Source organism: Nannobrachium achirus, assembly GCF_963921795.1.
Source record: "Nannobrachium achirus genome assembly, chromosome: 16".
In the NCBI taxonomy this organism is placed as follows: Eukaryota; Metazoa; Chordata; class Actinopteri; order Myctophiformes; family Myctophidae; genus Nannobrachium; species Nannobrachium achirus.
The window spans coordinates 37879458-38023636 of NC_137823.1; the positions used below are offsets into that span (position 1 = coordinate 37879458).

Below are 144179 nucleotides of genomic sequence, written 5' to 3' on the forward strand. Positions count from 1 at the left end.
CGCCGGTTCACGATGGTGAGACTGCCTACCACCCATTGGTGGAGGCTGAGGATAGGGGGGGCGCCATTGGGACCTACACTCCCTGGCCCAATGACCTGGCTGCTGACACCTCCTACATATTGTCGGTCCACTGGGTGGATGACTAGGCTGTTGAGTGCCGTGTAAGAGTGCCACTGGATGACTAGGCTGTCGAGTGCCATGTAAGAGTGCCACTGTCTGTGTGAGCTGGTTTAGCTGCTCCTGCTGTTTTTTAAGCATCTCTTTCAACTCTGTAAACTCCGATCGTTGTGGCGAGTCACTGCCCGAAGAGCGTGGCTCACTGTGAACGGCATACTGGATGCCATGTGCCGAAGGAACAGAAAAGCTGCGACCCCTTGCAGCCCCTGGTCTACCCTCTCGCTCCCACCGAATCGCTTCCTCACGAACCTCTAACAAAGTACTAGTTGGACAACGACGTACTAACTGCTTAAGCTCCCGTCGAAGGGAGCTGTCTAAGACGTGCTCAGTGAACTGATCACGCAAGAGGACCTCCGCATTAGACATGCGGTCAGGTGCACGCTGTTTGACTCTGGCCATCAAGCTCATTAGAGCGAGTGAGAATTCCTGCAATGTCTCTCCGTCTTGCTGCTTTCTGCAGAAAAATGCCTCCTGCAATGCTACATAGGACTGTGAACACCCGTATAGATCTCTAAGAATGGCAATAATTTTATTGGGGTCCTCCCTCTCCACAGTAGGGCGATATCTTATCTCCTCTCTAGCCTCCCCTTCTAGGTGGTCAAATAAAAAGAAAGCTTGATCAATGGCCAAAAGACAGCGAGCCCGCATACAAGCCTGTGCCTCTTCCACCCATTCATTTATATTGACACCAGACTTGCCACTAAAATACGGGCACTTCCTATCTCGCGGCACAAAGACCAATCTTTCAGGTGCAATAGCACCGGCACCACCCAAAGGTGCAGAAGGAGGCGGGGCCACCACGTCAACGGAGACAATATTACCCAGCTGTGCATCTCTCTGTTCCTGCCTCAATGAACCATTATCCGCTCTGAGCTGCGCTACCAGCTCCCTGAGCTCAGCCAGCTCGGCATCCATAGCGGCAATGAAATTTAGACTTACGACCGGATTGAGATGTACACAAACCAGGTCCCACTGCAGAAACCAGGGAATTGGTATAGAGACCCACGGGTCCTCACGTCCACGGACAACTGCTGCTTTGCTTAAAGAGAACAAAATACCAGTTAATATACAAACCACAACTCTTCCCTCCACTTTTTTTTTTTTTTTTTTTTTTAAGCCACTGGACTATCAGACCAAAAAAAAAAATCTAACTAAGTCACTGGACTATCAGACCAAATAATACAACATAGGAAAACGAAAGAAAAAAAAACGTTTCTGCCTTGTCAGTAAATCCTGCCGACAACGCCAAATGTGGCATAGTGGTATATTTTAGTGTAGCTGCCAGACAACGCCACCAGTGGAATTACGCCACCGGAAATAGTTCTATTATCTAATTCAAATACTTCAAGTTGCAGGACACACAAGTTCGTTTTACATTAAGAATCAAGGCAGAAACGTAATTAACCAAAGTATAAAACAGGCTTTTTATTATAAGTTAGGCAGGTTAAAGTATTCAGTATATCATATCATCATCATTTCTTTTATAGTCAGTATATCATATCATCATCATTTCTTTTATAGTCAGTATATCATATCATCATCATTTCCTTTACTCACTGTAATGATAATACTGGTAATAGATTTAAAAGAAGGAACAGTGTATAGGCTACTAATGCAATCAACAATAAAACACTTGTGTGTGTCTATCTATGGGCCAGGTGCAAAGGGCAAGGGGAATGGGTACAGGGCAACCGCCCCAGGGATGTGGCTCTCCAACAAATCACAGCAAATCAATATAACCAAAATAATATAAATCAAACACAGCAAACGGGGGGGATTACCACAACCCTGGGCGGCCGTCCCTGTCCCAATGTAAGGCCCCAGCACCGTGACCTGTGTAATAGAAGAGACAGGTGTTAAAATGATGGATTCACAGTAATTTCAATAAGGAGTTGTTTCCTATTGAAACTAAATAATGCCGTCTATATATATATATTGGCCTGGCGCCGGATAGTTGTAATTAAATCAAAATAAATGAACCAAAATAAACAAAGTAAACTAAATAAATCCAACACAATAACTCATAAAGCAAAAGAACAAACAATAAAGCTGGCCATAAAGCCGGGCGATGGACCGCCGGGTAGGACGGCTATAAGCAGCTGTACAACCGGCGTGTCTTCGTGCCGCCGCCGACACTTTTATGAATGGAGGAAGAGTGGTATGTGGTATCACAGTATCATTCAGACGTGGGCTTTTCTTAACGGCTGGTAACCGTACAAGGTCCGCAAAGCAGCAGCTGCCCTGGCCCTGAAACAGGCAACAAGCGGCCTGGTTAGTTTACTAATTATACTATAAAGTTCACAGAAACAGGAACAGAGAGATGCACAACTCACCACTTAAACAACAGCGGCCGACACGGATGTCCCGTCCGCGCAGCGGCCCCCGGGTATAGCTGTTACTAAACTGGAATAATAAAACAAAGCCCATGTTTAGTCTGGTGCAGACACCAAACGAAACTATACTGCGGAGAGGGAGGACTATAAACCTACCTAATGTGCGTGTTCTTAATCACCGCACAGAAGCGCAGGAGCTCATTGACGAGCGTGGTAGCATCAAAGCTAAGAGACAACAAACGGTCATGGTCAAGTTCAAGTTCACTATGCAGCATATACTGGCGATTGTTTAAGCAGCAAGACAGAGAGACATACCTGGATTGCACAAGACAGGAGCACCGCGATATATATATATATAGCCCAACGGCCAGCGTTTAGAAGCAGTGTTTGCAGTGTTTGCAACACACAATGAGGAGCGTGGCACCAGGTGAGCAGAGACGACTGACTCTGAGAGGAGTGGTGCATTCTATATACTGGTGGCAATCACTCACTGCCGAGTGGGCGGAGAGTGGACTGTGGGAACGAACGCCCATTCTGCTACAATCGCTATTTTTGTTATTTGTATGTCGAAAAACCTTCTCTTCTGAGGTCCCTGGCACCGTGGCACAAAATCCTTATGCGGCCAAATACATATCCATTTTGGGGGTCATTGACTTGAATTGTTTAAGAAACACTGATGGGAGACAACTGACCTGACCGCAGCAACCTTTCAAAACATACGTTCGACATCACAGACGACAACCTTTCAAAAGCATTGCCTACGTTCTCTCCAACATCTTAGAAAGTCGTTAAATATAAGACGAGAGGTGTTAAATTAATTCAGCATAATTTGCAAGAGTATTTTTTCCACCGTTACACTTACATGTATAGTGGCAACACGTGACACAAAATAAACACTGCAGTCTGTTTCTCATTACTCTAATTGGTGACTTACTGTGAGCCTATGGCAGATGACTGCATGAACCCATGCTGAGCTAAAGCTAAATATAAACAGACAGTGATGGAAGTGGAAGAAGATTTACTCTTATTTTATATTTAAGTAAAAGTAGCAATACTATAATGTAAAATTACTTTTACCTGTATAAAAACTTTTCTTTAATTTTTTTCAGTAAAGGTACAAATATCACCATGAAAATAAACTTAAAATACATTAACAGTAGGCCTACCTAAGTAATACGAAGTTACTTTCCACCACTGAATGTAAACGTAAGTCTAATTCTTCCTCTTATAAGGCCCTGGCTGGGTCTGTGAGTCTCCTGCAGTTTCCATTGTCTGCCAAAAGAACTCAATAGAAAGATAATTTCATTCCAAGTCAGTGTGTGAACATAATTCTGCCTTTCACAGAGACACTGGGTCTGATAGGACTGTGGACCCCACGTTGAGAACCACTGCAGTTAAGATATGCATGTTTGAATGTTATTTAAGGACACGTTCAGGTCCTCCGCATGCCGCGGCAGAGCACTGGGTTCAGCGCTCATATAATGTGACGTATTTCATGAGAGAGAATTTATAGACAACGCAAGGTGGGTAGATCAGGCTGTCTAATCAGGAGGTCACAGGTTTGTTTCCCCCTAATCTAGGCCTATGTGTCCCTGAGCAAGAACCCCTAACTACTCAGCTAAGATGCAATCTGGCTAGCCATCGTCAAAGAAAAGGGAAAAACAGCGCCCTCTCTTGAGAGACTAGCTAAGATCAAGAACAACATAACAATGCATTTCTCATTTGAATCCAACATGATTTCTGGAAGTACATTTTGTGTATTATTCTTTTTTAGGGGGGGGGGGGGTCTCTTTCTTTTGTGGTAGATTTCTGTGGTTTTACATCTCCCATAATGCCTTGCAAAAATAGTCTCTGTAGCTGAATGGGCTGGCGGCCTGGCGCTAGTATTAAGGTTTGTTTATAGGTGACACAAATTGAACAGTATGTAGGAAAATATTGTTTTTATTAAGTTTTGTGGGCTATTTTGTTTCTTTTTTGAGTTAGCGCTGAAGCCAGATTCACCTAACGACAGTATTTCAGGCAAGTATTACAATGGAGAGCCACAGGGCTGTAGTTTATGTGAAACCACTGAACGGTCACTTCCCTCCTGCGGTCCGCCGCTGTTGCTGCCAACACTGTTGTCCTGAGGCCCTACAGCCAAACTATTGACAGCTAATCTTCACCATTCATTATTACTTTCAAAGTAAACGCAACTAACTAGGGCTGCAACAGTTGATCCAACTGATTGATTTAAAGTTATACCATGTAACTTTTTTTATAAAACAAATCTTAAAATTGTCCTAACTGTTAAATCGCTAAAGTTTTAGAACACCCACTCCCTTATTTTCAGCTTCTAAAGCCTTCTCTTTATATGTTTTCTATGAGCCGTGAGGGGGGGAGAATTTCGCGGCAAAATTACGTCATCTGCATCATCTGTATACGTTGTGTATACGTTGGCCAATCACATCGCGGATCATACACACATAATACACTACCGGCCAATCACAGTGTATCTGCCGTCTCTTCAGGAAGTATCCTCCCTCAGCTACAGTGTTTACGATGGTGAAGGATTCTTAACCTCTTAATCCCCAAATCCTGGCCAGAAAATTACGTTCTACCCCTCCACGGATTCGTATCGGTCGCGGTGGTTTGCGGCAAATGGATACTTTTTAGTTTTGGTCAAATTCCTAAGCCAATGATTAGATTACCATTCTCTATATGTAATCGATGGGGGAAAGGTAATTTTGGGGCTGAACGACCCCTTTAATAAATGAATACATTTTGAAAAAATAGAGGGGAAATGCCGGGCAGTGCTTAATCCCAACCACCACAGCCAAGTCGGAGGCACAGCCGGAATCCAACCTGGGTCTCTGCAGTCATGCAGGGGTGTTTTACCTCTAGGCCAGTGGTCCAACAAAGTGGACCCTCAGGGATCGTCAGAAGGATTTGATTCTTTTTCCCTCCTTTTTTTCCCTTTTTTAAACCTATGTTTCTATGTCAGTGGTGCTCAAACTTTTTCATGTGAAGGACCCCCAAAATCATATGTATTTGGCCACGGACCCCCATCTCAAAATATTTCGTTCCAGGGACCCCCCAGAAGCAAAGGTCTGTAACTCTGAGAGTGTAGGTTACACACGTATCGGCGTGAAGCCCCAACCCCCCTTCTCACACTGCCAGAGACCACTAACTGTTCCGCACTGACGCGGGGGAGTATGACCGTACTACTGCAGCGCATGCAGGCTCTATGAGTCATCATTCCATTGGCGTGTGCTCAAGGTGTGTGTGTGTGTGTGTGTGTGTGTGTGTGTGTGTGTGTGTGTGTGTGTGTGTGTGTGTGTGTGTGTGTGTGTGTGTGTGTGTGTGTGTGTGTGTGTGTGTGTGTGTGTGACAGAGTACCTTGAGACCTCTGCCCCTTTGGCCTCTTTTCTTTGCCTCCAAGTCATTTCCTCCATCCCAGACATAATTATAGTCAGGGGGGATGAGGGGATCCAGGGCAGGGGTCATCAATGTATCCATACGCTGACGAAATGTGTCCATGGCAAGACTTTTCCTTGTCCGTGGCAAATTCTAGATTCTGTATTTACATTTTTATAATGTTCCTATTTTGATCACAAGACCCGTTACTGAATGTCAGTATCCAAGCTTTATTTAGAATATGCAGGACACAGATTTACTACAACTACACTATGGCAAATAAGGGGTCCACATTCAACTTAATTTATTTCAAGGACCACCATAACTCTGAGAGTGTACAAATGGAACCAAATGGATGGTTCCATTTGTACACTCTCAGAGTTACACAACCGTAACAGTCCTGTAATGGTCATCGTTTCTGGTCATATTATTGTCCGTTCATTTGCATGTCCACGGCAAAAATAGAATTTGGACAAAATGAGTCAACTGTATTAGTCCACGGACACTGAGTGTGCAAATGGAGCCAAATTATGGACCCCATTAGGATCCATCCATTCGGTTCCATTTGCACACTCTCAAGAGTTACAGACCTGTGCAGCTGACGGCTCCTAATTATCAATCATTTAGCCGGGGACCCCCTGGAACCCCCTCAAGGACCCCTGGGATCTTTGAGAACCCACTGTTATAAATGGCCTCCATTACTGATGCTTTTATGTGCCTCTATTCATGATCTTAGTGCTCCAATTCTCTAGCTACTCCACGCTTACATCATGGTTTTACGCAGCAACTGTTATCAATGAGCATTCTTGGTATGACTGCATTTCCACATTAAAAAACGCTTACTCTTTTCCCCGCGCTGATTGTCTGTGGACTGCTACCAGCAGCATGTCTGGGATCAATGGTAGCTCTTCCATCACTCCCTGTGACGCAGGGCCTCCCTGTTAGCCCGGGGCCAGAGCTATAGCTAGGTGTTTCTCCAAGTCTCAACAATACTGTGCTGTATCTGTAGACTGTGTTACTTAATCCAAATAATAGTGATTATCGTCAAATTAAATAGAGCATAGCATTTTCCCAACCGGCCTCGGTGGCCGGTGATGTTTAATATTTAGCGGCATTAAGGTTTTAATCAGTCAGCGGTCGGCATATACCAGCTAATGCAAACCCAGATTGGTACTTATCTGCAGTGATATGATACGGTATCATACGTGTGGTACAGTATCGATGGGCTGAACTCATGGTCAACCTGATACGGATGTGGCACATGGGGTTCAATGTCCCCTGTTTTCTTATTGAAACACAGAGCAGTTGTGGCCCTGTTGGTGCAGGACGTGGTTCTCAAAGTGGTGACGAGGGACCTCAGCTAGGGGTCCTTGGGGAAGGGGTGAGGGGGGTCTAAGGTCTATGTCCCCAGTAAAATGAGTTAATATAGCATCACAATCAGTTTTAACCACTTACATTATAGGCTATTTTAAAATAGCAGATCTAAAAGCTCACAATGCTTTGCATCACTGCTCATTGTGATCTGCCCTTTTCAAAAAGATCTTGAAGACAAATTAAACATACAGTCGCGGCTAAAAGTATTGCCACCCTTGCATTTGTAAAACAGAAAAAAGCAGGCTATTCACCTGGAACTCACCTGTGGTGAGTCCAAGTTGACTTTAATCTTTAGTAACCACTAATCCACCCAGTTTAAATAGAGTAAATCCCTCACTCTGCTGTTTTGTGTCACACAATGAGCATGGACCAAATAAAAAAGGAGAGAATTGTCAGGAGGTCAGATATAGCCAAGCATGGACAATCTGAAGGCTCCAAGTCCATCTCCAGTGACCTTGATGTTCCTTCACTGTGCGCACTCTAGACGATTGTGTGTTTTTTTTTAAACAAATGCAAGGGTGCCAATACTTTTAGCCACGACTGTACATTTTTACCAACACAAATCTGGTATATTTTCAGATGAATGGTGCCGGCCAAATACACATTATTTTGGGGAGTCCTCCTTGACCTAGAAAAAGTTTGAGAACCACTGGTGTTAGGAGAGGAACGTAAAAAGGCTGTGTTGAAAGTGAGACAGAAACCAAACCAACACGCGTGGCATACATGCCACAGATACAGAAAGGATATAGGAAACACAGGTACACTCAGACATGGGAAAGAAACCCAAGCATTATTTGGACCGTGTGCAGGAACCTTTGAAGCTGCCACAGACATAGTACAGCTCATTCATTCATTTGGTTTATGACTCGGGGCTCTTCATGGGGACGAGCAGGGGTGTGGCAACAGATTCTGGGCCCTGGGTACAAGGATTCACTGCGGGCCCCCCATGAATGTTCTTCATAGGGGGAGGGACTGGGAACGCATTATATTGTGCTTTAACTATTGAAAAATGGTGCCGTGCTGTGAGCTTGTCTATCTGCTATTTTTTTTAAATCGTAAACATTTGTGCAAGTCTTTCAATATTTCAAATCCTTCCAAGGTTTTTTGAAAAATCTATGTTTCTATGTCAGTGGTGCTCAAACGTTTTCATATGAAGGAACCCCAAAATGAACCCCAGATGTATTTGGCCACAGACCCCATCTCAAAATTTGTTCCAGGGACCCCCCAGAAACAAAATGTAGAACATTACAAATGTTCGCTTAAAGAATACATAAAATGAAATGAAATGAAAAGGCATTTAAAGAGAATGTTACAAGTTCTTGACTCAATAAAGAATACATATATTCAAAGATTTGCACACATTTTCATGACTTTTAAAAAATAGCAGATCTATATCTGATCTAGATCTATATATCAGCTATTCTTCAATAGCTAAAGTATAAAATAGTCCGTCCCCCCCCCATGACGCCCCTGGGGACGAGCAGCGAGCAAATGGAACTTTTCCATGACTCCTCGTCGTGAGATGAGATGAGCAATTCCCGCCAGACGTACGCATCATCAAAAACGAGCCAGGTTAAAGTCATGTTTGGTTAACTGTCAAGCACACAAATGAGCTCCCACTGAAACCGACTATTCCACCAGGGGCGTCACAAGGGGGGGGGAGTGGGACTGAGTTACAGTACTAGGGCCCAAGGTGGAGGGGCCTGTCTTTAGCTATTGAAAATTTGCAGATTTGCAGAAAAACTGCACTCAGTGCCGCGCTGTGAGCTTGTATATCTGCTGTTTTTCAATAGTTAAAGCACAAAATGTGAGTGAATCCTTGTACCCAGGGACCAGAATTTGGTGTGACACCCCTGATTCCACCACAAGCTTTGGGGTGACATCACAACGTGGCCCCATGCCAAACTCAAGATCTGTTCCCCTCGCAGAGGGGTATGACAGATTTCGGTCGTTGTTATCGTTTGCTCAGACAGCAAATGAAACTTTGGTTATTTTAAAAGGCGAGGAGGAATTATCGACGTGCCGCAGAACATGTGGCCCCATGTCCAAATTGATGCTTCGATTGTTTAAAGTTCGGCGGAATTACTTTAAGTAAATCATTGCAATTATTATAAGTAATTATATCTAGCTATGTGATAACTTAACACGAATGGAATTCTGCATCTAAGACGTTTCTCTTCATTGGGTTGTTAAAATACTATCATGCTGAAACAGTTTGATGATGTTTATGTGTTTTTAATCTTAGGGGTTATTAATTGGGCTGATCTGAAGGAACATGTTACATCAACAAGCTAAACTCCTACCATATTATTTATGTATGGGGCTTTTAAGCCGTGACATCATTTTGTAGGCAGAGGAGAATCTGCCCCCAGATCATTTTCTGTCCCTCGCTATTTTCAACAGATCCGAGACAAAAATAACGACTAAAGTATAATTCTAACACTTTCCTTTCAACAACAAAGAGAAGAAAAATCACACCCGTGTGAAGTGGAGCTGTGTGTGTGTGTGTGTGTGTGTGTGTGTGTGTGTGTGTGTGTGTGTGTGTGTGTGTGTGTGTGTGTGTGTGTGTGTGTGTGTGTGTGTGTAGATCATGTGTACCGATTTTTGTGACATTTGAAGAAAATATGTAGGAAAAGGAGCAAAAAGTGTGTTTTGGAGAAAATTCAAGATGGCGGAAAATCTATCCTGGCGCAAATGGGCGTGGCCTATATGGGGAGATGCATCTTGACCCAAGGAATCCAGGGAAAAAAGAATTTTAATTTTCCGATCTACGGTTCAAGAGTTACGGGGCAAAACGTAAAGTGGGCCGTTATAGCGCCACCATGAGGCCGAGTGATGTAATTATTTTTCGATTCATTCTTAAAATCATTATGAATCTCCTCTCCGAGGTTTGAAACTGTAGCTCCTATGGTTTACGAGAGAAAAATACTTGAAAGTGATTTCTTGCATTGTCCCATTATAAGTCAATGGGGACAATTAAGCGTCGTTTTTTGCCGATTACGTCGGCATGGTAAGGCGGATCGGAACGAAAGGTAATAGAACACCATTCCCGGCCGAGCCGCACATTTTGATGTATATATTGCGCGAGTGGCGTAAATGGTGCGGCACTAGTTACGCGCCGAAGTCAGGCTACATACACACAGACAGACACACAGACAGACACACACACAGACCCACACAGCCACGTATAGGGAGCTGCACACAGCTCCAAAAATGTGTAAATAGTAAAAATAGTAAAAAGATTCACGGAAACTAGGGGCAGAAATTCTCCTCTGCCTATAAAATGATGTCATACTTAACAGCCCCATAGTGGATACGTTTTTCTTCTCTTTTTAATTTTTTTTTCAAAGGTTTTCTGGAACATGAAAGTGTCTTTGAAATATTAAATACAAAGCACACAGAAGTCTTGTGAGCATAAAAAAAACACTTCCAATCCATCCAAAACTATATAAAAGTAAGCTTACAATGTGATCTTGTAAATTGTCTAGTTTAGAAAATTGTTAGAACAGGGCTTAAAGCTGCAATCTATTTGCATGTGTGTGTGTGTGTGTGTGTGTGTGTGTGTGTGTGTGTGTGTGTGTGTGTGTGTGTGTGTGTGTGTGTGTGCGTGCGCGTGCGTGTGCGCGCGTGCGCGTTTGTGCGTGTGAATCAATAAAACATGACCAATCTGCATGGTAGAGTGAAGTTATTACAATATAGCTAACAGGTTTTAGGGGGAACCCCGGGTTCTGATCCAGAATAGAACATCAAAGTTGCGGATTGCAGCTTTAAAGTGGTTAACGAGAAACGGTTTATGGCGCTAAAACTGGACTCACCTAAGGCCAGTAATTCCAGTAAGCATTACAATGGAGAGAGGAGAGCCACAAGGCATCATGGTCTATGTGAAACCACCGATTTCAACCCTGTGGTCCTGGGGAGGGTGTGTAGACCTGTAGACCGGTTCTACCTGTGGGGTCCAGTGTAGCATAAGAGGAGAAAGCCCAGATCATGCAATTGTTTACACCAGGGGTCTTCAACGTTTTCAGGCCAAGGACCCCTTAGTTGAGAGAGAGATGAAGCAGGGACCCCCACTACCTTATCATAGATTCCATATAATTTCATTGTTTGACAGCACAATCATCATTGTATTTTGGATTCATGTCAATTTGTGTTTCCAGATACGTATTTAACCACTTGAACCGTCAATACTTAACTTGACATTTCACTCTGTACTTAGTCTGCTCTTTTTCCCCTTTACACCAAACGTATTTTCCAAAAATAGCCGATCTACAAGCTCACAACGCCTCGCGCTGCAAGGCGTTGTGAGCTTGTAGATCTGCTATTTTTGCCTAAAGTTCTCAAAATATGGACACTCCTGGACATTAGTGGTTAATATAAAAAAGACACAAAGATTTGGAGGAGCCCCGGCCTGTAGTAACTCTGTAACTCTAGGGGTCCCGGACCCCCTGTTGAAGACCCCTGGTTTACACTGTCAGGGCTAAATCAACGTAACAGATTGTACCATGGATAGGATGGACACAATGTTTAAATTGTCTTCATGACAACTATGATGAGTGGCAAGACAGCAGTGCAGTAAACTCAGTGCTGAAACAAGACACTTTACTTATATGGCCTGAGGTTATAGGCCAAGATCTACGGCCTTATGCATGTTTTACAATTAGCCTATACTGTAAAAATAGCCTGCCGTTGTTGTCGGGTGGAAACCTTGTATGTCCAAAACCGTTGGTTTTGTATTTATCATTTTAAAAATGGTTTAAACTGGTGAAAATAGCTGATCTACAAGCACACAACGCCTCGTGCCGCGAGGCGTTGTGTGCTTGTAGAGCAGCTATTTTCACTACTTTTGTGCGACACTCTTGTATGATGAAGTAGGGCTTTAATTTACAAAAGAAAATACTATTTTTGAAACTTGGAGATACAAGGTTTTCTGCCCGACATGTGACAGTATATGTATGTAATGCCTTTTGCACGTGAGTGAGTCCTGCTGACTAAGCCTATGTACACGCACTCTGTCCGTAGCTGTAACTGTATTCAATATTGGGTTATGACTGCAACATTGTGAGCGAATGGAATTTCCTTGTATGAATCTCATACTTGGCAATACATCGTATGGGATGCTGAGCCCTTCTGTGAGGACAGACCAACTCACTTACTGGGGCAGTTTGGATGTCCACACTTTACACTGGGATGGTCTGTAAGATGATCGATCCTCATGTCACCAGCTTGGGGGACAGACCAAATGCCACAGAACAAACTGAAATGTTACCGTCTCATCAGTCATCATAGCCTCCTTTAATAGCACTTTGTCAGTAGATTTAGTTGGGTTGAAAACGTGGTTACAGTACTTTTAAAACTGAGATGAGTTCTGTTCAGCTCAGCTTTACCCTTAAAAACTCGAACTGGTCACCATGAAATCAGAAAGAAAAATTAAAAAAATAAAACAGAAATAAAATGTGACAAGCACTGGCACAACTGAACTGGATTACAGAACTTCAAAGGCAAAACACAAGATGGTGAAAAATGAACAACAATTCCATGTAAACGACAAGTAATTGTCGTTATTATACATGTCAACACAATGAATGCTTAAATCTCACCATCTCATCTCCATTCCTCGGTTTATGGAGATGAGAGGTCCAGTCCTAAAGAAGGCTGCTAATGTTGAGATGTTTCCATATCATTACTAGTTTCCAGTGTCACTTTCAGACCACATTGCATGTTGTCTCTGAATCTTGCGGCAGTGTTTTGCATAGCTATGGTGCATTTATTTGATCTTGTCTGTCTTTGGATCTACCGCACGGAATTTCAAAGGCTAGAAAGCGTTTCGATTCTGTTCTGCCCTATTTTGGGCACGTCATTGTAGGCAATATTTCCACAAGCTCACGACGAGTCGCTATGTGGCGTGTTGGGAGCTTGTAGATCATTCACCGTACTAGACCGCCTCTTAAATCAGGCTTATGTGGTTAATATGACCGTGTCTCCATTCATGTACCTATGTTTTTAGATCTTGTCCACGTTGCTATTTCCCTCACCCTAGGACACAGAAACTGTGTCTGGGCGCTTTGCTTCTGACTCTATTTTCATATCCTGGAGCGGGTACATGTCCATGTTCCCTCAGCCTTATTATCTCTCAATTTAGAGTTAGGCTTGGGTTTAGGATTAGGGTATGTTTTAGTTACTTATACTGTAGGTACACTCCACTCTGAGAGTATAAATAAAAGCAACTTGCATTTGTAGTGGAGTAATATTTGACCAGGAGTGTATATACTTTGCAGGGGTCAACGCCATGTTGGCTTGTGGTTAGCCTTGGTACCCAAGAAGAAGCTAGGCGAGAAAGGCCTTAGGATCAACATACAAAAAACAAAAACAATGAGGATTAATGCAAGACACCAGGAAAGAATTCAGATCAATGGACAAGACATTGAAGAGGTAGAGCAGTTCACTCACTTGGGAGCCACAGTTTGCAAAGAGGGAGGAGGCATGAAGGACCTGCAAGAACAGATGCTAGTGGTGCCAGTCTTGCTATACGGATGTGAAACATGGAAAATAACAACCAGGCCACACAAATCGGCCTGTTATAGCGCCACCATGAGGCTGATTTGAAAAATGTGGGGCAGAGGTTCTAGATTGGCATCCAGGGAGTGTGTGTGCTCAGTTTGGCAGCGATCGGGCCAACGGTGACTGAGATTAGCTGTTCACAAACTGCGAGGACGCACGGACGCACGCACGGACGCACGGACGGATGGACGGACAGACGGAGGGGAAAACATACTCTCCCTCAGCCTTCGGCTGGTGGAGACAATGAACAAAGGAGACAACAAAGCAGTTGATGTGTTCCATAATGGATGCCTACATAGAATAGGCTACTCATATGACATATTCACACATAAGAAGTGGTTCATTATAGGGCCCTCTGAGTTATGGTGGTCCTTGCAAAATAAAACGTTTGAGAACCAGTAGTGCTAGTGGACTAATAATGTGAATGCGTCTTAGTAAATCAGTGTCATACATATCCAGAAGAAAACCTGGAAAATTGGCGTTCAGTTAATCGTGTATTATGATAAACCTTACCACGGGCAAGGCCATGTCTTTGCCACGGACACATTTGTCCGTGTACGGACATAGTGATGACCCCTGATACATATCAAATACTGAGGTTGATTACTTTGTCCACTACTGCTGCTAATAGATACTTATATCCAATCAGTGCAGTCTATCATGGTTGTGTGAAAGCCACACTGATTCCATTTTGTGCTCATTAGTAGTGATGCTTGTGGTCCACAAGACACTGGCAGGGCTCCAGCAGCGCCATCTGCCTCTCATTAATGGTGGTGACCAAGGAGGCTGGATTTGCACAGTTTAAGAAGTCAAGGCAATGTGAAAGCATCTATATGAAAAAAAAGGGGGGGGGGGGGGGGTTACAAAAAAGTTCCTCTGTTGTTACCTTTGTGTCATGGAAAGTTATCTTTGAGTGTATTCTTAAGATTGACCTTTTGTTTTTCCTTAGGCAAGAATGCCACCTACTGGTCAAAGCTGAATACAGTTCAAAGAATTCTAATGTGCAGCACAGTCGTGTAGCCTACTTTGGAAAAATAATCATTAAGTTAATCTACCTATTCATGGGTTGCATTAAGTAGTCCTAAACGGCCATGTTGAGGACCAACAAAGGTGTTTCAATTTGTCTGATTGGCATGGAACTAATGTTCTACACCAATCAGAACACCTGTGTTGGTCCTCAACATGGCTGCTGTAGGACTACAAATGCAACCCATGAATAGGCTATAATGTATATCACCTATACCGATCATAACTATTGTGCTTTGCATATCAACCTTATTTATATGCATCACCACATAGGTGTCCTAGTGTGTCATTTTTAGAATGACCAAGATATTACAAATACAAATCTACAAAGTAACTACATAAAGATTTCAAATAATTGTAGTGAGGAAACGTATATTTGCCTCTGAGCTGTAGTGGAATAGAAGTAAAAGTAGAAGTAAAATAAATAAATAAAAATACCAAAAAATGGTAGGCCTACTGTACTTGAGTAAATGTACTTTCCACCACAAATGCTAGTTTCATTGTTTACCTCGGACCTTACACTGTTCTCTCTGCATTGTATTTATATGATGATTATAATACCTTGCTTATTGTCAGCCACTCTGGATAAGAGTGTCTCCTAAATGCCTACATTGTAATTGGTACATTTCTGAAATGCAACAGATTCAGTGCCTAATAACTTCACTCATATGGATTTTTATTTTCAGCAACACCCCCATCCTAAAAAACACCTCTCTAAGAAGAAGAAGCAGTCATTTTCCCTTCTCAACCTTCCCACCAGTTTGCTTCTCCCAACAAAATGTGTTTTGAGGTTTTGTGCATAGCAGGACCTTGTGCTGATAATTGGAGCCAGCCTGGGACAGTTAGTATCATATCTGTTTCACTGACTCATCCCCTTGCGTTGTCTATAAATTCTCTCTCATGAAATATAGTAGCTTGTGTGTGCTGTATAATTATGACATTCTTGCATTGTATATCCATGAGAACGGCTGGTGTGTGTGGTCTGCAGCACACGTGTTGATGGACTGTACCCAGTGGTGGAAGAAAGTACTTGAATTTGTTACAAGAAAAGTAGCAATACCTCAATGTTGTGGGTTGTGTTAGTAGTATTGAGTATTTTGCTTGTGTTTGACATGGCGGTGAGATACTTGTAGCACTGACTAGCATTGACTGTTATGGACACTTTTGTTTGGCACTGTATTGATAAGTTGTGCTTATTGCTATTTGCTTTTTTAAGTATGGCTGTTACACTTATGAGCATTGACTGTTATTGACATTTATGTATATTCTTTGTTCCCTTTTTTGGTGTACCTTGTTCATTTACTGTACACAGTACAAGTTCTCTCTTTTCATTCTTTTCTCTAACTTTGTAAATATCCTTAAACTGCTGTGCTGCCTCCGGGCAACTGATTTCCCCCTTGGGATAATAAAGTTTGATCTAAAAAATCTATCTATCTATGTTCAAATATTCTGATACAAGTGAAAGTGCTGCATTAAAATCTCTACTTCACCACTACAGTCTTTGTATTATTGTTGAATAGGCTCTATGCACAGCAGCCACTGGTTAATTCCTACCACTGTGCACCATGCATTCACTGTGCACTGTGCATACACAGTACATGTGTTGCAGGCTTTGTCCTGAACCAAATGGAATACATCAGGGAAGGACATTGTTGGCCTAGCACGTCTTAGAGGAAATATTCTGCTTGTTTATTTTCTCACACAGATCTGGCTACACAGGTTGTGGGGCTGAGCGTGGTTATCCAATGTGGCGCCTTTGATCTCTGTGCGTCTCTGGGGTCTGCAATCTGATTTCTCCCCCAGCGGACCCATCTAGACGGATTAAATCACACGTAAAAGGATCAAAAAGACCAGATGTGTCATGGTTATAAAACAAAAATAAATAAAAAGGGATTTTGTAGTGTTTTGGACAATAGGATATAAGTTATATGAAGTGTAACGCAAAGTGACACAACTTTTGCGGTCTCCAACGGCAATGCTATTCTGCGAAATACATTTCACACATGGATAAAGCTGGCCAAACAAAGTAGGCTATTGCTTACAAGCGTGGAGGGATAGGATGTGGGTTGCTACAGCAACCAAGACGGCACCACCTGCTTTGCTTTATGGGAATTTGGGGAGTGGTTTGTGTATGTCTCTGACCAATCAGATTGCTGGGCTAAAGCTGCTACTGGGTACCTGTAACTGTAAGTGAGAGGACATATTAAGGCACATCATGTAACAAGTTACATATCGATGCTGTCGGGCAGAAGCCTCTTATCTCCATATTTTAACTGTATGCGTCTTTTTCGTAAATTAACGTACCTACTTGATCATACTACAGCGTCACAGAAAAGCATCAAAAATAGCAGAAGCGGTGCATTTTGGGCTTGTAGATCTGATACTTTTGCCATTTTTTTTATTTGAATCCTGAAAAGTAACAATTTTGGACAGAATGAGGTTTCCACCCGACAGAGACGATATTAGGCCACATAAATAATAAAGTATGATGTCTATTAGTCACTGCCTTTCCCTGTGAAGGCAAAAAGGCTGCTTTGATGCCGGCGGTAAGTGCGGTATGCCGGTATGTGCACCACCTGTATGAAGAATCCAGAAAAAGAGAATTTTCCTCTCACCTTGATGGCATGTCAAACATTTTTTTTCCAGAAATCTCGATGGTCTCGCGAGCCAGCCTGGGCCTGGAGTTTTTTAAAAGAAGCAGTTAAGCGGGAGCCTTGTTTTTCGTCCACGTCCACGCACATCCATCATCCGAGGGACTTTGAAGTTACTCGGGTAGTTTAACGTCTCAATCACTTTGATTGTCATTTCAGATTTACGGCGGCTTGAATGCGCTGCTGTTGCCGCCATGACGAGGCATACCTTCTTTAAGTATGTGGATTTATGGGAACTCCTAGAGTGCTGGCGCTGAAGGACGCTCTACTTCGGTCACGGTCACACTGTGATGTAGTACATTAAAGTGATTCATCAGACGAGTTAGCCGTGCGAGCGAGCTCCCAGATTGGTTATTTATGTGCCTGTGTGTATCCTGCTGAATGTCATGTACTTTGGCCAGGGGAGCAGTGAGTTGGAAAACAATTTATCTGGTCTGAGTGTGTACAAAATGGAACCAAATGGTCATTTTGGGTCCATTTGGTTACATTTTGTATAGGCTACTCTCTCAGAGATACAAATGGTTAAATGAATGGTACATTTTGAAAGTGATATTTTTTGGTAACAAAAAGGTTTAAAAAGTTACAGCCCTATAGATATACCGTACATAGCTTACCGATCATAATTGCTATAGAATTTGTTAAGTAACAGGAGTCTCCCTGTCTGTTTTTAGTAAACAGAAAATAAAATGTCAGGTGGGTTGCCAATTTCATCCAATTCAGCCAGAAGAGAGAACCCATTTATCAGCTTAAATTTCATAGCTGTTCCAGTGCCATGAACTGGAACATTTTTTCTTCTCATTTCATTTCTTTTTTCGTTTAATAAATTCAAACTTCACTTCACTGAGTTCTCTCTCCAGATTGGATGAAATTGGTATCCGTTCCAGAAAATGTATTTTCAGTTTACTAAAGAGCTGGAGACACCCCTGTTACTGAAAATAAAATGAAAAATAAAATAACAACATGTCACTTACATCACCTTTAACAATAAGGATTTTACTGTCAACAGGTTTAGATAGATAACAGCTTGCTGAAGATGTCAGAAATATAAGTACAGTATATAGCACAACGCTTAGTAGACCAGACCTACTATCAGGTCTTGCACTGGTCAAATACAGTCCTACTGACTAAACTGCTCTTTCGTTCATTGTTGCACAGTTACAAAAACAACGTAAAATTGGTTCCTTTTTATTATCATTTTTAACAGTGTAAGGTGACAGGCAGAAAATCACAGTTTTAACATATGGCATTCTAACAATGTGCAAGCCATTCCAACACATCCCAGAGACACAATGCAAGAAAAGCCTTGGCCTACCATAAACATTTAAATTAATTTACAAATATAATCCAGTGCATGACTGCTTGAAAACGTTTAAAGGGATATTTCACTTTCAAAAAAACTTTTGGTAATTTTGTCATCTAATCAGGCTTTTATGAATACCCCGAACAGTTTTTAATTAGCTTGATTGAATATTTAGATATTTGATGTAAATGTTACCAGGCCCTCCAGGCCCAGGGCCTCTCCCCACACAAACCCATTGTAACTTCAAACTTAATTTTAACCATGATAGATTCATTAAAAACACCCATTATATTTTCTGGTGACTCATACTACCCTCCTAATATGTGAGCAGGCCGTGTTTTTCAATAACCTTTTTCATTTATTTTTAATAATTATTTTTTTGTATTTAATTTTTTCCATTTTCCCAAATAATTATTAAAAATAAATGAAAAAGGTTATCGAAAAAACACGGCCTGCTCACGTATTAAGAGTGTAAAATAAGTCACCAAAAACAATTATGGGTATTTTTAATGAATCTATCATGGTTAAAATGGAGTTTGAAGTTACAATGGATGTCTATGTGGAGAGAGGCCCTCCCTATTGAAAGTGGAATATCTATTTAAGACAAGAAGGGCTAATTCGGCACAAGTGAATTTACAGAAGCGCTATTCAAAAATCATTGTCATCAATATCATCTACTATAGGTCCTTTGTGCCTTCATTGTGGTAAAAATGCACTGTCATAATATTAAACTTTAGACAAAATATTACACTTAAAGCTGCAATCCGTGAGATGCATGTCCTACCCTGGATTCCAACCGCAGTTTGAGGGACAACGTTCTTACTGCTGGGTTAAAACCGTCATTTTTTTTTTTTTTTAAAGATTTGTTTTTGGGCTTTTTGCCTTTATTGGATAGGACAGTAGACTGACAGGAAATGGGGGAGAGACAGGGAGTGACATGCGGCAAAGGTCGCTCGGATCGGGAATCGAACCGGCGACGCCGACAGGCATTGATGCCGAAATGGCAATGCCTATATGGTATGCGCCTGGTCCACTAGGCCACCAGGCGCCCCTAAAACCGTCAATTTAGACTTTAACCACTTTAACCATTATTTTATACTTTGGCTATTCAAATATAGCAGATCTACAAGGTCATAGCGCGTCACTTTGTGCTGCAATATGTCAATCTGCTATTAGCCCTATTCACGGCCCGCCCACTCAGCAAATTTCTCAGCAACCTCCTGGTGCTGACGTCAGCTTTGAAGGGTAAAATAACACAGAAATTGCTGGACTCAAAGCCAACAAATCATTATTTCGAATGGTAAAGTAAATTAAGGGAGTTGTATTTATACAACGTAGGTTCAGGAGTAGAGGCCACCCTCTGCTCATCTCAGCCACTCCCCCTCGCTATCTCCTTATCACAATCACCTGCCCTCTCTTAGCAATCAGCCAATCCCCTTCGCAATCACCACACTATAAATACACCTGCGAGCCTTCACTCACTTGTTCTCACTGCATTCGTAGTTGAACAACCCCCTCCATCCACCCCAGCTCCTCCTTCTCCTCAAATTCGCCCTTCTCATCCTTGTTTTCTCTACTTCTCCATGCAGGAACCCAGGGGGGCAGTGTTGGAGCAGAGACGACCGCTCCCCGAGCGAGCACCGATGGCCGTCCTCTCCAGAGACTACACCCCCATCCTGAGTCTCACCCTACCTGGGTTCCTCATCGTCCCCGCATCCATCCATCTATCCATCCATTCATAATTATTGTTCAATAAAATCTGTTAAACTTGAGCAGAGGTGTGGTTTCTTACTAGTGAATAAGAATAACGCTTTGTGCCTTTTACTATCTTGTGTTCTTGATCATGCTAGCCGTATTTTATACTTTACTATTCGGAAATTGCATTAAATTTGCGATTTCTGTGTTCTCTATATACCCTTCAAAACGTGACTTCAGCACCAGGAAGTTGCTGAGTGGGCGGGCCGTGAATAGGGCCAATTGTGGAAAAATCCTGACAATTTGTGCAAATCAGGGCCGTGCAGAGAGCACTGAGTGGGCAGGTGCTCAAACTTCACAAAAGCTAACTTCTGCGCGTGCACAGATTTTTACGGTGGTCTTTTTGTGGGGGTCCCTTGTACCATTTCACACCAGAAATGTAGCTAGTAGTTAGAACTTAGCATGCTTTCTGGGCGTCTCAAATAAAGTTGTTTGCGGTTAAAATGTGATTATGGCCTGAAAAAGTTCACTGACTTGGGTAAAAAACAGTAGTTCTCTATTCTTTTTTTCCAGGGACCCCCATACAAGGTCTGTGTTTTAGAATGTTTTCAAAAATATTCAAAATGTTTCACGTTTTCAAGATTTCTTTTGTAAATATGTGATCTATAAGCTCCCCAAACAGCCAATGTATGTAGGGTTAGAGTTGTTCAACTGATCTTGATGGAATGACCCCCAGGAACCCCCTCGAGGACCCCTGGAGGAGAACCACCACTGATTTTACACCCAGGGGTCTTCAACAGGGGGTCTGGGACCCCTAGGTGGTCCTCAGAGTTACTACAGGGGGTCCTCCAAATCTTTGTGTGATAGAGACTTTTTTTTCTCCTTTTTTATATTAACCACTTGAACCCTAGTGTCCATATTCTGAGAACTCGGAGAATGCAGCGCAAGAATGCAGTTCAAGTGGTTAAATATCTGAAAACACACATTGACATGAATCCAAAACACACAATGAGTGTGTGTTTTGGATTGATGATTGTGCTGTCAAACTATGAAACAATATGGAATCTCTGAGAAGGTTATAGGGGGTCCCGGCTTCATCTGTCTCACTCAGCTAAGGGGTCCTTGGCCTGAAAACATTGAAGACCCCTGCCCTATAGGACAAGGAGAAGCAGAGCGCTCAGAAGACTGACCACCAGGTGGCAACAGCGGGTAGATGCTGCAGAGGCGCTGAGGATGCCAAAGTTGTCCTGCTGTGATGCTCTGCACTGGTTGCAGCCGTCTCCACAGAAAGAGCAGGAGGACATGTTCTGTCGCCACGGAGACGAGTACGACCTCACCGTCCTCCGCCCTGAGAGAGAGAGAGAGAGAGAGAGAGAGAGAGAGAGAGAGAGAGAGAGAGAGAGAGAGAGAGAGAGAGAGGGGAAAAAGAAAGATGAAGAGCTTATATTTCCTCTAGTCGGAGGCCTTAGGGATCTTTCGTGCTAATCAGTCTAAAAGTGCCAAATTTTGCACAGATGGGCATGCTCTAATGATTTAGCAAGGGCGCCTGAGTTGGCGACCTTCGGGGTCGTCACAGCGGCCACATTTTTCTGGGTATTTAAGTAGGATGTGAGGGGTCTAACTAGGGTTTTGTCATGATGCTGAATCCATTGCAAGCATTTGTTTTGCACAAAAAACACTCCTTGGCCTACAAGTGGCCCCAGAAAACGCCCACAAAACTGATGAAAAATGCATATGATGCTTTGTAGCATGCTGAAATACAAAAATATCTAAAAACACAGATTGAACACAAAAAATAACTTGTGTTGATCGTGTCCCAAAAAAACAATAAAATAAGATCTGGTTGTCTCAGAGGTGAAGTGGTCCTTTAAGTTAATCATCTGGGGACCCCCCCAAATAATTTGGGGACCCCCTCAACCCCACAGGTAGAGAACCACTGAATTAGAAGATTACAACAACAATAACAACAACAACAACAACAAAAGCACACTTTTATGTGGGCGTTTTAACACCTTAGAGCCCTTAACAGGGAGGGTGCAAGGGTGCAAGTGGTTAAAAGCAGGAACAGCAGATTTAGTTTTTGGTACTGTAGTAATAGTGGTATAACAGCAGTTCACATTATGATGATGGTTATGAGAGCGGTTCCTCTTACATGTCTCGTAATAATCATAGATGACAACGTTGGCATCCTGGACATTTGCCACCTTGTGTTCCAGGACCAGGTTGATTTCTATGCACATCTCTGTTGTTGTCACCTGAAAGCAGAGTCATAATAATGCATGTGTTGACTAAAGCATTTACATGAATGGGCTGCATATAGCAACTTTCTCCAAAGCACTTGTATAAGAATGTATTTCACATTCACCCATTCACACACCAATGCAGAGGAAGCCATGCAAGGAAACCTTTCTCTCCACATAGTCCGAATTTGTCAGAATTCATCTTACCTTTATTATTCCTATAAAGATAATAACTTGTTCTTATTGATTTATCCTATAATTGTATAATTCTATGGTGGTTTTCATTGTCTGGCACTGGATGATCACGTCATCATGAAAATGTTTAGGTGAGCATGTGCCCGAAAGGGTTGGCCACCCCTGGGGTAGAAGAGTGTATCTGAAAACCGGAAGGTCGCCGGTTCGACCCTGGGCTCAGGGGCGTCATTTGAACATACAGAGTGTTTAAACACCCTAGCGTTTTCATAAAAAATATAATTTGGTCAATTAAGCATTTTTTTCTCCACCACAGAACGTTTTCAGGACAGACAGTATAGACTACGTAGATGACATGGCAACTCTTGAATTGATTACAGTTAAGCTTGTATATTGTCTATTTTTGGTGCACGACACTGACTGCGCAACGCAGCATGCTCAAAATCCAAACCAAAGCCAGTACGGGCGTGCACGCACATGGCCATTGTCCATTCAACAAACCGAATCACACAGAGGCGCTGACATGAGTTGTCCGTCTCGAATGACGTGAGACAAATAGTTATGTGTGGACATGATGACAAAAAAAAAAGTATTATAGCCTACGGTTCTGTTACTTGTCAAATGTCAAGTAGGGTCCTCTCTCTCTCTCTCTCTCACACACACACACACACACACACAGCTCCTTGTTACACCGTTGTGCGGGGAATAAACACCCGAAACTGTAATAAAAATCACCCAAAACAGGATAAAACCGGTACATTTTCGTGCACGCCTGGCCTGCATTGCAACACCCTACACATTGCTGAAATTACGCCTCTGCTCTCCCAGTGTTGAAGTCTCTCTGAGCAACTTAAGCCCTAAGAGCTACACCCACCCCCCTCCCCCAGAAATTAGCTTGCATTTGCGTTTCAAAAGGTTTTCATTTGGAGTACCTCAGGGAGATGAATGCAGCAGATACACTGCCATGTGCCATGGCGTGCAGGCACTGCTTTTAGTTTTATTTCACTACAGAGTCCATTCACAGAAGGTAGAGGAGGACTTACCGAGTCTAAATAGAGGATGACTTTTCCCGGCGGCATCTCCACCTTCTTGATGACGTCGTTGGTGGGCACTCCTTCCTGGGCCACGGTGAAGCCACTGAGCAGCCCCACCTCCATGACCGCCATGCCTGTCTGGTTCACAGCCTGGTTCCCCAACAGACTGCAGAAGTAACATCCTGACTGTTAATTTCACATAAATGTAACCAAACGGGCCCCACGTTTGTTTAACCTTTGTTAAATTAGTTTTTATTTTCGAGAAAAAAAAATGTGATTTTCTTTTTTGTTATAATCTTGAAAAATGTTAACGCCACAAATATTCTCTTATGGTGCTACCTGGCAACAAATATTTTCAAATAGGGGTCCGCAGCCAAACACAAATATCATACATAGGCCTATCTCTGATTGACCAAAGGGCTTTTTACTACTTTTCATTGGTTCAATATTATTTTAACCAACACACAGACAGGGTGTTAATCAATAGCCCTAATTTATGCCAAGAATATGATGTATGATATGTATGACATACGATATAGACCCAACTATTGGAACCAGAAGAAGTGTGGGGGTTCCTGGCACCACATATTTTCAGATGGGGGTCTACAAGTGTGGAAAATATATAAATCTGGGGGTCTTTGATATGACAAAATGTGTAAACCACTGGTAAAAAAAAAAGCCCAAAAAGCAACTAAAAAAAAAGTCATGGCAACACAGGTTCACCCAGAGCCCAACATCATAGTTTTCTGTTTACCACTTTCTCTGGGGTTTTGTCCAGCCCAGGTGTTCCTGGGAGTGGCCAGGAATAAGGTGAATATAATACTGCACAAATTACTTACAGTTCATCATTTTTTCAAAAAAAAAAAAAAAAAAAAGCCTTTAGGTCCATTCATTACGAAGTGGAATCTCTCACCGGGTACAGATGTGCAGATAGGTGCTAGGCTTGTCACGGTACTGGATTTCTAACTTCGATACGATATTTTGAAGAATTTCGATACTCGATACCATTTGCGATACAACGCAACCACGGCGATTTTAGTGCAAAGATGTTTATTTTTATTTAAAGAAAAATACAGAACTTCTTGAGGTAGATGGTAGTGCACTTTTTAAAGGCATGCCTTTGATGTTTTCACATTCTAAGAACGAATAGGCCTTTAAAATAACTAGGAATATGCCAAAGTAGGAATAGGATACACATAAAAGTAACGTTGGTGTAAACCAGTAAGGCTCCCTAATCGGGAGATAAGCGACCGTAGGTCACTTATCTCCACAAATAGGGCAAAAATGTGTTTTGCCAAAATCTTCCTGATCCATGTTGATGACATGAGTGTAGACATACTGTGTAGTGATTTTCGTGATTTTAGGGCAAAATCTGTAGGAGCAGTGTCCAAAAATGTGTTTTTAAAAATCGGCCTGGAGGTGGCGCTATATGGGACAGATTCATGTTGATGGGATGAGTGTAGACATACTGTGTACCGATTTGCGTGATTTTAGGGCGAAAATTGTAGGAGCAGTGTCCAAAAATGTGTTTTGCAAGAATCGGCCTCATGGTGGCGCTAGAAGAGGGCCATGTGAGAAATGAGGGGTGGGGTCTCCGCGCCGGCAAGGCGGACGAATAGGTACCGGCCCCGGCTGTCCCAGTCGCTCCTAGCCGGAGTTACGGCATTTTATGTGAGCTGCAGTGTAGGGGGTCCTCCACTGGGGGCGCCACCACTTTTGCATCCGTTCTGGAGCACCAGGAGTCGGTGGTCCCCGGGAATTCCCCGTGAGCAGCCCCGTTGGGGTGGTCATTTGGTCATGTTTGCGCATTTGGTCATTTTTTACATCTGGGGGTCCCCCAGGGACCTGGGGGTCCCTGGAGCTCCGGGGGTCCTTGGAGGTTGTAGTTTGGCAGCCAAGGAACGTGTGTGCAAAATTTGGCATGGATCGGGGCAACGGTTGCGGAGATATAAGCAGGGGAAAAGTGTGACGTGTGAGGTGTGACAGACAGACTGACAGACAGACGGAGGGACGGAGTTACTTACACTTTGTGGTGGTTTTGATAGTAAAGTGCGACCTACGGTCGCAACCAACGAGAGAGGTAAAAACTGAGTATTGATATTATCGATACTATGGAAAAGTCATATAGAAAACACTAAGCACGGGTTTTCAACAGGGGGTCGGGGACCCCTAGGGAGTCCTCAAGAGTTACTATAGGGGGTCCTCCAAATCTTTGTGTGATAATATCTTTTTTTTTACCACTTGAATCCTAGTGTCCTTATTCTAAGAACTTCAGCCAAAAATAGCCGATCTACAAGCTCACAACACCTCGCAGAGAGCTTTGGTGTAGAGGGGGAAAAAGAGCAGACTACAGAGTGAAAGGTCAAGTTTATTAAGTATTGTTAAATATCGGAAAACACAAATTGACATGAATCCAAAATACACTGATGATTGTGCTGTCAAACAATTAAACAATCTATGAAAAAAAAGGTTGCGGAGTCCCTGCTTCATCTCTCTGAACTAAGGGGTCCTTGGCCTGAAAACGTTGAAGATCCCTTCGCTATAATGTTCATTCATTACAAAGTAGAGCCTCTCACCGGGTACAGATGTACAGATAGGCGCTATAGGGGTCCAAGTCATACAGGTCCACCTCCAGATGGAAGGCCTCATACTCGTGGGCGTCTCTTCTTCGTCTCGCAAACCCTCTGTTTTCTATGTTATAAAACACGTTGAGCTGGGAGAGGAGGAGGAGGGGAGAGAAAGAACCAGAAGAAAGAGGGAGATGACTACCTAATAAACGGTGGATTTGCTGTTGTATAGCAGGGAGAAGGGGGCAGTGGTGGGAAAAAGTACTTAAGTGTTTTATTTGAGTAAAAGTATCAATACTGCAATGTAGAAATACTCAGTAAGTAGAAGTCTGAAATTCAAAATTGACTTGAGTAAAAGTACAAAAGTATTGGCATCAAAATGTTCTTAAACATACTCTTATACAGAATGTCCCTTTTCAATTTGTCAAATGTATAAAAAATCTTTTGAAAATAGCAGATCTACAAGCTCACAATGCATCGCATTGCAACGCGTTGTGAGCTTGTAGATCTTGTAGATTTTCAAATGTCTGAAATGGATAAAAGGCTGAAGTGGTTAATGTATGTGTTGTAATAATAATCAAAATCTACAAAGTAAAGTCTAGTAACTAAAGTTTTCAAACAATTGTAGAGGAGTAAAAGTACAATGTTACCTCTGAGATGTAGTGGAGTAGAAGTAAAAGTTTTGGAAATTGGAAATACTCAAGTAAAGTACAAATACCTCACAATTTGACTTAAAGGAGCTATAGTCAACTTTTTCATTGTAGGGCCGACACTTTGTTTACACCCTAGTCATGAATGTAAACAAAGTGTCAGTCTGACAATGGCCAAAATAATTATGTTATCATTATTTTATGCTTTTTGTGGTCATTTTTGAATATAAACACATATTATGAAGCTTATTTTTTTATAAAATATTTCCGAAACATTATTTTTATGTTAGCATCCGTTTTTCAAGAAAAGGTTGACTATAGCTCCTTTAAGTACAGTACTTAAGCAAATGTACTTACAGTAGTTACTTTACACCACTGGAAGGTGGAGGTAGAGAGAGAGGCGTGGACATGCAAAACAGGTCATGAACTGGATTCGGCGCCTTGACCTCAGGACTAGATCTGTGTCAAGTGACTGTTGCACCGTCAAACCGCATCTCCTCAGGAGAAGCGATTTGTAAGGACTATCTACCGTATTACCAACCCAGTGCATAGTCTCTCCAGATCTCCACCTACTTATATGTCTGATACACCAGCAGCTGAGGGTTACCTGAAACAGGGCGAACCCTTGTCCCTCTGCGGTCACCTGGAGATGCAGCTCTGATCCATCTGTGTCAATCTGAAAGGTAGAAGCAGTCATCAAACTGCTGCGAATGACATCGCTTAGTTATAACCCTTTGTATGTGCTGCTGAATGTTTTACAGGATAATGTGGGTTGAAGAAGAAAAGCAAAGGGTAATTTTGCCTGTAGAATGTCAGCATATATCAGTATCTGTCTTATTGTGTTATACTGTATGCTACAGTATGTTGATGAATTGAATATATACATGTACGTAGGACCACAATGAAAACAAGTCTCCAGACCCAGGACCTTTTTGTGTTATCCTTTTCGCTTTAATGTCTTACCACATGTTGTTTACATTTCTGACTAATAAAGTATTCAATCAATCAATCAATCAATCAATCAATCAATCAAAAAGGAGCTGTGGCCCGCACGCCTTGTGTAGCAGTTCAGGTACCTAAGCTGCTAATGTAATGCTTGACAGCGGGTTGTGGGTTCGAATCCCCATCCCAACAACCTTTGACCTTTTGACCTTTGGACCTTTGGAAGAATAAAGCCAAAAGCTTAAGCTGCCGATTTCTTTACAGTAACACTACTAGCCCCCATAAGTCACATCTGCCCATGAAAGATTGCGGTGCATCTTGGGAATGCGCGTATTGTGTCTAAAAATACATATTTAGCCACTTGTACGCATGCCCCATGCACCCAATGAAATCAAAATCATTAAAATCGCTAAAACTATAGAAAGCAGTAAATTAAAACATTTTAACACTCATCTTTTCTTTTCTCTATAATTACAATCTAAAATATGAACCCTTGTTATAAAAAAAACTAAGTTGTCCCAGGGTTTACCTCTTTGCTCTGGTACAGCAGAGCGTTGGTGTGGTCGATGTGGAAGGTGGCGATGGTGACGGAAGGGTCCGTGGTCACCCTGAGTGTCATGTCCATGTCATGAGACGTGCTGTAGATGGCGAACTGAGACAGTGCCTGCAGGGCCAGCACTGTGTCCTGCATGGGGGGACAGGAGGGGTCAAAGTTTACGCCAATACTGTACATCCCAGCCATTTGTCGAGGCAACGCTAAAGATCTATTTTTTAACTATTTATTAATGTTCCTTTTGTCCGTTTTCTTCAAGCAGCCTGTTGGCTGACACCAGGCACGTGCACACATAGACATCAAAGGGGGCTTGAGCCCCTGTCCTTTTACCCTTCTGTAAAAAGTGCCCTCTCCAGACCATGAATGCAGTTTTTATGGTGAAATAAATGCAAATGCCCTCTTTCCATGCCGTACCATGAAGGCAGCGTTCAAGAGAATTGCCTTGTCCAAACTCTCCTGAACTTGAATGCAGCATCTTATGTTGAAAGAATTGGAGAATTGCCCTCTCTGTGTAGAAATCCATGTTGTTACGCCACATCTCCAGTATTGTCTTGATTATGCTTAGTTCAGTGTGGTATTAAGCACCGATATTCGATATTTTCACCAAAAGGACCTTTTAGAGATTTCAGCCCCTGCCTCTCTAACATTCTCTGCCGTCTCTGGCTGACACCTTCCTGTTTCCTGTGTGCATGTTAGTCACACTCTAACCTGCTCCAGTGGATGGCTAGTCCTTCTTTTTCCATTTGCCAAATTTGAACTGGGAAAGACACCTGGTGCACCTGGTTCTTGGAACCTCTAGCAACAAGATCTGAAATTAAATACCCTTGCATCTATTGGCCATTTTAGGAATTTACTTAATAACCGTTTGTTACCTGTATGCAAACATTTTAACTGATTGTTGTCAACATATTGTCTTTCTTTGTTGAAAATGTCGATTTCTCTTAACGCTCTGAATCTTTTGAAATAATAACAATAAATAAATGTAGAAAACGGGGGGAAAAAGAGGGACATTTAGTCCCGACCCTAAAAGATGGGTCCACAACCCAAATATGGGTCCTGACATGCCGTTTTGGTAAACCCAGCGTCTAACCTGTGTGGATGAATGTCCTCCCAGGTGGTTGCGTTGCTGGCTCAGCCACTTGGCCAGAGGGAAGCCCTGCTCCGGCCGCCCCAGCTTGTGGAGAGCAAGCAGAACGTACGCAGCCATCTCCAGGCTGGTAGACCTCGGCTGCCATGACGTCGTCAGCCCTGCGTCCGACGAGCCCCAGAACGGCACACCGTCTAAGGTCAGGATCAAATAAGTCAACATACCTTAAGACTATAGCATGACATAACCTTTAGAACAGCAGACTAGCTTCCGCCGTGGACTGAAGACTCACCTCTTCAGACTCCACCTAAACCCATAGCACTGCTGTAGCACTCCCCTTCCCTCGATGACTACACATGAATTTTTAGGTTTTAAACATGCAAACTCCACACAGAAAGGCCCTTTAGTTTTTGAAGGTTTTCACCTATGACATGCCCAAAATAGCGATTGATTATGAATTGATATCAATATATATTATTTTTGAATATGGCTTAAATCAATTAGTTAGATTGACTGTTGCACTCCACTATGGTACTGATACCTCTCATCTCTGCTCGGTCCATGAGCTGCTGGAGGGCATCCCGTGCAGTGAGGCTGTTGGCCAGAGCCAGACTGTAGCTGACCAGACACAGGCTGTAGTTGCTGGAGATTCCCAAGGACAGCCTGGTCTCCAGGAAGATCAGCGCCGCTGATACCTGGCTCTGATACTGGCTCTGTGTAGGAGACAATGGGAGAGGATGGTACTGAAGACTTGTGGTCAAAACAGAGCTAGTTTTTTTGTCTCGCCATTTTGCAGTGAAAAAATGCGGTCCTCGGCGATCCAAACCTTTTTTTTTTAGATAAAGCAGCTTTTTTGCAGCACAATGAATGAGACTGACTTCACCAACGGGAGCCCCCGACAGTACAGTAAGGATTTATAATATAACATATTATACTGTATATAACCCTGTTTTTAGTTTGTTTGTTTTTTGTCCCAAATTACCTCGGGATAGGCACTAAAAGTGTTAACATGTTTTGAAAATGGCATTTTCAAAATGTCCAAAATAAGAAGGTCAGGGTAAATATGTTTAATGACATTATGTCGATGTTCTGTTGACACCTTCCAGTCAGCAGTCAGTAACCATTTTGTATTCTATATGCAATGATGTCATCGCGCAACAACATCACAATGTCGTTATCAGAACCATTGTCCTTCAAAATGAATCGTCTAACTAGACTGCACTCTGTTGAGGTGCAAACTTGCGACTCGTGCACTCATAATCACTTTCCGAAGAAAACGACAAGTGTGATCAGCAGAGCGTGCAAGTAGGGTGATGAGTGCTCTCTGTACCCCTGGGAGTCCCGATCCACAGGTGGAGAATCCCTGCTCTAATGCAATACCAATGGGGGGGTCCTACGACGGAGCACCACCACGGGACCCACCTTGAGGGCAGCGTCTTCCAGCAGAGCCATCAGCACGTAGGCAGTGAGGGAGACGGGGCCGTCCAGGCCTCCCTGCAGCTCGGTGTGGATCACCCTGCCAGGCTCCAGGAAGCGTCCGTCATCAGAACCCTCCCGCTCTCCCAGCCAGGCGGCCGTCCTCTGCACCACCTGCTGGTCCACGTCCATGAAGGGCCTCGCCTGCAGGAAGCACCGCAGCACAAAGGCAGAGAGCCTGTGGAGACACACACACACACACACGCACGCACGCACGCACGCACGCACGCACGCACGCACGCACGCACGCACGCACGCACGCACGCACGCACGCACACACACACACACACACACACACACACACGCACACACACACACACACAAAGAGAGAGAGAGAGAACAGAAGATAGCTCAGTGCAAAGTACTTAAAGACGGGGTGATGTGAGTTTTTACCCCCTAAAACATGACCATCAGGTATTAACACATTGACCGCCATTTTAACATACCTCCGTACTCCCACCTGCCATTCGTCTCCATAGACTTCCATGTAATTGGGTGTGCACGGATCATGCACACCCATGCCTAGATAATGCACCACGTGTGTCCACATTGCTCACAGCTTTCAAACAAAAAAATCCGAATGGAAATCCGTTCAGGCATTCATGAGATAACAGCCACTATGTTTAACAAAGATGGCTGCCAAAATGGCTGCCATGCTTGAAAGATGGGGTTGCTATGGGGGTTAAACATGCAATTTCGCGATTGCTATCATGCCTACTCCATTTTTTGGGGTCCAAAATTTTTTTTGAATTTTTTTTTTTAAATTCTCTGGACTATCGGGCCTGGCGGGGAAAGACATTGGAATAATCTCGGGACTATCGGGCCTGGCAGGGAATGAGTTAAGATGATACTCAAAAAAGTGTTAAAATTATGTTTTTATGTGGCCACAGCCACACCCACCTAGAACTAATGTTCTACGCCAATCAGTACACCTGTGTTGGTCCTCAACATGGCTGGTGTACCAGGACTACAAATGCAACTCATGAATACCTGGTTTTCAGGTGGGTGGTGACCCAGCTGAAGTCCATAGACACATACAAAACATAAGAAGTACAAAACTATGGCGCCACCTCTTTAACCCCAGTCAAGGTACAGTAAGGCTACTCCTCGTCAAGTATTACTGGACTACAAGTGAAAGTCGCTCCATCAAATGTTGTACTTGAGTTAAGTACTGAAGTTAGTCAAATAAAGGTACTTTGTTATTGCCCACCACTGACCACCCAGAGCCCTACTGATTGCGGAGCACAACAAGCAGATATTGTCACTTTGTGTGTGTGTGTGCGTGTGTGCAGGCCCGTCGATAGGGGGGGGTAAAGGGTACTCTTTACCCCCTTCCGGGAGTGGGGGGGCCCGGTGGAGTGGGGGCCCCGGCCCGGGCCTCCCCCCTCCGGCCCGGGGCCCCCCTAGGAAAGATTTGGAGGGCGCACTTACACTGTCAGTTACGGTAGGCAGGCCGTGATGTCATTACGTTTCCACTGCGGAATCTTGGAATCTCATTGGGTCAAGATGGCCCACATGACATTTATCTCCTTCGCTATTCGCTCTCATACTAGGACATATTTTGTTTGCGGAAGAAGCTACAGTGCCGAGTGAACCTACTATGGAGTGAACGCTATAGACTCCGAAACAAGTTTGAGTAAACATTAATTTATTGGAAACATATGGATTAACACATGGCGAGGACGAGGAGTTTGCGGGTCGGTAGAAAGAGTTTCGACAATGCGGTGAGCACCTTAGTTATATTACCGTCCTAGTTGTCTCACAGTCACTGAATGTTATACTGTACCTCTGTCGCTGGCTTCATGATGGCTTTGGAATAGGGGGCAGTTTAAGTTGCACGTGGAAGATGGACAGTCAAAGCTGTATTATTAGTTAGAGTATGTTACAGACACTTTGAAACAAGAGGGCATTTGTGTGAGTAAAGTTGGCTAAGTTGTCCAGCCACTGCACACGCATTTGAAGATGGGAAAAAAAAATGGACTGGGCTGTCCCATCCAGAAAGATGAAACACGTTATCGTGTGGACAGAGGACACGTTAAAATGTCACCGTGGCTTGAGTGGAATATATCTGAGGAGGCACAAATGCTTATCAACTGAACTGTCCCAAACAGCTGTCCTAAACCAGATGCAGGGACGCCTTTATCTATTATAGTAGCTAGTGAGTAGCCTATATACTTTATTACCTTATGTCAGCTGAAAGCTGAGCCATATTTTGAAGGATTAATCTGAAATACATATTTCTGTGCAGCAGGCTATATGCTTTGTTTCTTATTATGAAGGAAATGTGTTCTCAAAGTAATGCAATGTTCAGGTTATTGAGCAACCATTTACGCACGCCGATGCGCAAATGGTAACATGGTTAATTAATGTTGTGCAAGATGGCCCTAACATTTGTGTACATACTTATGTTCAAACAGTACAATCCAACATGTACCGATGTCTCTGGTTCACATTGGCACATTTCACTCAGGGTTTTTCATCTCACTCATGTCACTTTGTCTGCTGACCTCAAAAATAAAATAAACAAAAAATTAAATAAAACAATTCAAAGGAGGCAAGCAGTGATCACCCCATGGTGTGCGCTGCAATGTAGTTTCAAATGCACTACATTGCTGATGCTTTTTTTTAGAGTAAAAAAATAAAAAGGAAGAAGAAGACACATGTGACATGCATGATCTGGGCAGATTGCCCCAGGAAATGTGCCAATCTCAACCCAAAACAACGGTCATGCTTAGGGCTGTGTGCTGCATTTAACCGACCTGCTTGTCATTAATGCATACAAATATCTATGACCGATATTTTTATCAGATGTCCAGTAAATTTTAACCATGCCAGTTATGGTGATCAACAGTTTAAAACCCAGTTTAAAACCCTAGCACAATCTCTGAACGGTTATGCTGCCATGTAAAACCACTTTTAACCATTCTTTTACTTTGAAAATGAGTAATTTCCTGTGAAATACACGTTATTTCGGCCCGCGCTGTGCGCGGGCCAAAATACGAGTATGGGCACGCGTGGAGGGGGGCCCGCGCGGAGGGGGGCCCCGGCCAGCTCTTTGATATTGACCCCCTTGCCAAAAATACTCTCGACGGCCCTGCGTGTGTGTGTGTGTGTGTGTGTGTGTGTGTGAGAGAGAGTGTGTGTGTGTGTGTGTGTGTGAGAGAGAGTGTGTCTGTGTGTGTGTGTGAGAGAGAGTGTGCGTGCGTGCGTGCGTGTGTGAATGTGTGTGTGTGTGTGTGTGTGTGTGAGAGAATATACAATAGAACCGTGTTAGACAAAATGTAATTCCTCGACTCTTAGTTCTCGCCAGGGTGGGAGCCCGGGTCGCCGGTTAAAATATGATTATGGTCGTGGCCTGAACAGGTTGCGAACCACTGTCCTAAAAGAAGTACAGTTTTGGACATGCAGGGTTTCCACCCGACAGAGACGATATACAGTATACTGTGTAAGTTCCATACCATGTGCTTCCAGATTTGTCCTGGTCCCCAAAGGCACTGAAGGAACCATCTTCTCTCTGGTAGGACAGCTGCCGTTCGTAACCTTGTTTAAAGATACAGCCAAAGAATCATCAATACAGTCGTCCCCATGGGGAGTCATTCATTGGATGTTAGATTATCTTTTTTTGTGCAAGCTCTGTCATTCGTAGTTTTCAGGAAAGTGAGTGAGGGGAGGCATAACAAAACATATGACAGAAATCTGAGATATGTACTACATTTATGCATAATTATAATTATAGCATCAAAAATGTTGCAGGTACATTATGTACATGTAAAAGATCGTAATGGGTGAAGTACAGCATTGGAGTGGTATAGACTGCTATTGCGAGAATATCCGTCTCTGCCAGGGACGTTTCCACGATGTGTAAACACAATGTTTATAACATCCAATGATCTTTTCTTCTTTCACGCGGAACAGAAGAATTGTAACCGCGACATCCATTCTTTACTTATGGTCCGTTGAAAACAGTGGCGGCCAATCGCTGGATATCAAATGACTCAAATGACTGGCGGCCAATGTTAAAGAAAACAGGGAAACATAATTATGTCATTTTTCATTTTTGTGTTGGCTGTTCAAAAATAACAGATGTAAAAGCTCACAACACCTCACTTTGTGCGGCTTGTACATCTGCTCTCTTTGAACACTTTTGAAAATCTTGTAAGCATGCGAACTGTGCTGATTTAGAAGGCATTTGTAGAATCGCTCCTCAGGTCTTTAATGGGTTACGGTGAAAAGGCCATATTCCGTGACGCCAAGGCCACCAGCTCATCCAAATCACTCTACCGTTCGTGATTCATGAATAATTATGCCATTTAGACCTGGAACACATCTGTGTCGCTTTATATTTTAACCACTTTAACCATAATTTTATACTTTGGGCTATTCAAAAATAGCAGATCTACAAGCTTATAGCGCTACGAGCTTTTACTCAAATCTTTGCTTCTGGGGAGTCCCTGATACATAATATTTCAAGATGGGGGTCGTGGCCAAATACATGTCATTTTGGGGGTCCGTGATATATAAAAGTTTGAGCACCACTGACATCGAAACATATGTTTTTCCGAAAACAGTTAGGATTTGGAAGACATTATTTTGTAGAATTGAGTCTTCGGGTCTTCAATGGGTCAATCCAGATCATAAGCCTACCGTTCATCATGAAGGAGGTAGCTTTCTCGGTGGTCTCGTGGTCAGCCTGTCCCGTGGCGTTGAGGTACTGCAGCACGTAGATGTTCGGTGCAAAGTGGATCATGTTCTGCTCGCCGCAGCCGTACGGCATCTGGATGAGAGAGTCCAGGCCTGTGATGGACGGTCCAAGGATGTCACCTGCATCACCAAGAGAACCAGAGTCAGAGCAGCCCAGTGCTGGAAAAAGTACGCAATTTTTTTTACCTTTCTCTTTTTTTTCTAAATGTTTATCCCACGATTTTGCTACCCATTTTTCACGCAGTGCCAATTATCGAATGTAATCCTGGGCAAAAGTACAAAAGTATTGGCATCAAAATGTACTTAAAGTACCAAAAGTAGAAAGATTTTCAAATGTATAAAAAAGTGCTATATAAGTGCTACAGGCTAAGGTGGAGTCTGAAGAGGTGAGCCTTCAGATTATGGCGGAAGATCAGGAATGAGTCTGCGGTTCTAATTGCAATGGGGTGTTCATTCCACAGTTTGGAAGCCAGAAGGGTCTGAGAAGTGTGGAGCGTTGTCCCGGATATTTTAGTGAGGGTTTAGTGAAGTAATGTGCATCCATGACTGACAAACTGTCAGACCACAGACACAAACTCGGCGAGGGAACTTTCACTCGATATTGTCATAACTATGTACAGAAAGGAGACGTGGGAGACTTGATTCAGACCTACTTTTTCCAATATTTAGAACAACTGCCACTTAAACAAGATCCATGTTTACCAGGGAGAATAAACACAAGCCACTAGAGTAGCCTGGCTAAATGTGACACATGCAGACATTTTGCTAGTCTGAAACGGTCAGGAGGGGGTAAGGAAATAATCACACAGCTGCCCGTCGTAAAAATAGCTTTTGTAATCATATCATTATTTTTCCATTTTTGCACGTGTTAAATATGAACACACTCAAACTATGAAGGCCTTGCGTCAGTTTAAATCGGCGCTGATGGTTCCCATTATTGTGTGACCATGGTCTTGGTGTTTTATGGGGAAAAAAAGCAAAAACAGAAAACCCTGGGTTGATCAAAGAGCAAGAGACAGTGAAATTGCTTTAATGATGAGAATGTGTGCTATAGGTTTTTGAAGGAATGCAGCGTTGCCCGTTGCCAGTGCATGACTCAAGTCTTCAAGGCTGTTGTGTTCTCACTGCACGTGTTTACATACGGTACTATACCAGTAGTGGAATATGTACTTTTAGAGTAAAAAGTAGCAGAAGTAATAGTACCACAATGTAAACACATACTTCATTATGAGTAAAAGTACAAAAGTATTGGCATCAAAATATATACTTTACGGCACAATATACCTAAAGTAAAAGTACCAAAAGTAAAACTACTCATTATGCAAAATGTCCCCCTTCACTTTTTTTATGTTTTAAAGATTATGTCAGAATCTTCAGAAAACAGCAGATCTATCACAATTGTTGCCTCCTCCGTGTGATCAGATCTATCACCCTAGGTGGGGTTGGCGATAGGGCATTTCTGTGTGGAGTTTGCATGTTCTCCCCGTGTCTCCTAGGGTTGATACCCTCACAAAAACATGCAGTAATCCTGGTCTCTATAATGCCTCCCCCTGGCCAGCTGGCGGCGCCTGATGGAGGGGAAAGGAACTGGTTGGAATAACGTGTTCCTTCCAGGGCGCTACTTCCAAACCGGGGAAATCCCCACTGTCAGGTGAAAAGAAGCAACTTGGACTCCTCATGCATAGAAGGAAGCATGAGGTCAGTCTGTTGTCTCCCCAAGAGCGGCAGAGGGAACGCAGAGCCCAGGATTACATAGGCAATTGGCACTAGGTGAAAATGGGTTACAAAATTGTGGGATACATTTCTTTTTTTTTAAGAAAAGATTGAAAAATGTAAAAGGAAAAAGGAAAAAGTACCTCAAAATTGAAGTACCGTAAAAATGAAAACGTACTTTTCACCACTATTACTGTTACATACCAAATGCAGTGACATGGGCTCTCTCACTGCCTCTGACGACATCTGCTGGGAAGGTGAATGAGACCTCTTTGGAAAAGTGGCTTTCAGAGGCGTTTAACTCCAGGAACATGGCGGTGGAGAATGACTGCTCCAGCCCTTCGGGCTACAAAGTCAACAGCGAGGGGGGGAAATGAGCACACATAAACAAAGAGTCAACAAGGAAATATTCTGGGGAAGGAAAAGGCCATAGAGGCAAGATGATCCGCTTTGGCAACTGCAGCGTTTTTGGATGGTTTCAGTACAACGTGGCACTACCCGGCCGTAAGCGTTCAATATTATCTATAACAGTGATTCCCACATTCAGGTGGTGGTGTGTGAGGATTATTCCCGGTGGGCCCCCAAATATTTGGCAAAACACTTTAGAATTTTAACCCATTAAGACCTGAGGCCGATTCTACATCCTAATTAATCCTTAATTATCACTTTTATTTTACTTTATTTGCTTTCTCCTCACCTATTGTTTTGCCTGATAATCAGTGCCTTTTTGGCAGCAACCACCATCTGTGTTACCATCCTATAAAGCATATTTTGCCAGACTTTATTTTATCGAAGAGCACAAATGCTTTTACAATTTATCAGAAAAAGTAATAATTATTGTTCAATTGTGCACTAATTCTTTTTGTAAAAGCAACGGTCTCCTTTGTCACATGGTGCTGGATATTAAATTGAAGTATATAATTAATTTCCATCCGTTGGCAATGATTTACTGGTATATCTTTCTCTTTTTCTCCCCACTGTACCTTGACGAGGACGGTCTTGCGGACGGCATCGGATGCCCGGGGTGACATGGCTTTGACAGAGATGAAGATGTCTCCCAGGACCATGGGCTTGATGGGAAATAGGACAGACGTCCCACTCTGGCTTCCTACATAAAGCCTGCGCACACTGGGCATGGCAAGCTCCGTATTGTCCGGGAACACAAACTCAAAGGACTCACTCTGAGCGACTATCACTGTGACCTGAACAGCAAGCCAAGAAGAAAGACATGAAAAGCAGACCCTGGGGAATCCACCCAGATCACATTATACAGTATAGAGGCTTTGAAAAGCCCCAAAGAATGCCAGGGAGAAAATGAGAGATGTTTTCTTTTTTTACTTGGATATAATAATGTCAGGGGGCCTTTGTCTCTGCAACGTTAACAGGAACATTGCACACAGAGGAATATTTCTCTGACCCTGCTTTTGTAGCGGGAAGCTACGTTCAGATTTGGATATCTTTGTCATGGTCTCACCAGGTGTGAAGAGACCGTTATAACAAAAGCTGATGCTAAGACTCCTGATGCTAAGCTAGATATTCACTACATCTACCACACCTCCGATATGCAGTGCTCAATAGAGAACACCACTGCCACACACATGTACTAGGTACATTCCAATTGTGGAACAATTAAGTACTCCAGAGCTGAGACAATACGACCCATCACTGGGTTCCCGGTTCGATCCCCAGCTCCTCCTGGCTTAGGGCGGAAGTGTCCTTAAGCAAGACACTTAACCCCTAACTGGTCCTGATGAGCAGGTTGGTGGCTTGCATGGTTGTCCCTGCCATCAGTGTGTGAATGGGTGAATGAATGTAATGCACTTTGTAAAGCGCTTTGGATGAAGCTGCTATAGAAATGCACCATTTATTGTTAATTGGCACTTGGCATTGCAAATAATAAGCTCAAAAGCCCAAACAAGGGATTCACCAGGATCCTGGATGGCTTGATTATATGCTTAGTTAAAATAATGTATCAATAGGGTCTGGAACGACGGAACCAGAAACTGTCTGCCTCTGCTATGCCCTATAACCCCCAAAACATTTTTTTCCTATCAATTACTCACCCCATGGAGATTTTTGTTGCATTCCTAAGCCAATAATTTGATGACCAGCAGGGGTTCGCTATGTGTCTCCCTATGGAGACACAAAGAGTCTCCTGGCATAGGAATGCGACAAAAACAAAAGCATATCGATGAATTCAAGTCTCCATGGGGGGTGAACTATCCCTTTAATGGGAGTGGTGAAAGTTTAGGCACTTTACCACTGTGCCACCCGAGTGCCTACTTATCCGAATGTTTTGCCCTAATCAGAGCTGCCTGTGATGAAGGGGGAGTGGTTTTACCTCCTGGTCGAATGGGAGGTAGTTGAACACAGCGACCTCCAGCACTAGCTCCTCCCCCCTGATGATGAAAGCAGGCACGTTGACGGACAGGAAGAAGTCCTGGAACACCAGGAGCTGAAACATACAGGTACATGTATAGTTACAACTAAGGCTGAACACATACTGTACATGTACAGTAGAACAGTGGTTTTCAACCCTTTTCATATTCCACGGACCACGGTTTGATGTGTTATAATTTTTTTCACAGAATCAAATGTTTTATGCCCAGGACCTTGGATAGCTTGTTTATAGGCTTACAATAATTGATCTCTATGGGGGGAAAAAATGAATGAATGGGCTTTGGATTGGTGGAACCACAAAATGGCCGCCACTGTTATACGCTATAAAATGTAGGAGGTTAAAAAGTAATTTGTGCTCGTGAAAGAATGGGAATCTCAGTCAGGACTACCTCTGCTGGCATCTGCATGATCCCCAGACCATGGTTCTTAGACATGACGAAGGCCGTGGCTGTCCAGGTAGTGATGGTATCTGGAACCGCCACTGTCAGCTCTAAACTGGCTGAGCTGCAGGGAGACAGAGAGGATACCGTGCTGTCAGGAGACCAGAGCAGGGCTGCATAACCTTTTCTGGATCAGGGCTTACTTAAAAATCTTGAAAGCATCCATGGTCCACCCATCTCACTGCTTAACACAGCAGCCGAAAGTGGTGAGAGATGGGTGGGCCGTGTGCCTTCTCAAAGCATGCTTTGAAAGCATTGTTTTGTACTTTATTTAGCAGTTTTATGTTCCTCCCATGCACCCCCCCCCCTCACCCCTTAGGCTCTAGGAAAAAGAAAACGGAAAAGAAAAAAGAAAAGTAGAAAGCAGTGGGACAAATTATACAAATCAGATCACAATTTCAGACAGAGATGTTTCTCGCCATCTTCATACAAGCATAAAATAGGGCTAATATTAGGTGGTTGATATTTGTCAGATAGGTCCAAAATATCCCTGAAGAACGACCAATGACATGTAGGCAGACCCGTGGCCAGCCTAATCAGCGCTCTCTGCCAGCTCTCTCGAATGCGCCTCTCTCCACTCGCGCGCACGCGTTTTTTGCGGGTTTTGGGGTGTTTTTAGTCGGTTTTGGGTCGGTTTGGGTGGCTCATTAACTGTCCGCGGCGCCTCTTTGAGATTGCGCTCTAGGCGGTCGCTTATACTGCTTATACCTAGCCACGGCAATGCATGTAGGCCTACTGGGTGAGCGTATTACAGATGGGTCTAATGACATGTAGGCTACTAGGGCATGCATACATTTTTTTTTGGGGGGGGGGGGGGGGGGATGAAACCTTGGAACTTGTTCTGGAACTTCACCTCATGTTGAAGTCCTGCCATAGCCACGTCTCCGGAAAGTTCCATCGCTCTCGCGGCTCCTTCCCCACCTGCTTCCGGTCCTCATTTATCATTTCATTGTTCATGAGATTCATTCCCTCCCCTGCTGTGAAAGGGTTGGGGTAGATTACTTTCAAAATGACATCACATACAGATTACTTTTTGTCTGCTTAAAGAGGAGTCGTTCACCCAGAAAATCACTTATTTTCTATCAATTACACACTCCCATGAAGCCTTAAAATCATTTAGATGTTTGTTTTTTTGTAGCAAAAAATTTTAATAAAAAGATTTATCATATTTCATTCCGATGAGCTATTGGCTTCCAAAGTTTGTGGGAGGGACCCGTTTAGCAAAAAATTAAACAAATTATGGTCCAATCTGCCCCAGCGATTTCACCTCCACCTATAGGGGCGCCATGCCACAATGGCAACAATGTCACTGTTTGTAGCAACATATTTGTTTTTCTCCAACAAAGTATGCCTAAGATTTAGGTCTTGTACGTCATGTAACAATGAATGTCAAACTGTGTTTTGATGCTCTAGGCGGTTCACCCGTATTTTCCTTCACAAACATTTAGCGGGCCCGCTTTCTTACATAAAAATACCATATCTCAAGAACACAACATCTAATCACCCCCAAATTGGAATCACATGTTGAGGGGCCTTTATACAACGCACCTCCAAAACTCTGTTCACTTCTGCCCACAGGGGGGCAGCGCGAATGTAAAGAGATGCACCGTCTGTCGCACTCTCTATTCCCCCCCGCGGCTTCCTCGTGTCCCGGCGGCTACACTCCACGACTGACACATCCCTGGGTAGGCAACCGGCCTGGCAGAGATCTGGGTTCAGGATTGCACTTTTCTAGTTTGACCTTTCTTTTAAGGTGGACCCCCCTTTAAGCAGACAAAAAGTAATCTGTAAGATCATGTATCAAAATGTAAAGAGGTATCCCTCGCTGTAGCAATTAGCTCTGTTAATGTTTAACTTTGATTACTTTACCATGTTACAGAGATTTCCTTATTAACTTTTAAATACAATTGTGTTTAAAATAGTATTTCTCATTTATTTGACTGATTGATTGATCGAATACTTTAATAGTCAGAATAAAACATTAACCACTTAAACCCCATAATATGGGTTGACCGGAGTCCCTCTGGGCTCTATACTGGTGTCTTGTCTGTTTTCTGTTATTGTTGGGAAAGCTTTCACTGAAATTAGCTGATAGACAAGCTCACAACATACACGTTGCGTTGCGAGCTGGGGTTTAAGTGGTTAAGGCTAAACGGATTACACAATAAAGTCCTGGGGACTCGTTTTCCGTTGTGGTCCTACTGTATGTATTCAATTCATCAACCTTCAAAACTGAGTTGCAGTTTAAGACTTACGTAACATGGCGGGCCCAAATCTTTCCTTCTTCACCTGGTAATTTGCGTCCGTCAGCACTACCAGGTCGCAAGTCTGGACAGACACAAAAGAAAATGCTTGAGCTCTTTCTGGATGTCTTATTCATGCAAAATGACACATTTTCGATTAAGTGTCCCGCTCCACAGCGCAGGCTAAGCTTAATTTACATTATTGTCAACATGTAAAAAAAGAGACATTGTGAGCATGTAGATCGGCTATTTTCACAATAGAACCGTGGTATACAAAATGGATCAACTCTTCTGGGTTCACCAGTGAAAATATGATTATTTTGAACCAGTGAGCAGTGGTTCACAAACTTTTTAGCTCTAGACCCAAAGAGTAATTAGACTCCACACACAGAGTGTGTGGAGGTGAAGGCTACCATAAAGATGGAGTGTGGATCTGCCATGATCCCGTCAGAGATGTCTGCACTGCTGTACCCTGCTAGCTCCTCCAGAACCTGTGGGAAAAGGACAGTGGACCAAAGTAACTACGCAGTTTCTCAAACCTTTTCATGTCAAGGACCCCCAAATTGATATTTACTTGGACCTCCGTCTGAAAAATATTTTGTACCAGGGACCCAACAGAAGCACAGATTTGAGTTAAAAATTAATGCTTAATTATTTATTTTTTAGATTTTTCTGAAATAGCAGATCTACAAGCTTATAGTACGTCACTTCATGCCGTGCAATGAGCTTGTATAACTGCTACATTTGAATAGCCAAAGTATAAAATATGGATAAAGTGATTGAAATCATTGTGACACTGTATTAACAAATTTAGCTGGTTATTGTTATTATTATTATTATTATTACCCTTATTAAATAGCTGAAGTATAAAGTATACTCAGTAAAGTACAGAACCTCAAAAAATGTACAGTACTCAAGTAAATCTACTGTAGTTACTGTCCACTAACTACTGGTGAAAAGAAACCAGTGGCATCCTCAATGCCTGCTTACTGTTACAACCTACAAAGTGCAGACACAACACTGGGAGACAATACAGAACAGGGTATTGTCAGGAACCAGTTAGCCAAGTTGGGGGAGAGAAGAAACACTTCATGGAGCCTCCCGTTTATCAAGACGATACTTGGCCGCCAGCAGCGGATTGGGTTTCCAGTGCTACGATTGGGGGATATATTATATCATGAAAAATAGGTGCGAGTGGGTTCAGAAAACGTGAAGATAATATTTCCACTGGGCCCTGGACATTGTTACTGGGGTTCAGAGATGATTAGAGTGGACAGAAATTGATTATTTACTGATACACAGGATTGTATGTACATCATGGCAGTATCATCTCTGACATGTTATAACATTTGGACCTTTACTCTCTATACGTTTATCTTGTGATACAATAAAGGTTAGAATTGTCTGTTTTTGTTGTTGCTGTAGTAGTAGCAGAAGTAACAGAATTAGTAGTAGTACTAGTAGGAGTAGTCATGTGTTAAAAAACAATGACCTTACCCAACTGGCAGATACACTTGTTTTACTTCTAAATTTTTATCCCACGATTTTTTGTAACCCATTTTTTTTTCACCCGGTGCCAATTGCCTAAGCTGAGATCCACTCTCCCTCTGCCAACCTGGGGAGGGCCCCGAACTGAGCTCATGCTTCCTTCAATGCATGAGGAGTGAGCAGGCCGCTTCTTATCACCTGACAGGGGGAGCTTCCCCGGTTGGACGTAGCGCGTGGAAGGAACACGTTATTCCAACCAGTTCCATTCCCCTCCATCAGGCGCCCCGGCTGGCCAGGGGGAGGCTTTATAGAGACTAGGATTACTGCATGTTTTTGTGAGGGTATCTACCCTAGGAGACACGGGGAGAACATGCAAACTCCACACAGAAAGGCCCTTTTGCCAACCCCACCTAGGGTGTGGGCACTGATGACGCGGAGGAGGGAACACGCCCCCAGCACCCACAGTGTCCCCCGGCAGGAATCGAACCCAGGACCTTAGCTGTGAGGCGACAGCACTACTGACTGCGCCACCGTGCCCCTAAGATACACTTGTTTTAAGACTGGATACAAGACCTGATGATTCGCTCAAATTGAACATTTTAACAACGTATTCTGGTGGGCCAGATAACAGATCTAAAACACGCTGTGAGCTTGTAGATCGGCTATTTTTGGCAGAGAGATTTGGTGTAGACTGGGGGAAAAAATGGTCCAAGTACAGAGCCTCTAGTCTAAAGAGCACAAGTGGTTGAACAATGCAGTCTTCCTCACCTTTTCCTCAGTGATGTCATTTTGTGAGCCGGTCAAGCGTGTAGCCTTGTCCACCACCAAGAGGCTGACCAGAGAGCCCGGCTCAAGCACATCGAGACTCAGAGTGACCGTATCAGCAGGCCTGACCTGATAGGCACTCCAACTAAGCCGCACCTGGTAGACACAGCATTCTGTCATATATAAAGCCACACAGGAGTAACAAAGCCACAAAGGAGTGTAAACCCCTACCCTCCTTTAAAACCACTCTGCAAGGTCACTTACAGGCGGCTGCTACTCGAAACTGGTAAAAAAAAAAAAAAAAAAACATATCCTTACCTCCCCCTGACTTTTCTATTGTAATTAATTTTGTTTTACAATTGCTTTCTTTTGATGATATGTTTTGCACAGTACTGTGTTATATTAGCCTGACACTCATTTCTGACACTGAATTGCATTCCATTTCACTCCACCTGAATCGCCGAAACAACATTTTGAAGGGGTGTGGCTAGCGATTCAGGGTCTGGAACCAGGCTAGTGTTATATTTGTCTGTCTGTCATTCAATGTTATATGAGTTGGACACCAATTGAAACAAGCCACAGGCTCTCTTGTGGTGTTAATCCTTTTAGTTGACCTTGTATCAGTGAACTGTACTGTCAATTACCTCTTCCTATGCAAACCTCTAATGAAGTATTCAATCAATCAATCAATCAATCAATCAATCAAACAAACAAACAGTAATCTTGCGTCATGAGGCTTTCTCGGGGGAAAGCCTGGTATTCGTTTACTAAACAGGTCATTTGATCCGGTCTAGACCGGATGGCAGAAGCAGTGTTGCTTTGTTTTGGTTCCCCGTTTGTTGCCCTAATACCTATTTAAATGCTAGAAGTCTTGCCAGTCGCTGCGAGTTGGACTAAAAGATGGATATACCAAACAAACTTTTCAAAAAATAAGCAAAACTACGCCGCATCAAGGGTTTTATTGGGTAGGTACTAAAATTATGTCATTGAGCGCGGGAAATTGTTTTGGGTTAAACTGATTCCGGTTTGGTATTTCCGGCCAAAGTGTAGTCCGTTTTGACTACAAAATGAAGTAGGACGCCATCCGCTCCCGACCAGATCAAAAGCCAGAAATTGGAAGCGATCCAAGGCTAATCAAACAGTGTAGCAGGGGCGTCATTTGGGTCATCAGGGGATAGAAAATTGCCACCCACTAGTGTTCACATTTAACCTCAAATCCAGTTATTGTGTCCCCAACTTGAATAGTTTTCATCACTAGTATCTACATGTGACACGTGTTATCATATAGATAACGGTTACTGTATGCAACCATTCACTTATTAACCAATGTCAATGTGGCATCCCTATTTTGGGAATGTTATTATAGGCAAAACATTTTTACCCCCAAACAAATAGCGAAATGAGTGGATCTACAAGCTCTCAACGTGTCTCCAAGTGGCGGGTTGAGAGCTTGTAGATTTAGAAATGGAGCTTGAAGGAGTAGTTCACCCCAAAAATGACTTTTTTCTATTGATTACTCACACCTTGGAGACTTAACTCACACCTTGGAGCCCCATTGATTCCGGATGGGGACCCAAATGCATTCGGGTCCCCATTCGGAATCAATGGGGTACATTTATTGTAATCAAATTATTGTCTTAGGAATGCGACAAAACACAAAAGATATTATTGAACTCAAGTCTCCATGGCACGAGTAATCAATAGAAAAAAAGTTATTTTGGGGTCAACTACTCCTTTAAGTGGTAACTTATTTTTTGCTATCTCCTTTCTTTCTGAAATTACACCACATTATGCAACAATATTTAGTCACAGCGTCTTGCTAGTATTTTCTTTGGTTACATTAAAAGCCAGAGACGCACTTAACAACTTTGACTTACATTTAAAAAATCATAATAATCAAATAAATATATAGCGAAAATGGCCAACCTACACATTGATCCGAGTTTCACTATTTTTGACATGACACCACTGTGCGACTAAATGAAAATAATAATGCTTATATGCTTAATCTATTTATTCATAGAATAAAACATAAAGAAACGTAAAGGTAATCAATAGAATCATATTGCAAAAACAAAACAAAAACTCTGTCTGTAACTATAACAGTATCTGTAACGTAAGAAGTCTGTAACTTTGACAGTGTACAAATGTGTACCTTAACCCTATTTGGTTCCATTTGTACACAGTCAAAGTTAAGAGGAGACCTTGAAATGTAAAACTTTGAGAACCACTGAGCTTAACAAATGTTTGTTTGTTTTTTCTTCTAAATTCATGAAATAGCCACCTCATTTTTCAGGCCACGGGCGACGGGAAGCTGTAGCACGTCGTTGATGATCTCTCCGTCAGGACGTACACAGTAGACTATGATGCAAGCCAGCGGTGCCCACGACTCCTCTGGGGTGACAACCAAACTGGACACAGAACTTGTGCCAGCTGACACAATCTGGCCTCTGGATTTCACCTTCACACACACACGCACACACACACACACACACACACACACACACACACACACACACACACACACACACACACACACACACCACACACACACACACACACACACACACACACACACACACACACACACACACACACACACACACAAATAAGTGTATAGGACTAGTGCTATTTAAGCTCTTACACATACAGCATATACCTAGCATCCCTATTCCCGGGGCGAACATTAGTGCTGTCAAAAATAATCGATTTAGCAATGCATCGCAATTCAATTCAATAGAATTCAGTGCAGCAACGTGACATAATCAACAATCGAGATTCAAAGCCTAAAATAATTATATATAATTATAATATTGTATATAACAATATATAATAATTCTAAATAAAATATGATGTTCAGTATATCTGACTACTTGTATTGACTGGACTGATGAAAAGGGAGGAAAACAAATAGCAGACCAATTCTCCCTTTTGCAAATCCCGCCCCATTCTGCCCTGTTACTATGATGGGACATTTGACCCTGGGCAGATTGTTTTTATAGTGGCAGTGAATGGGATTTTTTTATTTTTTTATAGCCTCATTACAGCTATATAAAGTACCAAAGGAAAAACATCTAGGTGATATTAATAAAAAGGGAAGACAAAGGTACAGTAGTTACATTGGAAAACAGGGGGTTTACCCGAAAATATATGTTTTAATTTGTTTAATCCCAGTGGGACAGAATCCTCTTTGCAGATTCTTTTATAGTGGTAGTGGATGGGATTTTTATTTTTTTCATAGCCTCATTACAGCTATATAAAGTACCAAAAAAAACACATCTACATGATATTAATAAAAAGGGAAGAAAAAGGTACAGTAATTACATAGCAAAACAGTAGTTTTCCCCCGAAAATAAATGTTTTAATTAGTTTAATCCTCTGGATCAGAAATAGAATAGAAATAGAAAGAGAAGCGCATTGCATCTTGGGTAGGAAGAGGACAGAACTATAATGTTTCTCCTCACATAATAGGCTGGCTTTTCGTAATTCTGCCCATTTAAAATATATGTACCCAATCGTGACTCTTAGACCATTGATAAGGTCCATGTGAACTAGTTTGTTGAAGCTTATTCATTATGATGAGCAAGATCGCCCCCTACTGCCGCGGCCGTACTGGACGAAGGTCGTGCTCCGCACTGCGGACAGTTTTTGAAAGCCTGAAACAACATTCTCCACTGCACAAACTCCACCCCCGATAGCAAAAAGTGAATGTTTTTTTCTGGTTGGCCAGTCAGGGAGTCTCAGGGACCAATCAGAAGGCTGACAAACGGTGAATTACAGTGCCCTGGGAGACTCCGGTCAGTGAAATATATACAATAGGGTTTAAGTGGTTAGGTCCTATTGAACTTTCTTCAAACTCACTACGTGTCAGACCCACGCACGCACGCACACGCACATGCACACGCACACACACACACACACACACACACACACACACACACACACACACACACACACACACACACACACACACTTGGTGTCAGACATTCATAGGCCAGTTGGCACACACTATATATATTGCGTCTCCTATTTACACTTCCTTGTATGATCGTGTCTCCCAGTCCAGTTATGGTAAAATGAGATGAGAGTCATGACATAAACGTATATGAGGCTCAATCCAGAGATTGTGATCTAGGACAGTGGTTCTCAACCTTTTCAGGCCGCGACCCCCAAAATAATCATATTTTAACTGGGGACCCCCCCCCCCACCCCCCCCACCCCACCCTGACGAGCACTAAGAGTTGAGGCATTACATTTTGTTCTATTGTGAAAATAGCAGATCTACATGCTCACAACGCCATTTTCCCATTTTCTGCCTCCAATATCTGACAATTTGGACAATGTTTAATTTATCATTTTAGAAGTATTAAAAAGTCCTTAAATTGTCACTTTAGAAATGTGCTACCCTCAATACACCTTAAACTTTATGTTGGTTTGTTACTGTAGAGCGAGAAAACAGTGTTGCACATTAAGTTAATCATCTGAGGACCGCCCCCCCCCCCCCTTTACTAAATCATACTGCATCTACAGTAAGAATAGTTCATGGCAAGATGAACAGTAGTGTTACACACAGAGTAGGTGAGGCTATACTTACCATATAGTGAACTTCAGAAGCCGGGAAGTTTTTCTGAATGACCAACGGGAGGGGAACATCAACCTTAAAAACAGGATATTTGTCAAATTAATAAACTTCGAGCACGAGAACCCCCCCACACACACAATAACAGCTGTCTGCATATAGTGTAGTTTGCTTTACGGTTCCCTACTGATTGAAGTAAATTATTTAAAGTTATACCATGTAATTTTTTTATAAAACAAATCTAAAAACTGTTAAATCGCTAAAGTTTTAGAACCCCCACTCCGTTATTTTCAGCTTCTAAAGCCTTCTCTTTATATGTTTTCTATGATCCCTACCGGGGACCGGTTTTCGCGGCAAAATTGCGTCATCACACGACCGGCCAATCACAGCGAGTGTTATACACTGCCGGCCAATCACAGCGCATCTTGGAGTGGGGTCGCCAGGGCGGCCATATTTGTAGTCTCCCGTGTGTCTCTATACTCGGGTGCACGGTGAAGCATGGGTGAAGGAGTGTATCTCCGGAATGGCTGAACGCACAGCAACCAGGGACCCCTCACAAGATAGATCTCGGCGAGGTGGAGGCAGACGCGGGGGTGTGAGAACCGAAAAACGGCCGAAAGACGCGGACACGACCAAGGTTTGCTATAGAGCTACTGACCACAAGTTGAGCAACTTGCACAGTATAACTTTAAGGTAATAATGTCACAACTAACTGATTACTAAAGCAAGAGAATATACAGCATCCACCTACGTTTGATTTTGTAACCTGAGGACTATTTGTGTTAGCAGACAGTGAATTAGATAGAAGTATAAAAACAGGTATGTGGGTGTGGGTGTGTGTGCGTGTGCGCGTGTGTGTATGAGAGTGAGCGTGGGAAGTGTATGGCTGACCAAATGTACATATCTCTTTTTTGTGTGTCCTTGTTTTGTTATATTTAAGAAGGACATCAATGTATGCACTGCACACCGAACTCTGTATTAACCTTTTGTGTCTATCTACCATGCCCTGGCATGGTATCTGGTATTTGCCTGTAATGTGTACCATGCACCATGTACCTGCTATTTGCCAGGCAGTGGTGTAAAGTAAAACATACAGTACATTAACCACTTCAGCCCTGAATACAAATTTCCGTCCATTTGAAAATAGTCGATCTACAAGCTCACAATGCATCACGGTGAGAGATTTACTCAAGTACCTTACGTACAATTTTGAGGTATTTCCAATACTTTCACTTCTACTCCACTACATCTCAGAGACAAATATTGTACTTTTAATCCACTACAATAAATTGAAAACGTTAGTTACTAGTTACTTTGTAGATTCTGATTATCATTACAAGACATACATTAACCACTTTAGCCCTATACACATTTCGTCCATTTGAAAATAGCCGTTGCGATGCAACGCATTGTGAGCTTCTGCAATTTTGAAAATATTTTTACATTTGAAAACTTGTGTAATGGGACATTCCGCATAATGAGTACTTTCTAACTTTGGTACTTAAAGTACATTTTGATACCAATACTTTTGTACTTTTACACAAGTATATTTTTAATTCGAAACAGAGTATTTCTACATTGCAGTATTAATACTTTTACTTTTACTTTTTCCACCGCTGGTATTTGCCTGTATTACCTGAGGAGGCTGCAGCGGCTTCTGGACCTGCATGTAGGACTGACTGGGTGATGAGTAACTGCTGAACAGCTCAAAATTCTCCCGAGTCTCTCCAAATGAAGCCTGAATGAGCCCAAATAAATGACACACACATGAGAGAGGCAAACATCAACATCCACACGATAGGAAGCAAGAAGCTAAATAATGCTGTAAGGAAATAAGTCATTTGAGCATGAAGCAAACATACATGGATTTATATTTCATTCAAATCTACAAAGCAGTCAAATCTGGCACATGTGTGTGTTGAAGGCTTTTACCTCGATCCCCACCATCTCCACCTCATCTGAGAGCGGAAGGACGAGGGGAATGACTCCATCGGCGGGTACGGGAAACTCTCTCATTTCCACAGCAGGCTTCTTGGAGGTGGGGGGATCGAAGGGGGGCAGGGACATGTTAGGGACAGGATTAGGAGGAAGCCTGCCCATAGGAGGCCCATGGACATCCATGTCCATAGGGATATCCATGTCCATAGGGATCTCCATGTCCGGCATCATGTTGTTGCCAAACCTCATGCTCCAGGGACCATGGCCCGCCTGCGTGACTTTTACTGTTACCATCTTGCCCTGGTCTTCCATGGGCAGGGCTCGCCCGTCGTATGTGGACACTTTCAACTGAAAAACAAGACACACTTTGTTTTCACACGCAGGACCTTTTAAAAACATGACTTAGAGTCTAAGCTACTGTTTCAAGTCAATCAATTCCACACGTTATGTTTGTTTTTTCCGAAGCTCACACCTATGTTGTGCCACCGATCCGACCGATATGCTCATATATGGGGATCGCTGTATATGTCAGTCCTTGTCCCTTTAATACCCATACTGTATATAGAGATCCTTGGTGTCATCAGTATATGCCCATATATGGGCCTCTTTTGTGCCCACACATGGAGATCTCTGTATCTGTCAGCCCCTGTCCCCATTAGGCCTATATCCATATATGGAGATCCTTGATGTCATCAGTATATGCCCATATACATTGGGCCGATATTAATATAGGATATAGAATTAATAGCTTGGAAGATAATTGATAGGTGCAGCCTTGCTTCAGCGATAATAACACCTGTTGTTAATCTCAATACTGATTATATAAAAGATAAAGAAGCGCTGCGTGGGTCCGTGTGTATGGTGAACTGATTACAGGTGCTCTTTGGGGAGGGTTTAGTTACTTACAGCAGTGGTTCTCAACCTCAGGGTGGGGGGTCCCCAGTTCAAATATGATTATGTTGCAGGGGTCACGGCTTGAAAAGGTTGAGAACCACTGACTTACAGGACAAAAGTTCTAAGTTCATTTCCGTTGTAGTGGGTATCAAAAAAGTGAAACAAATAAGGTGGTGATTTTATAATGGATCCACACACGTCTTATTGCCGCAATCATGTACACCAGAACATCCCCACCTAAGTCATTAGAACAAGATGCACTGATGCACATAATGCACCATTACCCAGTGTGTAAATACACATTACATGTGGAAGTAGAAAAACTGCCCCACGTTGTGAGCTTATATCGGCTATAATTCACTACTTCTTTGTTTTCTAATTTATGGAATTTCATAGATTTTTCTTTTATAGCTAAATGAAAATAATGAAAAAAAATATAATTCAATTTATTTTTCATTCATGAAAATCTTTTCATTCTGAGGAATGTTTTTTGAAAATGTTTTGAAATAATAATAGGCCTAATTAAAAAAACTAAATGTAGGAAACAAAAATTAAGGGAAGTTAAAGGGATATTCCACTTTAAAAAAGATGGTAATTTTATCGTCTAATCAGGCTTTTATGAACACCATGAACAGTTTTTAATTTGCTTCATTCAATATTTAGATATTTGATGTAAATGTTATCTGGCTGATAAAATGACCAAAAGTTTTTTTTAAAGTGGAATATCCCTTTAAGAAAGAATGTTTCATGATGCATGAAAATTGACGTCACCATACATACCTGACCAGTTAAGATTAAAGATGGTCGAATAAATGTGGGACCCTGAAATGTTATTTTGTATCTGTCCTTTGCCAGAGACACCTCTGCTGTACTGCTAGATGTCAATCCTGAAATAGACAGCAGAAGAAAAAAGAAAATAGTGATGGACGTGGCTGTTCTTTGTCCAGTGGTGGAAAAAGTAGTCAAATTGCAACATAGATTCCCCCCCCTTTTTTAAAGTAAAAGTCCAGAATTCAACATTTACTGAGTAAATGTACAAACGTATGGTGGTAGAAAAATGTAGGCTACTTAATTTAAAGTACAAAAAATAAGTACTCATTATGCAGAATGTCCCATTTCACAATTTTTCAGATGTACAAAAAGTATAAAAATTGTTTGAAAATAGCACATCTAAAAGCTCACAAGTAAAAGTAGGCCTACTGAAAATTGGAAATACTCAAGTAAAGAGAAGTAGCCTACTTAAAAAAGCACAGTACTTGAGTAAATGTACTTAGCTACTTTACGCCACCATGTCGATGATATTTGTTTTAGGAGTTGTGACTGCTTTGTATATATGTTGTGATTAATTAAATTGAAGACATTGAACATAAATATCTCTTGATACAAATAATGACACAAAGAACACAAAGCACCAACCCAGAGGTCTTTAATGGGACTCCAGGGGCTCTATAGTAATATAGAGTAACATCAAAACAGCTTAACCATTTTCAACCCTATTTTATGCTTTGGCTATTTGGAAAATCAATTGTGAAGATTGTTGAACAAGCTTGAACATTTTTAACAACACAAAGCATCTGTTATACAAAATGATTGATAACCACTGAGTTAAATAATTTAGATTTACTTGGTCCTTTTTTCCATTGCATTTTGGGTACCTTTGCAGTGGTTCCCAAACTTTTTAGCTCGAGACCAAAAGAGATATTTGCCTGGACCCAAACTAATTAAAAATAGCAGATCTACAAGCGCACAACACATTGCTTTGTGCCACGTTGCTAGCTTGTAGATCGTCTATTTTCACTACTTCTTAATTATTATTTTATTTATGGTATTTTTTGGATTTGTTTGTTTGTTTGTTTAAAAAAAATGATATTTTTGAGCGGTGGTAAACCGCTCCATAGAGTGGCTGTGCGTGTGTCTGTAGCCTTTTCCTCAGCGTTTTGCCATAGTAAAACATGTGTGTGTAGCATAGCCTGTACATCCTAGACTCAAATCCTAGTCTGAAGACGTTATGCAAGCACGACCACCGCTCATTTCACATTGGGTGTGATTTTTTTATTTTTTATTCTCCAGTTGTGACCCATAAAAATTGGTCCGTGACCCACAAATGGGTCCCGACCCATTGTTTGGGAACCAGTGCTTTAGTGTAAACTTAAAGTGTCTGACAAAGCAAAAGCGATGCTGATAATGAGCAGTGAATGGTGATTTACCTGTTAGGTCTTCTGTGACATTAACCACCACAGTCACATAATCATCAGCCCTAAAGTCACCAAAGTCGTTGAACTCTATGTCCCTTTTTTGGAAGGATGGGTAGTCAGGCACCTCAAATGTGAACATTGTGGTCCCATCAATCTGTTTGAAAGCAATATCATTATTATATACAGTACACGTAAGAAGTATGTTGTTAGTTAATATTACAAATAACGAAATAGATGCAATTGGAAATTGCAAGTGTGGTTGCCGTGACACGAGTCACACTTGCAAATGACTTCCGTCTTATCAATTTTCCCCATTCAAGTCAATGGGGGAAATTACCGTAATTCATTATTAATTAATCCATATATGGAGATCTCATGTGTCCTTGTCCCTTTTATGCCCATATACTGCATGACGATCCCTGATGTCATCAATATTAAGCCCATATCTTGGAATGCCCATACAGTATATAGAGATACTGTGCCCGTCTCATGTGGTCTATGATGTCAGTCATCATCTCCATATTTGGGAAAAGTAGATTTTTTTATTAAAGACAATGGAGAAAATGTACCGGTATTCACAAATAAATGTATAAATAAATTAAACTATATAACGTATCCCTTGGCTAAATGCACCCCTACGTGTCCCGATGAAGACGGTGCATTTGACATAATGGTCCATGTTCGCCCTGTACTGTTCTGTTCTGTTCTGTTCTTGTTATTCCTAGTCTTGTTTTGTTTCTTGTTTTATGTGAGGACAACGGATGAAATTTAGCTCTAAGCTAACTCCGGCTGGTTTACACTGAGATTTTTGTATGTTTGTATTTATTATGCAACATGTCAATGTCAATGTGTCCATTAACTGGTACTGTCCTGTCCAAATAAATAAATAAAGTAAGTAAAAGTATATGTCTGTGGAATGAAAATGGTGCGTGCCACCAAAACTGTGGGAAGACGAGGAGTAGCGCCGCAAAAAAAAGTGTATCTAGAAAGATGGCATGATGAAAGGAATAAAGTCGGACAAGTAGGCCTACACTAAAAAATTATAGATGGATGCATCGTCATTTGTTGTTCCCGAGTTTGGAAACAGAACTACTCTGGGATAAAAGATGGTAGGTAGTCCCACTGGGATTTTCCAACAGTGTGGGGAGGGAGTTGGCTGAGAACAGGCCTGGCTTTGCCATTACATAGACATTCTGTATGGATCATTACAAGCAGGGGCGTCACAAGGGGGGGGGGGGGGGGGGGGGAGTGTGACTGAGTTACTAGGGCCCAAGGTGGAGGGGCCCTAGTAACTTTAGCTATTGAAAAATAGCAGATATACAAGCTCACAGCGCGGCACCGAGTGCCGCGCTGTGAGCTTGTAGATCTGCTATTTTTGAAAAGTCGTGAAAATGTGTGCAAATCTTTGAATATACTGTATGTATTTTTTAAGTGAACATTTTTAACTCAAATTTTGCTTCTGGGGGGTCCCTGGAACTAAATATTTTGACGATTTTTCAAAAATAGCAGGTCTACAAGCTTGCAGCGGCGGCACTCGGTGCTGCGCTGTGAGTTTGTATAGCTGCTATTTTTCAATAGTTAACATTCATGGGGGGCCCGCCCCGCACTGAATCCTTGTACCCAGGGCCCAGAATTTGGTGTGACGCCCCTGATTACAAGAAGCTGTTCTCCACTGTGTATTTTGGTTCCTTTGTGCCCGGATAAACACCATGTCTCCCCAGCCACGAATTTGACATCTGACGATGATGAGTTCCTTCAGAAGTGAGGTCACTCGTGGTGACAGTCCAGGGTGCGGTCGCACTAGCTCGGGCTGATTGTTCAACTGCCACATCATCCCTGAGGCAGTGGTGTAAAGTAACTAAGTACATGTACTCAAGTGCTGTACTTAAAGGAGAGAACCACCCATTTTCAATATTGAACTCAGTGATGTCATTACGTGCGCATCCCGCATCAAAAAATCATTCAAGTCGCCCAGGGACTCATTCATGTCATGGTCTTGGGGTCCCGGGGATGCACCTCCATTGGAGTCCATGTTAAAATAATTTACTTCTTCTACTTAAGTTGCTATATTAGTTTAGATAGTTTAATTCGTTTTTTAATGTATTGTGTAAGATAAACACTGTAAAGATTTATTATCAGTTAAACCTGGAACAGCTAAAAACTATTTTCACAAGTGGTTCTCAAAGTGGGGTCCTGGGTCCTTGAGGGAGTTCCAGGGGGTCCCCAGATAAATGATAGTTAGGAACCAAATAGAACTGTATGGGTCTGTAACTCGGTGAACAAATAGAACCAAATGGACCTGTTCCATTTGTACTCTAGTATTTTAACATTTAATATAAATTGGGGTCCCAGTGATATAAATATAATTAAATGGGTGTAGCCTAGTGTATTTAGAAATCTTAGTTCTAAGTTCAAACATTAGCCAAATTGTAAAATAAATATAAGAAATAGGCAAACATTTTGAAAATAGCCAATCTACAAGCTCACAGCGCTCGAAAACATTGTATTGAGGACTCATAAAACTTTTCTGGGACCCATTTGAATGACCACCTGTGGGTCCCGGGACCCATTACATTGAAAACCTAGTAACATCACTGTTGAACTATGTGATGACATCATCACGGTGTAGCCTACTTTGAAATACAAACCCCAAAATTAATCCTCCAGTTCAAAGCAACTCATAGGTATATTAATGACATAGTTCAATGTTGAAAATGGGTGGGTCTCCCCTTTAAGTACAATTTTGTCCTTTACTTGAGTATTTCCCATTTCCAATACCTTTACTTCTTCTCCACTACATCTCGGATCCAAATATTGTACTTTTACTCAACGACATTTATTTGAAAACTTTAGTTACTAGTTACTTTGTAGATGTACAACATGAACATACCAAACAAAGTAAAGAAGTACATTTGAAGAAACTTGCCATGTTCATAAGATTTCACCCGTTTATGGGCAGGCCCTACCACTGTGGCACCCCTGGTTTGCAGATGGTCATTATTTTTGGAAGCACAGACCATGTACGTGTACTGCTGATTCTCTCTAGACCAGATCTGCAAAAGCATTTGATCCCAGGCTAGCTTATACGGCTGTAGCCAATTGCGCTGACTGGTCAGCTGCCATATTATCCCCAGGGCTGATTGGGCAGCTGACCAATTAGCGCAAACATATCACCAAGGTTGGTCCTTTCATCACCCTCTCACCCAAGACAAATAAAGGCTGGGTATGTGATACAAATACAAACACAATGATATAGCTACAGTATTGCAGATTTGAGGATTGTGATTTGACCCTCAGCTGATTGTGATTCACATAAATAATGTGTAAATTCCAATAGGCATGGTAATTAAAGTAACGTGAGATGCATTGCAGTGTAAATGCTACTCATAGTGGCTCTAAACAGGGACAACTTACCTCTTCGCTTTGATCATAAGCCATCGTAATGCCATTAAAATGATGCAGGTATGTTATGTTCATGCTTCCGCGGACAGGCTTGCCATAAAGGTACCTGAGGATCAGGACATGATTAAAAATAAATGAATTAATTTTGGTATACAAGTGAATCATCAATCACTGTGAGTGAGTTTTTTTCATTCTAAACTTCCAATCCACTGGGCCAAGCAAACAAGTGGCTGTCTCTCCCATTGCATGCACTGGGGTTGGTTTGCAGTCTGTTGGTTGGTTGCACCGATATGATCGGTACCCCTAAAACTCGTCCAGTGAGAAAGGTTCCGTGGTGCAAAGACTAAGCGCAATTAAAATTTGTAAATCTTTTTAATCACGCTATTTTTTCTGTGATTAATTAATTTAAATTAATCAGTTAGTTAGTGCCAGTCTCAGCCCTAGTTATATAGAAATTGTACATCCTTAGACAGAGCATTACTGTGAATGTGATAGTCAGATATGGAAGCAAGGTGTTTGCTCAAAGAGAAAACACTCCCTGGATAAAGTAAGTGCAATGCTGTTAATACAAATTCTACTACTCCTGACAATACTGTAGAGCTAGTGCTATAACTATTTGTTTGGCACTTACGGTTTGTAATTGAGGGATTTGCAAGGTGGCTTACACAAAAGGACATGAATAATAATGGATAAGTAATAGTAGAATATATGACATACAAATATAGAAAGGCAGAAGCTAGGAAGCAAGCAAACAATTGAGCAGCAATACAAACACATACCGGTAAGAAACATCAGTAGAGTGGCCACAAAACTGTGGACTCACTTGGCAGAGTATTACTGTACTATTGCTATTACTACTATGATGGACTAACTTTGCTGTACTACAGCATTGCTACTACAGCAGTAATATGATGGACTCACTGTGCAGTGACGTTGCCCCACAAGTCGTCCTCGTGAAATATTTGAGGAGGTGTTGAAATCACAACCTCAAACTTGGGAAGTACTGGAAGCAAAACGAAACAGCAGTTTGAAGACAGTGTTGCATCACTTACTGATTGTGGTTGATTAAATTGCTATTGGCAGAGTTAAATAAACACTAAAGATTTTACTGTGTAACAGTAGAAATAATGCCTATGCAGCCGGGCAAATTATGCTTACCATAATGATCCACTTTAAAATGCTTTTCACTGACAATATTCTGCAAGACAGAAAAAAATATAATAGATAACAAATTAACTAAAACACAAATTATATCAGCCATGTATGCAATACAAAACAACTACTTGCACAGTGGAATCCATACTTTAAGTGGTAAAAGGAAATAAGTACATTACATTCCATAATACTAGCGTTTCTTGAGGTGTAAAACGTGATGCAGGCTGTGTTTTTTTATGCATGTCTGCATGTACAGCAGCAGACCTACAGTACAGTGTCAAAGCAGACCTACATTGACTGATGTGTGAATGGTCCACTTGCCGAGCGGTGGGTTATCGGACAACTGGTACTGCTGGGACACCACCCCGAGAACACAGTCCAAAGACAACCATTGTCGAATCCGGTTTCCCCGGGGATCCTGCCTCACGTGGAGAGAGGGGCGATACAAGAAAGGACACAACAATCAAAACACTGTCCCAGGGCGAACTCTCTGCTACCCTTGAGAAAAGTGGAATGTGTAACACACTCAGCGTAGGCACACCGCAAACATGTGACTCCACAATGTACACCGGCTTCTGGTTGTATGAGCATCAGGCGTGGCCTGGGCATTTGGCATACAGGGCATATGCCCCTTTGCCCGGTGAGCTGACCATTAGTGGGCCATGAGGGGCTCCCCAATTTTTAACCAAATTATTATTTGCCCCGTTTGGGCTGGGCGGGCCATTAAGTGGAGAGGGACAATCCTTCAGCAGCACCGACCCCCAGACCAGAAAGACATCACATGATTGGCCCACTGGCTTGTCTATAATCCGAATACCAGCCTAGTAGCCCAATCACAGGCTGCTGTGGAACAGGAGTCCCACCCAAACATATAACAGCAGATACAGTACAAGCCCACAACGCGTTGCTGCCTCGACAGACGACACGTTGTGGGCTTGTAGATCTTCTATGTTCGGTTCACGTGGTGGGCCGGTCTGGGCCAAGATGCCAGAGCCAAATGTATGTCCCAGTCCAGTCCTGCTGAGCATACTCTTATTACCATTCAATAACATGCAACATACTGTACAGTATGTAACCTTACCAGGTGACAAACCAGCTAAGACAGATACCTTGACTTAAATAAAACAAGTCGTTGTTGTCGGGTGGAAACCATGCATGTCCAAAACCGTTATGTATTTATCATTTAAAAAAGGAATTAATAGTGAAAATAGACGATCTACAAGCACACAAAGCCCAAAAAGTGTCATAAGCAGCATGTAAGACCAAGACAAATGTGAAATGAATACGAAAGCTAATAAACAACCATCCAAATATGGGAAATGTCAAACATATCGGTGTCACACTCACCTTAACGATAATATCCACGGGGCTGTCGTAGGGCTTGCCATCTGGGTGAATGGATACGGTCCTGATTTTCACTACCTGACCAGGCCGATAGAGAGGCTTGTCTGTCTGAATGAAGGTCGACGCACTTTTGGGGTCGAAGCTCAGAGTGGATGAGTTGGTGAAGACCAGGACATCCCCCGCGTAGCCTCTGACCCTCAGCTCATAAGAGGATGAGCGGCTGTCCTCAGTGTGAGTTATCTGCAGACGTTAGGAAATGAGATGAAACAATGAGGGGAGTAGGAGCCCGACCGGTGCCAGATTGGGCCTGAATTATTGGGCCTGAATTATTTTGGGTGGTCCCCAATGGGGCAACTGGCAACATTGTTTTCTCAATGAATAGTAAACAGACCAACATACAGTATAAGTGTATAAACTTAACTAGGGTATCTGCACATTTCTAAATGACAATTTAATGACTTTTAAGACCTTTTTAATTCCCAATTGGCCAAACTGTCAAATTTTGAGGGGTCGCTAAAAAGTTTGGGAATCCTTGTCTTGACCACTGATGATTACTCTGACTAATTCTTTTTTCAAAAAGTGCAAAATCAATTCTACTTGGACAAAGAATTGAAAATTCTACAAGCTCACAACATGTCACAACACCCTGTACGCTTGTAGGTCTATTAGGGATAATTGGCTGCATAATTGGCCGATACCGATGACGTCAAGAAAGTCAAATAACGGCACATATATCGGCTCTAGAGGAAAATGTTTGCATGTAATCTCGTGCTCATTATGAAAGCCGTCTCCACAGAGATGTGGCCTTATGGGTGCAGTTTGCACTAGAGAATCTCTGAGCATTTTCCCACAAGAAAGGCAAAGCAGTGATTGTTCTCTTTCTAACGGGGACAATGGTTAGCTGCGATACCTAGATCAGAGTGACCTAGTCAGCATACAGTATTTGCTGCGCTATACAGAGAGGTCCAACAGGACCGTAAGCTTCTCGTGTGTCCATGAACAACATGGGGCGGTGGCATTCTAAATCAGGAAAACGGGTCGCTGAGCGCCCTGGTGCAAATATGAGCCCCACACACCAGCTGTGGTGGGAAAAGTACTCATTTGACTTAAGTAAAGGTGTCAATATTGCAATGTAGAAATAATCTGTCATTACTCACTAGTAAAAGTCCGGAATTAAAAATGTACTTAAAGAGGTGGTGCCATGATCCCCCCCCCCCCCCCCCCCCTCTAAAACATGATTATCAGGTATTATGATTATACTAGGAGGAAGATTTTTTCCAAAAAAGTATACAGAAATAGTTAAAATTGGGTTTTTATGTGGCCACACCCCCAGTTCATTAAGTATGCATGGATGGCATGGTGGGTGGTGACCCAGCTGATATAGCCACACCCCACAGTGTTGGGTGAATGGCAATTGGGGAGGAGTTGATACTGTGACACACTTAGTATCTGTGTTTTTTAACTTACACGTTTGACCACAAGGGGCAGCCTCCAAGAGAAAACAAACAAATACTAAGAGAATACATCATTTCTCCAAAAAAAAACACATCAGGGGGTCTAATGAAGTACTTTCAACCTCCTAGACACATGAAAAACTGAAAAAGTACAAAACTATGGCACCACCTCTTTAATAAAAGTATAAAAGTATTGGTATCAAAATGTACTTAAAGTGCCAAAATTAGAAAGTACTCATTACGCAGAATGTCCCATTTCACAAGCTTTCAAATGAATACAAATCTTTTGAAAATAGACGATCTACAAGCGCACGGCACAATCAATACGTCACGATGCAATGCATTGTGAGCTTGTAGATCGGCTATTTTCAACTGGCTGAAATGCATATAGTGCTGAAGTGGGTAAAGTGTGTTGTAATAATAAACACAATCTACAACGTCTAGTAAGTTTTCAAATAATTGTAATTGTAATAATAGGTTGAGATTTAGAATCTGCCTCGGGTCTTGGGTTAATAAAGTATTCAATCAATCATTCAAATCCCCTTGATATGAGACGGCCGCCCGCTTTTCCTCTGTACATGTGTATGTTAATATTTTATGCTCTGATGATGAATTGAAATAGAACCACAATGGAAACAGGTCCCCAGAACTTTGTTTGTGTTATCCTATAGCCACTAAGTGTTACTTCCATGCTGTTTACATCTTGACTAATAATTAATAAAGTATTCAATCAATCACTAAACTAGGTTTAAAAATGTATTATCAAGTAATGCTGTACTTACCGGCGGTAACACCAACAGCTCTGTTGAACCTTGTAAAGAAAATGTCAAATAAATTGAGTTAGACATTTTATATGATTTCAGACAGCTAGCTAATATCTTCTTAAGTTTCTTACAGCTAGTGCAGCCACAGAATTTGTAGATCACAAACACTACATTGTTAAAAACAAACAATGGCATAGTTTGAAAACTAAAAGTTCAAGATCCAAGAGGGTTTACTTGACACTCTCTGCATGTATTCAAGCAGTGACACCTAAAACTAAATAAAAGTGAAATTCACCTCCATTAACAGTTGCATTTGCTGTGATGCTGTTTATGCCATTTACAATCTCTGCAACCACAGAGACGGGTGAAGCGGTGAGGATGGTGACAGAGACTGTCGTTGGAAGACCAGGCCTCAAGGACTTTGGAGCCAGGAGCATATAGGAGGGTTGAGGGACGGCACTGGAGCAATAAAAAGACAATCAGAGGTAAATGGCCGAAACTAACATCTAAACTGAGATGGAGAACATGATTTCAATCAGTTGGTTGATCTCAAACATTTTCAGGTCAAATGCCCCCAAAGTGTTGCCAGGGACACGCATAATAGAAGATTTCTCTAAATTCTTCAAAAGTAGCTGCTGATGTGTCACAACGCACTGCTTGTAGATGTGTTATTTTTGTTATTATGTTATTTTTGAATAGGCAAAGTTACAATACGGTTCATGTGGATAATCGGTAAAGAGAGAGAGAGAGAGAGAGAGAGAGAGAGAGAGAGAGAGAGAGAGAGAGAGCGAGAGAGATATGTAATGGAATTGAAGTAAAGAAAATAACGTGAAACTTTCTGTCGATAGTCACGATTTCTGTTCCGTACCTTGTCGTGTTATTCTGGGCTCCAGTGTGAAGGAATAATCCAAAGACTCCCAGAACCCGAAACCACTCCATTTGTCTGCACCGCACCACAGAATGCTGGAGTACTTGTCGTTACAATCAGCTCGTTTCAGGAGCAAGTCTTCATACCTGGGGAGACGTAACCCCACCCTACACACAGAGCCCCCGGAGGACTAGGTTAGTGCCTCGATCCAACCACTTCCACAGCGATTCAGAACGCCTATTGTGTGAGAAATACTGGGTTGGAAATATCATTTTACATCAGGTACTGCATCCCGGGGGACGCCACTTATGGTATGTCCACAAGTGCTGTGTCAGTTGAGATAGGTCAGTAAGAACAAGATATAACTGAAGCCTATTGTAAGTTGCCACAAAACTCATGTGATACATGATACATGCATACAGGCCCATGACATGGAGAGGATACAACGTAGCACCCAAGCAGGACTAAAGGACAGGCTGTTGCAAACATGTAATCTCCTTGAAAGTCTTTAACCATTAAAGCTCAATCTTATACTTTAAAACATATTTGAAAATTGCAAAAATACCTACAAGCTCACAACGTGTCACTTCGATTTGTTATAATTGAAAAATTGTATTATTATTATTCATTTATTTAATTAAAAATAATAATGATAATTTAACAAACATTTTTCAAAATAGGGATGCCAAGTTGAAAGTGATTAATGCCTTTTGGATTCTTGGAGGCTGTGTTCCCACAGTAAAGTCATATGCCTGTCATTTTGGGGATGAGAGGGGGTGGAGGGCGTCATCCAATTAATTCCCAGTGTGGTGGGGCCTATAAGGAAGACAAGGAGAGACAGGGCATATGACTTTACTGTGTGTAGGAAGCCTGAGGCAATATTCAAAGTTATTTGCGTGAGGTAGGCTATAATTATAGGCCTATGCCTATGTTCCAACTTTAACTTTATTTTAACCAATGTTCTATTAATTTGTGGTTCTTCAAAGTATTGAGGGTCGGACTGAAGTTAAGCCTTGTCATATATTTGTCAGATTATTAATAACAAATATACTGGTAATAACTGAATGAAAATCTACTCTTGGCAAGCGATGCAGTCATACAAGCATAAGTTAGCCACTACTAGATTTTGGTTACAGGCCTACATGTAGTTGAGTAGCTGAATGGAGTGGGTTATCATGGACACATGTAAATTGGTCAGAATCATGCAGTGATTGACTGAGTGTTTTTAGGGGACGACGTTCTTAAGAAATGTTAGGTAGCATAGATCTATTGTATAGATAAGTCCCATGGGTAGAAACAAAGAAATTGCCTTACAGGGAATATCAATGAGGACGGCTCCTCCCTCAATGGCATATTCCAGCTTGCTCTGTTTTGCTGACATGAAGATGTTGTGGGAAAATGTAGTAATGGCCTCTTGGATGGCTGCAGCACCATTGTCTTCTCATCAGATACTGTACATAAGATACACAAGAAGAGAGAACATGTTAATGTGAGGGATGCAGAGTACAGCTTCTTTGCTTTCTGTCCACTAGGTGGCGGTATGCACCTGCCATATAACTCCAAAGAACAACTTGCATGGCTGGCATCATTATCCATGCATTCATTGTCAGCTTGAGGAGCTGAAAAATATTATCCAACTGCTGGAGTAAAATGATACATTTCCTGGTTGACAGTGTCTCAGCAGCGAAAACTGGTTAAAAAAGATATCTATGGCTGAATGAAGCCTACAGCTGTCATTATGTAAAAGTGAAGCAGCAACATCAAACAGGCTCTATACAACCACTGAACCACAAGACAACGACATTAGTGATGGACACTGTTACTGTAAAACAGGGTAGGTCTCTTTAGTCACAGTTGCAATCTTTAAGAAAGGGCTGCATCTAACAGCCAGGGTGAATGGGCTAACAGCTAGTGTGACAATTACAAATGTCATAGCCTACTTAATGAGAAGTGAATATTGGATAATATTAGCCTTACATTAATTCTCTCCTGTAGTAGCTTCTGCTTTGATGACGTCTAGCCAATAGACGTCATCAAAGCAGAAGCTACTACAGGAGAGAATTAATGTAAGGCTAGGATAATATTAAATGTACTTGTTTGTTCTCATCAGATGTGTTGCCTGCGTGGGTACGACGTCACAGGCTGTTTCCGCTGCAGTGGGAGTGACGTTGTAAAGTGCAAACACATAGGGTTAAATCTGCCTTTTATCATACCCCTTCATACCTTTTTCCTAAGCTGCCTCTGTTGCTAGATTTCGGATGCCCCTGTTGCTAGATTTCGCGGGCCCTCTCATAACTAACAGAGTAGATAGTCCTTAGGCTAGTGCGGTTATTTCTTTAGCTTCAAAGTTAGTATTTTTTTTATTGGATTGTGTTTACAAAACGTCCTGAGACCAACCAAACCGCTGTTTTGACCTCACAGGCACCCTGGGGAGAACTGGGTAAGATGAACCGCTGGGTAAGATGAACCACCCCCTTTATCTTTAAAACCAGTAAGACTCCCTAATCGGGAGATAAGCGACCGATGGTCGCTTATCTCCACAAATAGGCCAAAAGTTTGTTTTACCAATTATCAAGACATACGGGCAGTTGACAGTTTGCCATGGTTACTCATTGAAGTTGAATCTCCATATATGGAGATAACCTACGCATCACACTAAGTCTGACCTCACCAGCCCATATTTGGGCATGAGCAACTTATGTCTCCATATATGGAGATATGATGACATCACACAGTCCTCAGCCGATGATGTGGCGTGATGTCATACAATACACAAACGAGCCCTACAGTATAAAGGGGCAATTCTTGCCAGGAAAGAAGCATTTCTTCGACTCAGACCTTATCGCCAGGGTTGGCTTATAGCAGCTGTCGGTAGGACCATATATGGATTCTGTTAGTGTGGATCTCCTAACAGGGCATCATCTGGGATACAATCCCTTTTATGCCCATATATGGAGATCCCTAACAGAATCCCTTTCATGCCCATATATGGAGATCCCTAACAGAATCCCTTTTATGCCCATATATGGAGATCCCTAACAGCATCCCTTTTATGCCCATATATGGAGATCACTAACAGCTAACTGAATCCCTTTTATGCCCATATATGGAGATCCCTAACAGAATCCCTTTTATGCCCATATATGGAGATCCCTAACAGAATCCCTTTTATGCCCATATATGGAGATCCCTAACAGAATCCCTTTTATGCCCATATATGGAGATCCCTAACAGAATCCCTTGTATGCCCATATATGGAGATCCCTAACAGAATCCCTTTTATGCCCATATATGGAGATCCCTAACAGAATCCCTTTTATGCCCATATATTATGGAGAAATCCCTGCTCTGAGTATCTGACATCAGTGTGATGTCACCTGTTTATGCCCATATATGGAGATCCCTGCTCTGCGTATCTGGTTGCTATGGTAAACAGTTGGTTGCTAGGGTAAAAAAACATGGTTGCTATGGTAAACAGTTGGTTGCTAGGGTAAACAGTTGGTTGCTAGGGTAAAACCATGGTTGCTAAGGTGGTTGCTAACGTACACTAACAGACCAGCAACAACAGACTGTTGCCACAGCAACGTACACAAAGGTTTGTGTACACATGTGGTGTGATGTCATACTGATGCGGAGATATGAGCAGGGCAAAGGTGTGACGTGTGACGTGTGACCGACGGACAGACGGCCGGTGGAGGTTTTCATAGTAAACTGCTCCCTGACGGTCGCAACTATACACGTGAGTTGACATTTGACCTTAAAATAAGAACACAAACATCATTTCCACCTGGCTGTGGAGTTGACAGACACATGGGCAAAGTGGAAAGCAATGGCATATTTCTACCCCAAAAGGTGTTTTTTGCTGGTCGAAGTAAATGTTTTACTTTTGTGGTATAATGATTTTTATGTTAAAGCAAATGTACCCAGGTCTAAACGTATATATCATGCATGTTGGTGATATCCCAATGTATAAAACTATGTGAATCATTTAGCTAAATATGAGCTTTAAGCCTTAAGCTAGCCAGGTTTTGTCAAAATGGTGGCCGTGGGGCAAGATGAACCACATGCCTTGGGGTAAGTTGAACTATGTGAATCACCATTCATATTTTTTATTAGGTCTTTTCAACTCAAATTATGCTGAATGATCTTTCATTTTGATGAATACACTAATTTAAGAGAAGTTTTTAATATTATATTAATAATTGCAAATATTAAAAGGTTCTGAATAACAAACTTTATTTAATTGGTTTTAATAGTTTTTCTTACTGTTTAAATAACCGTAATAAAGGAAATAAGACTATTTGCAAAAGGGAAATGTGTTATTAAAATATTTCTGATAAGTAAATACATTCTTTTGTTCAAGTTTAAAATGTTAAAGCTTAGAATATCACGTGGGTCAACTTACCCCTTTACATGGATCAACTTACCCCGCACCTGGGGCAAGTTGAACCACATGACCACTTTTTTTTAATAAGTCATATTTTTATGGCCCTTTGTCATAGACACCTAATTATAATGTCAAATGATAGCAGACATCCTGAAATATGTCTAGATGTTTTGAATTTACTGCCATCTCACTTTTTCTTGCTTCCAGGGCAACATAAGCAAAAAGTGGTTCATCTTACCCTGTTCTCCCCTACTTGTCAAACAGACGAGAAGATCCTCTGCTCCTCCCCTCCCTTTCTAGGCTCTCCTCTCCCTGCTCTGGCGCGACCTGAGGTGTCTTACTAGTATTAATTTATTTGTGAACTAATTTTCTCCATTGACTTGAAAGGGAAAATGTAAAAATCGAACTTTTCCCAAATATGGAGATGACTGACATTATAAATGTCTGACATCATAGACCACATGGGACTAACATAGTATGTCCATATATGGGCATTCCGAAATATATATATTTTTCTTTTTTATCCCACGATTTTGTAACCCATTTTTTTCACCCAGTGCCAATTGCCTAAGCTGTAATCCTGGACTCTGCTCTGCCTCTGCCACACCTAGGGTCGGGAGGGCCCCGAACTGAGCTCATGCTTTCTTCAGTGCATGAGGAGTGAGCAGGCCGCTTCTTTTCACCTTCACAGGGCGGAGCTTCCCCGGTTGGATGTAGCACGTGGAAGGAACACGTTATTCCAACCAGTTCCTTTCCTCTGCATCAGGTGCCCCGCTGGCCCGGGGAGGCATTATAGAGACCAGGATTACTGTATGTTTTTGTGAGGGTATCTACCCTAGGAGACACGGGGAGAACATGCAAAGTCCACACAGAAAGGCCCTTTTGCCAACCCCACCTGGGTATGGGCACTGATGATGCGGAGGAGAGAACACGCCCCCCCAGCGCCCTCCGGCGGGAATTGAACCCACCCAGGACATCTCCATATATGGCCATTAATTTAGATTAAGGTAGGTAAATAAAATGCCACTTATTAGTGGCCAAGGCCACGAAGTGGCAAAAGGCCACTCATTGATATTGGACTTCATCATTGTGGGCTCGCCTGGAAGGCGAGCACACGTATGTTATCTTCATTGTGGGCTCGCCTATAAGGCGAGCACACTTTAGATATTGTCATTATTTATCTATCAACCAGAGCATATCAAGTTCTCCTCAATACTTTGTCCGCTTTCAACTCCTACATACTTAGTGAGAAAATGAAAATAAAAACATCAATGTGTTCAGCTTACTGTGGCGACGTGTGCTATTACTTTTTACAGCAATCGGCCAAATGGTGGCGCTGTAGGAAGCCTTCGAAAGTGCGAACTTTGAACAGGTATAGCTCAAGCTGTGTTTGAGGTACAGCCATGAAACCCGTATACACGTATGCGTCTCCTCATGCCGAACAACTTTTACCCTCTAACTTTTGACCTCTGACCTTTAGGTCTCCCACAATTCGGAATTATATGAAAAACAGTAAAAATCTATCTCCTCCTGGGATTTTCGCGTCAAGTGCACAAAACTTTTTTCACATGAACTTTGGACCAATACGGTCAGATTGATCAACCAGATTTTTTTCAAAGTGAAATATAATTTTTTAATAATTCAATCAATATTGCGGTTTTATGCAAATTATTCTTCGGCCTCTAAATCATACATGCAAAGTTACACGTTCATAGCATTTGGCAAAGATGTGGAGGGTTAGTCAAAGTATCACTGAAACCAATTTTATTCCAATCGGCCAAAGGGGGGCGCTATACGAAGCGTCTGAAAATTCAAACTTCAAACGGGCATAAGTCATGACTCGTTTCGTTTGAAGACATGCAACTTGTTACACGCGTGCTTTGACTCAAGCGGAAGACATCTGTGTCGTTGTTAAGTAAGCTCCGCCCTTCAATTTTCCGCCATTTTGAGCAGTTTGTAAAACGCGTAAACCCGCTTTTATTCTGGAATTTTCGCGTCACGTGCACAAAACTTTTTTTACGTGAACTTTGGACCGATATCTAAAGATCTGTCAGATCGGATTTCTTTAACATTGAAACATGCTTTTTTAAATAATTCAAACAATATTGCATTTTTATGCAAATTATTCTTCTGCCTCTAAAACATACATGCAAAGTCACATTTTCATGACAAAATAGTGTAGAGGGTTAGTTCAAATATCACTGAAACCAATCTTACCCCAAATGGCCAAAGGGGGGCGCTATATAATTTTGAGCAGTTTGTAAAACGCTTAAACCCGTTTTTATTCTAGGATTTTTTTTGCAATTTGCATGAAACATTCTACACGCAATCTAAGGACCTTTATCTAACATGCCTATGAAGTGCACACAAAAAAAATATAAAATAATAATAATAAATATAGCTGCAAGCAGCGATAAAGTGGCCAAAGCCAAAAACACCTCAAATCATGAACACAGCCTGGGATGTGCGTGAAATCTTGCAAGCACATTCCCAATAGGTCAAGGAACAGATACTAACCTTCTCACATTGGCCTGTTATAGCGCCACCAGCGGGTCAACTTTTGCACAACACATTTTTGGAACAAAATGGACCAATCTTTGACGTCAGTAACGTCAAAGAGAGCACTGCCTGCGATCTTGACATTTTGTGCTTTTATAGCCATTGTTTTCTGGCTTGAAGCGAGCCCACAATTGTTTCGAAGGAACAATATTTTTCTAGTTATTTATATACTAGTCAGTATCTCCTCAAAACTTTGGCGCGCTTCATCTCTTAAACGCTTACACCTTTCAACACCATTCAAATTTTTATGTGTTCAGCTTACTGAGGACACGTGTGCTTGTATTTTTCGTTTTGAAATGTTTTGTAGTATAAATATAAAAAAATAAAAATGTTTAACTTTAAGCACCCAATGCATTTCCAATGGGTTTACTGAGTGGAGAGAAGGATAATAGACCCATGTTTATGTTAAGGCGCTGTGGCTGCAGTGTTCACACTTCAGATATGCTATCTATATCATTGCGTTCACACAGGTCTGCTCTCTGATTTGATCCAAATGTCTAAGCTGTGTGATGTATAAAACTATAGTTATAGTTAAAACTATAAATAAATGTCCCTCTCCACTCTACTGATTACACAGCTGTGATCAAGAATCAAGTCCGGGCGATGGGATGTAAATCCCATAGCCATATATCCTAGAGCCCGCAGGGACAGTCAGCCATATTAGTGGTTGTTGTTGGTTGTCAGGGAGATATCAAAACCAATGCATTTCCAAGTCAGATCCACAACACAATAAAAGCCATGCTCCACTCCTCAGTCTGGAGTGGCCACATAGAAGAACGCCTTGGTTATAGACTTATAGACATAGTGGAGGACAGATGTGATCTGGGATTGTTAGCCTACAGTATATGCACTCAATATACTCCTAGTGGAGTCCATTTGACAGTTGCTGGTTCCCAAACACAGAATCAAAAATGTAGATCTAGAACACATAGAATATGTACAGTACAGTAAGGTTCAGTAGAGTACAGTAAAAGTACAGTAAGGTTCAGTAGAGTACAGTAAAGTACAGTAAGGTACAGAAAGGTACAGTACAGAAAGGTACAGTAGAGTACAGTACAGTACAGTAAGGTACAGTAAAGTACAATACAGTACAGTAAGGTACAGTAAAGTACAATAAAGTACAGTAAAGTAGAATAAAGTACAGTAAGGTACAGTGGAGTACAGTAAAGTACAGTAGAGTACAGTAAAGTACAGTATAGTAAGGTACAGTAGAGTACAGTACAGTAAGGTACAGTACGGTACAGTAGAGTACAGTATAGTATAGTACAGTAAGGTACAGTACAGTACAGTAAAGTACAGTAGAGTACAGTACAGTAAGGTACAGTAGAGTACAGTTAAGTACAGTAAGTTACAGTAGAATACAGTAAAGTACAGTACAGTAGAGTACAGTAAAGTACAGTAAGTTACAGTACAGTACAGTACAGTACAGTACAGTACAGTACAGTAAGGTGCAGTACAGTATAGTAAGGTACAGTACAATACTGTAAGGTACTGTACCTTACAGTACCTTAAAGTATCCTATTTGTTGGGTTGGAATCGAGCCCACACTGTTTCGAAGGAACAGTATTTCTAGTTACTATTATTCTTCCGCCACTTTTTCTCTAGCGGCTAGACTGTGCAGTCGCTTTTTACGAAACTCGGCAGTATGGCAGAGGACCATGCCAAACGGCTAAAACGCGAAGCCCGCAACAATCGGCCAAAGGGTGGCGCTGTAGGAAGCCTTTGAAAAATGCCAACTTTGAACTGGTGTAGCTCATGCCCTGTTTCAGGTACAGCAATGAAACCTGTATACACTTATGCGTCTCCTCATGCCGAACAACTTTTACGCTCTGACTTTTGACCTCTGACCTTTACTTCTCCCACAATTTTGAATTATATGAAAAACAGTCAAAATCTATCTCCTCCTGGGATTTTCGCGCAACGTGCGCGGAACTTTTTTTACATGAACTTTGGACCAATACGGTTAGATATGTCTCGGCGGATTTCTTTTAAAGCGAAACATTATTTTTTAATAATTCACTCTATATTGCAGTTTTATGCAAATTATTCTTCTGCCTCTAAATCATACTTGCAAAGTGACACGTTCATGGCATTTGGCAAATATGTAGAGGGTTAGTCCAAATATTACTGAAAGCAATCTTACTCCAATTGGCCAAAGGGGGGCGCTATACGAAGCGTTTGAAAACTCAAACTTTAAAGGGGCATAAGTTATGCCTCGTTTCGTTTGAAGACATGCAACTTGGTTACATGCGTGCCTTGACTCAAGCGGAAGCCATCCGTGTCTTTGTTAAGTACGCTCCGTCCTTAGATTTTCTGCCATTTTGAGCAGTTTGTAAAACACTTAAACCCGCTTTTATTCCGGAACTTTCGCGTCACGTGCACGGAACTTTTTTTACATGAACTTTGGACCAATATCTAAAGATCTGTCAGATCGGATTTTTTAAAAATTTAAACATGCTTTTTTAATAATTCAATGAATATTGCAAGTTTTATGCAAATTATTCTTCTGCCTCTAAAACATACATGCAAAGTAAAATTTTCATGATGAACTACTGTAGAGGGTTAGTCCAAATATCACTGAAACCAATCTTACCCCAATTGGCCAAAGGGGGGCGCTATATCATTTTGAAAGAAGGCGTCAAGTACATTACATGAAACTTTTTCTTTTTTCTTTTCTTTTTAAAAAGAAATGACAGGTCCATTATGTGTGACTGCCGTAGTGTAGTGGTCAGTGCCTGTGCCTGGAATACGGATGGTTGTCAGTTCAAATCCCACATTGGGTTGAGTTGATGTTAACATCCTGGATGCCCATTGCATGTGCATATGTCAAACTCTTTAATGTTGACATGTCTGATCTAACTCTAATGTTGACATGTCTGATCTAACTCCAGATCACGTTCATGTTTAAAATGAGCCCCACAACTACTGTAGAGGGATAGTCCAAATATCACTGAAACCAATCTTACCCCAATTGGCCAAAGGGGGGCGCTATATCATTTTGAAAGAAGGCGTCAAGTACATTACATGGAACTTTTTCTTTTTTCTTTTCTTTTTTTTTAAAATGACAGGTCCATTATGTGTGACTGCCGTAGTGTAGTGGTCAGTGCCTGTGCCTGGTATACGGATGGTTGGCAGTTCAAACCCCGCGTCGGGTTGAGTTGATGTTAACATCCTGGATGCCCATGGCATGTGCATATGTCAAACTCTTTAATGTTGACACGTCTGATCTAACTCCAGATCACGTTCATGTTTAAAATGAGCCCTTCTCTACCGGCCGTTTTTTTTCTGTTCTGAGTAAAAGAAAATATGATCACTCGAAAATGTCAGAAATACTCAGATTACATTGATTTCACCCCACGCCTCCAAAATATAAAAAAGAAATCAATAAAATCAAGGCACTCAGCCTACATAGAACTTTTTTTTTTAAACAAACATGGTTAACAGATCCTGTGGCTGCCTAGTGTAGTGGTCAGGGCATATGCCTTTCATGCAGAAGCTCGTTGGATCGAATCCCGCCTGGGGTTTGTATAAGCATAAAACCATGACATTTGGTAGACTTTACAGTTTGGTTCCTTGAACAATGTCTGATATGGAGCCTTCCTAAAAATGTCCCCCAACCCCCCTTGATGCGTATTTTAATATCCGCCATTACTAAATAATGTATTTTGCATCATAAATCCTGAAACAAGCATTATAATACAAACTGTCATGTCTACACCTATGTTGTGATTTTCAAGGATTGCAATAATATCATGTACCAGCTCCAGTGGCCTAGTGGTTTGAGTGTCTGCCCTGAGACTATGAGATCCGGGTTCAAACCCGGGTCGCGTCATACCAAAGATTCTAAAAAATGGGACCCAGTGCCTCCCTGCTTGAAACTCAGCATCAAGGGTTGGATTGGGGGTAACTCCCTGCAACATACTAGTGTCATGTCCAGGGGGTGTACTTGTACATCAAGCTGCCTTACGCTACAGAAACAGGAGATAGGCTCCTGCCCTATGAGATTCATAGCCCGGCCGATTCATATGGTCTTCATAGCTCAGCAAGGCTTACTATGTACATCATCAAACTGTCCAGGTGCATAGTATCACAGTTTTTTATGTCTGTTGCATATAGGCCTACAGTCTTTTGCATACATGTTGTGTAGAGGCCAATTTGTGCTTTTACCTATAACCACCGATTAGTGTAAAACTTTGTATGCACACTTCCCAGAGGTCTAGGAAAAACCTGTGCCCTGCATTTTTCACATCTGCCATTTATAGCGCCACCAGAAGGCCGACTTACAGTATGTAAAACACATTCTTCGATATTACTCCTTCAGATTTTATCCGAAAATCACACAAATCAGTACACAGTATCTCTACAGTGATGTAATCATGACGGATTTGTCCAATATCATATTCTATCTAATTGGCTAACATTGAATTCCAAGTTTTGCAGGATTGCTCCTTTTTGAACAAAATGTCTCAAACGCAGCCTGCTATGTGTGTGAGATTTTGCACACACATTCCCACTAGGCCAAGGAACAGATGCCACCCTTCTCACATTGGCCTGTTATAGCGCCACCAGCGGGTCAATTTTTGCAAAACACATTTTTGGAACAAAATGCTTCAAATCCCGCATGCAGCGTCCGATTGCCGTGAAAGGCCCAAGAACACGTGGCACCCTTTTCACTTTGGCCTATTATAGTCACCACTAGGCCAAAAAAAAAAAACCTACCTGACCTGCCGGAGTCCTGTTCGGAAGAACACTGCTTCTAGTTTTTCTTTGATGTCTTCTTTGCTTTCCCTTGATGCCTTTTTGCTTTCCTGCTTTTTATGCCTTGGCCACTTTATCGCTGCTTGCAGCTATATTTCTCCTTTAATATAGGATAGGATCTCACAGCTCACAGCACATACATTTGATATTATTTGTTTGTTTGTGTTCACACCTAGTTTGAAGTGCTATTTTCATTATTTATTGTTGTTTGGGACACGATCAACACAATCCTGAGTAATTTTTGTGTTCAATCTGTGTTTTTAGATATTTAAGTATTTCAGCATGCTACAACTTCCAGAACCACCGCTCAAAAGTATTCAATCATACAATCAAAACAATTGATAGCGGCAGTAGCTTAGTGATAGCTATAGTGGCCTGTTGTCCTCGACAAAGAAGGTCTCAGCAAGAACAGTCACCAACGTCATTTTAGGCTCCATGGCCATCCGCCATGACACTTTGGGTGGCGGAAGTGCCACCCAAAATAACATTAGCGTCTATGAGCACTTCGTCACTTCCGCCACCCAAAAAGTGTCATGGCGGCGTCCCATGGTGTGCCAACTTCCGGGTGTTGTCTGTTCCTGCCTAACCTTCCTTGGTCCTCGACTGGTCTTGAAGCCCTCTTATCCCGACGAGGAATGCATTGGCAATGACTCACCTTCATGAGCAGTGCGCCATTTTCAGCTTTTAGCTTGCCTATCTCGTTCTCCATATTTGCCATCTTGGCATTGGCCATATCGATTTTGTTTATCATCTCAGAGTCCCTCTTATCCATCCAAGTCAAGATCGTTGCCAAGCGCTCGCTCTCGCTGCTGCCGGCTGTGGCAGCCATCAGTTCGGATAGGCCTGTTGGCCTCTCCGCCGGGGGGTTCGCAGAGGAGGAGGCTCCGGAGGTATGGTTAAAGGTCTGGTTCCTGTGGCGACTGGCGAGGTGGTTCAATTGTGACATCTCTGCGTTTCTGTCTGGTTATCACAGAGCTGGTTATTTGCCGAGGGGCTGCTGAGGCGATCTGTCCATCCTTCAACCTTTTGCAGTGGGGATCTTGGTAGCTCCTGTCGCTGATCTGTCTTTTCTTCAGCATTTCGGTGTAGACGTTGTTGTGGCACCTCTTTAAGTGCTTGAGGAGGTAGACCTCAGAAGTGAAGGCGTACAAGCACTGTGAACATTCAAAGATCTGAGACCGGGAAGATTGGGACGACGTTCCTTCCATGACTGCTTATCCGTCTCTCTTTCAGTCTGTTTGTTATCTGTTTCTTTACTGCGTGAAATAGAGCTCAAACTTGGGCTCTGACGTAGGCTCGTTTCTAGCCGGCAGAACCTCTGACGAATGTCTTGTGTGACGCTTTCGATACCTAGCCCGGTCTAACCCTTTAGGTATATTTCTCCACTGAGGTCTGTCGAGAGTGCTGTGCTTAGCTTAGTTAGTGCTATGCTTAGCTTAGTGCTTCCTCCGGTGGTCAATTGTAGTCTGCCACGGATCTAACAGGTTTTATCAAAAACAAAATGTGTGTCCCATGTCCATATATGGTCATTTCAGTCCAGAATTAACAGGTTTTATCAAAAACAAAATGTCTGTCACCTCATGTCCATATATGGTCATTTCAGTCCAGAATGAACAGGTTTTATCTGTCCCGTACGTCCAGAATATGTGTGTAGTGTCCGTCCCGGTCTGATGATTGGATACTTTGAGGATTGGTCAAGCTTCACATGACAATTCGGCCCTCCAGATAAAATCATTCATTCATTCAGAATATAAAGAATGTATAGATCAGAGTTCATAACTCTAGAACACATAGAATAAAAGTTCACCGCTTCACTTCGAACCGAGGTTTGATTTTTTAAGTTTTCCCATGGTTTTAATTATATTATTCCCTATAATAACAAAGGGTACAGCGGGTTCACAGGGGTACACAGAACACTTCCAGTACAGTTCAAAAAGATAACATTCAGGATTCTGACTCACACAAGGAAAAACAAGTACCCGCTATGGATACAATTGCAATAAATATATGATTATGACAGAACTTGATTGTTAAGGCCTTGGCCATTGTGGGTGTCAGGTGAAATGTCCCGTTGTGAAGTAAGACGGAAGACACAATGAGAGACACGACACCAACCTACGCACACGCCTCACGGTCCGAGATCCAGGAGACAGCAGAACGGTTTTAACCCTGTCTAGAATTCTGCTACGGGACGGGAGGATTTGGAGGATCTCACACAAACACACACACACCAGATGTCATCATATCATATATTCAGATACATTCCTGTTTGGCCCGTTTCACCCGAAGCATGTGGGCGAACACAGACCAGCGTGTCCCGACATTTTGGGGCTGCAATACCAGCAGTGAAGTAAGTGGGGGCACTTCTCTGAAGTAACTTGAATTAACGAAAAACAAAAAATCCACGTCGCTAAACTCTTTGTTGGTCGACCTCAAATGAGATCGATGATGACAGGACAAGAAAAGGGTAGACAAAATTCCAAGTTGAATTTTTTGTCCATTTCTTACACAATCTTTTCCTTTCAGTCATTTTCCCCCGCTTCCCAGAAAGCTCCTAACCCAGGAGGTGGTAGGGGGAATGGAGGAGGGGGGAGGAGGGGTTTGATGACAAGAGCTCCATTTCCAGTGCACTGCATTTGACCAGAGTCCATCTCGTCTTCGTGCCGTGGTTAAAAGCTGTGCACTTGCTCCGGGATGGTGGGGGAAGAGTCAGGGAGCTCGCTCTTTCCATATTTGGCCCCGTGTTTGTGTCCGATGTGTTGAGGGGACACGTTCAGTAGAGCCTGGAGGACGGGCTGGAGCCGGCGATGTGCTTCCAGTTGTTGTAGAGGGCGTAGGCTCCGGACATGGCCAAGCCCACCAGACCTCCCCGCGCTACGCCCCGCAGGCCACTTGTTGATTTGAACAGCATCCCAGTGAGAGTTCCAGCAGCCATGGTGTTAATGTCATCCTCTGCTCCTCTGGCCTTCTCTATCGCCACCCCGAATATACTGTAGAATAACGCGACAGAGCCCATAGTGTTGGCCCATGATGCACCCTGCCTCGTCACCATGTTCAGAATATGCACGTTACGAACGTTACGATACATGTCTCCGGTCTCCTTCAGACCCATCCTGAGACCGTTCAGTGTTCCAAGCGTAGCTCCACTGATGCAACAGCCTCCAATAGTAGCGAAGGCCAGTTCAAGCCTGCCCCTGACCATGTTGGCTCCTGTAGGCAGGATGAACTCATCATTGTCCTGTACCAGGTAACGAGGGTCCACGTTGAGATAAGGTGACAGAGGACTCATCCCAGTCAAGGGAACTCCAGCCAGTTCAGAGTGGGAGTATTCAGGAGTGCTGCCCCCGAACAGGTTCCCCAGACCCAACAGATTCCGCAGACCCGCCTTGAAGTCTCCGGATCCTCCGGACCCAGAGCCTGGTCCGGATGCGTTGTCCATGAGCACTGAACACGTTAGCAACCTATATCTAACAATGATGCAATAACACACAGTTACACTGTACTCCGACACACAGACACAAGGAAACAATCGGTGTTTGTTGAGCTGATGATAGTCGATGATCGATATGATATTTGAGGTGCTGATCGGATAATCCTTGTGTCTTGTTTTTACTATAGTTTGAGTTAAATGTTAGTGTTCCCATCATGATGACATGCCTCTGACCTCCACCAGCAAACACGCTCTGTCCCGTCCTCTGTATCTTGATACCGAATTACAAAATATGCCTCGTCTGTGTCCCTTTTACGCTCACATACTGAGATCCCTGATGTCATCTGTATGACGTCGTCCTGACATCATCAGATAGGACACACTCACATGCACGCAGCGGTTCAGAAACGTTTCTCCATATACAGTACTCCATATATGGAGATCCGTTGCTGCACTGATCCAACCGACTCAGTCAAACTCAAGGCATATGAAATGTAATCACAATGTTGAAGTATTATTATGATTATTATTATATTATTATTATTATATTATTACTAGAGGTTTGCGCCCGCTTCGGCTGTTTCATAGTGAAGTGAAACCTGACCAATCATGGAAATTGGCCCACTTATAGTCTGGTCAGAGTGTCATGTGAAGCTCATCAATCCACCAATCCTCAAGCTTATCGGACATTATGCCCATCTATGCCCATCCGGCATATGCTATACTACGGGCATAGACGGTCCCTCTCATGGCCCTTATATACTGTATGCCTCAATATTATGACATCACCCTTTAAGTTCATATCAGGTCGTACTTATTGATGGTGATGATGGTCTTTCCAAGGGCGTCAGCGCAGAGTAGACACACAGACGTGCAGACACAGAGACGTAGATTTCCCTAATTTATCGGGCGGCCGGGCGTCTAGTCGGCAACCTGGCCAACTCGGGAACGATGTAAATTGGGAATGAATTCCCCACCCTTTAATGCAAACCGCATTATACCTGTTGTCATATGACCTGTTTTGACCATCTGTTTGCCTGTGTCCATTCATGCCCATATATGGAGATATCTGTCTGTTTGCGTCCATGTTATGCCCATATATGGAGATCTCTGTATCTGTCTGATGACATTCAATACGTAACCATGGCATTTTTTGTTGACTCATGTGGCGTACGTGATGTCAGAGCCTTTTATGAAGTGATGTCACAATGAGTCAGCGCTTGCGCCGATTTCCTCCGGAACAGCCTGATGTCAACAATCAGCTCTGCATAAGGAGATTCCGAACGCTGATCAAACCGACTGAGGTGAAGGAGGGCGTGAAGCTGCCTCTCGTCGTCAGCCCTCATGGCAGACCACATTCTGTGACGGTAGCAGACTGGACCCTGTCCTCCTCTGCGACGTGTAGGATGGGCTTTGCCATATTAATGGTGAAATACAGAGGCTCCATCGGTTATGGCCAGGACAGCATCCTCTCCCTCCCCAGCAACGTGGGCACCCAGGACGTCCAAGATGTTCAATTTGCCTTAGAGAGCGTTCTGAAAGGTGGGGGATTTGACGAGCAGAAGGTGGCAGTGGCTGGGGGTTCCCACGGTGGTTTCCTGGCCTGTCATCTGATTGGCCAGTACCCAGGGTTCTATAAGGCGTGTGTGGCGCCAATATGGCCTTGATGATCGGCAGCACAGGCATCCCAGACTGGTGTATGGTGGAGGCTGGGTATGAATACACTACAGAATGTCTTCCTCAACCTGCTGTATGGGAACAGATGCTGAACAAATCGCCCATTAGACACATCGCACAGGTGAAGACTCCAGTGCTGCTCATGTTGGGGGAATGGGGGAAGATGACAAGCGCGTGCCCAAGAAGCAGGGCATTGAGTACTACAGAGCCCTCAAAGCAATGCAGGTGCCCGTGCGGCTGCTGTGGTACCCAGGGAACAACCACTCGCTGTCCAAGGTGGACGCAGAGTCCGATGGCTTCATGAACATCGCTCTGTGGCTGACTCGGCACCTGTGTCAGGCATTTTGTCACGCTTAATGAAATTAACTCATGAATAGCTCCGCTCACTTCACACTAGGTGTGACTTTGCTTTCCACATTATGAAAATGTATTTGTTCTTACCATTCCCAGCAATATAGATATCATATAGTCAGCCCACTCAACAGTTTCACATGGTGAAAGATAAAAAAAAAAAAAGATTTCTGCGACTACTTTTACTGTCGAACCCACAGACAGGTGGTTGTTTTGTCGACACATTTTAGCATTATCTTTTTTGGACACTACAAGAACACATACCAGACTAAATTTAACTGATTTAGCTTTATTCTCTTGTACAGTATATATCATACTAAAATTAAATAAATAAAATACTAAAAGTAAAAAAAATAAAGAAAAAAAAAAACTACTGGAACAAACTTCCACACTAAAATCTCTGTGTCTGTTTAGCTTTAGAGTGTACACATGTAATTTGGTTACATTTGTATCTTAGCATTAAAATAGCGGATGTATTAGATAGGGCTTAAGTAGTCATTGTCCATATGTTTTGTACTGATAATTTACACCCGTAGATTTATTCAAAAAGATTTTCAAAAAATTGCAGTGGAATAAAAAGTACAATGCACTATAAAAGTATACTGAACGTTGTAAATGCTCTAGTATGAAATAGAAATACCTCAACATCGTACTAAGTAAGTACGGTACATGAGTAAATGTACTTAGCACTGATGCGGTTAAATGGTAACGTGTGAGGAGCGTGTTCTCTGTCATCACCACCACATTGTAACAGTGGAGACAGGATATTGACACACAGGAAGTGGTGAGGCGTTGATTCTGTCCAGTAAAACATGAGAACAGTGTGATTGAAGGAACACACAGAGTCATCATGGTCTCCAGGCATCATGTTCTGCTGCTGCTGCTGCAGGTCATCTTCTCCCACACAGGTGAGACAACCTCCCCAATACCTCACATACTGTCCTTTAAATGCAGTGGTTCTCAACCTTTTCAGGCCGCGACCCCCCAAATAATCTTATTTTAACTTGGGACCCTAAGAGCACTAAGAGTTGAGGCATTAGAGTTTCTATAACACTGTTCTATTGTCTCGCAACATGAGCATGTAGATCGTCTATTTTCAAAATTTCTGCCTCTAATATTTGACAATTTGGCCTGCAGGTACTGTAGGTACCCTCTCTAAACTTAAATGTTATGTTGGTTTGTTTACTGTTGAGTGAGAAAACATTGTTGCACATTAAGTTAATCATCTTCGGACCCCCCAAAATAATTTGGGGCCCCCTCTACAGACCATAAATTATTTTTCTGCTATTTTAAATCTGCCATCTTTCTATTACCAGAAATGCTCACGTAAATTAATCAAATTAATGCCTTTGGCTGCGACCACAGCGAGGGCGGATCTTCACTAGTCGGTAGAACCAGTAGAAATTAAATTAATATGACCATAATTTACGAAACACATATCAGGATGATTTAAAAAGACTCAAAACTAGCGATTGAAAACATAGTGTTTATGAAAATGTTTACTAAGGTAATAAAATCAAGTGTAAAGTTGCCCAGAACAGGGCGCCTGCTGGCCTAGTGGTCTAGGTGCATACCATAGGCTCTGTAGAGCCTGACAGCAGGTCCTGGGTTCGAATGCTGTTCCCGATGACCTTTGCTGCGTGTCACTCCCCATCTTTCTCTGATCTTAGATTTGCTATTTATTTTTACTTTTGAAAATCGTTTGCCCATATTCTCACAATAGTGATGCCAGGTACATTTTCTTTACATTTGTAAAAGAAATCTTGAAAGTGTGAGAACTACTGATTTAGGAGGCATTTGCAGGCAGAATTGGCCTCAGGTCTTAACAGGGTAAATACGGTACATCTGGACACATCAGCACGCAGCATAATTGTCTATATCGATGTCATCCAAAAGGTGTCATCGTCGCCCAACGGAACTGGATCTTAGCAGAAGGTGAGAAAGTTGCCCTGCCCGAGAGATGCCCCAACAGTGCAGAGCATCCAGCATCCGACCTCACTGCCACTGAGTCAATCAATGGAGCTTCCAACATCACTGGTACTGAAATAATCTATGGGTCATCTAACCTCAGCACTACTGAAGTATTCAATGGCGCATCCAACCTCAGTACTACTGAAATAATCTATGGGGCATCCAACCTCAGCACTACTACTGAAGTAATCAATGAAGTATCCAACCTCAGTGCTACTGCTGAGGTCATCGAGGGTGACACTGAATCCAACCCCACTACTACTGAGGTCATCGACTGGGATGCCCAGGTCTTCACACCTTTACCAGAGACTCTAGTAACAGGTCCTGAATGCCCTTCACATCTGCCAAGCAAAGCCATCACAGCGGAAGATGCGGGACTGTACTGCTGCCAAGATGGAACAAACAAGAGGATTTCTGTGTCAGTCCTGAGTGAGTGTACCAATACTACTACTACTACTACCACTAGGCCTACTACTACTACTATTACTACTACTACTACTACTACTACTAATACTACTAATAATAATAATAATAATAAGGGTAATAAGTGTAATAATATAATAATAAGGGTAATAATGAACACTTCTAATTGTATTTCTTTTTCTGAAAGTCCATAAAAGATTTATGTTTATGGTACAGTGTATTTCAGCCAACACAAAACAGAAAAAAATGCCATGAAATTAAATAAAATTCTGTCTGTCTGTCTGTCTGTCTGTCTGTCTGTCTGTCTGTCTGTCTGTCTGTCTCTCTATCTCTCTGTGTGTGTGTGTGTGTGTGTGTGTGTGTGTGTGTCTCTCTCTCTAGGAGGGTTCACTCGAAATTATACTTCATCCATCTCATTTAGCTGTATTCTGGTCCCTAACAATGGGGGGCGAGGTGCAACATGTGTTGATCCCCGAGTGCGGTTGAGGTGGTCGGACGTTGAAGGCAATACGATCCATGAGGGGATAACACACCCTTACTCTTGTAATACCAGGCTGCGGGTCACTGTTCAGAATGAGGACAACAGGGTGTTTCTATGCCGGGCGTACCGGGGCGAGGAGGTCAAAGCAACCCTTAGGTTCCCCATGAGATCCTCAGGTGATGATGAAGGTATCAACCGTCATCACTAGATCAGATCTAATCTCATATCACTTCATATAATATCGATATATTGTATACATTTAAAATGATTTCAAATGTATCATAGGTATAGATGGAAGATTTACGTATGATTGAAAAATAATTGTGTGTCAATAAAAGCAATTGGTACTGAGAAAATAAAGAAGCGCAATCTAATCGAAAACTTTTAAAAACTGTCTCATAGCCATGGATAAAGGGAGACGCATCCCAGGACCTAATCCTGGTAGTGGGAGACGTGGCATCCTGCCACCAGAGCCTAATCCTGATTCTGATTCAGATTCTGGTTCTGGTTCTGGTTCTAATCCTCAATCTCAAGGTAATGAAAGCACACACACACACACACACACACACATTTCAATCATTTATTTATGTCCACATAAGAGATACAAGTACAAGGACACAAATATTACAAGGTGCTGTAAATAATGTACAGTCAGCAAATCCTGGACAAATATCCAATAACCACACACCATTCAAGGGTACATATAACAACGCCTTCGCCATATTTGGCGACTACCGATAGTAGAAGAGATTGCACAGAACTTTGCAAGCCGTTTAGCTGCTTTTTTTGGCATCCCAAGTTGTTGGAAGCCTCTTACAACCAACCTATGTACATGTCCAAGGCTGCCAAAGATGAACACAAATAGATTGCACCTATAGCCTAGCTCTGTGATGGTTCGTAGGAGCGGCTGGTATTTAATGACTTTCGTCATAAAGGCTTCCTCCAAGCTAGAATCAAAGGTACAGGCCATTTCAAGAATGGAAACTGATTTGTCTCCTTCATTGACAACAACAACATCTGGTGTATTAGCAGAGAGATGTGCAAATATTTCTGGATTTTCTGTACAGAGATGAAACATGGAGGGTTTGACACAGGAATGTTTGTACATTCTCACGGACGGTGCAAAATGTTTAGATATGTCCTTTGTTATGAGATCAACTATTCTGTCGTGGCGTGCTATGTAAAGTCCTTTATAGGCATAGCAGCCATTCAGAATGTGTGACATGGTTTCTGTAACAAGCCCTGTGGTGTGATGCAAACAATGAGGTGCGTGGGTGGAGGGGAACCAGAGGGAAAGGTTGAGTTTGGTGGGAAAGACCTGTAACCTGGCTTTTACTGTAAAGGTGATAATGTCCTCATTGAGAGCAGTGTTCCTGAGAAATGAATGGGAAACAGAGTGATCTGCATGGGGAAGACATGCTAGTTTCCCCTGGAGTTTGAGTCCGGTCCAGTGTTGTTGTTGCTGATGTTGGAACAGATCCAACAGGGTCCTGCGAGCACCTGTGGATGTCAACAGGCGAGTGTGTCCACCGTAGGTCACTGTTGCTCTAACAGAGGTGAGGGGGTCAGATATGATGTCCTCAGAGACCCTCACAGTCTCAGAGTCGGACCGCACCCACTCCAGTGACACTCCAGTTTGTACACACAAATCATTAAGGTCCGGCCAGTCTGATGACACTCCAAAGCCTGGTGAGCGACACACACACACACGGAAAAATCTGCATCATAACACTTATTGCTTAAGGAAGAGGCTTGTTGGGAAACAGCCTTGACATAACATGATGTTGAAACAGCTCAGCAATAAACCTCACAGCATAGCTTGACTTACCTCACCACAACATACAGGATATGGGATGTACTGTACAGGACTGCAACAGGTCATTGCAGAACATATAATCATTATAGTATGCATTATTGCGAATTTGCTATGAGAAACGTTGCCGTTCTGACATCATGCTCTGATGTCACTGTGATGTCAGGGGAACCACTCTACCAGTATGGGTTTGCCGCTCTGACATCACCCTCTGGCTTCACTGTGATGTCACACTAACAGAATCACTTTTATGCCCATATATGGAGTTCCCTGATGTCATCAATATTAATGATGTCCTGTTAGAGAGATCCCTGTGATGCCAGGGGAAACTAATCCCTTTTATGCCCATATATGGAGATATGGAGATCCATGCATCCCTGATGTCCATCCACATCACTGTGGCGCGACCTCGCCACAGGTCGCTTGTCGCCCTGAGGCATCTTACTAGTATAATGCAAACAGAAAACTATGCATTAGTCGTGTCTATTTGTACAACACATTTCCTATACACAGTACATTAAATGCTAAAAACAACACAGGTATAGACAAAAATGGATATGTGGAAACCTCACATGTCCAAAAGTAGCAAAAGTAGCAGATCTGCTGTAGTAGCCTATGATCAAGTAGGGCATTCATTTATTCAAATATTGAGATAAGAGGTTTCTGCCTGACAGCAACAATATACGGTCTGTATCAATGTATTTTAATACATACAACAACATACAAAGTGTACTGATTTGACTAAATTGAATTGGATTTACAGTAAATGAACTGACCGGAACAGAATTGGATTAATGATCTGAACTGAATTTAATTTAATTTACAGAAATTGGGTGGCTCAGGAGGTAGGAGAGGTAGGAAAGGTAGTCTCACGTGGCCAAACTCTTCCTCCTACAATTATTTTCAAATGCTTCCAGACAGTCATACAGTCTGCAGCACGGAAGCTCTGATCATGACCAAGCGATAAAGCGGACGTGAAGCCTCCTCCCCACTTCCGTTTAGTCTTTACAGTCACGCAAATGTGTAAGCATATATCGCTTTCTGGTTAGCATAAATGGACATTTTAAATTAAAATATATTTCTGTGAACAGAAATGACAAACAGATGCCAACTTCGGGAGATGTAGTTCCAGACTCTATTGCATTCATTGATTGTGGAATAGTTGTCTAGCTGGCTATGCATGGTTCGATCCCTGGCTCTCACTGTGCTACTGTCAAAGTGTTTTTGAGCAATCTGCTCTGCTGAAACCCTTACCTACCTGATGAGCAGCTTGATGCCTTGTCATGTTTTCTTGTAAGGGTCTGTCTGTTTTTATCCACCAGAGGGGGCTATAATGCAGATGTGATTTTGTTTTGTTGCTGTTTTTACTTTTTTTTTAAGTATTTACATTCATACAAACAAATCAGAAACAGGCATGTCAATACATTAGAATGTAATTACATTATAAGTACAGGAAATGTATTTAAGGGCATTACTTTTCTTCTTTTAAATCCTCCCTTTTTTTATCTTTTTTTTTCAACATCTAGCCCAACATAGGCCTTTAGATAGAAAGCACATAATAATATAGAAAAATAGAAATATAATAAATATAAATACAGAATTACAAGTTCAAAAGGTGCCACGGCTTCAGTACGTTTTGTTTCGACCCCCTCCCCGGCCTCCAAATATTTTGTGTGACCCCACACACACACACACACACCATAAACCATATTTGATAAATATGGTTCCTGTTTATTAGGCAGAATACAAAATTCTACCAATTGAGGTTACATGACCCCCCCCCCCCTCCCCCCAAAAGCTAAATAACTTTTGAGCACCCCCCAAAAAAAGATTTGATGCCCACCGCCCCCCATTTTGAACCATACCAACTTTTCTTAAACAACTGACAGTCCCTAACAGACACTGTGTGGGAATTGAATAGATAAAGGCCATATATATCAATGCACACTTCAGCCTACCATTTTATTTTAATTTACAGGTGGCAATGGGGGTGTGGCTGTTGTTCTGGTAGGGGTGGTGAGCTGTGTTGCGCTGACAACTCTGCTCGCTATGTTTGTGGTGAAGAGAAGACAGTCAAGTAAGTTCTCCAACATCCTCTGATGTAAGCCGTGTTGCCAGATTTTGTGAGAGAAACAAGCAAACAGGTCTATGAAAACATAGCCTGGCTTAGCCAGACTATATACTAATGCAGCTTACTAACTGCAGTATCCCCTCCTTGTTTTAACATGAGTGGATGGTCTAGCTGAGCTAGGCTAATGAAAACAAGCCCTAAAAAAGCTCTGATGTAAGCAGTGTTGCCAGAGTTTGTGAGAGAGACAAACAACCAGCTCTATGAGCAGTGAGCACTTTAAACCTATACATCGTCTATATAAATAGCAATACAAGCTCACAACGTGTCACACATTGTGAGCTTGTAGATTGGCTATTTTCAAAAGAATCTTGGAAAATAAATTTCAAAAATGTACACACCGTTTACACAAATCTGGTATGGGGCCTCTGGGCTGGCACACAATGTTTCCAATCTGCAAACAAATACATATGAATTTGGGGGTCCTTACAATAAAAAGGTATGAGAGCCACTGGTTTGAACAACACTAGGAAACAACTTATTCTTGATACTCCCCCAGTGTGGCGCCATTGCGCCTGTCTCTGTGTGCACTGTGCTGCTGTTTTTTTGTTCAAAAATAGCAGATCGGCTATGTTCGAATAGACAAATAAAATAGGGCTGATGTGGTTCATGTACAGCATGCTTAGATTAATAATCTAAATCTGAAAAGTAATTAGTAACTCAAGTGGTCAAATAATTGTATTAAAGTAAAACATACTATATTTGCCACTGAAATGTAGTGCAATAGAAGTATCACAAAATTGATACTATAGCCTATACAGTGAAGTAAAAAGAAAATGCTCACAACGCATCGCAAAGCGACGTGTTGTGAGTGTGTAGATCTACACTTTTTTATACATTTGTACATTTTATACATTTGGAAAACTTGTGAAATGGGAGTAGCCCACTTTTACTTTCAGTACTTGTGTATATTGTAATGTGAATACCTTTGTACTTTTACTCCAGTACAATTTGAATACCAGACTTTCACTTGTAGAGTGTTTCTACATTGTGGTATCGGTACTTTTACTTAAGCAAGTACTTCTTCCACCACTGCAATGAAGTTAACCTGTGTACAACATGGCTCTCAACGACCCAAGTGTAGATGTGTAGTGGATCTGACCTGTGTCGTCTGGCCAGCACAGTATTGAGCAAATGCAAAGTGGATGCCTAGAACAGCCTTTTGTTGTGAAACCAAAGGCTTAATGTCCTGTTCATGCATTCATGCAACACCTACATGTACAAATGGATCTGCATTCTAACAAAACACTGCACACGCCAGTGGTTGTCCAACCTTTTCATGTCAATTAAGGACACCCACATTTATATGTATTTGGCCACGGACCCCCATCTGAAAATATGTCGTAGCCTACCAGGGTTCCCCATAGAAGATTTGACATTTTTGCACGTTTTTTTTTTTTTTTAATACCAGTTCTACAAGCCTGTAGATAATGTACATCATAATAATATGATGTACGATATAGGTTAAAGTGGTTAAACTTGAGCTCTATGAAAAGAAGATGTCTGGGGACACACTTTGAGAACCACTGGCGTACACAGCATGCAATATTTATCTTTCACTGTAATATTGTAATGCAGACGGTAAAAGATGTCCACTCCAAATGAAAGATGCAATATCTTTATCTCACAACGCATTGTGAGCTTATCTGCCATATTTTAGAATTTTTATGTTTCTCTGTGTAATAAAATAAAACGAACGGATCACTGTCTGCATTTGCACATATATGGCACATATGACCTTCTTCAGGCATCTCTGTCTATAAAACATTGAGACTTTTTTTTTAAACTATGCCCCAAACAGAGGCACCAGGGTTAATGTGGATAACACCCATTTAATATTTTATATACCCGTAGATATCAGACAGTCTAAACTCCCCAAAAGGAAAAAAAAACAGTCAGACAAGATGCAGGGATAAAATGCATCCCCAGCTGGCCATAAAAATGAATGGGGGGGATATAAAAACAGAGGCATGGATGCCCCCCCACAGCAAATCTAACACTGTGTACAGCAGACACATAACAGAGGCCACTCTGAGTCTGCACCACAGATACCTGTGTGTACTTAACAAAACAATAGCAGCAGTTGACACCCACTGTGCACCACTCTGTCCAGCACCTCAACAAGGCCAGTGTTTTATCTGAACACGTTATCGTTGCAAACTCTCACGTTCACACATGCAAAAACAGGCATGCAACACACACACACACACACACACACACACACACACACACACACACACACACACACACACACACACGGCTAGATAAAATATAAAAATGGGTGTTATCCACATTAACCCTGGTGTGGTGGTGCCCCTGTTTGAGGCATAGTTGATTAAAAATGTCTCGATGTTGTTGTTTTTTTTTAATAGAAAAAAAAAACAGAGATGCCTGATGAAGGTCTATGTGACCGAAAGGTTGCTTAAATAAAAAAAAGTGTTCCTATTGTGCAAGTGCAGACGGTATGCCGTTCATTTAATTTCATAAACAGAGAAACATAATAATTCTAAAATAATGAAAATGGCAGATAAGCTCACAGAGTGTCCTAATAGAATGCGTTATGACTGTGAGATAAAGATATTGCATCTTACATTTGGAGTGGACTTCTTTTACAGTCTGCATAACAACATTACAGTGAAACAGGTAAATGTTGCATGCTGTGTACGCCAGTGGTTCCCAAAGTGTATCCCCAGACAGATTTTTTTCATAGACTTAAAGGGATAAGAAACCCCGCCTCTAATTTGTTTTATGGGATTTCAGAAGATGAAAAGATTTCTAAAATGTAGGCGTGGTTATCTGCCGTTGTGGGGGGAGGGGGCGGAGCAATGCGTGTTCTGACAGAGACAGAGCGAAGCTGTCAGCAGTGGGCACTGGGCAGTTGCTGTTTCCATTTCGGAAACATTTTTTAAAACCAGCCATTGGAGGTGTAAAAAGTATAAAGATTCGGCAACTCCATGTTATATAACCAATTATAATGTGCAAGTATTTTACAAACAAGCCGTCTGAGCTTTTATCCATGGACATAACTTTCTCCAGCTCTGGACTGTTTTACACGGAACCGGAGAGGGACGGACGCTAGGCTAACGCTGATAGCTATTTTCTGTATGTGTGTGTGTGTGTGTCGTGACAGTGCGCGCGCACACACAACGTCCACACGAAAAATAGCAGATCTACAAGCTCACAACGCGTCGCTTTCGAGACGCGTTGTGAGCTTGTAGATCGGCTATGTAGACGAGCTAAATCAGCTAACAGCCGTAGTAGCAGCAGCTTCTCATGTAAACACGTTTGTTTCGGCTATTTTGTGACAGTGTAGTGTGTGTGTGCGTGTGACACGTGTTTGTGTGTGGTGACAGTGCGCGCACGCACGCACACACACGCACGCACGCACACACACACACACACACACACACACACACTACAGTCACAAAATAGCCGAAACCAACGTGTTTACGAGAAGCTGCTGCTACGGCTACATAGCCGATCTACAAGCTCACAACACGTCTCGAAAGCGACGCATTGTGAGCTTGTAGATCTGCTATTTTTCGTGTGTGGGCGTTGTCACGACGCACACACACACACACACACACACACACACACACACACAGAAAATAGCTATCGGCGATAGCTTAGCGTCCCTTCTTCTTCTGTTCCGTGGTAAACAGTCCAAAGCTGGAGAAAGTGTGTCCATGTATAAAAGCTCAGACAGCTTGTTTGTAAAATACTTGCCCATTTTAACTGGTTATAGAACATGGAGTTGCCGAATCTAATCAACAAGTGCCCCACTGTCTGCGACAGCCCTGAGCCCTACAGTCTATGCTCTGAACAACACGACACGAGACGCCACAACGAGGGCAGAATGAAACCACGCCCCCCTTGATACAATGTATTAAACAAACGTTAATATTAATTAGATATGCCTACGTCACATTGCACTCTAGAACAATGATAGCTAATATTTAATGAGTGGCGCCAAAGTTTTCTTTTCTTCTAGAAACTGGAAGTATTCAGAAATAGCTGCAGAGACCAGCAGAAAGCTCTGAATCCACAAGGCTATAGGCAAACTGAACCATATCACTGCTCCCTATCACAAGTGACTCATTGATATAATATATATTTATAGAAAAAGTGATTTTGTGTTTCATGCTCCTTTAAGTTTAACCACTTTAAACTATAGGCCTATAGTACATCAGGTATTTGAACATGCTTATCTGCAAGCTTGTAGAACTGGTATTAAAAGAAAATGTAAAAAATGTGCAACATTTGGAATGTTTTTGAAACATTTTAACAACACCAATTTTCTATGGGGAACCCTGGTACGACATAATTTCAGATGGGGGTCCGTGGCCAAATACATATAAATTTGGGTGTCCTTAAAGGACAACTTTAGTTTTTTACATTTTAGATTGTAATTAGAGAAAAGAAAAAGTGAGTGTTAAAATGTTTTCATTTGCTTCGTTCTATTGTTTTATCGTGTTTATCTTGCTAAAATGTGGGGCATGCGTACGCATGGGGCATGCGTACAAGTGGCTAAATATGTCTTTTTAGACCCAATAAGCCAGCAGTTTCTTTATTGCTATTTACAGTAACACTTCTAGACCCCATAAGTCACATCCAACCATTAAAGGTTGCGTTGTATCTTGGGAATTGGCTTATTCTGTGTAAAATGACATATTTAGCCACTTGTACGCATGCCCCCAACCACTGAAATAAGAATCTCTAAAACACTAGAAAGAAGTAAATGAAATAATTTTAACACTCATCTTTTATATTCTTTAATTACAATCTAAAATATGAACCCTTGTTGTAAAAAAACTAAAGTTGTCCTTTAATTGACATGAAAAGGTTGGACAACCACTGGTGTGTGCAGTGTGTTGTTAGAATGCAGATCCATTTGTACATCTAGGTGTTGCATGAATGCATGCATGAACAGGACATTAAGCCTTTGGTTTCACAACAAAAGGCTGTTCTAGGCGTCCACTTTGCATTTGCTCAATACTGTGCTGGCCAGACGACACAGCTCAGATCCACTACACATCTACACTTGGGTCGTTGAGAGCCATGTTGTACACAGGTTAACTTCATTGCAGTGTTGGAAGGAGTACTTGCTTAAGTAAAAGTACCGATACCACAATGTAGAAACACTCTACAAGTGAAAGTCTGCTATTCAAATTGTACTCAAGTAAAAGTACAAAAGTATTAACATTACACAGGTTGACTTCATTGCAGTGGTGGAAGATACCACAATGTAGAAACCCTCTACGTGAGTGAAAGCCGCTATTCAAATTGTACTCGAGTAAAAGTACAAAAGTATTCGTTTAAAATATACACAAGTACTGAAAGTAAAAGTGGGCTACTCATTTTGCAGAATGTCCCATTTCACAAGTTTTCTAAATGTACAAATGTATAAAAAAAAATAGCAGATCTACACACTCACAACAAGTCGCTTTGCGATGCGTTGTGAGCTTTTTTACTTCACTGGAGTATATCCATTTTGTGATACTTCTACTGCACTACATTTCAGTGGCAAATATATGTTTTACTTTAATACAATTATATGACTGCTTTAGTTACTAATTACTTTTCAGATTTAGATTATTAATCTAAGCATATGTGAACCACATAAGCCCTTTATACTTTGTCTATTCTATTTTTGAACAAACAAACAGCATCACAGTGCACACAGAGAAGGCAATGGCACCACACGGTCAAGAATAAGGGTTATGGGGAGGTTAGAGCCCCAACCCCATCAACCCTAGTTGTTTCCTAGTATTGTTTAAACCAGTGGCTTTCATACATTTTCATGTCAAGGAGGACCCCCAAATTCATATGTTTTTGTCTGCAGACTGGAAACGGAGACTTGAAAAGTAAAGGTTGTGGCTCATGAACTACGGTTATCAAATTCCAAATCCTGAAGTTTTTAAGTCAAGTCACACAAACTCATTAGTAAATCAAACCAACAGACCCTTACCTTGGACCTCATGTAGGCTACTCAAAATGCATTTAACAATCCCTAAACTTAAACTTAAGTGTTTGTATAGAAGGTTAATGTTGTTGTTTGTAGATTATGGTTTGTCGTAATAAATATTTATGCTCTGTTAGTGTAGACTAACTTACATATTGTAAGTTTGATGTGTTGTATTGTTGTATCACAGACAAGCCGCTGCCAGCCAACTCAGACAACATCAACAACAGTGTAAGTTTGTGTGTGTGTGTGTGTGTGTGTGTGTGTGTGTGTGTGTGTGTGTGTGTGTGTGTGTGTGTGTGTGTGTGTGTGTGTGTTGTACTACTAACAACTACTACTACTTGTGAGGGTCAAATACTCCCCACAAAATTGAGAAATAGATATGAGGGAACTTCCTGGTCCTCGCAAGGGAAAGAGAAAAAAAAGTTGCAGATCTACAAGCTCACAATGCATCACAGCTTGCAGATCGACACATTTTCGGTACACGGCAGCTTAGTTTGGGTTAAAACAACAAAGGCAAAAATGGAATTCATAAATTTGCTGTCCTAAAATGTTTATTGTCTGTGTGTGTGCATGTGTGTGTGTGTAGGATATGCGTTCAGACGATGTCATCTACGCAGATCTGGACCTCCCGGTGTCCAGTGGAGTGTTGATACGGCCTAAACAGGAAGAGTCAGAGTACTCCTCTATCAGGACACACGATGACCAGTAAACACTGGTCCCATGTGCGCTTATTATATGCAACTTTGGGCTTCTTGTTCTGTAAAGTTGCTTGTAAATATTGGTCGTTTTCCACATGCATGCAACACTGCTAGTATATAGTTTTAATTAGTAGCCTATTGTAACCATGTGTGAAAAGGTCTGTACAAAAATAAGATACATAAAAATAGCCTCTTACACACCTTGAGAAACACAAATATGTAGGAAGCCTACAAATTGAGAAATACAGAAGACTATTTGCTCAGGTGAATTTCAAAACACTCACACCTCGATGATGTATGAATTTCATGACTATAATATTGGACCATAATACCTGCACATTTAAGAAGGAAGCTGTGGGTCATATAAAACCTGCCCGCCTCTTGTGCCATTGGCTTCCGGGCCAGACTTTGTACATGTATGGTTTACAGTTGTTAAATGTTATGATTAAAACAAAAACATAACACAGTTGAGTGCAGATGCTTTCATTTTGGCTTTATTTTTTTGAATACTGCAACCAATGACCACAATCTTCTATTCCAGGGGTCTTCAACGTTTTCAGGCCAAGGACCCCTTAGTTGAGAGAGAGATGAAGCAGGGACCCCACAACCTTTTCATAGATTTCATATTGTTTCATCCTTCGACAGCACAAATACCACTTGAACCGTCAATACTTAATAAACTTTACCTTTCACTCTGTACTTAGTCTGCTGTTTTCCCCCTCTTTTTCCCCTCCACACCAAATCTCTTTGTCAAAAAATAGCCGATCTACAAGCTCTTGTAGATCTGCTATTTGTTGGCTAAAGTTCTCCGAATATGGATGCTAGGGTTCAAGTGGTTAATATTCTATCACTCAAATATTTGGAGGACCCCCTGTGGTAACTCGTTTGTGTGCCCTGAGTATGGAGTTATATAAAGGCAGTTAGAATCGAGCACTGTCAGCTGTTTTGTTGAAATATGAGTGTCTGTTTGATGAGTGCCGGCACCTCTTCAAAGCCCTCCTGTTTCATTTTTGTACACAGTTGCAAATGTCCTCGCAGGCACTGCGTGCTGAGGCACTTCACAGTTCACACCTCTGTCATTCAAATGTACACTGACTGACTGAGTGCCAGATTGAGCAACACAAAGAACTGAAGAGAACAGTGGAAGTTTTTCTTCTGAGATTAGTCCTCTTTAACTTTTGTCTATCTCCCCCGACAATCATGTGTGTACAGTACACACTACACTACACCACACACACACACACACACACACACACACACACACACACACACACACACACACACACACACACACACACACACAGAGAGAGAGAGAAAGTACTATATTTCTTTACTTAAGAAAAGTATCAATGCTGAACCAGTGGAAGTAGGCTACCAAAAGTAAAAGTTCTCATTATTCAGAATGTACGGTTTCACAAGGAATCATTATGTATAAAATGTATACAAATCTTCAGCCGATCAACAACAAGCTCATAAAAGTCACACCGCGACACATTGTGAGCTTGTAGATCAGCTATTTTGGTTGTTTAATGTTAGTTAATGTATCTAAAAAGTAACTACATTAAAAAAAAAAAAAGTGGAGTAAAAGTAAAATATTTGCCTCTGAGATGTAGGCTAGTGGAGTAGAAGTAAAAGTAAGCCTATTGAAAATACTCCAGCAAAGGAAAATGTACCTAAAATGTCCACTTGAGTAAATGTACTTAGTTACTTTCCACCACTGCCCACACACACACACACACACACACACACACACACACACACACACACACACACACACACACACACACACACACACACACACACACACACACACAGCAGGTGAGAGATTGCTGGAGCCGGCCTCAAGTCTTGTCTCATTTGCATTTTAAATGCAGTGTATGTAGCGCAGCACAGCTAATCTACACACTTTAGGTGTGTGATTGATGTCTCACGGCCAGGTGTCTGACTGACCCGAGATGTGATGTAAAACCAGTGTTTCTAAAACTTTTTCATGTCAAGGACCCCAAAATCAATGTGCATTTGCCCGTGGAGCCCCATCGGAAAATATGTTGTGCCAGTGACCCCGATACAAGATATGTGCAAGCTATCTGTACGTGTGTATTCTTCACTGTATGTAACAATGTATTTTGTTGTATTTGCGTGTATAGGACCACCCTGAAAATTAGATGCTATACATCTCAGGTGCTATACTTTCAATAAACTATTTCAAAAATAAAAACAAATTATGTTCTGTCCTTATTTTGATCTCAGTGAGTTGTCTGACTGAAGCAGAGACATGATGAGTGTTTCTGAAACTTTTTCATGTCAAGGACCCCAAAATCAATATGCATTTGCCTGTGGACCCCAAAAACAAGATACAGTATAAGTTGCCCATACCTTTTCACATTTTTGTCAAGATTGTTTTTAATTGGTTCATGTACATTAGGGTTAAAGTAGCAGTGCGTGCCAGACAATATCAGTGGCATATCAGTGGCATTATGTCTGGTTTTCCTTTACTGACAACAACAACAGACAACAGTGACAATCTGATCAAAACAGACATCCCTGGACATTCTCCAGTTGTGTTTAGGTGTACAGTACTGGTGAAGATTAACTAGTAATCATTTACCCATAGGACCCACCCAGGACCCCATGGGGGTTCCCGAACCCCTCCGTGAGAACCACTGATCTACACAATACAGCAAAGTAAGAAATATAGAAACATACAGTACACCAACAGAGATATCAGTTTGAGATATGGGTCTACAAGTGGTAACCTAGAACCTGCCAGAACCAGAAACTTTCCTGACCCAGTGAAGTTTTTTTTTCCATTATAACCAGAGCCTTGACAAAGAGCTTTCTGTGGTATCGTTTTAGCGTTATTGTATAACTGTACATCTGTACCTTTTTTCTTCTTCTTTGCAAACTGTCAATAAACTATTCGATCAAAACCACCTCTGAAGGGGGGATCAATTAAATGAAAATAAAACAAGCTCATAATAGCTATAGTATCTGCTATTTTTGCAATAGTTTAAGTATAAATTATAAGTTCTGGAGCAAAACTCATGGATATTCCACCACCTGAGCCTGGCCAAAACATAGGTTCTGAGAACTTTAGAGAGCTGTAGGGTGTGGAAACAAACCCACAACCAGTGAAATATGTTGCACGGCAGAGTTCTTGTAACCGGAAAGAGACTATTTATACCATTAAGACCCGAGGCCGATTCTACAAATGCCTTCTAAATCAGTAGTTTCAAGATTGTTCAAAGATAGAGCTGTGCTGCGAGCTTGTACATCTGCTATGTAGGCTACTGCTATTTTTGTATTTTCTAAAACGAGTCAAGTGACAGTGTACAAGACAGATTTATAACATTTGCACATGTTGCACTGATCATAGAAATCTGTTTGGTGCATCTCATGTGTTTGGTACGTCAATAATCAAACTCATCCACATTTAACCAGTAGTAGTAAATGCTCTCCTCTCTCTCTCATTATATCTCTCTGTGTGTGTGTGTGTGTGTGTGTGTGTGTGTGTGTGTGTGTGTGTGTGTGTGTGTGTGTGTGTGTGTGTGTGTGTGTGCGTGTGTGTGTGCGTGTGTGTGTGCGTGCGTGTGTGTGTGCGTGTGTGTGTGTGTGTGTGTGTGTGTGGCGTGCACATGCTTGTGTGTGTGTGTGCGCATGTGTGTGTGTATAGTGCAGATAAGGTGCAGGCCACAGGCTTGAACCCCAGAGAACCCATGAAGATATGCAGACCACATTCACCATCATGGCACCAGCTTGTCTATCAGCTATACAGTGCAGTGGATAGGACAGTGCTGCTGTTCCATGGTGTGTGTGTGTGTGTGTGTGTGTGTGTGTGTGTGTGTGTGTGTGTGTGTGTGTGTGTGTGTGTGTGTGTGTGTGTGTGTGTGTGTGTGTGTGTGTGTGTGTGTTGGGGGTGAGGGTATGCTGGGGGTTGGGACTGGAGTGGAGGAATGGTTGGGATTTGTGTGTTAAAACAAAAGGCCTAGATTAGCCAAATCCTGCAAAAGGCCAGGAGAGGACAGGGCAGCAGAGAGGTGTTAAAAATGATACTCTCTGCAGAAACAAGCAGTCTCGTCTCAGACGACAAGTCTCCAAATCCCTGTCTGCACATTCGCTCTAATCCACAAAATAAACTTTGTACTATATAGAACACAAGCTCATGGCAAACTATGTCCAGTCCAACTACTTAGGTCACTACATGCCTGCTGACTACAATGATACAAAAAATGACTATAATAATGCTGAGTGTTTAATAATATGTTGCTGTTGATTGCAAAATTGTGCAATTATGAATTTGGAGTGTAATAAAGTTATGAGCTTTATAGCCAAATTCTACTGTTCCAATAATATTCTGCACATCTTCAGAAATTAAAAGGGTGGATGCCTGGTGTACACTAGAGGCTATCGTCACACTATCCAACTAGCTCTTATTTAAATATTAACTTTAGGCTACTCTCAGATCAATAGCATAATGTCTTTTTAGAAATATTATTATTATTAATTATTATTTGTCTAAGCTGAAAAGTGTATTGTGCAGAAGAACTCTGTGGTGGAAAAAGTATGCTACTCACATTTATTACTTAAGTAAAAGTATCAATACTGCAATGTGGAAATACTCTCTTACAAGTAAAAGTCCAGAATTCACAATGTACTTGAGTAAAAGTGCAAAAGTATTGGAAATTGTAATGCATATCAAAATGCACTTTAAGTAGGCCTACTCACTATGCAGAATATAGGCCTACGTACAAACATCTTCAACAGTTGTGAGCTTGTAGATCTGCTATTTTAAAATGGCCAACATTAATATATGGTTGAAGTGGTTAATGTATGTTTTGTAATAGTAATCAAAATATAGACCTACAAAGTAACTATAACTAAAGTTGTCAAATAATTATAACTAGGCTACAAGTACAATATTCGCCTGTAGTGGAATAGGATAAGTGAAAGTATAGGCCTACCTATTGGAAATACTCAAGTAAAGTACAAATACCTCAAAATGTTACTTTACAGCACTTAAGTAAATGTAGGTCTGCTTAGTTATTTTACACCACTGTCTGGAAGAACTTGATCCATAAACTTGGAAAATAAAACATGATAAATATGACATGCCTGGCCAGTGGATTTGCTTTCTTTAGCAAAGAAAAACAGTCAGCGTGTTTCGAAGCAATAAGAAAAGACATCGAAACTTGCATCTATCTAAATGTTTCTTTGACGATGGACCATCATCAAGGTGGCTTTTGTTATATGCTGCCTTTCACATTGAAATTGACCCTGACTGCAGCAGCTAAGTGGAGGAGAGCTGTGAAGGTGGGAGGAGGTGTCGCTGAGAACAAAAAGAGAAGCGGCGATCGACTATTTCCTGAAGGGTTTATAGTGTCCCTGCTTATCTCCACATCTCCACACTGTCCTCCCAGCTCCTACAGTACCAGGACCTCAGGACACACCACAGACACACACTCACACAGCACGGAACAGCACGCACACAATGGAGTGACCACGGAACGAACGGAACAAGCGACTATATCATTTCAGTTCAACGTGCAGGCCGCAAAGCTTCTTCAAACTAAGTGACCATCTGAGATCACATCATCAACCGAGTTACAGGTAAGGCATATCGGGCAGTAGGCCTGTTTTCTTTTTACGACGTTATTGTGCTGTTTTCAATGTGTTTTTGTGCTCATTGGCGTAGTTCCCCAGTGGGTCTAAAAATGCCTTGCGTCCTGTACGCACTTTAAACTTCTCGATCACTCAAAACAAAGTGAATTCAACTGCACACTGTTCGGGCTCTGGAATGCAAAGAGAACTATGGCAGCTATCAAACTATTTATAATTCGTTTGTTTGACTCTAACCAGGCAGTCATGCTGTAATATTCCCTCTGTTGTGTGCTACACACATTAGTGCAGCTGGCTTGTTTGCTTGTGTAGCAGAAACAATGCACACACAATAACAATGCTATTTGTATAGCATCCTATTTTCAGAAATTCAATTAGACATAATTCATTACAATAACTTCCAGCCTTCCATTTATTTGAGCTTTTCATCTTATTTAAGATCTTTTTTATCTTAAATCTCCTAAATACATAAATCATGTATTTAATAAAGTTAGGTATCTGTTTCTCAGACACCGGGGGTGTGTAACATTTATAGTATACACATGTAGAATTTGGTCCCATAAAAGATAACATTTAAAATGGGGGTCCTTGGTATAATGTATCAAAACCGGGTTGACAATCACTGATCTAACAGCTGTTTTGTGTGCCACAGGTATGATGAATCAAAGGAGTGAGGTAGTTCTGTCCGTGCTGGGAGAGCTCCAGGCGGCCACAGAGAACTCTGGCCTGGAGGCCCTCATGTCAGTGGCCCGTGAGGTGGAGCACATCCTGGCCCCCTTCGAGCTGCCCCAGAGCCTCTGCCAGGACTTCCCTGCCGCCACAGACATCGATGACATCGCCCACAGCCTGTATCCTGCGGACGCCCCCGGGGACCTGCTGCCCATCGCATGCAAGGGAGAGGGCAACCTGCTGTTCGACGCCGCCAGCGTCCTGCTGGTTGGCACAACGGCGCTCAGCTTAGAGTTGCAGGTGAGCAGAGATCAATGTGCATTTCATTGTCACGTCCAGCACCAATTATTTATATATTGATCCGTAATCTGTGTATGGAGATTAACCGGTGCTGCCAAATATAAGAAATGCAAATCACATTCAGAAAATTGTCAATCTACAAGCTTACAACGTGCTGAATCACCTACTTTCTAAATACTTTAGAGAATATTTGTGGTCGAGTGTATGCTATAGCACAGTGTGCTCAAACTTTCAAATGTCAAGGTCTCTCCTTAACTCTGATAGTGTACACATGTGTACACTGTCAGAGTTACAGACCTGTAAAGGTCAATTTAGACCACCCCTAAAGGAACGAGTCCCTGAAAACCACTGCTATAGCATACCTTCCTCATTTTCTATAGTAACACACTCCTCTTGTTCTATTGTTTCATCATGTGGCATAACAATATCCAGAGAATTGTCATCATCAATGATTTTAACATGATTGCTTGTTTTCCTCTCAGGTGAGGACCGTGGTGGAGATGCTCCTGTGGAAGCGCTACTATCTGTGTGGGATGATCGACTCCAGAATGATGCTCCAGGCTGTCCGCTTCAGCCTGTGCGCTGAGGAGTCGGAGGCCATGCTCAACCTGCCCGTCGCCGTGCTGGAGGCCATCTTCGACGCCGACGTCAAGGCCTCCTGCTTCCCCGACACCTACGCCAACATGTGGCACGTGTACGCCCTGGCCTCGGTGCTGCGCTGCAACATCTACTCCGTCTACCCCATGTTCAACCTCAAGATCCGTCCGTACTTTAACCGCCTGGTGCGGCCCCGTGTGGGTGACGTGGCCCCGACCCTCCACATCATGTGGTCCGGGGAGCTGCGGGCCGGCTCTGTATTCCTGCCGCACCACTTTGTGGCGCTGGCCCAGGCGTCGGACCTGAACACGGGCAGCCCCGCCAGCGAGCAGAGCAAGACACTGCTGCTGCTGAACAAGGACTCCCAGCTGTCCTACGCCAGTCTGAAGGACAAGTACAACATCACCAAGACCACGTTCTACCGCTGGCGGAGGCAGTCGCAGGAGCACCGGCAAAAGTCGGCGGTGAGGCACGAGGCCAAGCACTTCCTGCAGGCTTGCTACCGGGAGGGCAAGGTCGTCCCTCTGCAGCAGTTCAAGGAGTTCTTCCCCGGCATTCCCAGGTCGACCTACTATGACTGGAAGCAGGAGCTCATGTCCTCTGGGGGAAGATTCTACACCTCGCCGTCCACCGGCGAGGTGAGTCCCGGGGACAGCGCAGAGCTAGAGTCCTGGTCCTCCTCCTCTCCAGAGGCCAGGCAGAGCGAGCCGGAAAACCACGAGAGTGTGGCCAGCATGTTCGGCCTCACCTATGGTCAGATGGAGTCGGACCGTGCCCAGAACGTCGCCCAGATGCAGGACGCCAAGCGGTGCCTGCAGACCTGCATCGCAACCAACACCTCGTTTCCCTTCAGGGCCTTCAAGAAGAACTTTCCTGGGATCTCCAGGTCCACCTACTACAACTGGAGAAGGGAGGCCATGCTGTTCAATAGCGGCTACAAGCCCACCGCTGGTAGCGGGGAAGACAGCTCGGACGCCGACAAGAGCCATAGTCCAACGAGTAGTCCAACAAGTCTGCCTTCCCCACCAATTCTCTCTGCCTCCGTCCAGCCCGCCGCTCCGAGAATCAAGCTCTTCCGGCGAAACCACGAAAGTCTCCGTGTGGCATACATGAGTAAGAAGCACCTTAGAGATGAAGCAAAGAGGCACGTTCAGCGGTCCAAGTGGTCGCTGATGAAGTTCAAGCTGAAGTACCCGTCCATGTCACCCTGTTTGTACTGGCAGTGGCGGAATGAGCGAAGCAGGAAGCAGACGATCATACCCGGTGCTGGTGTGTCTGAGAGCCTGGAGAGAGACAATACGCAGATGGAAGAGCAGGCGATGGAGAGGAGCCTAGGGAGAGCCAGCACACAGATGGAGGAGCAGGCGATGGGGAGAGCCGCTGCACAGATAAAAGAGGAGCCTATTGAAAGGAGCCAGGAGAGGGCAACTACACAGATGGAGGACGAGGCGATGGAGAGGAAGATGGCCGGTCAGAATGTGTTCTCCTTTGAGGGGAGTCCTGAGGGTCTGACTAGCCCCACCATGTCCCACATCAACGGCTCTCTTTCTCTGTACACTGTCCCCAGCATGGGCATGGTGCCCACAGAGAACCACATGTTTGTGATGGACGTTGTGGCTCTGGCCAACTTCAAAGCAAAGGCAAAGCTGTTCCTGCAGCAACGTTTCGAGGAGAAGTCTTTCCCCACGTTCAAAGAGTTCAGGTCCCTTTTCCCCCTCACGCCGCGCTCGACATACTACATGTGGAAACGCGCTTTGCATCACGGAGTTCCTCTGATTCATGGATGAGTGTACACTAAATGTATAGCCCAAAAAAAATATTGAGGGTGCCCTCTCGCAGAATACATGCTCTATCCGCCCCAAAAGAACAAAAGACAAACAATGTACTTTTCGCTTTGTATATAAACACTGTTTTCACTTCATAATGTTCTGCTGAAGAGAATGGCACAGCCCTTTTCGACTAGGTTAAGTTTCAGTTGAATGTATTGTTCTGTCCCCCCCACATCCCCCCTCTACCTCATGGAAATTTGCACGTGTGTGTGAAAGGAGACCACCTTGGTCTTGAGGTTCCACTTAACTCCTGTGTTTCCCTTCAGGCAAAAGGCAGTTCAAAGTCACTGGTGTGAGGATGGCTTTTTGTGCCATTCTCTTGTTTTGACACCCCAATTGCATGCGGGATCCTTTATTTTCCTTTTTATTTCACTGCAATAGTTTATGCTTCACTTTGTGAGATTTTGTTGTTAATGCATCTGACTGTTAGCTTCCTAGCCTTTCATGATTTATATTCCTCTACATAGAGGTATGATGCAAAGACTTGCTTTCAAAGCTCAGTTTTTGCATCTCTTAAAAAGGTTTTTTAATTATGTACAGTTTTTCAATCCTTTTTGGGATGTTTCCTGTTTGAGAATTTAATACACGCTTCACTCGAATCACTTTGTCTCAGGTGTTTGGTTTCTGCTGTCGCACATTAAGAAACTTCAACTTCCAAACCAAAATAGTCTTAAGCTTCATTTATGATACTATTTGCACTATAATAGTTCCATCACATTGTTGAATGTACTGTCTTAATCAGGCAGCTGAGTTTGTCTCTCACTTTGCACATTCTATTTTTTATTTGCACCTGCACATTCTATTTTTTATTTGCACCATTTGAACTCACATGAGCATGTTTATTTTTGTACAGTTTCTATGTTTTTGAAACCCACCGTTCCTTTTGTCTATTTGCAAATACACTCTTGAATGTTTAAGTAATCATGATGGATTTGATGACCAGGTTGTTTCGGTTTGGTTTCTCTCCAAACAGGCAGGCAGTTTGTTAAAATTGTTCTGTTCTTTGCACATTTATTTTTTCTTACTCATGGAGATGATAAACAGCCTGTTTTATGCTCAATCATAATTGTGCAAGCACAATATAAATAAACCATCTTTCAAATCTTGAATTTGTTTCCAGCATGTTTTACTCTTCCGGTTGCTTAAACTTACCACTTACCATGTTGTGCTAACTGTTGCTTACTTGTATGCACTGTGCCACACTTTTCAGTAACATTAGTTATTTTTCAAATATAAACTTGTTTTTTTGCTGAATGCTGTAGGCACTCTTAATTAAGTCTGATGCAGTCAATTAGACCCTTTTGTCAATACACTACGACCATCCAGTTATTGTTGCTACCAGTTTCACCGCAGGGATGGTTTTATTGGTTTTATTTATGGTTTTTATCACCATTATCAATGCGGTGTATGTTATTCCTGTTAAACTGGGGCCCATGTTTGTGTTCATGTGTGCATCTCCAGGTTTTTCCATTCACATTTTAACTTCCCCACACACAATGGGAGAGGGTTAAAACTATTAGAGGAGTCTGAAAACCGTTACCGACACACAAGTGGTTGTTTTTACTTGGTGGCTTTCATTCAGAGAGTTGCTATTGTGCGTGTGCTAATGAGTGTGCTGGTATAGGGGGATGGAGGTAATTGTATGCATGGGGGGATAGAGGTGTTTGGGATGATAAGCAGTAAGCACATACTTGGGGAGGGGGGAGGCAAGGGGGTTCTGTCCACAGTGATAAAGCAGGAGCAAAGTTTTAGGCCCACTTTAACTGATTCTAAGCCTTTTTAATTTCAAGCACCACTGGTTTTATATGCTTTAGGGCAGTCCCCAGATCCCCCTTTTGATACAGGTTTTCCTCCAGTTGACATTTCCTCCAATTTGACATTTTTTAGACCTGATTTAGTATGATAAAGTCTGTCATTTAATCCCTTTAGTGTCTCTGTACTGTAGCCAGGGACATGCTGGCCATTGGGAAAAGCGGGACAACTCCCGAACGGCCGGTTCATTCCCGGCCGGTCCAGGCCAGCCATTAGTAAAACATTTAAAATAAAATGTCGGACTTCGTTCCATTTTGGGGGCTGGGCGGCCAACAAAGTAAATCATCTCTGTCGGGCAGAAACCTCGTATCTCCAAGTTTCAAATTATAACTTCATCATACAAGGCCATTGCACAAAAGTAGTGAAAACAGCAGATCTACAAACACACAACGCCTCACGGTGCGAGGCGTTGTGTGCTTGTAGATCGGCTGTTTTCACTAGTTTAAATCATTTTTAAAACGATAAATACAAAATAAACGGTTTTGGACATACAAGGTTTACACCCGACAACGACGAAATATAAAAAAAAAAAAAAAAAATGAGGGCCACTCCAACTCTTTTTCCCAGGCTGAATCAGGGGCCCAGCATGTCCCTGACTGTAGCTACATAGAAGTACGGTTAGGTACATTCTCTAGTTGTATTAACCTGTACATGACAATAATGGTGAAGATTAACTATCAATCATTTAGCCGGGGACACCCTGGAAACCCCTCAAGGACCCCTGGGGGTCTTCAGGCCCCATGTTGTGAATCACCCTCCTGATTGTTTGCTGGCTAACTGATTCCCTTTGTTTCTATTAGCATTGTTACAAAATGCTGACAAAGCTTCCAGTGGACATTATGTGGACCTCCAAATCAACTCCAAACACTGCTGATGTGTTGTATAACATACTGTATCAAACAGATCTGTTCAAACAATTTGTATTATTTACAATCTGTCCTGGATTGTAAAAACAGTAATTGTTATAAAACAGGGAAAGATCTGTCTCATGTGCTTGCTGTAAATACAACTCAGGCACATTATTGAATAAACACTCCCTATTTGGGGCGGAAGGTCTCAGGTTCCCATCCCTAACTGCATCATGGTGTCTTCGCTCAACTTTCCAATGAGATGCATTGGCTGATGGGAATCCAATGTTAATTTTGCAAGGATATATTAATAATAATAATAACAAAAGGATAAAGCTATAATTGTTTGATTAAGCATCTTTTAACATATCTAATCTTTTTGAAATATGAAAATATTGTAGGTTGTGCAATGTGCATACAAAGCAAAATGCACCTGTCTACTCCTCTCATAAATTAGGAATACAATATTTCCAAGTAACCTGTATTGTAGACATTGGCGCCCTCTTGTGAAACATCTTTTGATACAGTAAGCAATGCTTTTGTTGTCAGTTAATGTCTCCCCTAGCCTGAATGCATGGGGAGAATATGTTTTCACCCCTGTCTGTCTGTCTGTCCGTCTGTCCGTCCGTCCGTCTGTTACCAGCTAATCTCCGGCGTCCTTAGCCCAGTACCTGCCAAACTGTGCATACACACTCCCTGGATGCCAATTCAGACACACATTTTTCATATGGGCCTGTTCTAGCACCACCATGATGCAGATTTATGCATAACAAATTTTTTGACAGTTTTGCCTCAAATCATGAACAAGACGTGCAATTTTGGTGAAATTGGGCACGCATGTTCCCACTAGGCGAGGAAGAAAAGCCACATCATTTCACATCAGCCTCATGGTGGCGCTATAATAGGCCGATTCGTGTTTTTACCTATAACACCACCACCGATCAATGCAAAACTTTGTATGTGCACTCCTTAGAGGCCAAGGAAAGATCCTGGATTTTAAAGAATAGAGCTCTGAGAGTTCCACGACGACGACCACAGGACGGGACCGGCGGAAATGTGTCTTCTGCTCTCAAGACCCCTCCTTGGCCCCTGCAGGATGTGAAAAAATACAAAAATCACATGGCCACAAAATTGTTTTTGCAGATTTGCTCAGGCTAGCAAGGGCCCACAGTAAAGTCACATTTTAGGCACCTGTGCATCAACTGGCGCTCCCTCTGGGGTTTCAGCTACTGCAACATCTCCTGCTATTACAGTCAGCGAAGTTTGCAGAAGAGCAAAAAAAAAAAGTTAATATATAGAACTTGAGCTGGTCATCAATCCACTTAGAGAGGACACATAGGACTTTGTTCATATAGGACTTTGAACCCCACATGTACTCCTGTAAGGTTTTGTAGGAGTGTTGGTGGATCCTTACAAACAGGATTGGAGGGAAAAGCAGGATTGCAGATTGGCAGTGTAGGCCTACAGCTTGGTGTGGAAAAGGGAAAGAGACAAACACAGAATCAGATATTAGCAGCAGAGCTGTGAAGTTTACTGGTGTGATTTATCATCAAACTGAGTTTTCTCCACTAGATGGCAGTAGTCTGCTTTACATGGCATGGACTCCAGCGTTTCAGCTGCTTACTGAGAGAAAGGGGAGCTCTCAGTCACACCTTCACCGTTTTGGACACAAAATCAATAGCACATTGATGGCAGCTATACCACATTCCATAGCACAGCGTGTCTCTTGCAGATTTGCTTGTGATAACTCCATTAATAATCATAATCCAACATTCAGCAGTCAATATTACAGCAGCCAGGTAGGATTTTGGAAACAAATGTGTCAGTGATAAATTAAGCAGTGAGGGAAAGAGACACATGAATCAAGTGAGGGAGGTAGGGAGTACAAATGAGAGGCCTTACGTCATCCAGAGCTTACTTTGTTTCCAGTCTTTCTGGAAGAAAACTTTGCTTGTGCAATATCAGTACCTAATAGACTCAAAACAGTTGAATATGGGAGAAAAATAATGACCAAAATACATCTAAAATATATATTTTTGATAATGTGTTTTCCGAGTTCCAAAATACATTTTCAAACCTGTTTCTGTATTGTGTTATGTATTTGAAAAACATACTGTGCCTCTTGCAGTAGGCTATGGCATTGGTTCTCAAAGTGGGGTCCGGGGACCCCCAGGGGTCCTTGAGGGAGTTCCAGGGGGTCTCCAGATAAATGATAGTTAGGAACCAAATACATCCTTATGGGTCTGTTAGGGTACACGCTCAGAGTTAAATTGACATTGATTTTACAATATAAATTGGGGTCTCAGAGACAGAAATGCCATTAAATGGGGGTCCGTAGCCTATAAATAATGCATGTCAAACCGGGGGTCCTTGAAATTAAAATGGTTGAGAATCACTGATATTTACGGCTAGAGCCGTGAATATCTTCTCTTATGGGGTCCTGGCAGGCATATCTTTTCAAATGGGGTCCGCGGGCTAGTAAGTGTCAATTTCTGGGTCCTTGACATGAAAAAGTTTGAGAACCACTGGACTACACAATTATGTTAAATTCAAAGTCTAACGTGTCAAGTCAAGTGCATAATATGTGTTCCGATAGAGTGGCCATAGCTGAATGGGTAGAGAGGCGCTGCCTGAGAAACAGGGCCCTGGTTCACTTGCACTTGGCAAACCTCATAATAACAGGAATTATCAGGCCTGTGCAGGGACAGAGGAAGTAGAAATGGCAGTGTGGTACATCTATCAGCTTTTATGTGCTCTACATTGTTTATCTGCTAGCACAATGTTCCCCATTATGTGCATGCATCATGGGAATTGTAGAAACGGAGAGAAAGACCACAATGGACAGAAAGGCATGTTCTGTATGTCAAAATGGATAATAAATAATAGATATTATTTCTAGACTGTACGATAACCACACAAGAACAGTTGGCCTTGATTTTCCGGATCCACAATCCACCCTACAGCCCACACAGGCTAAGGACCCCTCGGGGATCCTCAGAGTTGGGACAGAGCGGGGGGTGGGTTAATACATTGGTTGGGAGCTTGTCAATCAAGCTAGCCACACCCCCCCCTACGGCATATGCTATTTTATCGTCAATTTAAAAATACCTGGGACCATAATTTAGCAAAACACATATCATGGTGATAGAAAGAAGACTTTAAACTTTATTAAACTGTATTCATGACAATGTTTATTAAGGTAATAAAATCAAGTTCAGCAAAAACTCATTCACTTGAATGGAGCATAATACTTTTTGGTACCAGCAGGGAGGAAAACAGCGAAACTAGCGGCCATTCATATGAACTTTCTCTTGAAGTCTCTTCCTATATCGCCTCAACGTGCAAGCCGGATACTATGCCCTTGTCTTGTGCTGCGAGACGTTGTGAGCTTGTATATTGGCTATTTTCAGCAAAGGGGTTTGGTGTACTAGAGGGGGGAAAAGAGCAGACCAAAGTACAGAGCCAACGGTCAAGTTTATTTGACTGTCTGAAAAGGGTAAATAAAAACACTGGTTCTTTCTGCACCATAAGAACTTGAGTATTTTTGGCTTTTTCTAAGTATTTTTAAGGTTGAATCAAGTGCCTTTTGGCCAATATTACCTTCACTCGAGGTCAGAGTGTGACATTTGGTGATGAAGTGAAAAGTAAACATTATCATGATGAGTCCAACATATTAATAGAGAAGATGACCTGTAAACAAACAAATAAACAAAAAATACATTAACAGTAAAGACAGTGCTGTCAAACAAGTTTATCAAGCTATCTATGAAATCTATGAAGAATTTTAGTCCGCAACACAATTTTATACAATGGGGGGTCCCTGCTTCATCTCTCTCTCAGCTAAGGGGTCCTTGGTCATTGAAGACCCCTTCCCTAGACAGTCTTCGGTGCTCCTTTAACTCAGAGAGAGTTCAATGGAACCAAATGGACACTGTGTACTGTACATCAATCAGTAATCTCTTTAATTGCGACCATAGGTCGCAGTTTACTATCCGAACCGCCACAGCTTGTCCGTATACGCCCGTATGTCCGTATGTGTACACATTTTTACGGTCTATGGATTTGCCGCTCTGACATCATGCTCTGATGTCACTGTGATGTCAGGGGAGCCACTCTAACAGAATGGGTTTGCCGCTCTCACATCCCGCTCTGGCTTCACTGTGATGTCACACTAACAGAATCCCTTTTATGCCCATAAATGGAGTTCCCTGTTGTCATAAAAATTATGGGAATATGTGGGAATGCCCATATATGGAGGCCGCATCGGCCACATACCACACTAACAGAATCCATATGGCCAAGACAGATGGACAAGACAGCCCATATCTATGTGGTTGGTTCTACAGACAGGGATCTCCATGTATGGACATAAAAGGGGCCCTGAGCCATCTTAGTAATATACATATTTCTCCTGAAATATTTTACTGTTTGTGAAACCTGTGTCTACTCTACACTACTGAACAGCGCAATGCAACATTGAGACACTATGTTGCAATCTCAACGCCTATGTTTCACAAGGTTCCTAATTTCCCTTGCTCATGTCTGTGAGGCAGCAATTAAGATTCTTTGCAACGTTGTAAGTTAACACAACGCTCCCAAGCGTGTCTTCATAGGAAAAACAGTACCCTTCCCAGCAAAAACAAAGGCATACATTGATAAATGTAGCTGTTAGACTTCTATAAAAATTATGATAATCTGTTTTTATTCAAATTATATTTCTTTAATTAAGGCTCTGTGCATGTAATATTTTCATTTTCATAATTATGTTAGCAATATATTGATAGATGTAGTAAATGTAATTTGGTCCTGCAAGTAATGCAAGTGGTGGTTGGTATAGCAGTGGTTCTCAGCGTAGGATCCTTGAGCTCAGGGGGTTCCAAGGGATCCCCATCAAAATGATTAATAGTTGTGGACCCTTAAGTCCCGTAAGAGTGTACAAATGGACCCTTACGGGACAGTAACTCAGAGAGTGTACAAATGGAACCAAATGGACCCTTAGGAGTCCATTTGATTCCATTTGTACACTCTCAGAGTGAGGTCTGTGGACCTAACGCATACCAAACTGGGGGAACTTGAAATAAATAAAAAAGTTTGAGAACCATGCACTACAGGACACAAAGTCACTTTGTTTGTTTATTTCCTCAGTTTATGTACAGAATAACAGGCAGCGGAATTGAAACCGTGGCACCTCGAGGACATAATCCACTCTGACACCAGCATTTAACTTTTTTTATTGTCGACTTTATAAGCCTGATACAATTGCGTTCTTTTCTCAAAGCATATGTCAAGTTGTGAATTGGGATGTACAGCATAGCATGCATTGTAGTGGGCTGAAGGTAGTGTTTTATTATGTATCGCACTGTGCCTGCCTGCGGACCTCGCAGGCGTGAGTGGAATGCAGCTCTGAGCAGGATGCGGGGGGGAAAGTGTTGTTTGTTCACTTTCTGCAGTTTCAGCTCCCTTCGCCAACCTTCTGTTTATTTGCTACATCTCATATACAGGTATACAGGTATACGAGAGTAGAATTATTAGATTTTTGGCATCTAGGCAACAAGACACAATAGCAAAAAGTAGCAATAGTAATAATAGTAAATAACTAAAATGTGAGTGAGGTATAGGTCTTTGTGTAATAAATTCTTGTAAAGTGCCCGGGTAGCTCAGTCGGTAGAGCTTTAGACCTTTGTACCGCAAGGTCAAGGGTTCGTTTCCGGGCACCGCCAACTCAGCGTATGAGTAGCACGGCTTGGCAAGTTGTGCGGCAAGTACTGGGAGCTGATGGTAGGTGTGGCACTCCACCTCAGCAGTCCATCTCCCAGAGGTCTAGCGCATTGTAACGGGGACAGACTCCCTCGTGTTACCGGCTGATACTGACAATAAGCCACTCCCGACCTACTTGTTGAAGTTGTCTGTGACTGTGATGGTATAGATCTGTGTGCCGGCCGGGATTCCAAATAAGTAGCCTACATGCATCAGTGCAAATTGGTGTTGCCGTAGTCAGGCCAGAGTCTGAGAGACGGTCTCTTGTCACAGAGATGTCATGTGGAGGAAACAAATATTTATTATCATTCCTGGGCCGGTGTTTAGAGTTTTGTGGGGCCAGCGTTCTTGATGGGTCACTGTAGTGGCACATTTCTCTTAATGTCTACCCTGGACAGATATCTGGGACAACGGGCGGTCTGACCGAATTCCCACTCCCTCGGGTCCTCTGGAGGAGTGCACGAGAAACACACGCACGCACGCACGCACGCACGCACGCACGCACGCACACACACACACACACACACACACACACAGATTCTGTGCATTTATAGAAAGATGTGTCTGTGAGATTTACCGGTAACTATTCAGTGTGAAAACTCCCATCACCTCAGTATACAATCCTGTGTACTGAACGAAGATCTGGGTACTGACAACCGAATGAACTCAATGAACTGAATCAATAAGTGATCACGTCTTCCATCGTCTAGGTATCCATCTTGCCTCCACCCCTCCCCCCTCCCAGCTGATGAATGCATAGACATAGAGAAAGACGTGCAGAAAGCGTAGAGAAAAACAGACAGAGGGATAGAGAGAGAGAGAGAGAGAAAGTGAGAGATCAAGGAGGACAAAGACATCGACAGATAAAGGGGTCTGGGGTGCCGTACTGAGTGTATTACCACTGCTACTCGTGCTGACCGGACCACATGTCAACAGGCTATTATCAGGGTTTAAAGGTCAAACAAATAAAGCCCGCCGTGTTTAATCCATGTTTTATAGTCGTGCGTGTAATCCTCTGTTTGTTGTCCCGGCCACCATCTGTCCACCATGATTGGACCCCAGCAGCAGAGGTCTGCACGGTCCCCTGTGGAAGCCGTAGTGATTTCCCACAAAGCAGGATGAATGGGTCAGACCCCTGACTTTATCCCACACCACAAAGCCTCTTGTGCCAATACAGCCATCAGGCTTCGCAACCACCACAAGCCTGACCCTCTTCTGTTCTGCTTTGTTCTCTGGGATTATTACTGACTCCTGCTTGACTCGTTTACTTGCACATGAACTACTGAGACATATACACTTCAATACCATGACAGATTCCTCTTTTATGCTGTGTTCACACTGGCAGATACAAAAGATACAAAGATACACCAAATATTTGTACTTTGTAGCGGAAGTTGAAAGAAGCTCAACCTTTTTTGGAGTGGCTACAAACGTTGGATGTAATGTATCTTTGTCGCTGGCTTCCATTGAAAATTAATGGTAGCCTGTATGTTTGCCAGTGTGTGCAGCATTAGCCTAGTGTCCCTATTTTGGGCATGTCATTAAAGGAAAACTGAAAAAGTAGTGTCGATTGCGATAAACATGTTGTCACGTTTTGAAATGTTGTTATTTTTGTTGTATAATGATGTATATGGGGCTTAAGTTGTTAGGGACAGTGCTTATCGTGAACCTCGCTTATTTCCACTCATATACATTCATTGTTGATAGTCTATATGAACATCAGAAGATCAACCTCACTCACAAATTGAAAGTCTTTTAAATCATTTAAGATGCTACACCAGCGGGCACAGTGCAATAACGTACACATTTTCATCAGTGTATTGACCACAGAAGTAACCTACAAATGATGAATTAGAGTCATATAAAAGAAAATATCTTTTGGTTTCGGTTTCTGGTGGGATTTGTGTAAATCTTATTTTGATTATGTTGTATGTCGTAACAGCTTGGTATATTGATTCAATTGTTGTGATTTTTTATTTGCTTAATGAATGACTCCTGAAAACTATATACAGTAGGTCACTTCCGCCTAGGCGGTCTATACGGCTGAAACACATTCGTCGCCCTGCTGTGACTGCTGCTGCGGCATTATTTTCAATGCTTTGAAAGACTTTCAAATTGGTGAGTCTTTTTGATGTTTAGTTATTGCCTCAAATGTGCACCCAACCTTTTAGTTGAGTATGCCGAGCCTTTGAAAGGACGGTATACTATTCACTTTCTGTATATCATGCAGATATACCCACTGTGGAAGGCCGACTGAGGCTAAACCCGGTTGTGGGCGTCTAGGCGTAGGAGAAAACAGGAAGTAGATTCATGTCCTGAGACAGTCTTCCTTTGTGCACAGCAGACAGGCAGTACAGTAGCAGTGGAGGCAGCCTAGATAAAGGCTCACTGGACACACTCATTGATTTTAGCTACCTTTGTTTGTCAGAACAAAACACACAATAAACACCACCTTGCGCACTCTGACACACTTGCATTGCACATGCACTACTGGGATGTTGTACTCTACAGAACAGGTAACTGTTGAGGATAACTGTTATATATTTACTGATATGTTAATATACATTGTTGATAGACTGTGTGGTGAAAAAAGCTTTTAACAGGATGTACTGTAGATTCTTTTAAGCCCTGCAACATGCACTGCACCACAACAGTATATTTAACAGATGTAAAAACTATGATCCATTCATAGTCAATAAGATCTACCGGTATGTTTATTCCTATAGTGAGTGGCAAAAGATGTACAGTATAATCTTTCAAAAAAAATCAATGGTGATAGATTGCAAATTCAAAATGTTATGGGCATATCGGTTGTGTCACTCGTTCTGGACAACCACCTATCCGAGGCCGACTTGAGGCCGGGCACGGTACTCCCTGGGGTCACCGGCAACGCCCGTGGCTAGTTTGAAGTCTGATGCTTCTCGAGATACGTGAACTACAACAGACAGACATGCGTATGGACAAACGGACAGAGATCTCGCAAATTTATAGTACGTTGGTGTATTGTAAGTACACATATAGTGCCATTTATTTTTTTCTTCCAAAGTCTTTTTTCTATTTTTATTTCAATTAACTAAAATGTTTTCTTTTTTTGTCTTAACTCTAAAAACCTTACTCCACGTCAGGCCAGGATAATGGCCTCACATGTGGCTCAAAAGCCCTCCCAGAACTGGGGCTTCCTACGGGGTCCGGTGTTGCTGTGGTCTCTCCAGGGTATTCTGGAGGCTGTCGTCGGCTTAAAGGCTAAAGGACCGAAGTCTGGAAAAGCCCCTCAGCCTCGGCAGCTAAAACATATCACACCCTGCATGCTAATGCCCTGTTCGATTGTGTTAATAACACAGCCTTATTAGTGAGCTCGACCCCATCGTTTGAACCGCCGTAACGACCAGATGAGCTGTATTGTGAGCAGTATAGCACTGTCTCAAGCTCCCCTGATGGCTAATGTTCTGGGCTGTGATTAAAAACACGGCGACCGTGAACCGTGAACTCATTTCGGTGAAGGCTATTGTGTGACGTGCCACACGATAAGAGCTAATTGCCAGATTTTATTTCAGCACAAGCCACGGACAGTCGCGGTGAGGCCCGGGAAGATTAGCGCACCAGTGGTAATAATGTCCACTCTCTTATTAAATCCCAGAAACTAACGGGTGCTATTGCACTAACAATGGCAGGATTTTTGTTCACCCGTTCTTAAAGGACCTACACCATGAATTTTCACTTTTTCTATTTTAAAACCTTTTTTTGGTGTCCCACTGGCACCTTCTATCCTCACAAAGTCCTATTTCTGACAAGTGTGTCTTTCTCTGGTTTTGGGAAGACAGAGATGAGAAGCTCTCAGAACAGTGCTGTTCTGAGAATTGACGCGTGTGACGTCACACACGTTTCTGTTTAAAAAAAAATATATATATATATTTTTTTTTTTTTTTTTTTCAAAAGAATTTTTTTTTCAAAAAAATTTTTTTTTCTTTGGAAAAACCCCACTAGATGCGCCACTGAGCAAACAGAGGCCGTTTTTGGTATTGCAGCTGGAGAGCCTCATTATAGTAGAGCTAGAACAAACAAAGGAATGGTCAGAGTGTTTGTTGAGGGTTAAAACCTGTCTAAGACTCAATTTTGAGCATATATTTATACAAAAAATATAGTTTTAAAAGCATGGTGTAGGCCCTTTAAAATAACTTAGATGTACGACACACACACACACCTTCTGAGGTTATTAAAATAATATTTAATTAAAATGCTTATATTCAATAAACAAGAATAAATACAATGATGAATAATCTAATGTAATACCACATTGTGCAATTTGTGCATGGCCTTAGCTGATAAACAAGAATAGAGGGCTGCTGTTTGTAGTCGTAAAACGCACAAGTTACAGTGTATTCAGAAGCAGTGGTTTCCCTTGGCAGATTTAATTTAAAAAAAAATCAATTCATGCAGAAAATTCCCATTTTGTTCTATGACATACATTATTTATGCACTTTTACTTATTATCTGTGTGGTTCAAATATTGTAAACGTGTGTTGATTGGTGAAGGCAGACAGACAGCCTTCACCAATCAACACACTTTTTCAATTGAACCAAATGTGTTTGATTGATTTTGATTGAAGACTTTATTAGAAGTTTGCATGGGAAAAGGTACAGTTTCATGACGGTACAGTTCACAGGTACAAGGTCTACTAAAAGGAGATCCTAGAAAAGACTAAGCTTATTTCCACAGGAAACCATTAAAGTATCTCATATAACATTGAATGACAGACGAATAGAACACAGTACTATGCAGTAGATATGTAAATAAAATAAAATGAAAGAACCAAAAAAAAGAAAACAGTAAGTCTAAACAGACAGTAAGTATACAAAGAAGGGGCAGGGGAGGGTAGGGCTGGGCTAGGATTGTTTTCTTTACCAGTTGCGAACGGCTGCTGCCTATAAGTGTTTTTTCAGGGCAATTTTAAAGGATGCTAGGGATCCACACTCCTTTATGGCCTTCGGTAAGGCTTTCCACATTTTGGTGGTATAGCAGAAGAACGAGTTTGACCCTTTGTTGGTTTTGACTCTGGGTTCAAAGTGATCTGTGGCACTGCCTCTGGTGTTTATGGACATCCTTAACGTTTATAAAGTATTTAGACAGGTACTTGGGTATCATAGTGGTGTAGTGTATCTTGTACACCAGGCCCATTGCAAGTTGCTGTACTCTGTCATCAACTCTGAGCCACCCCATCTTAACTGGTGAGTAGCGGTGAGGTGAGTCTGATAGGGACATTTTTAATACCAGCTATGGAGATGTCTTGGCCATATATGGAGTGTGACATGAGAAGGATGGACATGATCTGCAGGTTTTCATACTAAATACTAAAGAGCCTATTTTCTTAGGAACTTAAACCCTACTTGTCTATAGTTGACAGCAACACCCCAGGGCTCACTACTGTAGGTCCACACCCCTCAACACCAACTACACATACAGCACATTTTCGCTATTATGTTCATGATTTCTTTTTTATCATAAATATAAAAATGAATTCCAGAACTGTATCTCAGAAATATTTTTATTTTTATTTTTTACATATTCTATTCAAATAGACACAGCATTTTGAATTATATCCCCATGCATGTTACTTCTTCTCTCACTCACTCCGTTCACATGAGGGTGGCAGTAGGAGTGAAGAGTGGCTGTCAGAAGAATGGTTTGAATCTCTGCTTTAGTTTGCTACTCACAACTCATGATCCCTAGTTCAATGCCTCTGCACCTTGTATGGATTGAATGGAAATGTTTGTCTGGACATTGCAATTTCCCTACAGCAACCAAACCGTTGCTCCATGGTGATAAAAGCCAGTAGACTAAGAACACTACAATCTCTCTCTCTCTCTCTCTCTCTCTCTCTCTCTCTCTCTCTCTCTCTCTCTCCCACGCACGCAAGCACACAAGCACGCACGCACGCACGCACGCACGCACGCACACGCGCACACACACACACACACACACACACACACACACACACACACACACACACACACACACACACACACACTGTGTACAGGATTGATTAGAGTTGCAGGGGATTTTATTGAATTGAATTAATTGAATTAAATTGCAGATGTTGGTGACTACACTCACATTTCAATTGGTCAGATTTACTAGATACTTAGTACAGCATTTGGTCATGTCAACTGAGGGTGTAGATAAGATACTGTGTTATATAACTCGCTTGAGCAATGCCAGAGACACGTGGAAGTGCTACTCTGCAAAAGGCACCCTTAAATGATGCACTCTTATACTTGCTATATTTCTTCTCACTAAATCCACGTACTGAACAGCTATGGGGTGTTTGTGGGGGGCTCAGTCGGGTCGATACATGCAGGCACTGACAACTCGGTTTATAAATAACCCAGGTGAAGTCCTATGCAGACTTCATCTAGGTACCAAACTAAGACATTAAGACACACACTTATTTCCATATTCTACCTTTTTGTGTTTTCTTCGTAAATGAATGCCCTACTTGATCATATTACAGCATCACACAAAAGCATCAAAAGTATAGCAGTTGCAAGCTCGAAACACTACACGTTTTGTGCTTGTAGATCAGGTTGAGATCTGCTACTTTGGCTATTTTTTTTATTTGAGCAATTTGAACAGTGTAAGAAAGGCCATGACTGCACAGGTGTTCAGTAATGATTACGCAGGTGTTTTACTTTCTACGTTCATGAGTCTTTAACAGGGGGTCTGGGACCCCTAGGGGGTCCTCAGAGTTACTGCAGGGGGTCCTCCAAATCTTTGTGTGATTGAAACTTTTTTCCTCCTTTTTTATATTTGAACCCTAGTGTCCAAATTCTGAGAACTTTAGCCAAAACATAGCAGATCTACAAGCTCACAACGCCTCACGCTAAGAGGCGTTGAGCTTGTAGATCGGCTATTTTAGTATGGTGTAGAGGGGGAAAGGGCAGACTAAGTGCAGAGTGAAGGCCAAGTTTATTAAGTATTGACGGTTCAAGTGGTTAAATATCTGAAACACCAATTTACATGAATCCAGAATACACGATGATTGTGCTGTCAAACAATTAAACTATATGGAATCATGAAAATGTTGTGGGGGTCCCTGCATCATCTTCTCTCAACTAAGGGGTCCTTGGCCTGAAAACGTTTAAGACCCCTGTTCTAGTTGATCCATACCAGTCCCTTAACACGCTGAAGTTGATTGGATAGATGGATATTGAAGCCTGCTCTGCAATTATAGTTTATTGTTTCAGGTTGACATGACCCAGTTTGTCAGTTTTAGTTCAGTTTGCCTCCAGTTTTCCTCCAGTAAAGACCTGTGTGCAGTGTGTGTCATTCATAGACTATACTGCCTGTCAACGGTCATAATGTCAAACTGTTACTAAGAGCAAGTAAAATACAAGTCAGCTATACCAAGGAGGTCCTGTGCACATTTGTTCTAATCGACAATCAGGGGCGAGTGCCATTATCCACCACTATACAGTCCTTTCACAAATCCTCAGCTACAAACAGAGACGGTATACTTGTTACTGTCCACCACTGATAAGCATGTTGGAGGAGTCCTGTGGTCAGGGGTGTCGCACCAAATTCTGGGCCCTGGGTACAAGGATTCACTGTGGGGCCCCTGTGCTTTAACTATTGAAAAATAGCAGATATACAAGCTCACAGTGCGGCACCGAGTGCCGCGCTGCGAGCTTGTAGATCTGCTATTTTTGAAAAATCATGAAAATCTTTGAATATTTCAAATCGTTCTAAGGTTTTTTTGAAAAACCTATGTTTCGATGTCAGTGGAGCTCAAACCTTTTCATGTGCAGGACCCCCAAATGGTATGTATTTGGCCACGGACCCCCATCTCAAAATATTTAGTTCCAGGGACCCCCCAGAAGCAAAATTAGAGTTACAAATGTTCGCTTAAAAAATACATATATTCAAAGATTTGCACACATTTTCACGACTTTTCAAAAGCTGTGAGCTTGTATATCTGCTATTTTTCAATAGATAAAGTATAAAATAATTAAGGCCCCTCCAACACATTGGGCCCTAGTAACTCAGTCCCACTTTCCTGTGACGCCCCTGCCTGTGGTGACAATGTGGACTTGAATTGCTGCTGCCTTCAGTCATTAAACAGCTTCAGCATCACAGGTTTCAACCACAGTGCTTCAGGCCGCTAACAATTAAGAGTCTTAGCTACAAAGACCCTGGACGCCTGCTGGAGTGGTTTTCACCTCGGGGCTCAGAATTTTAAGAAACCCGAGAGCTTTATTCTTCAAAGAGCACTGTGGCGCTGGCAAATCCCCTCCGCTTCTCCCAGAGCGAAATAATACTTACACAGACACTAAGAGCTCATTAATGTTTTTTTCCAAATCAAATTAGATTAGCTAATGGCCTCTGGGAGAATACGGTGAAACATTAATATGAAATCAAAGGCCATTGTATTTTTTTCCTTTCTTTTTTAATGGTATCTGCCTGGTGATAATGGAAAACGAAATAGATTTAAGCATAAGGACTTCTGAAGTATATCTTTCTTCGATTCTGATTGCACTTTTTTTCTATTAATTGTAGTTATTAAGCTTTTCAATTTTCTGCCCAATTGCAAACAAACAACTTAACAACCAACATTGGCCACAACAAACCTTTTAGATTCACAGTATAAACAACATTTCATCATTCAGTCTCAGAATCACAGTTTCTGTATTTTCACAACCACACCGTCTACCATTATGCTTACCATAATTATTGGGATGGGGCTCATATATTTACTTTGCTCTCTCTAATTGACTATTAGTCATACAGAAATTACAGACTTGCTGCATCAGTGCATTGAATAAATCAATAACTGGATGTGTGCCAAAGTTTCCTTCAATGTAATAACAAAGAAAACTGAGATAATTGTCTTTGGTGCCAAGGAAGAAATCAAAGTTAGTGCTCACCTTGACTCTCCGTCTCTAAGGCCAAGACAAACAATTTAGAAGAGCTAGACCTGGCATCTCACTTTCACATCCCGTATCTGTATGACGTAGCTGTCTGCCTCTTAGGACAGTGGTTCTCAAACGTTTTCATGTCAAGGACCCCCAAATTGACACTAATTACAATTAGCCCGTGGAACCCCATTTGAAAAGATATGCCAGGGACCCCATACGAGAAGATCTTTACAACTTTAGCAGTGATTCTCAGCCATTTTAATTTCAAGGACCCCCAGTTTGACATGCATTTGGCTAAATGGCATTTATGTCTCTGAGACCCCAATTTATATTGTAAAATCAATCTTAATTTAACTCAGAGAGTGTAAAAAAGGAAACAAATGGACTCCTTAGTACCCGTTAGGGTCCATTTGGTTCCATTTGTACACTCTCTGAGTTACAGACACATAAGGGTCCATTTAGTTCCTATAACTATAATTTAGCTGGGGACCCCCTGGAACTCCCTCAAGGACCTCTGGGGGTTCCCCGGACCCCACGTTGAGAACCAAGGTCTTCGGAGACCAGAAGGATGTGAGTCTAATTCCAATGGGATAAGCGAACATGATCACAGAACGACTGCAACGAAATATTTGAACCATTCTTCACAAGCCACACATCCTCAGAACAAAATCACATTTTTTCAGAGAATGGAGAAAAACAATTTTGTCATCAACCCTTCTTCTTTGACCATGCAGGACATTCACGACATCTGACATCAGACGGCTCCCACTTAGAAGACCAAATTTAAGATTTTACCAGTGTCTAATACCTGATCTTTTAACCCCCCATGGAGGCTGTGCTAGGTAATGGATAAAACCCAAATGAAACCCAACCCTATTCGGTGCATCCTAAAATCCACGGATGGAAACGGCGACGAACAAAAAGTTTGTGATTCTAACGAGGGACGATAATAGATTGACAGAAGCACTGCATGGGCGTGCACTGCGAGCGGCCTGACGGGCTGTTGTGTCTACAGTGGAAGTGAAGGAACTGTCTCTCTCTCTCTTCAGGCTGAATTATGGCCTTGTCACTAACGATCCACTCTGTCATATTTCACAGGAAAGGGGGGGGGGGGGGGGGGGGGCTGGCGTCCATAGACATGTTTGTTCTTCTGTTTGTTCCGAACACTCTCTTGAGAACGACAGCTTCTTCCTCTTCATCATCATCTGTCTGCCGACGTCAAGGAAGGACGGTTGAAGCCGTTTTGGTAATGGGGTTATGTGGGAACTGGCACACATGGGAGTGCCCTGTACGGCATTTGTCCTCGACGTGGGGTCCGGGTGGGGACCCCCAGAGGTCCTCGAGAAGCTATGGTCCTGTAACTCAGAGTTAAATAAACACTTCACAATTGGGTCCCAGAGTTAAATAATGGTATCAAATGGGGGTATGGCCTAATACCCGCCAAACTGAGGGTCCTTGAAATTCAAAAGGTTGAGAATTACTTGCCTTCGGATTACTGGACTTCGGGAATAAGGCTGACATTGTGTAGTGAACATATGGCAATATTGTGGATGACAGGCAAGGTCAATGTTCAGGACACGTGAAATGAACACCTTTATGAAGGTGTGTGTGTGTGTGTGTGTGTGTGTGTGTGTGTGTGTGTGTGTGTGTGTGTGTGTGTGTGTGTGTGTGTGTGTGTGTGTGTGTGTGAGAGACATGTCACAACGTAACATGCAGTGGTGCAATGGTGATTCAATGTTTGGGGGGTCGCGAACGTCGCTCAACACCTACTATACAGGTCTATTGATATGCATATAGGCTTGTTTCTTTGTTAAAACAGTTGTCGAGGTGTGAACTTGGGGGCGTGCGAGACCCTGGCTCAGAAAAGATATGGGTCGTCGGGGGCGCGCGACCCAAGACCACGTAAACACTGGTAACATGTAACACGTTGTGAGCTTATAGATATTCTATTTCTCTAGTTTTGCACAATGCCATCATAAGACAAAGCATAACATAGAGTTTCAGTTGTTGATTACATGTTGAGACGTCTACTGTACATATTCATCAGTTAGTTGACATGGTTGTATGTTTACACCTTAGAATACATAAGACACCACCCCCTGCTACTGTAGGTTTTTCATGTATTGTTTCTCCTGTATTAAAAGATGAGATAAACCTTTATTGATTGCTGGAGGGAAAGTCAGGTGTCATGGCAACAGCAGCGTAAATGAAATACAGGACCAAAGATCCAAACCATGACGAATATGAATAAAATAAAGATAAAATGTAATACTGAGCTGCTGGCCTTACATAATCTGCACTGGAACATGCACCATCTAATGTATCATTAAATGTAAATGTACTGTGAATATATCAATGAATAGGCCATCTATCAACATATCACCATGAATGGATACTGTATATGGGTCAGTGACGTGACGCCCCAAAAAATGTGTTTTTAAAAAAACTTTAAATTGCAGGCATAAAAGTTATTTACTTTTGTTCTACTCACTCTCAACCTTATGGAAATACATTTTGTTTTTAGATATTTTATTGGAATCAGACTTTATTCAGCAGTTTGTTGTACTTGTGCCTAAAATCGTCATATGGTGTGACATGAAAATAATTGTTCATAAAATGAAAATGGAGTACATCTTTCTTAAGTTACTCACTTTATCAAAGTCCTTTATCATAACTAACCAGTGATCCACTATAGTTTTTTGAAAATTAATTATATCTGTATATTTTTTTCATAATCGACACTCTGTGTGAGGCCCATGTTCATGATCTTACAACATATTTTAAATGTATTCTGTCAAAACTTTCTCTAAAATTACACAAATATTTGTGACTCTTCCTGATAATATTCTCTATGTAATCCATACACATTTTTTTGGTTTAATCATTAATAAAGGTATGATTTCTCACTATTTGGAATGTCACACCAAATGATTTAGTGTCACACCGTATGATCATATCTTCATGTGTCAAAGCAAACTGTGTTTTAACCTACCTATTAGTGAGTACTGAACTTTACTGATTGATTAAACAATTACCCAGGATAACATGGCCTTAATATTTCTGAACAGGATATTATTGTAGGGCTTTAACATGGGATAAGAAAGAATTGTAGTAGTAGATGGATGATGAGGATGTGCACAGGAATGCTACGCACACCTAAGTCTTCTGCCGGCCCACGGCAGAAGGATCCTAAAGGGACAATAAGGCGCATAGCCACACTTGGAGCCAAGGCATTGAAGGCAACATTTTATTAACACCAATTAGTGGAAACAGAACTCAGCATTCAGGTAAATCGCTTTTTTTCCGAAGTCTCCTGAACTTGAACACAGCATTTTGTGTTGAACAAATGTAATTAGGAATCATGACATTACACCACATCTCCACTAGCTAAAGAGTGCTGGGTTGCGCAACTCTGAAAATAGCTGATCTACAAGCTCTCGCAGCACAACGTGTTGAGAGCTTGTAGATCAGCTATTTTCGCTAGTTTTGTCTCGGGTCCTACCTTAACACTGTCCACTGTCCAGTCCAGTGAGTGAAAGTACAAAAGTATTAGATCAGATTAGATTATACATTTAGACTGTATTATTTGTACATCAGCCAGTCGTATTTGGTGAGGGTAGCAAACCGGCTGCCTTGTTGAGGTTCTGCTATGCCACAGACAACCTCCTGCTCTTCGTAGAAAATGCAGTCTCGCCCCTTTGGCTCCTCTCTCCTTGCTGGGTCATTGTTTAGTTTCTCTCTGTACTTTCTCGTTCTCTCAGCACTTGTCATTTTCCAGCTGACAAAAGAAAATGGAATGTATAGTTTAAGACAAAGAGAAAATATTGTTTAGATTGAAACAATATGTTAAGGTTTCTGTGAAGGGGTTTCTGCTCTGTCTGATGAATTTGAAGTATCACTGAATGAAGCTAAATTACATTTTATGTAAAAATGTTTAAAACAAATGTTTAAATGTACAAAAGAAACATGGAACTTTGTTATTTGTTGTTATATCTGTAGTTAAATACAGTATAAATCATATGGTGTGACAGTCAAGTCATATGGTGTGACAAGCAGACATGTCACACCATATGATTAAGTGTCACACCATATTACTGTTTTCTCCATTTAGGTTTACCTTGAGGCTACTATGCACACATTAGCATGCTAACAGCATGCTAGCTATAACAAAGCAGCCTAGATCTACATGGAAATATGACCAAAACTTCAAATAACTTAAGCTTTTTTTAAAGAAAAGGTGTCACACCAAAAGACATCCAGAATGGTGAGTTTGTCAACGTTTCAACAAGATGGCATTTCATGAAAATGTTAAAATCATAACTCACCTCAGACACCTGTCTTGCAGTTGTGATGGGAGTGCTGAATAGCCTTACAGAAGAAGGACCTCTCTAGCCAATAGGTGTCCAAATAATTGCCTGTTTAATTTTTCCAAACTAGTGTCACACCAAATGATTTTGGGTTGGGGGACAAAATGTTTTTGATCAGAAATGACTGAAAACATTATGCTTTGACTTTGAAAAGATATAGGCTCAAAATAGACATTTTTTTTAGCCTAAATTCATTTTCAAATGATTTTTAGCAATTCTTTTTCTTAGTTTTATTCAAGTTCCCACTTTGAGAAACAAGGTCAGGACAGTCACACCATATGAGTTTTGCCATGTTTGGTTGAAGATTCTGAAGAAATGAGGAATGAAATGTTTTAATCTTGAGTAAGTTCACATAAAGCTTAATGTCCTGCACAATATTCAGAAGGTTTTTGACAAATATATTTTTTATTTATACATGTTTGACACCGAGGACAGCGAAAACGTTACGTCACGTCACCCACCCATATACAGATTATGAACATCTATCAACAGACTAAAACTCACTAAACACACTTCTGAACCCAAAGGTATGATTAAAGTTCTTACTCACATGTGCCATGGTGTGGTTTAAATCCTCCGTTCAATAGCTATTTTTCTTGCCTCATCCCTAAATCGCTTTTCAGTACCTTTCATCATTTAGTATTCCATATCCTATGAATTAGTATTTGTTTGATGCTCCAGAACCTGGGTCAATTCCTCGTTGACTGGACACAGGGTGGCGTTGTGTTACGTGGGAGCACTCGTTTTATTTCACTTTTTATCCCTGCCTGCATACCGTAGTGTTTGGTGTGTGGCATTGCACCTCATCTGGGTTGAGTGCCCTGCGCCAAACCTGTTTTCAGTGAGTGCTATACTCTGAAGACCAGATTGTAGTAGCGAAACTATATTAATGCGTTGGAGACAGTGTTGGGTATCGTTACTTTTGATAGTAACTCGTTAGGTTACATTATTTGTTACTGCCTTTAAAAACGAATCTGTTACGTTACTATACGTTACCCACTGAGAAAAGTAACTTGTTAGGTTACTTTTTCTGTTACCGGCCATTAAAACCCACCTGCGAAAAAGTTTGGTAAACATAAAATAGAGTGCAGCCTACGAGAGTGTTGTAGAGCTGTCAGCTGGTAAATGGTAAAATGGTAAATGGTGCATTTATGTAGCGCTTTTATCCAAAGCACTTTACAGAGATTGTGCATTACATTCACCCATTCACGCACACATTCATACACCGGTGGCGGAGGAAACCATGCAAGGTACCAACCTGCTCACCGGGAGCAACTAGGGGTTCAGAGTCTTGCCCAAGGACCCTTCGACATTCACTCAGGGGGAGCCCGGATTCGAACTGGGAACCCTTCGGGAACCCTTCGTGCTCTAATAACGGTTTCTCTACCCCTCAGGGGTAGTGTGCGTGGCTGCGTGCAGCTTCAACGTGGTTATTGTAATGACGCATGATGCAACCCATTTCTGGTCGGTCACCCTTTTCCGTGTAAAAAGTGGGGCCATGCTGCATACCTGCATCTCTGACAGAGAGAGAAGAGCTCATTCATTCAGGAAACAGCGCAAATGTGTCAGATGGATTAATTTTCCTTTGTGGCAACAGAAAGAACAGGGAATTATAGGTCTTAAATGTAGCTAACTAACGCAGTTATGTTTGGAAAATGTAACTGGTAACGATCCTACTAAATTGTAAAAGTAACTTGTTAGGCTACTCCATTACCACCAGACCTAACGGCGTTACGTAGCACCCAACACTGGTTGGAGATATGCAGAGAGCAAGAAATGAACAGGATTGCCATGGGTAAGCTTCAAAAGGATCGTTAACCAAAACAAAACTAAAATATTGAGGGAGTGGGTCTTTAAACCAGCATCTATTTAGTATCGTTTAGTTCTCAGTTAGGTTCCAGCACAGCAAGACTGCCAGCTGTTATTGTGGCAAAAATGGGCACAATTACCTATTTGAAATTATAAAAACCCAGATATGTTATTTTCCCCAGGCTCCAAAGCTCCATGCAGATTAAAAGTTTGTTTACTAAAGCAGATGTCATGCAGTGGTATCCACGCAGAGTGCAGAGCTGCTGGAAATACTGAAGTTTAATTCAAGCCTGATGATATTTCATCGTACCACGGAGTCCTGAGGCGTAAATAGGTTATCTACAAGCCGATGTAGATCTGCTATCTTCAGACCACGACACCGTTGTGTGACGGGGCATAAGTGCTGCATTATACAGTCCATTAGACAAAAAAAAAGAAGAAGAAAATCAAGATAAATTCAGTCTGTTCCACAATAAAAGGAGAAAAGCATAGAGACAGTGAGAAAGAGACAATTTGTATTCATTTGCTTTGACACTAACTGACATTTCCCCTGGGGGCGAGCGGTTCGGTCTCTACCGGTTTATCACATTGAGGTCCTTTGCAGTGTGAAAACAAAGCCATGCAGCAGTTGACCGTTCCCTCGGGGCCGGCACTTCGTTTGAACCAAACCACATGGGACTGGTTCGAGGCTTGACCTGCGCTGGCCCAGGTCTCATTTTGTCAGGATCCTATATCGTCAATAGACCACATTACTCTTTATAAACTATCTGTGTCCACTTTAATATAGCCTCCTGTCAGCAGCTAATAAACCAGTGTGTTCAAGTTATTAGTGACAGTGGTCAGATCAGTCAAAAACAGAGCCGTCCGTCGCTCTTTTCAAGGCTTGGTCGATGTGTTGATCGATCCGTCACGCACAAGTGGAAGTGCATGGCATTATACAGCAGATCTGTCTTGGCTGTCTGACTTTCGTCCTCTCTGTCTTTCCCCCTCGGTCTCTCCGAGGGTTTATTCCTTTTTAATAATCTCTTCTCACCAGTGTCGGAACTATTCACTTATCTGCTGAGACCCCGAGGCGACTGAAACTAGATGGAGACATCCAATTCAGAGCCCCCTGAATCCAAGTCATCACTCCCTTGCCATAGATATGAAACAATAAGAGCACTTGAAATAGCTTTATATGTGATATAGGCCTACTCAATATAAGTGCAATGCAATAAGCATGATTGTGGATGGGCCTTGATACTGTATTATTGCGACCGAAAGGTCGCAGTTGTACTATGAGAAACGTCACAGCTTGTCCGTGTCCGTGTTGTGTACACATTTTTACGGTCTATGGGTTTGCCGCTCTGACATCACGCTTTGGCTTCACTGTGATGTCACACTAACAGAATCCCTTTTATGCCCATACATGGAGTTCCCTGATGTCATCAATATTAATGATGCCCTGTTAGAGAGATCCCTGTGGTGCCAAGGGGAACAAATCACTTGTATGCCCATATATGGAGATATGGAGATCCCTGTGATGCCAGGGGAACAATCCCTTTTATGCCCATATATGGAGATCCCTGATGTCCACATCCTTGATGTCCACATCACTGTGGTGCGACCTCGCTTGTTGCCCTGAGGCGACCACAAGGCGATTTATTTATGCCATGGATAATTTATGAAAGATATTCATAATGTTTGTTCCTCATATTCCACACATTGATTTCCTCCTGCGAATTCTGGAAGAAGAAAGTCTCCTTTCATCAAATTCACTTTCACATAGACTGTGATTTGTTTGCACTTAAGACCTTCTGAATCATCATCGTCTGCAAAACAACAAATAAAACAAAGCAGTATCTGAAGAATACATGGGGAAATCACTAATTTGTTCATTTTCTCCTTCCTCTGAATATGTGAGCCTCAAAGCGATATCAGGATCAGGAATGTTCAGACCATGGATATTTCATCCGTTAAGGAGAGTGAAATCATGCAGGATAAACACGTGAAAATGGAAGTAATGAAACAAACTAGAAAATGCTGTTCCTGAAGTTGTATGGTAGCAAGTATGTATGTTTCAAAATAAAGGCTGTGCATCTTGTAGAAATGATTGACAGACAATCTGAACAAAGATCTGAACAAAGTCTTAGGTCATGTGACCTAAGACTTATTGAAGTTCTTAGGTTGCAGAAATTCATGAGTAGTAGTTATATTATTGGCCTAGAGAAGATTTGTTCTTGGCGCTGGGAGTAGGCTACTATTTTACCAGAAGCTGTTCCTCTAGTGCTGTTTGGAAGCCTCATGCAACTGGTGTGCCAAGCTAGGCAGGTTATTGGTGCTAATGATGTTCCGCAGTAGCAATAGAAGACACAAAGACAATTTCCTTTCAACTATCAGCCATGCCAGATGTTCATGCATTATGAACAGCCCAGTGCCATACAAGCTGCTTTATTTTAACTTTTTCAAATCAGATATTGTAGCTCATAACCAGATTATTGGGCAGTATTTTAAGGGAGACAGAACCAAGGAGTGAATAGCTTATTGAGGGAGTACGTGAAAGCAGAACAATTCTTTTTCATTCTGATTACTCTCCCCGTTTCAGTCATGTGACAATGACTATATATTGAACAGACAGTCCAATTGACAGTCCAATTTTATGAAAAGCAACTATCAAACATATGTATAATATTTATAATATTGCTTGCCTGCAATTGCTTTCATGAAATTGTGGACAAAGCCTAAATTCTTATTCTTATTAACTCTTTTACCGCTATGTACTTTCACGCCCGCCCCATTCTTCAAGGTTCGCCCTGCCATGAACGAGCAGCCGCTCGTTCATTCTTTACCTTGTCTGAGCACTGTAAGCAGATGAGGGGTGACGCGGGTCTGTACAGTAGAAACAGCCCCCGTAAGCGATAATGGAATCCGTAGGAGACGGGGTTGAATAAATTAGAAGGCGCGGCTTGTGATTGGCTGGAGCGGAGGTCGGGAGCGCTCGGCTGTGGTCACTTGGACCGCGCGGGTGAATGTTAACCTCTATGCCTAAACCTAACCCAAACCCAAACACTAACCTCAGTATCCCTGACGCTGGTGAGTAGCTAACCTGCCGACGCTGGTGAATGTTAACCTGAATAACCTCTATGCCTAAACCTAACCCAAACCCTAACCCTAACCTCAGTAACCCTGACGCTGGTGAGTAGCTAACCTGCCTGACAGTGATGAACCGAAAAGAACCGCTCCTTCCCCCACCGTCTCCTACGGATTCAATAATAGCCTCCCGTAACGCTGGTCTCAAATCTCGACCACACATAAACAACATTGGAGGCGAAATCACCTCCTGGCCGTTTTCTATGACTGGATCTAGTATATGCATTTCTATGCTCTAAACTACTGGTGCGAGGGAGGGACATTTGCAAGCCTCATTCATTGCATATGGCTGCCCCCTGCAGTCAGTTTGGCTCGATTACAGCTATGTCTGTGTTTTACAAAAGAATGCGTTTGGAAATAATGGATGGATAATCTTCTATAACATCGCAAAGGTAAGCTACTTTTAAGCTACTTTGACACAAATAAATAATAAATAAAGCAGTAAAAGAGTTAAACTAGAAGCTGATTTTACACTTGGTTGTTGCATGCTGAAAATAGCCGATGTACAAGCTCACAACGCTTGTAGATCGTCTATTTTTAGAGCACGACACCCGAGCGCAACCAAACATAAAATGACTGGTCTTTTAGTTCGTCTGGATTTCTTCTCCACTAGTCCCTACCTAACATTTTTTATTTGCAACAACATTGTCAATATATATATATTTATTATTTAGTTTTTGTTAGTGAAAAATGGTCGACAAAACATTTGTCGTCATAGTTTTCATAGTCGACGAAACTAACAAAGGTAACCCAGCCTGGCAGAGATCTGCGTTCTGAGGAGGGCACTTTTGTAGTTATAGCTGGGGTTGTCTTCAAGTGGGCTGTTTTCAGTAGTCAATACTTTTTTCCTTGTAGCAAATGTTCTTATATGGCTCACTTTATTGAAAATATAAAATCAAATTGCTGTTAGTGATATTGCTTCACTTTCTTCTTTTATTAGTTGCACATACCAGTGCTTTTTTTAGGTTATTGAATTGGCATTTTCTGTTATTTATAAATATTGCTGGATTATATCAACAAGAATTGATTTGCTAATTGACCATGCATAGAGTGTGCGTGCGTGCGTGCGTGCGTGCGTGTGTGTATTCAATAACACATACTGTCACATTACAACCCTCAGTTGTGATGTAATGACAATATAGCGTGTGCTGGCTGGAGTGAGTTATTGCTTTCATAAAATGATTACCAAATATGGCAAGAGGAAAATCATAGACATGTACCAATTACAGCAGTCGATAACAATTTCATTTCAAGAATAATTTCAACATCAAAGTGGTCCCTGCCTGCCTGCACAAGTAGGCATGCAGTCAGGCTGCTCGATGCAGTTTACATTTATATTTGTTCTTCGATGTCTTATTGTGCAGCTCTGACTGTTGTCCTCTGCTGTGAAATGTCACAAAATGGTACCAAACCACACCTTTGAAGCTGTTTGAAGATTTAAATGCTTAAAACCTCTTTACTTGACAGGGGTTGGCTATGTGCTTGCTTGGTTCGCTCTTTTTCTCCCTTTACACCAAACCTCTTTGGTTGACAAATGTTAGTGTTCCGTTTTAAAACTGCACCCTCATTTTAACAGTCAACAGTTAAAAGCTCAATTCTCTGAGAGTAAACATTGCAATAGAGTGTTTGCTCAGTAGCAGTGGTCTCTGATGAACAGAAAATGCATTCTCAGGTGGGACACCAATTTCATCCAATAAAGGCCATTCATCCGGTTCACTTTTCTAGTGTTCCAATTTAAAATTTTGTCTGCTCATTTAGTTTTTTGTTTCTGTTTCATCACTTCCAATTTCACTTGTTTATCCCCTATCCTGGATGAGGTCTCTCTCCTGATTGGATGAATTATTCAGCCAATTCTCACCTGAAAATGCATTTTCTGTTTTCTAAAGAGCTGGAGAGACGAGAAAATAGCATGGCAAAAATAGCCGATCTACAAGCTCACAATGTAGGCCTAGTGCATGTGCCTTGAGATTGGTGTTTGACGTTTAGTGTCCCTTTCGTCCCCAAAAGCCCACGGCAGTTGTGTCCCTGGTATTGGCAACTGATTTCCCCCATGGTGTCTCATGTATAACTTGATTGGACAGCTATAATCACAAGGAAAACAGGTGATTTCCCCTATGGTGTCCCATGTATAACTTGATTGGACAGCTATAATCACAAGGAAAACAGGTGAATGCAGTCAACCTTTTTTGTTTTATTTCAAACACCCCCAGTTTAGTAGCCTATGCTTGGTTAGGGGTGGGCGATATCATGATAATTATATGCCTTTTCAGAGGTATCGTATATATCGTGATACAATTGAGGGAGCCTTGTAAAAAATCCTGTTTAATCGTTAATACAGAGATTCATTGCAGAATTCAATTTAAACCTGCATTTTGGTCTAAATCAGTAGTTCTCGAACTTTAAAATGTTGAGGTCTCCACTTAACTCTGACAGTATACAAATGAAACCAAATGGACCCGTAAGAGTTCATTTGGTTTCATTTGTATACTGTCAGAGTTACATACTTGTAAAGTTCAATTTAGACCTCCCAAAAGGAACCCAGAGAGTCTAGTTTTTGTCAAGTAACTTGAAAAATAACGATAAAAACCAACCTGAAAAAGAATTGTGATAAAATCGTGTATCGTGATACAGCTTGGGGAAATATTGTGATATTGTATTTTTCCATATCGCCCACCTCTATGCTTGTTATGCTAATGTAGCCCCAGCCAACTGGACTGGCGAGTGGGAGAGTGGTGTTCAATTCCCGCTCCCGCGCATCACTACAATCTGGCGTAGTCGGCAGGACGTGGAGCGTGAGATCCTCGCGTGGGCAAGTGAGTCCATATGCAGAGACATCGTGTGCGGCGGTCTGCGGTGTGCTTGTGCAAAGCGCGAGGACGCGCTTCAATTCAAAAGACCAGGGGGGTGATTGTAGCCCCAGCCAATTGACCCTTTGTCAGCCTTCTGATTGGTCCCTGACTGGAAAATCATTCTCTTTTGCTACCGGGGGCGGAGTTATGCAGAGGGACAAAGTCCACATTCCTCCATTAATATTAATGGCGAGAGTGTAGTTTTACATTGATATTTATTTATAGTTGTATTATATTTTTTGCTTTGTCATGATGAATAGGAACATTTTGAACAAAATGGAGTGAATACACAGTGAATATTTCTAGAAATGATTTTAAAAAATCGCTATGTGGATTACTAGTCTTGCATTGACGTCTCCTGCTAGACACTGCATTGTGCGGTGATGCGCGGTACGGCCATGATGTGGTACGGCGCAACGCAGTCATATCGATTTCGATAATGAATAAGCTTAAAAAAAACTAGTTCACATGAACAATGTCGATATCGATGTAACTAAGATATTCGATTGGGTACACAATATATTTTAAATGGACAGAATAACAATTAAAATACATTTCATGTTGAGGGCGAGCCTACAACTTCCTGGTCAGTGCAAGGTACCCAAGATGCGCTGCTCTCTCTCTCTCTCTCTCTATGCCCTCTGCCTGTTTCAGAGGATTAAACTAATTAAAACATGTATTTTCGGGGGAAAACCCCTGTTTTGCAATTTAACTACTGTACTTTTTTGTTCCTTTTTTATTAATGTCACAAAGATGTTTTTCTTTTGGTACTTTAAATAGCAATAATGAGGCTATGAGGCTTTTCCCCATTCACTTCCATTATAAAAATAGTCTTCCCTGGCTTTTTTGTCCCACCTAGTAACAGAGCGACATGGGGTGGGACTTGACAAAGAGTGAATTGGCTGGGGCTACAATCACCTGTTGTGCTGTTGTGGGTTGGTTTATTGATAAAGTGACCCACAACAGCCCTGCCAGTCAGGCTCAGCCCTATTGGCACAGTGGTTTGAATGTCAGACTGGCAAGTGGGAGAGTGGTATTCAATTCCCGCTCCCGCGCATCACTATACTAACATAACTCTAGGATTGTACAAGTAGTGCGTTGTGTTCCATTTGTACATGACATGTCCTCAGTTACTTACCTGTAAGGGTTCATTTGGTTAAACTCAATAATTTAGCTGGGTACCCCCTGGAACCCCCTAGTAAAGCACCCCACTTTTATTTAAAACCAGCTGTAGGGGTCCTGGTAGAATAGAAAACCAACAGTGATAGAGGTCCTGGAGAATAGAAAACCAGCAGCACCAGATGTCCAAAGGAGGATTGGTCCGTTGGCACGGTTTTATGCTTGCCGAGTCTGACCCCATAGTAGAAAGTTGAGCAGGACACCGTTTCCACATCACTACACTGTGCAGCGAGGCTACAACTCCCCAGAGAATGTTCTGCCCAACCCATAGCGCCTGAACTGTTGGCAGCCGAGTCTAAAAATGGCCTAGAAGCTCACCACTGCTTCCATGTTGTTGGATCAAGATGTGCTACATCTGCTTGTCATGGACACCCTGAAATAACTCCCTCCCTGCAGGAGGGTATCTATTGACCTCTCAATAAAGTTACAATTAAGCAATAGGGAGTGTATTATAGACCTTTTCACAAGAGCCTGACCGATATATTGGTTTGGCAGCTATTTTGGCTAAAATGTTACTGTTCTGACGACACACAGACATGGTTTGGATTGGAACACCGGTTCCCAAACAGTGGGTCAGGACCCATTTGTGGGTCGAGGATACATTTGTATGGGTCCCTTAATTTTTTTGTTTTACAACAAAATGCACAAATGGTCCAAGTTTATTTACTGTTGCAGTGTTTGTGAATATCAGTAGCTGACAGTAGATTAAACTGATTAAAACATACTAAACATCTTTTCAATCATCACCGACTGTCCTTTCAGAGTCAATCTGTGTCATACACACAAATCTAGTGTTGGCCTATACCCATGTATATTTTACATGCAGGAAGACGTATCTCTATCATCTCATGCTAATTGTTATTCCATGATATGTAAAGTTATCTCTTACAACTCTGGATTACGAAAGCTGAAGATTGCATAGAGTCTAAAAGATTACAGTCATCACTTTTGCAATCAGATTACTCTAGTCTAGTCCATTTTCTTTTTTATATAAGTGCCACTGCGTTCCAATGATATGGCTGTCAATGTATCTTCATTCTTCAGTGATAATAAGTGAGTGATAGCGTAGTATAGAGTGATCATCTTTTCCACAACCACGGGGATCTCTGTGGATGTCAGATAAAAGGGTGCTGATGTATTGGGTGCCTTTCACAGTCCACCACGTGTACCCGCGTTATCTATTTCCTGCTCTAGTGGAGACCATCGCTGCACTTGGAGAGCGCTCTGCATGTCTCTGTAGCAGGGTTTCTCAAAACGGCTGCCGTGATGCTGGTTCAATACTTAGCCTATATTATATTAAATATTTAGAATGTATAATCATCAGTTTAACTTAGAGCCTCCATTCTTGTAAACTGGACTTGAGTGGCACTGTACTTTTTCAATCTACACACTACACCAGGGGTTCCCAAATTTTTTTGTCTCAGGGCACCCCATAAATATTTTTTTCATCCGAGGCACCCCTACATTATATCGTCGTTGTCGGGTGGAAACCTTGTATGTCCAAAACCTTCTCTTTTTGTATTATTTTAAAAACGATTTAAAATAGTGAAAATAGTCGATCTACAAGCACACCTGCTATTTTCACAACTTGTGTGAGACTTTTGTATGATGAATTAGGGCTTTTATTTTACAAAAAAACATACACATTTGAAACTTGGAGATACAAGGTTTTTGCCTGACAGTGACAATATTCATCATTCATCAGAAAATAGACATTTTGGTTAGAACTGACTGAAAATAACTTTGTACTTCAAGTTTAAAATGATACTAAATATTTTTTTAAGTGTCCAAATAAATTCCAAATATTATCAAATTATCTCGCGGCACCCCAGGGTGCCCCGTCACCCACTTTGAAAACCCCTGCACTACACTACACTAATCTCTTCACCAAAATCAACAGATCTATAAGCTCACAACGCGCCACGTTGTGACGTGTTGCGAAGTTGTGAAGTTGTTGTAAAATAAAGTTAATTTCTTGTTAATTATGATGGAAACTGGAAGTTGTCTCATGTTTTCCTCCTGACACACTGTACTGTATCTTAAGGGGAAAGATTTACACATTTATGCACTGTAACATGACACAGATGTGAGGTGCTATATTTCGGCAGTGCCGTGGATGAAAAGTTTATTTACAGGGGAATAATTCCAAATAGCTGCCAGGGGTGTTACTCTGACTGATGTGAGTTTGACCCAAATGCTCAGCAAAGGAGGAAGTAAAAGGTTGAAGCCCACCCGAGCATGTTTATTAACAATGGAACGCAGAGTTAAATGCACAAGGGGGGCAAAAGGGGAATAGTGCTCCACCGCTGCTCCAACCCAGCACGGGGCCTGGGAAAATGGGGAGGAGAGGAGAAGGCAGAGTCAGTAAAAGATCCACAAAGAATAGTAGTGCAACTGCAAGAAGCTAACTGGCTAGCTTTACTACTGTATACTGGGGAATCTAACAATGGCTGTCTACTTTACCAACCATAGACTGGTGAAGACCTCTGGAACTCACAGTGGCTTGCTTTGGCTCCCTCTCGTGGCCAAGCACGGTGTGGAGATGAAGACGTAACAAGGGGGCAAATACCCGCTGGGGGTCTGACACAGTTTTGCGCATCGACCGACATTCAAATGGACACAAATAAATATCGCAAATAGTAATTTTGTGAATTAAATGCCTGGGCTACTAAATATGGTATACTTACTTTTTTTCCTCAGGCCAGGTTGAAAGTAGTTAAAGAGCATGAACACAACAACATGGAAATAATGACTGAAATAAATATGCTGTTCTGTTCATTGCATCCAGTTTGTTCTAGATGAATGGAAACCCCCTGGCATATAATAAGTCTCACTACCAATCTGAAATCAAGTCTGCGTTCCCCCGTCGGATGACTGCGCCTGTAGTCCATGGGCCAGACGGGTTGTCGGTATCAAAAAGGTGGCAAAGGTTACCATGCATTTTTGAAAAGCTCTATATCTGTAGATTATATTTTGGTATGATAACCCTTTCTTAGACACAGCTAAATTGGTGTTATCAGCCTCTAGAGTTGGTGTCCCATTAACATTACATTACAGGAAAAAGGGTAAAACAATTAATCTGCTTTTAGTAGCATAAGAGGGGTCAAACTAGGGGGTTTTCATGATGCCGAATCCATTGACAGAACCCTCGCTAAAAACTCCAGGGCAAAAATCCACTCGTCCGAGACAGTTTGCCCTCCTGGCCCCCAAGTTGTGGAATAAACTCCCTGTCGCACTTAGAACAACGGACTCACTCGCTAGCTTTCGCCGTGGACTGAAGACCCACCTCTTCAGACTCCACCTAAACCCTTAGCACTACAGAAAATCAATGACCATACATGAAGATAGTTAGCATTTGTTTTTAGTTTTTTTTTTTAGAACTTTGATTTTATTGTGTTTTTTTTCTAGATAGATATCCATTTGCACTTGTTATATTGCTGTTGATGTACTGACATATTATCTTGTGATGTTTTGTATCTGCTTATTGTAAGTCGCTTTGGATTAAAAGCGTCTGCTAAATGCCTAAACTGTAAACTGTAAACTATTGCAAGCATCTGTTTTGCACAAAAAACATTCCTTGGGCTATAAATGGCCTCAGAAGACGATGCATGTATGGGTGTGCATTCATGTTAGTCGGAGGCCTTAGGGTTTTATTTATCATGCTAATCAGTCTAAAAGCGCCACATTTTGCACAGATGTAGCCCAGGGCATGCTCTAATGATTTAGCTAGGGCGCCCGAGTCGGTGACCTTCGGGCTCCAGAAAACATCCACAAAACTCTGAAAAGTGATGACTCATCACTTTTCATCACTAAACCATTGTTTTTCTGGAGCTGTGGCGACCCCGAAGGTCACCGACTCGGGCGCCCTAGCTAAATCATTAGAGCATGCCCTGGGCTACATCTGTGCAAAATATGGCGCTTTTAGACTGATTAGCACGAGAAATAAAACCCTAAGGCCTCTGACTAACATGAATGCACACCCATACATGCATCGTTTTCTGAGGCCATGTATAGCCCAAGGAATGTTTTTGTGCAAAAGAAATGCTTGCAATGGATTCTGCATCATGCATCATGACAAACCCCTAGTTTGACCCCTCTTATGCTACTAAAAGCAGATTATTTTTTTGCTTTTTTTCCCTGTAATGTAAAGTTAATGGGACACCAACTCCAGCGGCTGATAACACCAATTTAGCTGTGTCTAAGAAAGGGTTATCATACCAAAATATAATCTACAGATATAGAGCTTTTCAAAAATGCATGGTAACCTTTGCCACCTTTTTGATACCGACAACCCGTCTGGCCCATGGACTACTGGGTGGGTTGGGTGCATGGGTGTGTGGGTGGGGTTGGACGGGAGGTAAATTGATCCCAGGTTTTGATGGATGAATCCCACGTCGCTCAAGGGGGCTCAATCACCCGTCGTCGTTCTGAAGAGCCTTGAGACGCGCTGCTTAGCATTCAGGAAGCATCTCTGACGGAGAGGAACTACAGAGAGCAAATAAGAGAGTGCAGTTAATCTCTGTGGGTCCCCATGGTAACACGCACGCAACCCTATCAGAAAGCCAGACAAAGACACAGCGAGAGTAGCCGGAGCGTCGATACTTTTGTCCCCAAACCTAAACCGGGGAGAATGCTGTCTGCCTTCCTAATTGCCCCACGGTCTCCGACCGCAGGCCTCTTGGACGATCAAACCCTCCTTCCTCACTGCTTCCTTTGTTAACTCATTTGTATTGAAGTACTGTGCAGGGAGGTAGAGGTGCTGCTCAATCCTGGAAGGTGGCTTTATATCAGTGTCTTAACCGCATGGACCCTAGCATCCATAGCCTACTCTGTGTCATATAGTATATCCATATGTCAAGATATAAGGCAAAGATAGCTGAGTATTCTGTGAAAATTGCAGATCTGCAAGCTCACAGCCTTGCCACATTGCAACACTTTGTAAGCTTGTAGATCAGCTTTTTTCGGCACAGAGGTTTGGTGCATGGGGAAGACAGGAGGGGTCTAAGTATAGTATAGACCGCTGTAGTCAACTATATAAGTACATAGGGTTTACGTGGTTATGGTGAGGTATATAATGAGTGCGCCGCTTATTAAATTAAATTATTAATTACATTTTAACAATTTAACATTCAAAACATGCTCAAGCCTTTTTTGAATGGGCCATAGGAATCCTATGCAGAATGACACATTGCTAACAACTCTCACCCTCGTGGACCTTTCATGAGGTTGAAAGGTGTGCAGCGAGCTAGACAGTTAAATACCTTCCTTATTTTAGAGTCTGTGTCGGAGCACATTCAACACAAAGCGGCTCAGACAGTCCTTTGTGCCAGTAGCCAACAGGCTGTTCTGTTCTCCTGCTTGACTCTGGCACATAGACCAATTATTTGTATACAAAACATTGAGCAGCAAATCTGCCCCCAACCTAGGGATTATTAAAAGCATGCTATAAGACCCACGTACCTTTTCGCTCCAATGTTCACTTGTTGTTTGTTTGGGTTGTTTGGTTATAGTTTCTACTGCCTCCTTGGTGAGTGTCCGAACAGACGGAGGCTCCCTCCACGCATCTCAGTCAATCACAGCGATTGGAGGAGGGGTTCTGAAGACATTTGGGAATCACTTACACACAATATAATTAACCAAGGGAGTAACTATGCCTGAATAGTACTGAATATTTAAAGGAGGGGGTGTATAATTTTCTACTGTAAGCCTTGTTCCTCCACACTGGTACAAAAACTGCAGCTGAAAAGGTTGATGGAAAGCATTTTTGCACGTGAGAACCATGACTTCTTTTCCATTACTACTACTACGGTCAGGTACTTTTTGCAGCCAGCCTGCACACACATAACTTGTATGATGTCAGTGTGATGTGGTCTGATAAAGGTTCTATTTGCACATGGACTATGAATTAATTAATTAATTAGTTTATTTAGAACATAAATTAAAACAAATAAAATGGGAAAGGAAAAAAAATGTACATGGGCAATAATAATGTTGCCTATGACAGATGCCTGTTAAGGATAACGCTTGTAACTTTTGTATTGTTGATACACTGTATATTAACTGTGTCGATAGACTGTTTACAGTATTACCCAGACACCCGCCATTGTAGGCTAGCTGACAACAAGTCTGTACATATATATATATCCATACAAATACATAGTCGATAGATTCATGCATATTACTCACCGCCACTGGTGATAGATAGATTGTACAATATCAGGCCTATGATCCAGCAAACTCTAATTGCATTTTTATTTTTAAATTGTATCTTTATTCTTATTTCTCTTCTCTTTCTTATCTGTACTATCCAGTGTTTCAGGCTGCTTATGCAGTCGCTGTTGCTACGACACCTGAATTTCCCCACGGGGATCAATAAAGGTCTATCTCCCTTCTCCCTGCTAAATTTGATCAGTTGTTAGAGGGTGGTGCTAAGCCTCCAGACCCCCACCCGGCCTCCTCCCGGCAGGCTTAGTGGAGCCACACTTCTCCATGGCGGAGGTGTGTGTGTGTGTGGGGGGGGGGGGGGGTTCAGCAGTGTTGCCATGTCCGCTCATTATAAGCGACTTTGGCCTTGTTTTTCTGTAAAGTTGCTTTTTTTAGGGCGGGGAGGGGGGGGGGGACTTGTTTTTAAAAGTATAGTTGCTTATTTGGGCTTGCTGTCTAATGTTTTTTTTTGTCAATGACCCCAAAATTAATGAAGCTTTTTTTTGCCCTTTTATGGGTGTCGCCATCATGGTACCCATTACTACCCAAGGAATGCTATTGGCCGCCAACAGTCACGTGCAACCACAGGGATACATGGGACATTGTCTTGAGCTTGCCGAAAAGGTGATTAAAAACATGTGATTAACAACGTGTTTTTTAACAGGCAGGCTTGACTGAGGGGTCGAGATGGTCCGGTTGAGGGACATCGCACCCCCAACAGCCTGTGATGCCGGCCCTGGATCCCTGCCAGGCTTAGGAGAAGCACATTGCCTTTCCTTTCACATTTCCGGGGCAGTATTGATGCCACTGGGGCGATGCAGCACTGCTACCTGTTTAATCCCCCTCTAATGCACTGGGCGCCCCAGGCTGTTTACCTGAGTTATGCTTGATTTATGTTCCGTCGTACAGCGACGGCAAGTGCTGCAAAATAACCGATCTACAAGCTAACGGCGGGTTGCATCCACGACGTGTCGCAAGCTTGTGGATCGGCGATGTTTACCATGCGGCACCGCCATACGATGAATTATACATCAAGCTTAGTCTGCCTCTGTCATGTTTCTAAGTCTGTGCTCTCTCTCTCTCTCTCTCTCTCTCTCTCTCTGGAAGCTATTGTGGAAGGCTGGAAATTGTAACTGCAGGCACATTGGAAGATGTGTATTCCATGGAGGGAGAGAGAGAGAGAGAGAGAGAGAGAGAGAGAGAGAGAGAGAGAGAGAGAGAGAGAGAGAGCAATGCTGGACGTGGATATAATCCTGTGTGTAGTTGTGTATGTGTACATATCTGACTGTGGCAGACATTTGCATGACAATCCGATCAGTCACTCTGTATGTTAGCATGCTTCATTGACCACACATCCCTTTGAGTGCATGAACGTGCGTGTCTTTGCCTGACTTTTGTGTGTGTGTGTGTGTGTGTGTGTGTGTGTGTGTGTGTGTGTGTGTGTGTGTGTGTGTGTGTGTGTGTGTGTGTGTGTGTGTGTGTGTGTGAATGGATAGATGCACGTGCAGGGGTGTAATGGTGTTTACTGCACACAAACTTATTTTACCATAATCTGCATAGGCTACATGGTAGGAAACATGTTTGTGTAAGAAAAAATAGTTTTTAGATTAGTTTTAGTATTTTTAAATGTTCTCAGTGAATGCCTCGAATTATAGGTATCCTTCTCTTCTTCACCCGCGGCTGAGGCATTGTTGCATGCAGATCGGTTGTCTGGCAGCAGCGCGGTCACTGAAGCCAAAATGCTTTGTTGTTTACCGTGTTTGCGAGGAGTGAGGATGCATTTGCACACTCATCCTGTTAAGTAGCCATTTGGGGACTTGGCTCATGAATGGGGGGGTGCTCTAGCGTGCACATATGTGCACATCTTCATTTGTATTGGTGTAGTGTGAAGTGACCAGTGCTCCCCTGTGCATGTGTATTTGTATTTGTATATGTATATATTATTATTATTATTATATATTGTACCTACTTGTGAGGACCGTTTCCTGGTCTTCACAGGATAAATCTTGATTGAAGAGTCTTGGGGAGTTAGGGTTAGGTTTAGGAAAAGACTGGGGTTGTTGGGGTATAGGGTCTTGAAGTTTGAAGAGCACACAGCAGCAGATTAATTCCCCCCTTCTCTGTAGCAGTATATTGTAGACTTTGTATGCCACATACAACATTGATCAATTTCAGGTTTGTGTGTCTTAGTAGCCTACATGGCATGCCATGGGTTTATTATAGATATCTGGTGTATGGTTGAAGCATTCCATTTCCTTGTGATTGTGGTATGAATATAACTTGTTGCAATGTTACAGTAAGTGCAGAGTAGCCTAATGCAGATGTAAGAACTGCTGTTATAGGTATAACTGTCTGTGACTCATGTGCCAAAATGCACTTTTTTATGCATTTCAGGGGTTTTGACCCCGTATTTGAATTACTGGGAGTTGGCAACCCTATAGTACGTGCATGCATGCGTGCGTGCGTGCAGATACTTGCTTTAGCAGTAAAATAATGAAATAACAACTTGCACATGCCATCTCTGCTCTGCATGTGGATATAATTACAGAACTGCTTCGATAATTGACACATATAGGGCATGTCCATAAGACGTGTGTGCGAGGACTACAAACTGTCCGACTGACTGGCTGGCCTAAAGAAAGGCAAAACAACAAGTTCAATATTGTTGTGTCTGACATTATTGCCAGTCAGGGGGGAGGGGGGGGGGTGCACGCATGTGTGTGTGCGTGTGCTCATGGGAGCAGGGGGAGTGAAGGGTGTGTGCAGTGATGCAGGAGCTGCTGGTTTCCCTCTGGGTGGACTCGGAGCCCAGTCTGGACCCCAGAGTCCAATGTCTTTTACGGCCAGTTTGTTTAACAGCGGCCAGAGCTAGCCATCTGTGAACGTGTGGCCAATAATGCCCAGGTACAAATGTAGCAGCAGGTGAAACCGTTTCTGCAACATATTTGCCAAAAATGATACCAGAAATGGAATCGTGTTAATCTCTGGATCCACATGTGGCTTCATGAGGATCTCTGCTGCTCTGCCACCAAAATGTGGAATGCCCTGACACAATCAATTAAAAGATGTGAGCCACTGGTTTCTTTCAAAATTGGCCTTGAAAGAAAATCAGGAGACTAGAGCTTTTTTTTCTTTTCCTCCTTTGTACTTGTAGTATTGTTGATACTTTATGCTATGTTAATGCATTTAATACATAGCTCACAATGGAAACAAGACCCCTTGACTTGTATGTGTTATCCTTTTAGCCTACCACATGCTGCTTACATTTATGACTAACAAAGTATTACTTACAGTATAGTGAAATGCTTTTTTATTCATGTAAAATAAATTGCACTCAAAACTTCAGTCATTGGTGGTCTTGGACTTGGCATCGGGATCTGCATTAGACCCAATAATCTGGCATGGGTTGGATTCTAGTTCAATTGGTTAGTTGGCAGTCATCCTCCCACACCAACCATGGGAAATCATTGTGGCTGAGGCTGTTCATGCTGCACACAGGGAGATGAGCTTTAAAGTGCATGTCTAACAATTTGTTTTCAAGGAGATGAAGGGGAGTGAAAAAAGAGGCACGGGAGGAAAGGATGCTAGAAGATGGATTGGAGGAAGAAAGAAAGCAATGAAAATAGGGAAGCAAGCACCTTAATGAGCAAACAATGAACAAACATAACCACTTATTGACTCAATTGACTGTCTAACAACACATACAGTAGGCTACTGATTCCCCTACAATGTCCACATCATGACAAAAACGAAGCAACAAATAATTGAAAATATCTATGATGATCATTATAATGTATTTTACTCTTTTTGTACGTTTGGGTCTCGGGAGTATCTACAGATATTGTCTTTGATGCAAAGCTTCCAAAAAACAAGAACAAATGAAATACTCAAGTAAACTATTGATACCGGTATTCAAGAAATGTAGGCCTACTTAAGTACAGTACACAAGTCATTACTGTTCACCACAGATTTATATATTCAGCAACAGCTGCCTGCAAACGCTCTGATCAGCGCCTTCTAAAAGCGGCCGATACACAGTCGTCTCTAAGGCGGTCAAAAACAGGCAAAGGAT

The 144179-nt window shown here is 42.1% G+C and overlaps 3 protein-coding genes across 3 annotated transcripts; 1 reads left to right on the plus strand and 2 right to left on the minus strand.

The window, feature by feature from the left end:
* Positions 1-14535: 14535 nt before the first annotated feature.
* LOC308301002 (CD109 antigen-like) lies at positions 14536-76124 on the minus strand (the record flags this gene model as incomplete). Its single annotated transcript, XM_080744898.1, has 31 exons — positions 14536-14621; positions 16577-16673; positions 21698-21786; positions 22660-22762; positions 23983-24139; positions 26550-26686; positions 27798-27866; positions 28662-28817; positions 29776-29966; positions 30314-30485; positions 31195-31426; positions 34707-34788; positions 35893-36069; positions 37867-38008; positions 38646-38864; positions 40004-40117; positions 40452-40566; positions 41356-41479; positions 42758-42830; positions 43159-43236; positions 45002-45154; positions 47283-47459; positions 51214-51315; positions 51510-51863; positions 58019-58112; positions 58928-59009; positions 59450-59579; positions 60509-60745; positions 63065-63182; positions 65023-65042; positions 75951-76124. 31 exons carry the CDS (start codon positions 76122-76124, stop codon positions 14536-14538), a joined length of 4254 nt encoding a protein of 1417 aa, XP_080601024.1.
* Positions 76125-78068: 1944 nt separating this feature from the next.
* On the minus strand, positions 78069-78734 carry LOC308301003 (mitochondrial import inner membrane translocase subunit Tim23-like; the record flags this gene model as incomplete). Its single annotated transcript, XM_080744899.1, has 1 exon — positions 78069-78734. The coding sequence occupies one exon, from the start codon at positions 78732-78734 to the stop codon at positions 78069-78071; it is 666 nt and encodes a 221-aa protein (XP_080601025.1).
* Positions 78735-100505: 21771 nt separating this feature from the next.
* vrtn (vertebrae development associated) lies at positions 100506-103201 on the plus strand (the record flags this gene model as incomplete). The annotated part of the gene is made up of 2 exons (XM_080744900.1): positions 100506-100817; positions 101300-103201. 2 exons carry the CDS (start codon positions 100506-100508, stop codon positions 103199-103201), a joined length of 2214 nt encoding a protein of 737 aa, XP_080601026.1.
* Between the last annotated feature and the right edge of the window lie 40978 nt (positions 103202-144179).